Here is a 144,179-nt window from a genome sequence, read left to right as displayed (position 1 = left end):
CTTCTCTGCCACTCCCGACTTCCTCATACAATACCACAACTCCTCTCGAGGCACCCTGTCATATGTTTTCTCCAGGTCCACAAAGACACAATGCAGCTCCTTCTGGATTACTCTATACTTCTCCATCAACATCCTCAGAGCAAACATCGCATCTGTGGTGCTCTTTCTTGGCATGAAACCATACTGCTGCTCACCAGTCATCACCATCCTTCTTAACTGAGCTTCCACTACTCTTTCCCATAACTTGATGCTGAGGCTCATCAATTTTATCCACCTGTATTACTACAGTCCTGCACATCCCCCTTATTCTTATATATCGGCACCAGTACACTTCTTCTCCACTCCTCAGGCATCCCCTCACTTTCCAAAATTCCATTAAACAATCTGATTAAAAACTCCTCTGCCATCTCACCTAAACACCTCCATGATTTCACAGGTATATCATCTGGACCAACGGCCCTTCCATTTTTTCATCCTCTTCATCGCTGTCCTTACTTTCTCCTTGCTAATCTGTTGCACTTCTTGATTTACTATCTCCACATCATCCAACCTTCTCTCTCTCATGACTCACTATGACCTTCATTCATCAGCCTCTCAAAGTACTCTTTCCATCTTCTCAACAGGTCCTCCTCACTTGTGAGTATGCTTCCATCTTTATCCTTTATCACCCTATCACTATCCTTTGACCTTCTTCATTCCTCTCCTTGACACCATACTTACCCATCACCTTCTCATCTCCTCCTTTCCCTTCACTAACATGTCCACTGAAATCTGCTCCAATCACCACTTTCTGTCCCTTAGGTACACTGTTCATCACTTCATCCATCTCACTCCACAAATATTCTTTCTCATCCATCGAATATCCACCTTGCAGGGCATATGCACTAACAACATTCATCATCAAACCTTCAGTTTCCAGCTTCATAATCCTCACTCTGTCTGACACACTTTTCACCTCCTAAACACTCTTGACATACTGTTCCTTTAGAATAACCCCTACTCTATTTCTCCTCCTATCCACAACATGATAAAACAATTTGAATCCACCTCTGATCCACCTGGCCTTACTCCCCTTGCATTTAGTCTCTTGTACGCACAATATATCAACCTTCCTTCTCTCCATCATATCAGCTAACTCTCTTCCTTTAGCAGTCATACCGCCAACATTCAAAGTTCCTACCCTCAGTTCCACTATCTTTACCTTCCTCCTGCCCTTCTCCTTCCGGACACGTCTCCCCCATCTTCGGCCAACAGTAGCCCAATTTCCGCCAGCACCCTGCTGACTAACAATACTGGTGGCGGCCGTTATTAACCCTGGCCCGACCGATCCGGTATGGAAATTTGTATCGTTGTCCGCATATTGATCTGGCAAAATTTTTCACCGGATGCCCTTCCTGATGTAACCCTGCCCATTTATCCGGGCTTGGGACCGGCACAAAGAAACACACTGGTTTGTGCATCCCCTGTGGCTGGGTTTTTAAGCTAAATTCACTAAAAGTTTCATTCTTAATCCATAAAGATAATTATAACCAAGATACAAAAGTTACAGACCAACAACATATGTCATGTACCACCTCCCAGAATACTACATAATATAATTATTGCCACAATTTAATTTCACTCACATTTATGGAAGAAAAAATGTCATCACAATCCAAACACAACAATAGATAGAAGGCCCCTCCACTACCAGGAAAACAGCAAATCTGCTTTCCCACCTCAGCATAACCAAAGAGTCATTATCATAATATTCTCCTTATCTCCACAGCCAAGACTCAATGGCTTCTTCCCAAAGAAAGGGCTGTGTTTAAACTCGCGTCCAAATTCTCAGCTTGGTATACCATGCCGAAGTTCCAAGACAATCCGAGACATACCCTAAGTCAGATGATACTTCAAACCACTGTGGTTGCCTTAAAAGTCCCAGCACTATAAGCCATGATATGTTTTTAAAAAGTAAACACATCCATTAGGGCTCCATTTATGTATTCTGTATATTGTAACTAGGATGGGTTTCATGAAAATTTCTGACACCCCTGCTGATTGCCAAGTGGCTTCCCAGAACTCAAGCCAGCACACTAAGTAATAAGAGATTTCCCAAGCATGTTGTTTAACCGCTAGTCACAGAGGACTCCCAAAGAGTTAGGGCATACCAACTGTTTATTCAATCTTATCCTGGGTGAATACTAATTTCTGACAAAAAATGTAATTTTCAGCTTTGGACTTATGTACTGATGAATATTTGAGGAAACAGCTATACAACTGGGATCTGTTCCCCTTTTGAAAAGAGATTAACTATATACTAGTGATAATTTCACACAAATTTAATCAGCCCACTACAGCCATCTACTGTCTTCGGGGCAATGTTACTTATAGACAATTTTAAGGCAGACAATACCACATGAATAGGCACATAAGAAGAGAATTCACAATGAATGCCAATTTCACACTCATTACCTTATTCCAACAGACTGTTGCCTTAGTGGATTTTAAGTAAGTTTTGTCTTTGAATTTAGTGTAAGTGTTGTCCTAATTGTAGACTTCAGCTCAAGTTGTGGGAAACAATCTGTTAAACTTTGGCATCTCTGTCTGATTAGCATACAAGTTGAAAAAAAAAACAACAGTATAAAGTAAGGTTCTAATACCACACATTCATACTCATTTTTTCATTAAAATATTAAAACATTTTCCAAACCATTGGAACTTTATTCATCTCCACTGGGGAATAGTTATTTAAGGTATTCTGTAAAAAAACATAACTACATAAACAGACAAATGGATATGCATACTCACTATGACCTAAACACACACTAGAATGACTAAAAAGAAAGAAACCTTTTGACATGGCAGTCACATCCTATTGAAGCACTATACAGTTGTATTGCTGTTGATATGAAGGAACCCCACTCATGTTTTGTGTCACACTTCTGCTAAATTTGTTGACTTAAAGTCCCCAGTGTTAGTATGTCACAGAGAGAATGTGCAGCTTTTTTCATAAAGGCATTCAGCTTTGTTTTCATCCTCTCCCTTGCTATAACCTCCTGTGGGTCCAGAGTGCTTCCCATAAATGAGCCTGCCCTTTTACAGTAATTAGTGCAATTTATTTTTTATTTATTTACCTACCTATTTCTGTACAGTATTTATTCATTTACTAGACAGTAATGGCACAATGTACAATAGTTTGCAGTGAATACACTTGACTTAACCATACTCCGTTGACCCTTAACCTCGTTGACCATATACAGTATGTGTACAATGATTTAAGATATGAAGAGGTAGGTGAAGTGAAAGTGAAGATGGTAGGGATGACAACGGCGTCTGTACGCATGCACCACATGACAGCTCTGCTGCTCGTTGCCAAGAGTTGATTCTTCAACAAAATAAAATGAAAATAAAAAGAGTAATAATTCCAAAACTCTTTGCTTTTAATATAAAGCTGTAGTGCAGAGTTTCAGCGTAGTATATGTGTACCAAATTTCAGGCTACAGGTTATTTGATTTTTGGCCTTGACCTTCCTGTGTTGACCTTTGACCTTGGAGGTCAATCATCACCCCAAAAACAGGTAGTAGAGGTCACGTAGTATATGTGTACCAAATTTCAGGTCAATAGCTCAAACGGTTTGCAAGCTACTGGTGATTTAAAATCCTGGACAGACAAACGGACAGACACAGTAGCGTATTATATAAGAAGATATTCTTTAAGTGGGCGGCATGGTGGCGCAGTGGGTACTGCTGCTGCCTCACAGTTAGGAGACCTGGGTTCGCTTCCCGGGTCCTCCCTGCATGGAGTTTGCATCTTCTCCCCGTGTCTGCGTGGGTTTCCTCCCACAGTCCAAGGACATGCAGGTTAGGTGCATTCTAAATTGTCCCTAGTGTGTGTTCGGTGTGTGTGTGTGCGCCCTGCGGTGGGCTGGCGCCATGCCCAGGGTTTGTTTCCTGCCTTGTGCCCTGTGTTGGCTGGGATTGGCTCCAGCAGACCCCCGTGACCCTGTAGTTAGGATATAGCGGGTTGGATAATGGATGGATATTCTTTAAATATAGAAGGATCTCTCTAAGAAGACAATTTCTACTTAAGGATAATCTGGTAGAAGCGCACTCATAGCATGTTAAGTAAAAATTTTATCAGCAGACTACAAGCTTCTGAGTTGGCTTGAGCTGCCATTTTATTTGAGTTAAATGCATGCAAGTTCTTTAGATAAGATAGCAGATAGCAAATATACTTCAGATAGCAAATATACTTCAGTTCACTTGGGGGCCATACAGTCTATGCATAAAAAGATCAACTGGAAATGTACTTTTGCTATCTGGGTCTAAGGTGTTTAATACATGTTTTATATATATATATATATATATATATATATATATATATATATATATATATATATATATATATATATATATATATATATATATATATATATTTTTACATATATATATGTATACACACACACAATAAAAATACACAAACAACAAGAATGTGTCAAATATCGCTTGAAGCCACTGAGGGCATGACAGGCCAAGTCCTGGTTGCTATGTTTACACAGTGTCATGCAGACAAACACCATACAGTCAATCAAAAGAACTTTCAGTTTCATTTCTCTATTTGTGTGATCCACATTTCACAGAAATAACCTTTGAATTAAATGTACTAGTCACAATTCTTAAATTTTTATTGAAGTGCGTGTCTAATAAACGTAAATATGTTCGAGTACTTCCTTAGTAATTAATTATGTATTACTTTATCTGTGAAAAAAAATGTTAAAAATAGACATTCAGATTGTTTACGTACTCTCATAAATCTAGAACTGGATTTACAGAATATTACTGGCACAGAGATCCCATTTGCTCATAACATGCAACACCTTCTGGATTTGAAAGATAAACGTGATTATTGAAGACCTCTTTGATACCCCACAGTCTAACTTCAGAACAATTAGTACCATGGCTGTGGAGTCTGTACACACAATCTTTAACTCTGACTCCAGCTCCTTAATTTATGGTATTACTGACTCTTCTTTTTGTAATTTAAGCCCATATACAGTACCAGTCAAGAGTTTGGGGTCACCCAGAAATTTTCATGATTTTGACAAAAAAAAAAAAACATTTTTTACCGAGATACCATTAGTCAAGGATTAGCTAGTATGTATAATGGCTATTTCTGCATCAAGTGACTGATTTTTAATGTATTATTCACATATGACTATAAAGTCCCATTTTCAGCAGTAATTCATTCGGTTTCTTAATAGTCATCTCCTTTTTTTAGCTTATCCTTAATTAGTCATGTGTTAACGATAATTGGTTATTGCCAAACCTTTCTAACTGCATTTGCACCACTAATACCTGTTACGCTGTGTACTTGTGGTACTGGTATTCCTAAACTTCAGTTCTGGGTTAAAAAATGGCCAAAATGAAATACCTTTTTCAAGAAAAATGGCAGTCTGCTTTTTTTGTACAGAATAAAGACTGTTGCCTGTGTGAAATTGCCAAGAACCTGAACATTTCATACAAAGGTGTTCTTTCATTCTCCTGTGAGAAAAGAACGAACTGTAGCTAACAAGGACAGAAAAAAGAAGGGGAAGGAACAGCTGGATAACTACATCAGAGTATGTAGTTTCAGAAACACACACTTAACAGGTGGTTCTCCATTGTCTTCTTCGCTAAATGCACACCAAATACCAGTGTCGTCTGCAACTGAGGTAAGACAACTCCAAGATACTGAGCACAATACACTTTTCCAGTCATCTTCCGTCCAACGACTGTATTCTTTTTAACACTAGAATTACCCGAGCCTACAAGAAAACTCGTAAATCCGGCCCACCTTAAATCTGTTCATACCTCTCCGTCAGCATCTTCTGTCCTGTAAATGTGCCGATTAAGACAAGCAGCAAGTAGCCTGCTATTCCATCCCCCACCGTCGCAGAACGTTCACTAAGTTCTCCCAGCTCATACCTTGTTTGATTATCTGGGAGTGAACTGCTGGAGTTTTAGAGTGGAAATAATAGATCGTTATTTGGAACACATGCATTCCATGTGTGTTCCGTTTCTACAGTAATCTGTGTAAGCACATTGTTAAAACAGAAACCTTTTCATATTTTAGTAATGATTGTTACAAAATGTAAGCATAAACTAAAGAATGTGTGAAGAGTAAACTCCAGAGATCAAATAAACATTTTCACAAAAGGTTCAAGGATGATACAACAGCTTCCATGGCGCAGCGGTAAGATTTGGTGACTTATAATCAAGAGTTCCCAGTTCGATCCCCACTGCCTCCAATATTTACCATTTTCAGTAGTGAGCTGCTCTTATTGTTATGTGCAATCATCAAATTCAAATGTTAACAGTTTACACACACGCAAGGAAGGACCGTCTTTCCTACATTTACAACATGTGTACCTGTTGCAATGCGCACACTTCTCTCTATGCTGTGGTTTCTATTACACACCTGAAAGAAAGACAATATAAGTGACATTTTGAAGAAATCATGTTTTGACCTGAATAGTACCAATCAGAAAACATCAGCGCACTAATGCAGTATTGTTTGAAAACGAACAGCGTCAGATCAGGTGTGAATTTACGCTGGCGCTGTTACTTAGATTCAGATCAGGAGAGTTGGGGGGAGGGTGTTAGAGCATGATCGTGATTGAGAGAATAAAACTGAAAAAACCTAACTTTTGCAAGTACCATAAATTTATATCCAATGTACCATATATTTGTCTCTTTCTTTTTATTTCTCAGGCCTGCTTTAATCAATACAAATCCCTGCCCCTTGAAATTCATACTTAAATAGGCCGCGCAGCAAATTGGGCAACTATTCTTCCACTTGTTTGTGTCACGAATCTCCTGCCACTCATCAGCCAGCTTGTTTCACAGTCTTTTCTGTCAGCTGGCTCAACTAAATGTGTCTGGTTTCTGCTCATACATGTAAAATAAAATACAATGAAATAAACTTTACAGATCATAGTGGCATACCTCACACATTGGCTACAGATGCTAAAGCAATTACAAAGGTTTCTATAATAACCAATTAGCATATAAAAATGACTAAGTATAAGCTAAGGGAGTTCACCATTAGGACACTGAAGGAACTGTGGCTGAAAAAGGAGCTTTGCAGGCACATGTACATAATAAATTAAAAATCAGTCATTACAAGCAGTAATCTCTTATATACATTTCTCTTCTGGTTCGTCCTGCTTCCTCTTCAAACCCGGTCCCCCCCCCACGTCGGCTAATAGCCATTATACCCACCAGTAATGCCTTGGTTGTTATTTTTTAATCAATTTCAAGGTATCCAGATAAAAAGGTATGAATTTCGATCAAAACCATGAAAATTTCTGGATGAACCCAAATATTTGGATGGCAGCATATTTACTATGTTGATTCAGAACACACAAAATACAAAGCATTTTATCACTGCCAACATAAATCATCACACTATTTTTTAGTAGTCTAATCTGGTAAGTGGGCTTGAAGGCTTGAGCGATGCTTTTGTAGCCTTTTTATATTATTTATTAATGGAGTAGTTCCAAAATTTCAGTAATAATAAACAAAAGATTGCCAGAATCAGAGGACCTTAGTGGGTGAATAGGAGTAGAGTGATGGAGAAGGTCACTGATGTAGTCCGGTGCATGGCCATTTAAAGTTTTGTAGGTTATTAATAGAATTTTATATTCAATCCTGTAAGACAAAAGCCAGTGAAGGTGAACTCAGATGGGTGTTATGTGCTCACTAATGGTGGTTCATGTAAGGTTTTGAAGCTGGAGCTGTGATATAAGATAATATTGTAAGGAGTTACAGAAATCAATGTGGGATGTGATAAAATCATCGACAAGTTTCTCAGCATTAGAAAAGGAGAGGAAAGAGTGAACTCAGGATATGTGATTATGGTGGAAGTAAGAAAGTTTCCTAATGTGGATGGAATAAGAAAGGAAGGAATCAAAAATGACACCCTAATTCCTTGTCTTAGAAGAAGGTCTGATGAGATCATTGCCATTGTGATTGAAAAGGAGCTCGTTTTCTTAAGTTATGCTTAGTTCCAATTTGCAGAAGTTCAGTTTTATTGCAGTTTAATTATCAAGACTTATGCTCCATCCAGGTTTTAATTTCACTGAGGCAAGTTGTGAGCTGAGAAAGCTATGATGAAGTTTCACTTTTAACTTTGAAACAGGGTTGAATATTATCTTCATAAAAATGATAACCCAGTCCATAGCTAAGAATAATATGACCAAGGGGAAGAATATAGATACAGAAGAGCAGAGGGATGAAGACAGAGCACTGAGGAACTCTTTATGTGAATGGCGCCAAGCTGGATCTGCTGTTTCCAAAACTAACAAACTCTTGCCTATCAGTCAAATAGTGTTTAAACCACTGGAGGGCAGTGCCAGAGGTACCCAGGATGTTCTCCATTCTGGACAGTAGAATGTTATGTCTGACAGTGTCAAATACTGCACTGAGGTCTAAAAGAATTATTATGCTGGTTTGTCCAGAGTCTGCTGCCATACGCAAATCATTAGTTAAATGAAGCAGAGCAGTTTCACAGTTGTGCTGCACTCTGAAACTAGACTGAAAGAGATCTATCAATTTATTAGAAGTTAAGTAATTGCTGTGTTGGGAGGCTACAACACACTCGAGAACTTCTGACAGAAAATTAATTGAGAAACAGGCAGAAGATTAAGATTATCAGCATCAAGACCAGGCTTTTTTAACATTGGGGCTACAGAAGTAATTTTAAATGTGTCTGGCACAAAGCCAGTGTCAAGGGATGCGTTTATTATTGTCGTAACCATCAGGATTATGGCATGAAGGCAGGATTTAAGAAGTGTGCTGGGGATGGGGTCCAGTACCCAAGTAGCCAGCCTTATCTTACAAAGCAGATCATTAACAAATGCAAATGTGACTGGTGAAAATGTAGAAAAGGAGCTAGATGGAGTGGAAAGTCAGGGAAAGATATAAATGGATGATGAATTTATGTTAGTTAAACTATTTAGATTTTATTACAGAAAAAAGTGGAGGATTTTTTCAGGTACCAGAGATACCACAGTAAAAGGATGTTAGCATTTTCAATTCAAAGCCATTTTTTCACATTCATTTGTCACAGGAGATTGTTTTCTTAAGTGAGGAATATTATATATCTCATTGTGTAAATTCATAGTTAAAAGCAAAACCAGAACTGTCACACTAATTTTCTTATCCAAAGGAGTACTCAAAAACAAGATTCACATGAAGTACTTACTTCAGAATTTCAACAATGTTTAGATCCAGTTTAAGGTGCATGGGCATCTTATATAACACAGCTGCTATGTTATCATTATCAAATGGTCAATGCTACACACTTATCTTCCATGCCACATCCCAGTGACCAGATACAAAAATGACAATGCTAATAAAAACTACAAATACAAAAAGGAAGCACATGAACAAAACTGACAAATCTCATCAGAATAATAGTAAAAATGGTAGATTATAAAACAAAAATAATATTTGTTATAGTACTTTTTTGAATACTTTTTGATTCTTTGCTGTAAAGTCCAGTATTTATCCAACTCAGATTAATATGGCTGCTTTTTAACTTTCTTGTACTGTGATCTCAGGGGTAACCAAATTTGTAGTCTAAACACCTGGGACTACCAGTCTAATTCTGGACACACATATTAAAGACTTGCAAAGCACAAAGAAACTACCAGATGTTTCAGATCTTAAGTCCATGCAACATTTTCCTAAACAAAAACAAGCTGGAGAAGAAAAAAAAAGATTTAATTTTTCATGTATGATCTTAAATTTGGAGTCACTTTTAAAGACAGCTACTTACAGTATCAGACTGCCATAACCACCATCTAAAGCCTAGTTTATACTTGATGCGTATGCACTGGTCAGGAGGGCATCATGGCAAATATTACTTCAGACGCGGCAAAATACCCTTTCGCATGCGCTGCGTTTTCACCACATATGGGAATTTTTTCTAACTATGCAGCAATGTAGATGCAGCACAGTCTATCCTAAATATTGAATTTTGAGGAAGAGGCTGGTTATGTGGGTGTGAGAATGAGGAACAAAGGACAGAGTATAAAGCAACAGGTTTTGCAAGACATGTAAAAATATTTAAAGTGCATCTCTTCATCATGTATTATTGTTGTGAGTAGATGACATACCAGGGCTCTAGAGTGTGACCAATTTCTCAATGGTGCGACTAAAAAAAATCAAAAGGTTGCACCGGTGCGACCAGCCGTTCGAGGGGGAAAAAAAAACGAAACTCCGTGACTCTTAGGGCTCATTTATACTTCACGCTCAGAACGCGTACGCGCCCGCATCATGGCTGCCACGTGTTCCCAGCGTTCATTTCACGCGTCCTCCGAGCAGGTCCTCAGAAATTAACGCAACGCGTGCGCAAGTTGCAGTACCAGCAAAAAGTCGGGGGGCGCAGTGTGCTAAAAGTCGGAACGCGTGACGCCAGAGTCTCTGTTTACTATCTACATGTGACAGCAAGCCTCTATGGAGATCCTTCGGGGATCGATGTGCGCACTTTGCTGTTTGATGAATGGCTCAAATACAGCACTCTACATTATGTAGCCGATGTGAAGTTGCAAAAAAAAAAAAATTTAAAAAGTGACGGCACAAAAGATGGTATGTGAGACTTTTAAAATGTATCGTGTCATTTATATATGTCTTTTTTATTTTTTAATTTTTGCAACTTAACAGCAACATAATGTATAGAGTTATATTTGAGCCACTGAGAAAAAAATAAAGGACACAGTGAAAACGTGTATTTTGTGATTAAAGTGGAAATTTCGGCTTTAATCTCGAAATATCCACTTTAACCTCGTAGTTTACTTTATCATTAAAGCAGACGGTCGTAAACGTCATCCCAGTGTTTAATCGCTACGAGCTTCTTGGACCTGACAGCAGGTAAAGTAAAACAATAAAAAACAGATGGCACAAAAGATGGTATGTGAGACTTTTAAAATGTATCGTGTCATTACGATCGGGAATATGCGACGTTTGAATATAAAAGCATCACGAATAAATCTGTATGTCGGAATTTTGCTTCAGCAGCGGAAAGCAGCAATAGATCGCCAAACAGAACAAATTAAATGTATGATATTCCAACTCTCTGCACATTTAGAATCTTTAGATTTATACTTGATTTCACTTTCATGATGAAATGCATTAAAATGTGTATGTTACATTTTACATATAATTTCATTTAAATAATGAATACTGTTAATAATTACACACATGGGGGTGTCACGGTGGCGGAGCGATAGCACTGCTGTTTCGCAGGGAGTTATGTTGCTGGTATTTCCTGCTTGTATACGACACTGTGCTCCGGTTTCCTTCCAAAGATATGCAGATTTGGGGATTTGGTGCCGCTAAAATGACGCTAGTGTATATGTGTGCTTGTATTCACCTTGCGATGAGCTGAGGCCTCGTCAAGGGACTGTTTCTCACTCGTGCCCAATGCTTCCTGGAATGGACACATACATCCCTGGATTTGTGGATTTAATCAATAAACATCCTTTTCAGAGATATTGCGGTAAGGTGTTATCGGAATTTAATAGGTGTTTTAGGCAATTCACAACACAGAGAAGCCAAACATGTTCTCACCACGATAATATCTCGCACTGCCACCTGGTGGATTCCTCCAGATTTACGTAAAGTACGCGCGCAAGTATAAACACTACAACGCTTGCGTAGCAGGAGCGTCCGCTGCAGCATGCGTCGCTTCGCGTGAAGTATAACTCCGGCCTTAAAGTCTCCCCAGACACACATTAGGCCCATATCGTGGTCTAAACCAATCAGAGATAGTGAAGGGCGGATCCCGCCCCCCCTCTGATTGGCCGTGGTCCAGATATTCCTGTACGTGTGTGTACGTTTGAAAATGCATGTGATGCAGTCAGACAGAAAGAGGTGAGTAGCCCATCAGGTAAACTGTGGATGTAGCCGCGGATTATGAGAGAAGATGAAAAGAACGATTGACAGCTTTTTCGTTAAGAATGTTAAGTTAGGGCCTGATCCGTCTGAAAATCATAACCAATGCTCTGACACGGAGCCATCAACCTCCCAAGTTATAGCAAGCCCTGGTCCGGAGACGGCATCAGATAATGAGCCACATACGACCGAGTCCGAGCCCACTGAAATTAAAAGGGGTAAAGTGTATACATTTCGAAAAGAGTGGCTTGACCAGTTTCAGATACAGTAAAGCCGATAATATAATGCACTGTATTTACTGTAAAAAGAGTGTGGGAAGACCATGGCCGGCAGTAGTGCATTTGTGACTGGTTCTAATACATTTAGAATTGAAACTCTGAAATAGCACAATGCATCTATAAAACACATTACATGCCGCGATAAATGCACTGCTCAAGTGTCCCCTCTCCCCGCTGCCTTTCAGCAGCAGGCAGCAGCAAACAGATCATCAGACGAGGCCGAGATGATAATTAAGTTTAACGTTGCCTACAATATTGCAAAAGAAGAACTTCCCTTCACTAAATTCAAGTCCGAAATAATTCTTATGAAAAAATGGCTTGAACGTAAACCCGACGTACAGCAATGATGTCACGTGCGCCCAATTTATAGGAGTCATCGCAGATACATTGAAAAAAAGACATCTGTGCAAATTGCGAACAGTGTGTACATGGCGTTCCTGATCGACGGAGACACAGATATCGCCACAAAGGAATGCGTCATTGTGTACGGTCGTATCTTGCGGAGAGGAAGACCGGTGAATATACTTATTGGACACATTGAGGTCGAGCATGCTCATGCTCAAGTCTGGAAGATTTTGATGCTAGAGAGAGTGTGGCCAGCTGGTTTAGTCAAGGCCAAAGATCAAGAAGGCCAAACTACAGGAGTTGGCCATCCGAGGGCATGTGACTGCAATGGAGGATAGTCCATAAGACATTGAGCCATGAGATGTTCAGTTTGAAGCCCTTAAAACACTTAATTTAGATTTTCTTTTTAGTTAATTTATCTTGAGATTTTTTAAGTTTAAATTTCAGCTCAGTAAAGCACTTTAAGCACCAACACTTTTTCAGTAAGTTACCTTTCTTGTAGAATTGTGCTTGCCTTCAAATAAAGAACTTTATATTGACCAGATTGTTAGTTAATCATTTACAAGTCAATATTGCCTATATGGACAGCGATTAAAAAAAACAAATAAATAAATAAAGTGAACTTGTAAAACTGTGGTGTTAAATGTGATGTGGTTGAAAATTTGGGTGCACCTAACTTTTGTGCTGGTACACCTAAGAAAAAAAGTTAGGCGCAACCAGTGCAAAAAGTTAGTCTAGAGCCCTGCATACATTTGCCCTTTTTTCACCCCCTGCATGCACACACACACTATTGAGCAATATAGCAAAATCAGGCAGTAAGTGTATAAAGCAAGCAAAAGAAACAAAAGAATTAACTGTAATGCAACTGGGGCAGTGAGGGCAAGAATGCCAAAAGCTACCTGTTCTGCTCAATCACCATAAAAAAACAATAATTCTTTGTTATGTTGGGAACACACACTGATTGCGCATTGCCACACCCACCAGGATTAACCAAAAAGAAAAATAAAGGACAGGACAATGAAAATTGTTGAACACTACTGCTTTAATACCAGTTACAAGTGAAAGAAGATGTAATTACAAGCAGCCTTATGACAAAAATAAATAAAAAATAACTTTTTTTTTTTTTTTTTAAACAGACTAAATTCAAAGGATACTCCAAGCAAAATGACACCTTTTATTGGCTAACTAAAAAGATTACAATATGCAAGCTTTCGAGGCAACTCAGGCCCCTTCTTCAGGCAAGATACAAAGTAGTGATGGCAGTAGAGAAGCATCACAACCAGGTCAGAGAATGTACTGTGGTTTATGCAGTAAGCGCTGAGAAACCATATACCGAAACAGTCAGTTGTTTTCAGGCAAAAAGAATTTCAGGATTGAAAAGGTGAGCAAGTGTAGTTTGACTGCAGTATCTAAAAAGTGCTGATTCAGTGCAGAGGTCATTTTATCAAATGTGCTACTTGGGAACAAAAATGTACACTAATGCTGCAGGCAACTCTTTTCAATGGACAGGTCTTACTACCGCTGAAAAAATTATGTAAAATATTCATCAGATTGTTGTTAGCTTTAATGTTCCAACAATGTTCCTGTCAAAAATTTTCAAGGGTTCAGCCCTAGAAAGCGTACATTAGTCTTTTGAAATTACAGGGCTATACAGTACTCCATTACAAACAGACCTTGCTTTATGCAGTCACAGAGAGAAATTTCATAAAAAAAACATTAGAATCTCACCACTAACAAATATGGACTCTGAACTGATAACACGTATACTGGATGTTGTGAAATGCTATTAGCCCAAACACTTCACATTGTGAAAAAGTTTTTTTTTTTAGCCTAAACCTCATCTTTACTAACAACAGGGACCCTCTGAATAGTCCAAGCATGATAAATTTAAATGCAGCTGTACACACAAATCACTAAAAGTATATGACAGTGTAAAGGATGTAGTACACCTCAGAATAACCTTCAAGGTCAAACTGATGTTTTTGATACTGAAATTAATTGGAAGGATATAAATTGGGTCTGAAAACATTGGATAATACAATATTATTACAGTATTTCAGTTTATTTTTGATAAAATATTTTTGTGTACATTGGAAAACACCAAGCATCAACATGACATAATCCTTTAAAAATAATCTATTTGCTAAAATATTCTGCTACCAGGAGGCATATTTTCAGGTTCCCTGAAGAAGGGGCCCGAGATACCTTGAAAGACTGCATATTGTAATCTACTTATTTAGCCAATAAAAGGTGTCATATCTTGCTTTACTTCTCATTACACCTATAAATGGCTAACATAGTACATCACTCTACTACTAACAGACGACTAAACCCTGAAGATAAGATTATCTGCAGAGTTATTATTGTTGCCCTACAACAGAAATGTCACCAGTCTAGTAACATCATTTGTAGTTAGCTTATACTGTAAATGCAAGGAGAGAGTTGAGCACTATGGAACAGCGCCCAGTACAAATACTAAGCACCAAGAAGATCAGGCCTAGTAAAGCCTGAAAAGCAGAAATGTCAATGTCCAATTTGTGCTTCACTAAGGTCTTTAAAAAAAAAAAAAAAGTGTCTACAACATCTGTTTCCAGCTGCTCCTTGCAACTGAGGCTCTCACAAATTTGCCTAAATATTTATAATACTTACTGTTCACAATTGTTATTTTTTCTTTTTTTCATTGAAGTTCTGTAACTCATAATCTCAGCAAAAACAGTGAACCTTTGTACAGCAATATCTAAATTTATACTTGATAAGTTCATAAAATGAGATGCAATCCTGGAGAGAATAACAAAGCATTTCAAAGCACACACTGCAGTTACTGCCACATCCACATTCATTCATACAAAAATTAAGACATGGGACTGGGAGGAAAAGTAAATTACCTGGCCAACAACCCACATAGGCAAAGACACTACAAGCAAACAAACTCCACAGTGCATGATATCCTGGCCTGTTTAACCAAATTTCTTTGAACTGTGAGTTTCAGGGCAACACAGAATACTGTATGCCTTGATGTCAGCAAAACCAAGGAGCTGATGGTACAGGAAGCAGGAAATAGACTGCTTTGGAGGGATGCTGTGGGGTCAGATGTTTTAAGTCTCTGGAAGACATGATGACCGACAGCTGAAGTGGGCAAACTTCATCTTGGCTATCATCGAGAAGACTCACCAATACTTTTACTGTCTCAGAGGTTTCCAGAAAGATTTGATGTTTCTCTCTTTCTCACTCTACCTATGCACACCTTATTAAATAACTGCATCACATTCTGATACAGCACTTGCTCAGCTCAAGACCAAAAAGCACTAAAAGTGGTGGAATGCAGCTCCCTTCTGTTTAAAACACACAGTATAAATGACATGCTACCTTAGAAAACATATTTCAAATTTCTAACATGAAAGGTACTGAAATGGAATGAAATTAGAATATTCAAAACATCACATTACAAATAACAGGATAGACTGATTGATAAACAATAAGGAAAGGAATAAAGTATACTAAAAAGTGGGAGCTATCGCCAATAGAAAAATCTGGTTGCAGAAAAGGGAGATTTCTGAGAGGTTATGAATCACTTTTGGGAGATCAAGGAAGGCATATTGATTTTTAGGAGACTCCCAGAACTTTGGGGATGCTTAGGGTGTCTATAACAGAATATGTCAATGAGTAAATGAAGCCACAGAGTACAAACCTATGAAAAACATTTTACTTGTACAAAATTCTTGCCAAATACAGGCAGCAGAACAATGACCTGGAAGGTAATACTCAACTCAGCCCACTCTATCAGGAACCACATATGTCTGATTAATGCGTACAAGTGCTTTTAATGGAATCAACAAACAATTACACCTACAGTGACTCATCACAAATGAATTTTAGGAGCATATGCAAAAGAATTTATAGAAACTAAAACAGAAAAAAATAAAATAAATTCTAATTAATAGACAGACAAACAGACACACAGAGTCATTAATAAGAAAGGGCAAAAAGAAATTTAAACTGTATGTCTGGGTTTTGAATAAATTAAACATGAGAGTGCTCTACATGTTTTTTAACTTCATCAAGCAAAAGCTAGTAGAAACATTCTTAAGGCTAATTTACAGTTTTCAGTTAGCCTAACCTGCATGTTCGTCAGATACTGAAGGACAAACAAGACAATTCAGAAAGAAAACCCATTGAGCTGTACTGAGACCATACAAACTCCACACCAACAACAACTGAACCAGAAGTCAAACTCACTCTCCTGGTTTAGTAAAACCATTAAAACGGCTCACCCCTTGGTGTCATTTATATCAGGGACAGTTATGCACCAGGGCAAACTAATAATGCCTTATTAGGGATGTCATGTGTGCAGTGTTTTGTCTTAATGATACCAATTCAAAAAGCAAAAGCAGTTTTCTGTTTCAGGTGCTTCCAGTTACCAAAAGGTTGTACAGTTAAAAGGGTCAATTATGAAATAAATAAAGCTCAGGGCAAACACTGTTCACCTAAACCCTCCTCTCACTCTCAAGACATTTGTATCTTTGAGTTAGGCAATCATCACACTACATGAGCTCCACATCAGAGAGCATGTCACAAATAACTGCACTATGGTGCATCCTGTTACCTTCAAGATGTTAAATTACATGAATTTGCAGGGAATGACAGAAAATATGACTCTCTGACACCTTTTCAGAACAGATTCAAAGTTCATAATGTGTTGCAAGAATCATGAGCTCACCTCATTTTGGTAGTGATTTAACGTGCTCTCTGGCAGTGTTAGCAGTTTTATGACTGTTTTCCAGGAATGTAGAGTTCATCAATCTTAGCCCGGCTTTTTGCTTTTTCTATTCTGTCATCATCCTTCTATATAAAAGTGGTCGGGATTGTCCTTCCGTCCCGTGAGTGCTATGCAGGCGTGGAGTTTCACACACGCCCCGTCCATTTTGCAATGCACGATGGGATTTGTAGTTTCGTTTTTCCAGGTAAAAGATGATTTTCTACTCCAGACTGTGCGATATCTTCTTCTTCTTTCTTACTATATAAAAGCGGTCGGGATTGTCCTTCCGTCCCGTGCGTGGAAAGCGTAGCGGTATTCTGCTTATCACAGACTTACTACTTGCAGCTTGCGGTACGAAGCGACGCGATGTGAGCAGAGTTCTGGTGCTCCCATCGTTCCCTTGCTTTTGTGCGCGATGCGCTGGAAAAACAGACAAAATTATGTCCCTGGAAATAATTAATGTTGATGGAGTACAAATGCCTCACCGCATAGTAAATATCAGGGGGGTTGAAATGGGTGACCTCAATATAGAAAAAAAGTTTAAATTTTATCACAAAAATAACAGAAACTACGAGTATTAAAGTAATACCACTCAAATGCAATATAACCAAATTAATGAGTTTGTATAAAATATCAAATTGATCTACATATTGAATTGCCTTAAGAGGTGGTCAACTTAAAAGGAAGGTCAGCCTAGTATATTGATAAACACAAGACACTGGGCAAACAAACTAGTCTCCTGTTTTCACCATGCAAAAGCCCATGTTCCTTCTTTAGTTCCGGCAACATATGCATTGAACCTCACAGTGCAAATGTGCAGATTACACAATTAAACAAAAAAATCAGTTTCCATCTGCAAATTCTGGAGCTCTTTTGATATTCTTTGTTTTCAATGCTTTTCTCCCGCCATTTAAATTTGAGCTAATAACTACCAGGCTTTAAACCTGTGCTATGAAGATATATCAGTTGTTTTTGGGTTGTTCATTAAGCATATTTTTCTCTTATTTGTCTGACCGAGGTGTGTTTTGTTATAATATTGTGCCTTCACAAAATTAAAGAAAGACATGCTAGTGCTGCTAGGCTGAAGCTTGCATTTCTCTTTGATAAAGTACAAACACTGGCATCCACCATTTTATTTGCTGTAGTTGTACTTATAGTGAATGCCAACATCTTTCATCAAGAAATCTTTGCATAACTAATGCCTAGAATATGGTATAAAATTGTTTAGGTACTGTAATATGGTTGCTAAGTGGTTAATGACTTTCTTGCTGTAAGCATTACAAGTGGGCATGTCAATCTAAGGTGTAATTAGATCTGAAACCACTGACTGAATGAAATGCATGCTTAAATAATCACTAACTTTTGATGTATATGCATTCAAAAAGATGATGCAACATGAATTACCAGTAAAATACAATAACAATATGTGCAGTGTTACTATAGAGAAAACTATTTGTCATCAAGCCTGAAAAGTTATTTTTCAGGCTACTGGGTTTAAATGTATTTATTCAGTTTAAATGCTACTGCAGCCCTGCATAAACTGGAAGGGCTGATACAACACACATACACATATATGTCATTTTTACCTGACAGTGCTTTTGATAAATGCTGAATGGGATGCTAGGCTGGCCAGCAGCTAAACATACAGTAAGTTGGCACAACTGAAAAAGCTGATTCAGAGACAGTTAAGCAACTGAACAGCATTCCTAGAAATGCTTTTGTGCTGACCTGCTGCTAGTGGCCACTGATATGCTTTACCTCACCAAAGATTTTCCAAGATTTTTTTTTAAACAGAATGGGATAAGCCTTATGGAGTAAGGGCTGGGGGAGGCACACTTTTTGTAGGTGTTTATTTAATATTTTCTGTTTATCCTTGTGCTACCATTTAATATTGATATTTTGTGACTCTTACTGGCATTTTTAATTTATGTTGATTTGATCCCTAGCAGATGGATTTTCTAAACTTTTTTTTTGTATTCCAAAACTAGCACAGTGAATTGACCGTTTAATAAAACGCCCGTCTGTTTTGATCACATCATGCATTTAGGAACCTGTGTTCACAGGCTATGCTAGCCCTTACATCCCTGTTTCTTGGTGCCTATTGTTGCCTTTGTTCAACTGACACTCTAACCCACGGGTGTCATACTCCGGTCCTGCAGGGTCACAGTGGCTGCAGGTTTTCATTCTAACCATCTTCTTTTTTTAGCAGCCAAAAAATAATTAGACACGAAACAAGCTGCCACGTGACCAGCTCACCTGTGCCCATCACACAAAACAGTTTTGGAAATGTGTGCTGTGGCAGAATGAGAGCAGCAACAAGCCATGGAAAATGGGTTTAATTACCAGCACGAATTGGCTTCTCATTAAGAAAGTGATTGGAGTGAAATTGGTTAGAGTTTGAAGCCATCTGTTGGCTTGTTTCATGTCTCATTTCTATTTGGCTGTAATGAAGAAAAGAATCAATTCAGAGGACTGAATCCTTATAAACAGGGCTATTAACATGAAGGGAAAAAGAATTTAATTAGCAGTGAAAACTGCTCACCAATTAGGAAAAGAGTTAGAATGAAAACCGTCAGCCACTGCGTCCCTCCAGGCCCAGAGTTCGACACCCCTGTGACCTAACCCTTCAGATTGCCTTTCTTTGTGGTTCTTGTTGCCTTTGCTCTAGCTCTCTTGTGGATGTTGGACAACATAACGCATCGTCATGGTCAGGCGCAGAAAGTTCATTTTATATAGAGAGAGATTTACATTAGAATTGTTATAATATGACAGTCAAACATAAGCTTCAGCGAAACTAAATAAAGAACATTAAAAGAATGTTTCAAATATAATCAGAAATTACAGAAACAATTATGATTTGCAATCAAAAAAGCACAGCTAAATCCCCAAGCTCCCCCACTGCTATTCTTGTATTTTGTAAGAAGAATATTTTATTAACCTGCTATTACAAAGCACACAAATGTCCTTCCATCTTTTCACTTCTGAAAGCACTACTCATTTAACCACTGCTGACAAAAACTGAAAAGAAAAAAAACTTCAATTTATTCAAGAAAAGTCTCCATCCATGCTAAATGCAGTTACACGTTAATGTTTAGTGCAAATGAATAATGAAAAACTATAGTATTTGATACTTGGCTTTTTTTGTTTTTTTTTTTTTTTTTAATTCTGATGTATACATCACTATAGCCACTAAAGATTCAATGCAACATAGCCACTTTAATTTCCTATATTTCCTGACTGATGTTGCACTACCTAGACGTAACTCTCATTTTAGTTTATAAAATTTTTTATATCATTTGTGGACAATGGCCGACAGTTTATCCCGGCCAATACCCACAAGCCGCCAGATGGAGTCCTCCCTGCAACGTGGAAATGCCCCGAATTCCAGCAGGGCATCATGGTCTTTGGAGTTTTCCTTCATAGCCCTGCTGGATACCATGGGGGCTGCCAGAGGACGCTTCAGGGAGACTCAGGGACTTGTATTTTCCGTATAGCCCGAAAGTACTTCCCAGTCACGAAGACAGAAGAAATAAAGTACTTCCTGAAGAAAAAAAAAGAGGACTTTTCACCTGACCCGGAAGTGCCGGGGAATCACATGGACTGAGGGATCTGAAGCACTTCCGGGTTAAGAGATATAAAAGGACTGTGGGAAACCCCAGCAGGTTGACCCGAGTTGGAAGGAAGGGTGACTGAGCTGCTGGGAGGTGTGGAGGATTTGTATTATTGCGATTGATTATTGTTATTGTAGTACAGTGGAGGTGGAGGTGCTCTGTGCACTTTATATTATTGTAAAAATAAAATTATTGGGACTTTTATCTGGTGTCTGGCGTCTGGTCTGAGGGTTCAAGGGGACAACAGCGCCCCCTATATGTCACACATTGTATTTAGCTACTGCATGATACAACAAAAAAAACAGCAAAGCAGCCGTGAGACTTTTCCAGGTGATCAAGAGATTTCTTATGTACTTTGATTAAATAATGTGGAGAACTTGCATGTAACTCTTACATATTTGAAGTTGTTTACATTTGTAGCTAGCCAGCCAACAAGATATCTGACTTGTTATAGATAACCAAGTGTGTCTCTGTACTCAGCAAAAAAAAAACGTCCTCTGACTTTCAACTGTTTTTACTTTCAGTAAACTTAATGTGTAAATATTTGTATGAACACTAAAAGAGTCAACACACTAAGACATAAACTAAAAATGTTTCACAATGTGTCCCTGAATGAAGGGAGGCTCAAAATCAAAAGTACCAGTCAGTATCTGGTGTGGCCACCAGCTGCTTGAAGTACTGCAGTGCATCTCCTCCTCATGGACTGGACCATATTTGTCAGTTCTTGCTGTGAGATGTTACCCCACTCTTCCACCAAGGCACCTGCAAGTTCCTGGACATTTCTGGGGGGAATGGCCCTAGCACTCACCCTGCGATCCAACAGGTCCCAGACGTGCTCAATTCCTTCGACGATAAACACGAATCCGTCCATCACCCCTGGTGAGAACACCGTGACTCATCAGTGAAGAGCACTTTTTGCCACTCCTGTCTGGTCCAGCGAAGGTGGGTTTGTGCCCATAGGCGGCGTTGTTGCTAGTGATGTCTGGTAAGGACCTGCCTTACAACAGGCCTACAAGCCCTCAGTCCAGCCTCTCTCAGCCTATTGCAGACAGTCTGAGCACTGATGGAGGGATTGTGTGTTCCTGGTGTGACTCGGGCAGTTGTTGTGGCCATCCTGTACCTGTCACGCAGGTGTGATATTCGGATATACCGATCCTGTGCAGGTGTTGTTACACGTGGTCTTCCACTGCGAGGATGATCAGCTGGCCTTCCTGTCTCCCTGTAGCGCTGTCTTAGGCGTCTCACAGTGCGGACATGGCAATTTATTCAGCAGTCCTCATGCCTCCCTGCAGCATACCTAATGCACATTCACGCAGATGAGCAGGGACCCTGGGCATCTTTCACAGTCGGTAGACAAGTCTCTTTAGTGTCCTGCGTTTTTAGAACTGTGACCTTAAATGTCTACTTTCTGTAAGCTGTTAAGGTCTTAACAACCATTCCACATGTGAATGTTAATTAATTGATTATGGTTAATTGAACATGCATGGAAAACATTGTTTAAACCCTTTACAATGAAGATCTGTAAAGTTATTTGGATTTTTAAAACATTATTGTTGAAATACACAGTCCTGAAAAAGGGACGTTTCTTTTTTTGCAATTGCCCATAATGGACAAAAACTGACCATTTCTGAACCATTATTGAAAACCAATGCATCACTGAAGTGGCTGACATTCTTGGCGACTTGGGCCCAAAAAATGGCTGCCAGTGGTCTTAAAAGCTGTTAAATGTCAAACCCTGGATACACGACTTTGACATTGTCACGGTGTCTGACTTTGTCTTTTGACTTTGTGCTACAATTGAGTGTGGAGCCCCTGGAGGTCTGTTTTCTCTAGAAATGCCAATATTAAATAAAGGACATACAGTAATCCCTCCCCGATCGTGGGGGTTGAGTTCCAGAACCCCCCGCGATAGATGAAAATCCACGAAGTAGAAACCATATGTTTGTATGGTTATTTTTATATATTTTAAGCCCTTAGAAACTCTCCCACACTGTTAACATTATTAGAGCCCTCTAGACATAAAATAACACATTTTAGTCAAAAGTTTAAACTGTGCAGCATGACAAGACAGAGATGACAGTTCTTTTTCACAATTAAAAGAATGCAAACATATCTTCTTCTCTTCAGGAGCAGAGAATTTCAGAGAGAGAGAGAGAGAGAGAGTGCTCGCAAAGAAAAGCAAACAATCAAAAAATCAATACGTGTGCTTTTAAGTTTTTTAGAGGAGCGTCAGTATCTTCTAAGCAAACAGCCCCTCTGCTCACATCTCCTCCGTCAGGCGCAGAGAACGTCAGAGAGAGAGAGAGAGAGAGAGAGAGAGAGAGAGAGAGACCGAGATTAAAGCAAACAATCAAAAAATCAATAAGTGTGTTTTTGGAAGCACCGCGATAAAGCGGCCGGCATTTCTTAGAGGTGCGTTCGTATCCACTAGGCAAACAGCTTCTGTGCAAACAGCACCGCTGCTCACAGCCCTCCGCCAGGCGCAGAGAATGTCAGAGAGGGTGAGAGAGGCAGAGACAAGCAAACAATCGAGCACCGCACGGGAAGCATATCTTATAGCATTGAGGAGTTTTAGTTAATATGTAATACATGCTCTGATTGGGTAGCTTCTAAGCCATCCGCCAATAGCATCCCTTGTATAAAATCAACTGGGCAAACAAACTGAGGAAGCAAGTACCATAAATTAAAAGACCCATTGTCCGCAGAAATCCGCGAACCAGCTTAAAAATCCGTGATATATATTTAGATATGCTTACATTTAAAATCCGCGATAGAGTGAAGCCACGAAAGTCGAAGCGCGATATAGCGAGGGATTACTGTATATCATTACATAGATAGATAGATAGATACTTTATTAATCCCAAGGGGAAATTCACATTAGGATTGCTTTGTCATTCAGCTTGCAATTACTTTGTTTGACAGAATATTTTAACTAATCTGTACATGTATAAGTGCATTAGGCAATCTGTAAACTTATTAAATTTGTAACAGTATATTGCCATTGTACTTTTTACAGCACTCAGGGCCTACACTAAGTGAAGAGCTTTATACAAAAAGTAAACTAAATTTATTATAACCAATTATTGGTAGTACACATATTCACTACACAAATGGTTAATTCAATTCAATTTATTCTTAAATGCATGTGCACCTATAAGGTTAGTGCATCACACAGTGATTACAAATATTGGCACGGCTGGGCAGTGATTAGGGCTGCTTCCACACATACCCAGGGTTCAGTCATTGTTCATTTGGAGTGTACACATCCCCGTTTCTGGGTTCATTTTCATAAGGGGATTCTGGTTTTCCTCCAGCATCCCAAAAGTTAACTGGTGATTTTACATTGGTCTCGCACGACCGTGGGGTGTGTGCAAGATTTGGCCCATCTAAGGCTGCCTTCTGCTTTATGCCCAATGCTGCAAAGACTGGCTCCAAACTTCCATGATCCACACATAAATTAAGAGAGTCACGGAATGTTACATTATAGTGTGGAAAAATAACTGAAACATAGAAAATGAAACAAAATGTTGAAATATAATGCAGATGAAATAACACACAGTATGTACATAAAAATGCTGTATATATAGCCTAAGATAAGTAGTTTGTGAAAAGATTTATGCTGTAGTCAAACAATAATTATCTGTTAATTATTACTTATTACTCCATATTTGGCTAATTTTTTAATCCAGGGCACCTTACAAGATCTCTGTTTATTACAATTATGTATTACAATTGGATTAAAGGGTATTTAAGTGACTTCCCCAGGGTCATCAAGTTAGGAGTAACCACTGAACCAGAAGTCTAGAGATTTAACAAGTCCACTGTGTCAACTACCATCATCACTGCCTAATTAAATGTAATGGGCCTTAGTTTATTCTTGGCAAATTACTTATAAATTTTGACCACAGGTAGAACTGTAATAAACAAGAAGGGATGTCTCTGCAATTTAAAGCAGTACGTCACACTGTTTAAAACTGTGCACATAACTCAATATGTAGCAGGGATAGGTAAGACCCCCTTCTACATACAGTACTAACAGTTTTCTTGGACTGCATGAGTAATCAAAAGTAGATTTATCTATACTAATAAAAGGCAAAGCCCTCACTCACTCGCTCATCACTAATTCTCCAACTTCCCGTGTAGGTGGAAGGCTGAAATTTGGCAGGCTCATTCCTTACAGCTTACTTTCAAATGTTAAGCAGGTTTCATTTCGAAATTCTACGCATAATGGCCATAACTGGAACCTACTTTCGTCCATATAATGTATACGCCCATAGCCTGCAGGTCGATCGCCGTGTGAGGTGGAGTTGCGTCCCGCGTCATCACGCCTCCCAAATAATTGACTGCCTGCCCATAGACACGCAGGAGCTAAATATTCACAACCATACACTCGGTATACGAACAAGCCAGTTTCCCTTTCGGTTTGTACATGTTCAGTCTCTCCCTGTGCATTTCCTGTGCAGCAAGCAAGAGAGAGAGAGCGCAACACACACACACACACACAGGCAGCACGAGAGAGAGCTGGACACATTTAGTTAGAAAGGCAGTTAAAGAATGCACTGGTCTTGTTTTTGTTTTCACTTCTGTTTCCAGCGATCTGCTCATAGCGTGCATTGTTGCAATGTTATTTTTCTTGGTGGTTTATTAAATTACGGATTTTTTCAAATGTTCATTTTTACCCTGTGCTGAAAACTCATTAAAAAAAGTGCTTTTAGCCAGCTGTTGGTAGCACTATAGTGCGAACTACTTTTAGTTTTCTCTGTTGTTCAAGGTTTTTTCAGTGTTATTCAATGTTTTTACACTTAGTTTACTACTAGCAAAATACCCACGCTTCGCAGCGGAGAAGTAGTGTGTTAAAGAAGTTATGAAAAAGAAAAGGAAACATTTTAAAAATAACGTAACCTAATTGTCAATGTAATTGTTTTGTGAGTGTTATGAGTGTTGCTGTCATCAAGGATTTGATTCTCATTATTTCTTTCAATCAGGTTCGTATTTGAAGGACATGTTGTGTTCAAGTTACATTCCGTGTTTGTCAACCGTTGTAAAGATAACAGGTTTCATTCATCGAAGTGTTCAGTACCCAAATCGGTACTCATGAATCTAAGATGTTTAACAGGCATTCCCGGTATTAAGTTGTGGATTTGCCTGTGAATATTTAGCGGCAGCGCATCTATGAACGTAATTTAAACTTAAGCTTTACACCTTGCTTTCCTATTGATATGTCTACAAAGGCTTGTTCAGATTCAGAGGGTTGTTCCTCTCTTACTACATCAATAAACAGCTCGTCTTCCTCTTTATCTGAGACATCACACACTGCATGCACAGGTTTACCTTTCCCAGTCCTGCAAACTTTAGCGAAGTTCAATTTACCACATTTTCTACACGGTCTTTCTTTAGCTGGAAATTGACTTTTTTCAACCTGTGCTTTGTTTCCACAGTAGCTGCACTTGTGAATATGCTTGTATGCGTCACACGCTTCATATTCTTTTGCTGCCTTCTCAATTGTGTAATGCATTTTTCGTCAGCGCTCTTTGGAGCTTTTGCTTGTTGTCTGCGTACTGCGTTCACAGTCAGTTCACGTGAGCCACTCGGAGTGCATGCATCGAAGCGATCTTGCGATGTCCACAGCTTTATCTAATGTTAGCTCAGACCCGGCACTTAAAAGTTTCTCTCGCACTTTCACGGAGTTTGTGCCAAACACTATTCTATCCCTGACCATCTCATCTTCGTTTGCATAAGCACAGTTCTTCACCAGCAATTTTAACTCCGTTACAAAGTGATCAAAAGTCTCATTTATACCCTGCGTCTTCTCATTAAACTTGTATCTCGCGAATATCATATTCATCTTAGGCATGACAAACGCCTCAAAGCAGTCATAATAAGTTTTCAGTACCTTGGCTTCCTCCTGAGTGAGAGCCAATGTGTTAAAAATGTCTCTTCCTTTTTCCCCAGTCCACAGGAGCAGGTAGCTGCATTTCTCACTCTCATCTTTGTTTTTTAGCGGGCCAGAAAACATCCGCTCCATGTGCTGTCAGAACTTTTTCCATTCTACCGGCAGGTTAAGAGAATCCCAGTCAATTTGTGTCGAGGGAACTCCAACAAAATCCATGACTGTCCTCTATTCTGACACCGTGTCTTGTTTTCACTAATTGTGAAAAATTAAATAATGGCGAGACTTTCTTTTAAAGTATGCAGGGGAACTTTATCTATTACAGCTCTGACATTCACGGCATCCGTGCTCTAAATTAACTTCTTTAATAGTAACCTTGAGGTCCCTTTTTCTGGTGCCTTCCTGATGACATAAGTGCCTAAACCATGCCTGATAATAATACATTTCAATGACATATAAATATTACAGTGATCACCTCGATAGACATCTCACCACCCAAATCGCTACTCGTGAATCTAAGATGTTTAACAGGCATTCCTGGTACAGTGTAACCTCGGTTCACAACCATAATTCGCTCCAAAACTCTGGTCGTAAACCCATTTGGTCGTGAACCGAAGCAATTTCCCCCATAGGACTGTATGTAAATACAATTAATCCGTTCCAGACCATACGAACTGTATGTAAATATATATTTTTTTAGTCTTTTTCATAACTTCTTTAACACACTACTTCTCCGCTGCGAAGCGCGGGTATTTTGCTAGGTAAAAGATAAACAACGCCAGAATAGAAAATTCTTGATCCCTTAAATTATATGAAATATTTCCCTTTGTAACATAGAAAGTTAAAGAAAATTTAAATCTATTTTTATATTATTAAGCTTTTATAATGTACCAATTTTTTTGGCAAGTTATATCTGGCATTTAACCAGACCATGTTTGCCATGTGCTGCACAGCCTCTTGCACCATGCAAGAATAACTCTTATATACTGTTTATAACAAATTTCTTTCCCAAAAACAAATTCTTGACTTCAACCAAACTTTATGCCTGATTGTATCTTCCTTTATCAGCGTGTATCCTGTATTTTGTGTGTGCATGTAACTTAATAAAATATCCTCAACTGGAGGTAATGAAGATAGTTTGACAGCTTTTACATAGGCAGTCAAGATTAGGACATGGTCAAATTTTAGGTGCATTCACATATAATGCAAATAAGGCACAAACCAACTTGGCCCATTTAGAACTGATTTTGTTTAAATTTGGTGCACTTATTCTTCTAAGGAATTTGTTATTAAAGTTCAAATTTCATTGAGATAACACAAATACAGGATGCTGGGAAAGGTTGAGAAATTTAAAACTAAAATGTACTGGCAAATTTTCAAACGAATATGTTTGAAAACAAGAAATACTCTGCACAGCTTTAAGTACAGATTAGTTTACTTTTCCAAATTCCCCTTGAGAGAGGTTGTTTCAACTGGTATCTTTTGGATATTTTCGTCTTTTACTCATTCAACAGCTGCTCCTGAAGGAAAAATAATGAAACACTTACAAAGTCAATCCACACTGCAACAATACAGCAAAATTCAGATGACAACTTATTGTTGGGACCAAGGTCGTGCCCACTTGTCCAAAATGAAACACAATTTCCTGTAGCACATACTGTAATGTATACAATGTAGTGTTGCGTGGCACACTACACCAAAGAGCTTCTTCTTGGTCACTATTCAAGGAGTGGATACAGTGGTGGTCCACTTCTTCAAGTTAATGACAGTTTCTACTGGTCTCACAAAACAGAGGAACTATATAACAGTGGGCAGATCTGGCTCTCTTTCCTTTGGAGACTGCATTCCTTAAATGTGAGAAATGACATCCTTCACATCTTCTACAACTCTGTGGTGTGGCGGGCTGGTAACATCACTTCAAGAGACGCCCATCAATTCAACAAACTAATTAAAAGGGCAGGATCAGTTATGGGACGCATTCTGGACCCCCTGGAGGTCAAAGCAGAGGAGAGAATAAAAAAGAAAACAGAGTGCCGTTATAAACAATGCGGCACATCCTCTTTCTGACACACTACCACCGAGTACTTTCAGCCAACAAACTATTCAACAGAATTGTGTCAAGAAACACGACTGAGGCTTCTTTATACAAACGGAAACATGCATTAATAACACTTGACTGTGACTGACATGTCAGAAGATTTCTTTCTTAATTTTCTTGCTTTATAGTCATTCTGGTGTGTGTTCAGAACATAATGTGTGTGTGTAATTATTTATTTACTTACTTTTCTATTTATGTATGTATTTAAAGAGCTGCTGTGAAAAGCCAAAGTTTTTCCATGGGGACAAATAAAGTACTGTGTGTCTAATAAAGTACCAAACCACCAAATTTGTAAAATGGTTCTATACTGGAAATATGCAAAGTTCACATTCAAATCCTACTAAATGAAATTGTGCCTGGAAATGCTTTACACTACCTTTGCGGAATAATAAGTTCTGTGTCTTAACAAAAGGCTCAGAAAGCAAACAACAGGAATGTTGTATTCTATGAACCGTCTGTGTGACTAGCAGAAAACCGAATTACTCTTTCCGAGCTTGGTTACATACTGTAGGTCATGAATTACCAAAAAAAAAAAAAAGAGATAGAAATGGTTGATAGTGCTGGTCATCCCCAATTTGTTAATAACCAGGTCAGTCAAAACGATTTATGGCAATACAGGTAAAATTCTGTTACAACGAACTCCCAGGGACCTAAAAAATATTTCATTGTAACGAAAATTTTGTTGTAATGAGATTCTGTATTTGTTACTATAATGCTTTCTTTAACTTGCGTCCAGGCATTTGCTATGTCAATAGCTACTTTCGCATTATTTTTAACCTCCTCCTGCCTACAAGTTATGCTGACGAGAATTTTTCTCCTTGCCATAATACACTTTCTGGGTGCGAATGATGCCCAAATCCAATGGCTGAAGCAATGCTGTGCAATTGGATGGGTGGAATTCAACGCGAACATTATCTAAATATTGAAGCATGTTGTATGTAGCACAGGTATCAATCAGAAGCCGAATTATCCTTTTCTGCTTCTTCATATTGTGAGGTTTCTGAACACTTTTGGGATCCCCCCACTCCCCACCCAACGGGAACGATACGCTAAAGTGCAGCCCGAAGAGCGAATGCAGCATCTGTGGAAGATTGTTTGTCCGTTGCTGGGGCAGGGCAATAACAGGCTCACAGCGGTGCAGTGAGGCACCACAGAAGCAAATCCTAAAAGATCAGGGTCGTGCTAGAGGTTCCTGTCGTGCACCCCAAAACACGAGGCTTAGTCTCAGTACTTTAGCAAAACCAGCTTTATTCAGCTTGAAACAGGAACGGCACACTTATTTATTGTAGTGGGATCTGCCACTCTGCTATACACAGACACAGCAGTCAGGCAGGGTCATGGCCAGATCAAGTAATCCTGTTATCTGCAGTTGCAAAGGTCCTTGCATCACCCATTGATATCTTTTCTGTTTGCTTTGGTGGAGAGGCAGCATAGCTTTGAGCGTGCTGTTGCCCCGGCAACAGATAAACAGTCTTCCATAGACACGGACTTTGGGATGCTCTTCAGCATGTTGTCCCGTTGACGGAGGTCCCAAGAGAGTTTACAAACCTCCACATTTTCTTGAATGAGTGCCGCATTAATAGGAATGCTTCTTGAACGAGCATCACTGAACCACATAAAAACGGCTTTTTCAACGTCTTCAAATGCAGCAGTCCACATACATTGGCAACCTGAGATTTTTCTTCTTTTTTTGCAAGGTCTTTCAAGAAAGTTGACAGCGTCGATGGCGAAATTCCAGATTCACTGGCAACGTCTTTTTTCTTTTTGCTGCAATTGAGAGCTGCAAAAATGTAAAGTGTTTTTTTCTAATATGAACTGTTATCGTTTTTTCGTGTCTGCCATTTCTATAGGAGGGTGACAATGAATTAAATTCCAAAGGATGTTTTTCAAATGTTGATGAGCAATAAGGAAAAAGGTATCACTGAAAACCGCAGGAAAAAAAGGCAAAAAAAAAAAAAAAAACAGTATGAGGAAAGTTTGAAGAAAGAAAAAAAAATTACAATGTTTGTTTGGGGATCATTGAGCACAACTGAGCTGCGGCCATAGAACTAAATGCTCTGTGGATGATCCATTCAAGCATTTCAAGTTCTTTTGGGCACTTCGTTGTAATGAAAGTATCTGCTGAATGTACTTCTTAGTAACAAGATTTCTATAGACTCGCGTCATATGGGGAAGCTGTTGGGACCATAAAGATACTTCGTTGTAATGAAAATTTTGTTGTAAAGTTATTCGTTGTAACAGAATTATACCTGTACTTTGCTTAAAAGGCAAATGAAAAAGTTGAACCTGAAGATACAGCGCCTGTTTGCAAATGGTGTGATAAGGCTTATCTCATCAAATCTTTCTAAGCATGTATTGCTTGCTCACCCTCATTTTTTTCAGGAACTTAGGACTCAACATGCGTGAAATGGCATTTACAGTAAAAACAAGTTAAGAAAAATGTGTTTAATGGGTTAATAAGTGCAGAATTTTCACACGGCACAAGTTCACAATGAATGCTTTCCTGAACTTTTTTAATAAACAGACACAAACACTAATTCTATAAAGCGCATGAATCCGCAATGTTGTCTATTCATTGCACACAGTTTAATGTACATTTAAGTAGTAATATTTATTAGCCCCCAAGAACATTTTGAAGCGCGTTTTGCTCAAAGAAAATGTGTATTTGTCAGGAAAGATTTTCCACATACATTTTCCTTGTTTCTTTGAAACGCTTTTAGGTTGAGAAATTTTAGATACTAAACATATTTTAATGACCAGGCTGGAAATTCAGAGGTCCATTTAGCTGCACAGTGGCCGAGAAGTGTGCTATCTGAAAAAGCATTGCGTTAGGCAAAAAATGTAATGCAATTAGCTTCAGGGGCAGAGAGACGCAAAGAGAATGAGAGACAAAGGCAGCAGACCTGTCTCAGAGGAGTCGGAAAGCTGACAAATAAAATAAGAATTTGATGGACTGCAGTACCGGCGCAGCAGAAAGAGAACAGCACCTTGTGCAGGAGTGGGTATGAGAGAAAACACAGGAAAGGAATGGCCTACTTTAGGGAAGTCAGTGAGACTGTGAAATGACTATAAAGAAAAAGGTGCCTCATGCGGCCTTAACCGGAGATGGGGTTCGGGAGGGTTGTACTTCAGGTTATAGTAGCAGGGTTAGTGGGACAAAAGCGCTGCGTTGCATAAGGCATCTCACCCAAACTTACCAGTGATTTCTATCCTCAACACATGTACCCACGTTCTTACAATATTTCATATAAATTAAATGCATCACTACTCTGTTACTACAGTTGGTGTTCAGTTTTGTCAATAATTTGAGGAGAAAACAATTTTGCATTTTATTTTGTGAAAAATACAGTAAATCATAATTTGCTTCAGTATCATTTTAATATCTGTACCAAAATCAAAATTTTATTATTGACCCAACACTAATACATTAAAAAAAACAACAATAACTTCAACTTATAAATATGGATGGTATCCTTTCAATGTGGTCAGCTCTGAAAGTGATCCTAGAGGTTAATCAAATGGAGCTTCACAAACAGGACAACATTATTTTCATTCTTACTTATTTTACAAACACACTTTTCCTGTTTTGGCAAGATAAAAAACGATAACACCTTGACCAACAGATCCATTTACAAGAATATCTACAGACAGCATCTTGAATGCTTTAGTTAAGGCATTGCGTGCAGCTATAGTGTTTCCTGTCTAAATCCTGTAAACCTGGGCTCCCATCATCTTACTGAAATGAAGCCTTTATTACACAAATTCTAGAGGCTCCTTCTTGTGATTGTAACATATTACAAAAAGAACCATCAGCCAAACCAATGAACTGGTTATAGACTTTCACCACCCCAAACAGGCTCTAAGTCCAGTTCCTATTCAAGCAGTAGATGTAGAGGTGTTCCACTCTTACAAGTACAAGGGGGTCCACATTAATGACAGGCTGGACAGGTCTCAGAACACAGAGGAACTATAATAGAAAGGACAAGCAGGCACTTCACCGCACTTCACTGTGGGAAGTGACATCTTTCAAATAATGTATAACTCTGTGATGGATAGTGTGGTGTGCTGGGCTGGTAACATCACTTCAAGAGAGGCCCACCGAATCAACACGTTAATTAAAAGGGCGAGCTCTGTTATAGCATGTACTCTGGACCCCCAGGAGGTAGTAGCGAAGGACAGAACTGAAGTGTCATTGTGAACAATGCTGCCCATCCTCTATGTGACACACTAACAGTGTGGACTTACACCCAGAAAATTATTCAGCAGAAGAGTGTCAAGAAACGTGACCAGCAATACGTCTACATAATGCGTCACTGTGACTGTGACAGCCAAGTCAGAACTTTTCATTCTTTTGAATTTTAATTTTGCTTCATAGTCATTCCAGTGTGTTTTCAGACTAAAGTGTGTGTGTATATTTATTTACTTGTTTATCTACATATTTATTTATTTAAAGAACTTATGTAAAAAGGCAAATTTCCACCTGGGTACAAATAAAGTTGTATATCATCTAATTTAAGAAAAAGTTCATAACTGCTCCAAAATAAAGAAAAAAAAAGTAATTCATAATGTAGTCTCTAAATTGTTATAAAGCCATATCTTTTCAAAATCTTTTTGCTAAACAAGTCTAAAAACAAGTAATCTTTGTTTATAGCCAAAACTCTCCAATTAACAGTATGTATTAATAAAATAAACACTTAATATAAAAGATATATAAAACAAAGTGTGGCACAGTGGGTAGCGCTGCTGCCTCGCGGTTAGGAGACCCGGGTTTGCTTCCCGGTTCCTCCCTGCGTGGAGTTGGCATGTTCTCCCCGTGTCTGCGTGGGTTTCTTCCTGGTGCTCTGGTTTCCTCCCACAGTCCAAAGACATGCAGGTTAGGTGCATTGGCGATTCTAAATTGTCCCTAGTGTGTGCTTGGTGTATGTGTGTGTGTGCGTGTGCCCTGTGGTGGGCTGGCGCCCTGCCCGGGGTTTGTTTCCTGCATTACGCCTTGTGTTGGTTGGGATTGGCTCCAGCAGACCCCCCATGACCCTGTAGTTAGGATATAGCAGGCTGGATAATGGATGGATGGATATAAAACAAATTTCATATTGTCAACTATGTCAAGAGGAATGAAAGTAAATGTTTATTAATTACACTTCTACAAAGCCATTTACTATGGCAGCAAGCTTTACAAAAGACTGTGGCTACATAATCTCTGAAATTTAATTTGTGTAAAATCTGAGAGACAAAATACGTAATTTCAAAAAGTTGGTGGGTGGTCATTTACTAAAAGCCTGTTATGCGTTTTTGGCTAGCAAATGGCAGTTTCCCCATGGTCAACAGCAAATCATGCATCTGCCTCTTTTTCCAGTTTTTGTACAAAATATATGCAGTATATATACTGTATATACAAATATGTCAGAAATTAAAAACCAGGAAAATTAAACCGGAAGATAAGAATACAAAAATGGATGTTACTGCATTTCAATTAATAACGAAAACTACACACAAACCAGCACCATATACCCTACCCTCCTCATTTCATCATTGCTTTATACCCACCTTAGTACTCCACTCTTGTTGCTGGCAGCAAAAGCCTTTCTTGAAGGAGATGCACACCTACCTCTAGTGGTTAGTAAACTTAACCAATTTAGAGAAAGTCCTTTCAAAATTCATTCAATTTTGAAGTAATTTTTAAAAGGCAAATTTAATAAAACAAAGTTCTCCAACTGCGGTGGGCTGGCGCCCTGCCCGGGGTTTGTTTCCTGCCTTGCGCCCTGTGTTGGCTGGGATTGGCTCCAGCAGAGCCCTGTGACCCTGTAGTTAAGATATAGCGGGTTGTATAACGGATGGATGGATGGAAGTTCTGTGAAACAATTAAACAAGACACTTCTTCCCCATTGTCCTGGTCTGTTATGATTTTTCAACTCACTTACACTTTGCCATGCTTTTCCAAGTAATTATGAGGCATTGTTTACACTGTGGCACCCGGCCGGGGCAACAGCCCAGCCGGGATGCCCAGGAGGACCAGAGGAGGGCTTGTACCTCCTCCAGACCGCGAGGGGGCGTCCGTCCTGGTTACGCTGGTGGCCTCGGATAGAGGGCATGGAAGCCCAGCCCTGTAGGGGCCCGTGGTCACCGCCAGGCAGCGCCCCACTTCCAGACCATCATCTGCCACATCCAACCGAGGCAGGAGCCCGGCCGGGACGCCCAGGAGGACCGGAGGAGGGCCTGTACCTCCACCAGACCATGAGGGGGTGTCCGCCCTGGTTATGTTGGTTGCCTCGGGTAAGGGGCATGGAAGCCCAGCCCTGTAGGGGCCTGTGGCCACCGCCAGGCGGCGCCCCGCTGCCTAAACAGCCCTGGAGCCCAGCACTTCCGCCACACCAGGAAATGCTGGGGGGAAGACGACAGGGGACACCCGGACGGCTTCCGGGTGTGGAGCCGGCACTTCCGCCACACAAGGGCGTGTCTGCGGAGGAGTGCAAGGAAGCAGCTGGAGCCCATCCGGGTTCCAATAAAACAGGCCGCCTCCCAGCAGTCGTGGCGGAAGTTGGGTGGAAGAGGACGGAGCTGGAGTGAGGACTGGAGGCGGCCAGGAGAAAGAGAGGCACAGTACTGTGTGGCCTGGACATTGGGGGAAATCGATGCTGGAGGCACTGGGGTTTGTGAGTGCAATGAACTGTAAATATTGTGTACAATAAACGTGTGTTGGGTGGAACTATGTTGTCCGTCTGTGTGTGTCCGGGCCAGCGTTCACAACACCTACAACATTCTTGTAAGTTAATGAAATGTGAATGTTGTCTTTGGAATTTCTGGGTCAACTCTAATGGGATTCCTCTTCCAGATCTGCTCATATTAATCTCCTCCCCAGCAAATTCCCATTAAATTCCTTGAAAACCATGCATGTATGGTATAAAAGTTAACTATTGTTTATCATTACAATGATTATAAGATACATGTAGATTGGCAGTCTGTGGTTGACACCATTACCTACTGTTCAACTCTTTGTATTCATTTCATTTTTTACAGTTAGAGCACAAGATGGTTTAAGTGACTTATTACTGCAGGACAACTTGTTCTGAACTTACTGCCTTCTGAGAGGAGCGGCTACTTTTGTGTATCCTCTCTTGTGAAGCTAAAACAATGGACTTGTTAAATACCGTTTCCATTTTGCTACAGCCAAAAACATGCAAATATCAAAGGACAGATGCTTTGTCATATGAAGCAGACCTTCCATAACCACTAAAACAACCCGGCCTTCAATATCTCTGAGACAGAGGAACTTGCGGACATTACAAGAGTCAGCAGAGTGTTGTAGAAGAATGCTGCCTACTTTACACTCCCTGGGTTATAAATATGTGGAGAGAACACTGAATTCACAACACTCAAAGACTTAACTGGGAAAAGCAAAAGACTGACTTGACATCAAAACACGGGCATGATGAGCTTTTTTTAAAACACTATGCCATAATATTTTTTTTATGATTGTTATTCTGCATTATGCCACAACAGAATGCGGATTTGTTTTACTGCTCATATTTATAATTGATTACCCTTTTATTCTGTTCTTTTTAACAGAGTAACTGTGAGAATTTAAACTGTGTTGTCTTTGCTACATGAGACAATCTGAAACTTACCTCAACAATAAACTTAAAGTGAGCACATTAAATTAACTCGTGTAATCTAAAAGGCAGGCAAAACTACACATATTTTCAAGAAAAGCTAAATTCATAATGAGGGGTCATTTGAAAGGCATTAACAGAAAAACAAGGAGAAGACCTGAAGAAAGACTTATAAAACTTACGTACGCACAAAAAGGCACAAAATATAACGCAACGTTCCACACAAAAACCAGAATTCATAAAAGAAAACTTGACTGATAAAAGATTTTTACCACCGATGCTGACTATAATTAAACGATATTAGTAACCGATAAATAACACTTCCAAAAACTTTGGCTCAAGCTAAGCAATTTAAAGACAATGCTACCACATATTAAAGTGTACGTAAGCTTGTGACCCATCAGAATTTTGAAACAGTCAATAAAAAGCAAAATACTCTGCCTGTGAACATTGTTGGAAACAAATCCTTATGTCCTGCACAAAGTAGACGTCTTAATTGATATTCCAAATTTAGTTTGTTAGTATATCATCTGAGGAGGGCTTATAAAGTGCATTTTAAAGAATTCACCCTAAGTTTATGGAAACTTCTGTTTTCAACTATAAATATTGTGCCCTATAGCTATTCATTGCTTAATGGTCTGACAAAAAATACATTGTTTCGTACTATATGAAGATTAATGCATGCTGGCATGTGTAAGTGTCCTGGCTGTAATTATTTATTCCTTTTAGTTTCACAGAAGATTTTTTCCAGTGAATGCTGTATAGTGCATGAGTCATTAGAGCTGCATGCTAAAGCATCAGGTTATATATGAAAGGGAGTGAGCTTCTGGGGATAGACGGTGTGGTCCCCCAGCCGGGACGCCCAGGAGGACGAGAGGAGGGCTCGTGCCTCCTCCAGACCGAGAGGGGGCGTCAGTCCTGGTTATGCTGGAGGCCTCGGGTAGAGGGCTTGGAAGCCCAGCCCTGTAGGGACCCGTGGCCACCAGTGCCTGATTATCCCGGGAACCAGGCACTTCCGCCACACCAGGAAGTGCCTGGGGGAAGACAACAGGGGACACCCGGACAGCTTCTGGGTGCGCAGCCGGCACTTCCGCCACACGGGGGTGTGTCCGCGGGAGATTGGCAGGAAGCAGCTGGAGCCCATCCGGGTTCCTATAAAAGGGGCCGCCTCCCTCCAGTCATTGGCGGAAGTTGGGTGGAAGAGGACGGAGCTGGAGTGAGGACTGGAGGCAGCCAGGAGAAAGAGAGGCACAGGACTGTGTGACCTGGACATTGGGGGAATCGGTGCTTGAGGCACTGGGGTTTGTGAGTGCACTGAACTGTAAGTATTGTATAAATAAACGTGTGTTGGGTGGAACTATGTTGTCCTTCTGTGTGTGTCCGGGCCAGCGTTCACAGTGGCGTAGCGGGCAGGATGATCCGCCTGGTACAAGGCGGGGACCTGCGTTAATTTCAAATGTGTCTGTGAACGGCCCGGCGCAGCAGCGGACCACACACACTGGCCGTGGGAGCGGCCTGTGCACAACCCCGGGAGCGGTTAACCCCAGGGACCGCCGCTGGTGTGTCTTGTGTGCCCGCCAATGATTGGATGCAGGCGGGACCAAGGAACGCCAGTCTCGTGCCTAAAAGAGACCCGATTGGGCCAGAAGGAGTGGCCCACAGGAGGCAGGCGTCGAGTGGAGCCGATGGACAGGTAAGGCCACCGGCGTCTGTCTCTTTGTTTCCACCAGCGGCTCGGCGGATCACCATGGAAAATAAAGTAGAAATAATAAAAAGGTCAGAGAGAGGCGAAACTCCATCATTCATTGGCAGAGCACTTGGTTACAGTCGGTCAATAATGGCATTTATTAAAATAATGTACCTGTTCCGACTTACATACAAATTCAACTTAAGTGCAAACCTACAGTCCCCATCTCGTACGTAACCCAGGGACTGCCTGTATAAGTAAAGCTTCAGCTTCATTCTGCTCTTGCTGTAGCTCATCCCTGATCTGCAGTCATACCCTGATCTTTGCTTTTTCCCTATCTGACTAGGATACATGCCTCATTGCCCTCAACCCATCCCTGGGATCAAACACAGTCCCCAGTGCTCTAACCTATACCATATCACAGAAACTAAATTCATGAGCTCCAGGAGAGACAGGACATAAATTTCCCAGAATGAAATTTCATAGGAATGTCCCTTGAAGTGTAGCACACAGGAACTTAGTGTAGAGAAAATAATTCTAAGAAAATCTGCAGTGCTGTAATGCAATTATGACTTCTCCCCTAAGACAATAATATAAAATAGGAAACAAGTTCCTCAGCCAAAAACTACATATTTGTGATAGCATGGTATCTGAAGTGATGTAATACAAGCTTAATGTTTTATGCAGTGGGAGAAAAAGTAATCCTTAAATGTTTTTGTTAGGACCAAGCAGCAAGTCAGCAGCAACTCCAGTTTTCTTCTAAATTTCTGAACTGAGGTTGACATAAATGAAATTAAATGAGAATGGGAGATATCAAAAGTGGTGTCTCCAACATTTTCAAAACACAACAACATTGCAGGTGAAATAAATACAGAACTGAAAGCACCCAATTTTCTGCAGATTAAAAGGTCACTGTGTTGTAACAGGCCTCCATATTGAACACTAACATTACTATACTCTATACTAGAATATACTCTATATTAATACTTGAGTATTATTCCACAGCACATTGTCAAAATGCTTAAAAAACTTATAACAATATCCCACTATGAAAAAGGCACCTCACTTCCTGCTGTGTTCACTGGGCAGATTTTTTAAATCTTTTCATATTAGGGGAAAAAAAGCTTACAAGAGTAGAAAATTGTGAAAAAAAATAAAAGGGCATAATTAGCACCAGGTAACCCCCAATTGTATACTAATATTAGGCAATGTGCATGAAGTCAATGTAAAAGTACATTACCCATCCCACCCATTTTCTAACCCGCTGAATCCGAACACAGGGTCACGGGGGTCTGCTGGAGCCAATCCCAGCCAACACAGGGCACAAGGCAGGAATCAATCCTGGGCAGGGTGCCAACCCACCACAGGACACACACAAACACACACCAAGCACACACTAGGGCCAATTTAGAATCGCCAATCCACCTAACCTGCATGTCTTTGGATTGTGGGAGGAAACCCACACAGACACGGGGAGAACATGCAAACTCCACGCAGGGAGGACCCAGGAAGCGAACCCGGGTCTCCTAACTGCGAGGCAGCAGCGCTAGCACTGCGCCACCGTGCTGCCTTGTAAAAGTACATTACTTCTTGTCAAACTTGACTACTATAGTTGCTGATCTTGTCACCCGAGTATTTCAGATTACACAGCTAGAATATTGCACTGTGTGTCCAATCCAACAACAGCGTAACAACTTTCCAGCATGATTTCACATTTCCAAAGTAATGCGAGCTCACTCATTTTGCAGACAGATGGGGCTGGTGTCCATGTGTTACGACACTACAGGTACGTCAAATTCAGTTTTTTTTTTTTCCTCCATTCTGTCATGGTATGTAAAACACTTGACGTCAGACAGACAAGTCTCTCTTCTGTTAGTAAGATCTAAAACTACCATGTTCCTTAATCCTGTTAGCTGCATTTTAGGCATTGTACTCCTGGGTGAACACTCACTGGGTGTCAGGTCACACAAAAACACACACAAGGCCAGCCTTAGTATGAGAGTCAAAAAAATCAATCCTGTTCGCTTTTGTTGGGGTGAGTCACAGACTGGTTAGAGTGAGTTCCTGGGTATGTCAGACTGGCGATCACAGGAGTGCCACGACTGCATCTGATGCCCTAAGATTAGGTAAAGGAAGTGCTGAAAATCCCTGAAAAAGTCATATAATGTGACATGGCCCCTAGTGAGATGTGACCAAAGTTAATCTTAGGTTGTACTGTACTTGAATATCATGCTAATAAATGCTTAATGAGTAATACACAGTTATTTATATAGATTTTCAATGAGTTCACACAATACATATTCAGAAACATACAGAGCACTATAAAGTGAAAGGCTTTATTTGGAACTAATCATATGATGTATGCCTGTCAGCTTTTTTTTTTGGCTTTCTCTCTTCCTGTAAAGGTTTCCTCTTCGATGTAAAAATAAAAAGTAAATTATATATAGTTGATATGCAATTAGATTCTCAGCCCTTCAGTGTCAGGATAATAACAAAATAGTCTTTATTTTTATACAGTGCCTTTATGTAAATTTTCACATGTAACTGTAGAGCATAGAAACAGCAGTAAAGGATGCCATCTATACTGGGGTTTTTCTTGCAAAGGGGATCATGCAAACTTCCATAGAGTGATTCTCCATTTCATACTATATAACAAGACCAGATGCAGTAACCTAGTCTTACTATATCACAAAGCACTCTTTTGCCTACTAAACGTGCCCTAAAGATAATCATATGTTGTCAGTAGTCATAACTACACATAGAAGTCACATCACACCAGAAGTGAGACGTCCGTGCAGCACGTTAGCCTTCATCTGCCCATTTCAAGCGGTCTCCACTACTGAACTGTTAAAAGCAGGAGAACAGCAGCCTTCAGTTTTCTTTTGTGTAAACTACATAATGTTTGTGTATTGCGTAAACTGCATTACTTGCCATTTTATTTTCATTTTGAGTTTGTACTTTTGTTTAGCAGGTAAATGGGGCTTCCTTATTACAATAATGTATAGTTAATGTTTAGAAAATGTGTTTTGCATTACATTAATAATTACATTGTCTTAATAATCCTTGAATCTGTTAAGATCATTCAAAGTAAAATGTACAGCCATATAACCTTTTGAGCAGATGTTAGTCATAAGATAATAAAATATTAATCAAATAAATATCAGTGTGATTTTATAGTTACAACTTTTAATAGGGAGATGTTATTTCACTGTTTACTCACAATGAAAGCATTAAGTAAAGCTTTACTGGGTAGATGTAACAGCACGTTCTCCACCAGAATATCAAGACAGGCATCTCCAAAGCCCAGAACCTCCACCCTGGTGCCACAAGTAGGTGCAGTCGACTTACTCGACAGTTGTTGTTAGTATCTGAATCAGATAACCCTCTCACTACACTAATCTTAACCATAGTGTACACAGACTGGGCTCTGGAGGTCCACAGCTAAACTCTACTGGCACCCATTGGAGTCACCTCCACCTATATACAGTACAGCTCCACAGTGGAGACTCCGGCCTGCTGAGTTACACACTTGGAAATATCACGCACTCCTCAGAATTTCAAGCTTTCCTTTACAGATCTTTCCCTGGTGCCAATCATGTACAATACCATTCGATACCATAGAAGTAAGGAAGACTCATGAAACTGTGAAGAACACTGCAAGTTGTCCAACCCCAAACAAAGCACTCCCTGTGTTGGTTAAAGTTATAAAATAAGCATCCATACACATCTCATGAAGACTGCTGCAGACAAGAAAAAGCATGTATATGCAAATACACATTTTGGAACCATTACAAATGATATACAGCATAAATCAATATGTGCAGTATAAATATGCTCACTTATTATCAGCACGATAATCAAAAGCTTTGTCTTTCCTTATATAAAACGGGTAAACAGAGACGGAGAGCAATGTTTACTGATTGGCATACACAGACGCCATCACGGCAAGGTAGTAACAAGCAATATAAGCTAAAAAATTAATATAGGAGATATAACATAAAAAGGTCATCAAATAAATAGGATTTGAACTGTTTCTTTGAGGCGACCCTACTCAGGATTTGGTTTAAAAAATGGATGCGTGGATAGATGAATGAATGACCGACTATGACAAAGAGATCTAACTCACCGTGTCACTTAAGTCACATTTTTTCCCTCTGCCCTGGGGCTTGCAGGCTTTGAATTTGGTTTTCCTCGACTGTCTGACAAGTCTGCAGAAGTTGGACTATCCTTCCTTTACTTCCTTAAAAGAGCTAAGCATTACTGGTAAACAACTGGGAACATGATGATGCTCCTTCTCAGTCCTACACCACAGTTTAGAAAATGAGCTGAGATGAAGGCAAGCAAACTGATCCTACCAAAGTTCTTTGCTCAGAGTTTTCCAGTAGTATTTGTATTTTATTCTGCTTTAGAGTTGCACAGTGGCAGCACTGCTGGCTCGCGGTAAAGAGACCAGGGTTCACATCATGGGTCCTCCCTGCTTGTTTTTCAACTGGGTGCTCAGTTTCCTCTCACAGTCCAAAGACATGCAGGTAAGGTAGACGAGCGACGTTACATTTTCCCTAGTGTACGTGTGGTAGGTGCATGCGAGTGTGTTCATCCTGCAATGGACTGGTGGCCTAGCCAGGGGACTGTTCCTGCCTTGCCCCCGTGCTTGCTAGGATAGGCTCCAGCTCCCTGGCGACCCTGCTAAAGATTAAGTGTGCCTATAAAATGGTATGTTGTTCAGATTTATTGTCTCATTGATTTTCAAAGCTCTGTAAATCTTGTTTATTTAGTGTGTTACATGGATATTATTCGTATAGAATGTTGTACATGCTCTGTTGTTCATTCTAAATTTCTGTGATGCACTTTTGTCATGGGAAAGGTGCTAAAAGAAAAAACAAAAATGCATAATTTATTTATTACTAGGCTGACCCGACTTTTAAGTTGACCACTTCTTAAAGCAATTCAATATGTAGATCAATTTGATATTTTATACAAACTCATTAATTTGCTTATATTGCATTTGAGCGGTATTACTTTAATACTCGTAGTTTCTGTTATTTTTGTGGTGAAATTTAAACTTTTTTTCTATATTGAGGTCGCCCTTTTGAACCCCTGATATTTACTACGCGGTGAGGCATTTGTACTCCATCAACATTAATTATTTCCAGAGACATCATTTTGTCTATTTTTCCAGCGCATCGCGCACAAAAGCAAGGGAACGATGGGAGCACCAGAACTCTGCTCACATCATGTCGCTGTACCAAGCTGCAAGTAGTAAGTCTGTGATAAGCGGAATACTACGCTTTCCACTCACGGGACGGAAGGACAATCCTGACCGCTTTTATATAGTAAGAAAGAAAGAAAAAGATATCGCACAGTCTGGAGTAGAAAATCATCTTTTACCTGTAAAAACGAAACTACAAATCCCATCGTGCATTGCAAAATGGACGGGCGTGCGTGAAACTCCGCGCCTGCATAGCACTCACGGGACGGAAGGACAATCCCGACCACTTTTATATAGAAGGATTACCACATAGGGTGGTATGGTGGCACAGCGGTACCTCTACTCTCCTGCAATAAGGAGACCAGCGTTCACATTCTGGGTACTCTCTGTGTGGAGTCTGCATGTTTTCCCCAGGTCTGCCTGCGTTTTCTCTGGCTGTTTCCGTTTTCCTACCACGGTTCAAAGACATGCAGGTTAGGTGGATTAGCAAAGATAAATTGGCCTTAATGTGACGTGGGTGTGTTCAACTTCATCCCGAGATGGCCAGGGGACTGTGCCTGCCTTAGGCCCTATGCTTGTTAGGACAGGCTCCAGCGCCCTGGCGACCCTTAGAAAATAGTATGGTGATCAGGTTTATTGCCTCTTGATGCATGTCAAACCTCTGTGTGCCTCGCATTTATCTTCATTTACTGTTTTGCGAGGATAATTTGTGTGTCCAATGTTGCAAGTACCCTGTTGTTCATTAGTGAATCACTTTGACTATGGGTAGGTGTTCTATAAATAAAATGTTTTAGTAGTAGCAGCAGAAGTAGCACCACTTAGGGCGCTATGATGGCACAGTGGCTGCCGCCTCACAATAAGGATTCTCCCTGTGTGGAGTTTGCTTGTTCTCCCCGTGTAGGTATCGGCATCCTCCAGATTCCTCCTACAGTTCAAAAGCATGAATATTGGGTGGATTAGAGATGACAAATTGGCCTTAGTGTGGAGTAGTAGTTAAGAGTTTGGACTTCAAACCCTGAGGTTGTAGGTTCAAAACCCACTACAGACATTATACAACCACAAGCAAGTCACTTGACCTGCCTGTGCTCCAATTGGAAAACAACAAAATAAATGTAACCAATTGTCCCATAAATGTTATAAGTCGACTTTGATAAAGGCATCAGCCAGTTAAGTAAATGTTCGACTTCACCCTGCGATGGACTGGTGCCCTGGCCAGTGGGCTGTTCCTAGATTATATCCTGCCCCCTGGCGAACCTTTTTAGGATTAAGTGGGTTTAGAAAACACCCTGGTACACTAACTACTCCGGTTTATTGGCTGTTATTGTAATTCAAACCTCTGTGTATCATGGGTCTTTATTTAGTGCTTTACACGGAGGATATTTGCATTCCACGTGCCCTTGTTGTTCATTCTGAATTTCTGTGAAGCACTTTGACAGATAAATCGGCCCGAGTGTGTCACCCAGCGATGTCCTGCGGATTGTTCCTGCCTGGATGCCTACACGATTCACTGCGTATGGCTTCCGCGACCCTGCTCAGGACTAAGCGAGTTTAAAACATGGTACGGTGTTTAAAAAGGTACAATCAGCCCTCACATGTACTTAAAGCAAGCCGTGAAAACTTTCAAATAGGAGTCTTTATAGCCCAATTAAAACAGCTTCGCGATTTGTTAACCAAAACCGCGAACGACAGTAAAAACTGAAATGTCACTAGTAGTTTGCTCGGCTTCGTGCGATTCCCGTCCTCTATGGACAACACGATCGTTAAAAAAAAGGCATAGCGCCTTTAGGTGTCCCGCGTATCCCTCTCTATTTAAAACGTATTTAATTTCAACAGGTTTTATTTACATGAGTAAAGTAAAAAAAAAAATAATGCAATATCATTCACACTTTATAGTACGACTTGACGGAGCCCGGGGTGGCTGACATTAATACAGGGTACAAACAAGCGCTGCAAGCAAACTTCAACACTCAATGTAACAGTACAATAAAATAAAATACCTCGGACTCCATGTGCCGTGAACGACATTGTTGGGCGTTAAGCAGGCAGCAGCATTCAACACCGGCATCTTCCGATGACAGGCCACGCGGGGCGCCCCGAGCTTACTCGTTGTCCCTCCCGGGTGTCGGCGTTCAGTTTGTCAACAGAAGTCACTCCCGCCCTCCTGCGCCAACGCGCAGCGTACAGGAATCCCAAGAGACTCTGCTGTACCCTTCAGCGTTTACGTTTGCGAGTAGATGGTTAAACTTTAAAACAGAATTAAAAAAAAAAATGATGAAACGATCGCCACGCACTTTTACTTTCTTTTTAAAGAACGAGTGAGCGCACGCACTGCACTGCGCAGTACAGTCAAGCGTCGTCTTGCCAGAGACTTGACGCTCAACAGCTGGGCTAATAAGCGCGCGCACTTACAGCCGCGCCTGCGCCCGCGCCCGCCAGCCGTTCACGCCTACCTGTTGCACTTTTATAGCCGTGTGGCCGGCTGGTTGTCCTTCACTTCGGATCCAAGCTGCCCACCTAAGCACTTCCTTACATGTTCTGCAGTGCCAAAAGCGTGACATAACGTTAGTAAAAAAAGCGCGAGTCTCCTGCCTATGTTTATTTTCTTCTTATTCCTAACACGCTAAATACGAGTTATCATCTCTCCAGAAAACAAAATCCTGTGATGTCGGCCACGCGAATTCCACGAGTCAAAGTGATGCCCTTGGTGAGGAGGTGTTGGCGCTCGTGCCACTCCCGCAGCCTCTCGTTGCGCATTGCGAGGGGAGAAGAAGACGACAGCCACGGCTCATCGCTCTCGGTTCAAGCGACCAGTCGCCTTCACCAACTGTACCTACACTTGATAAGTATTTGATCCCGTGCTGAATTTGTACGTTTGCTCACTTACAAAGAAATGAACAATCTGTCATTTTTGCTGTAGTTTCATTTTAAAGGAGAGAGACAGAATATCAACCAAAAATCCAGAAAAAACACATTACATAAAAGTTATAAATTAATTTGCATGTCATTGAGAGAAATACGAATTTGATCCTGTACAACGCAGAATTCTGACTCCCACAGACTGGCTGTGTGCCCATGGGGCACACACATTACAATCAATCACAGATGTTCCTGATCTCAACTCGTGATGTGTATAAAGCCCACCTGTCTACTGAATCAGTTTCTTCCATTCCAACCTCTCCACCAACGTGGTCAACATCAAAGAGCTATCAAAACATCAGGGACAACACCATCAGCAAGTAGCTTGGCGAGAAGGTGACAACAATTGGTGCAATTATTCAGAAATGGAAGAAATATAAAGTGACCATCAATCGCCTTTGGGGCTGGAGCTCCATGTAAGATCTTGCCTCATGGGGTGGGGATGATCATGAGATAAGTGAGGGATCAGCCCAGAACTACACTAATGATCTGAAGGCAGTTGGGACCACAGAACACCACTGGTAACACACTACGCCGTAATGGATTGAAATCTTGCAGCGCCCTGTGTCTTCTTGAGCAGGGGGACCTTGCGGGCACTGCATTCCGTAGCCCATTCCAGCCTTGTGATGTCCTTTGATAGCTCTTTGGTGTTGCCCACGGTGGGGGAGAGGTTGGAATGGAAGAAATTGATTCTGTGGACATGTGTGCCTTATACACATCACGAGTTGAGATGAGGAGTATCTGGAATTGATTTATTGATTGTAATGTGTGTGCCACATGGGCACACAGCCAATCGGTGGGAGCCAGAATTCTGGCCGGGTTGTATTGGATCAAATCCTTATTTCACTCAATGACATGCAAATCAATTTATAATTTTTATGTAATGTGTTTTTTTCTGGATTTTTGGTTGGTATTCTGTCCCTCTCAATTAAAATGAAACTACCATAACATTAGAGAGACTGTTCATTTCTTTGTAAGTGAGCAAACTAGCAAATTCAGCAGGGGATCAAATATTTATTTCCACCACCGTGCCTACCTACCTACCTACCTGTCTCTCTGGATGGCGGATTTCCGCAGGTGTGCTCTGTGGTGGGCAAAAAAAAATCTTTCAGTCCATCTAGAAGTCCCGCTTCACGACCACTTCAGCCTGTTGATGGCAGCGCTAAAATGTGTTGGCTACAAATTCACTTCTGGGGGCACACCGTAGGTAGCAGGTTTCTGTTCTAATTGATTTCACAATCAGTGTGTCGTTTTTTATTTTTTCCACTTCAGATTGATATCGTAGCGTCGGCGGCGAGTGCCACAATGGATGGATTCTCTGCTCTTTATGTGGCTCATTGAGGTGGCTTGCTATCATTAAAAGGACTACTCGCCTTTTCCTGCACTTGTTGGAACAGCATGCAACTTTGCAGGCTTGCCATTTATATAGGCGACCCTGCCACTGGTGATGCAATGCCAAGTCATACTTGTGTGACTCATCCCTGGCAGAAGTAACTTGTCAATGTCATTAGATAGCCCTCCGTTTGACGTCACTGTCTCCCCCGATCACTCTCTTTCTTCTCCTTGCAACGGTGCACAAATTCATTGAAACGGCAGTGTAGTCTCCTCTCTCGCTTCAGTCATGCAGCTGGGATCTTGAGCTTTGTGTTGTCAATTGATACAGCTGGAGTCACGCACGAGCGCTTCGGAGGCAGTCAACAAACCTTACGGTGAGTAAAAGATCTCGTTATGAAGGGTTATGGAAGGGTACTAACGTCTCTCTCTCCCTTTTCCACAGAAACAAAAATGAGAAATAAAGCCCACACACTGCAGTCCAGGAGCCAAAATGGCCGACTCACAGCTTCCGTGCTTCGGGCCGTGGATATGACACCACTTCCGTGAGCCATCTTTGTTTTTTTTTGTATAAATACCGCCCCATTTGTTGTTTTGTTGTCGAATGTTGGTTGAACCTTTTTCCATTTCTATGTTAAATTTTGACTTGTCTGTTGGACATTATACGGGCCGATTCCCCAAACCTTCTTTACGACTAGGAGTCAAATTTATTTCATCACACTGGGATGTTGAGTGCTGTGCTGTCATACGATGCAGCTGATGCATTCAATGGTGGTCGGTTGTAAGCAAGCAGGCAGACCTTCTCGTGTTGAGATGCATATCTACCGGTCTCAATGGCTGTTTTCTATCACTGAACTCGAGCTGCAAACCGTGTTCCAGGTCTTGATCTCAGCTTTGTGAGTCTTCTTCTGCTGCCACTTTACAATCTGCCTTGTCCTTTGGTTGTGCATTTTTACCACCAGCCCTGCTTCTACTTGGGGTCAGTAGCAGCTCAATCTGCCACACGTTTCCCCAGCTCCATGAGCCAGAAGCTCCACCAGTATCCCCACATCCAGACTAATGGTCCAAGTTAGATGGAGAAGCAGTGGAGGACGTCTCTTGGCTGTCTTCCCCACTGTACTTCTACTGAAGAACCATGCAGGTCCATTTTAAGTTTCGGAGGCACTTGGTGCTCTGCTAAGTTGGAATGCAGGATTTCTCATCCCACTTCTTACACCAATGTGCCGTCAATAACGAGCGCTGCAATGGATGGATGGATTCTATGTTCTTTACATGGCTCTTTGAGGTGGCTTGCTACCTTTTAAAAGAACTGCTCGCCTTTTGCCATACTAGTTGGCAAAGATCGCAGCCTTGCAGGCTTGCCATTTATATAGGTGCCCTTGCCACTGGTGATGAAATACCAGCTCATACTTTGGTTACTTATCCCTGGTGGATGTTACTTGTCAAAGCCGTTACACATCCCTCCCCTGAAGTTGTTGTCCCCAGCAATCACTTTCAACTCGAGCACAAACTCATTGAAACACCATCATGGTCTTCCCTCTTGTTTCAGTTGTGCAGCTGGTGACGAGGGCACATCAGCAGGGATCATGAGCGCAGTGTTGTCAAATGGCACGGCTGGGATGTTAAGTGCTGTGCAGAGGCTGTCAACGCTGGTCAGTTGTAAGCAAGCAGACAAACCTCCTTGTGTGGAGATGCATATCTACCCATCTCTTGGCGGTTTTCCTTCACTGCATTGGAGCTGCAAACCATTTAGTCCTGGATCTCAGCTTTGAGACTCTCCCTCTGCAGCCGCTTCACAGCGCCTCTATAATCTGCCTTATCCTCTCTCTGCTTCTCACAGCTCACTTGGGGACAATGACAGCTCAATCTGCCACAAATTTCCTCAGCTCCATGAGCCCGAAGCTCCACTGGTATCTGCACACTGTAATGGATTTTAACAGATGAAGAAGCGGTAGTGGAGCTGCAGAGGTGGCAGTCTCTAAGCTGTATCCCCCCATGTACAGCTGCAAACGGCACTCCAGATTACAGATTTGACCCTCGAGACTCTCCAGGAGCTCCTCTGAAGAGTCAAGCAGGTCCGTTTTAGGACTCTGCTAAGTGAGAGTCTTCTCATCCCATTTCTAACACCAATGTAGCATGGCTCTTTGAGGTGGCGCACTGTCCTTAAATGGACTACTCACCTTTTCCTGCATTTGTTGGAAAAGCCTGTAACTTGGCAGACTTGCCATTTATATAAGCACCCCTGCCACTGGTGATGTAATGCCAGCTCTTACTTTGGTGACTCGCCCCTGGCTGATGTAACTTATCAGCACTGTTACAATATTATTACTTCATTTGGCTGGTCTTTTTAGATCTTTTCTTAGTGTGCATTCAGAAAAGAAGCATGGTGTGAAAATGATAGAGCTCCACAGGGTCATTAAGGTCGCCCAACGGATAGTCGGCTGTCCTCTTCCCTCACTAGAAGAACTACATACAGTGAGGTCCATAAATATTTGGACTGAGACAACTGTTTTCTCATTTTGGTTCTGTACATTAATCACCACAATGAATTTTAAATGAAACAACTCAGATGATGTTGAAGTGCAGACTTTCAGCTTTAATTCAGCGGGTTGAACAAAACGATTACATAAAAATGTGAGGCAACTAAAGCATTTTTTGAACACAATCCCTTCATTTCAGGGCCTCAAAAGTAATTGGACAATTGACTCAAAGGCTATTTGATGGGCAGGTGTGTTCAAGTCCGTCGTTATGTCTTATCAATTAAGCAGATAAAAGGCCTGGGGCCACATGTATAAACGGTGCGTACGCACAGAAATGTTGCGTAAGAACTTTTTCACGTTCAAATCGCGATGTATAAAACCTACACTTGGCGTAAAGCCACGCACTTTTCCACGGTACCTCATGCCTTGTCGTACGCAAGTTCTCCACTCGGTTTTGCAAACTGGTGGCACCCAGCGTCAAAGCAGTGCTACTGTTCCTGTGTGGTTACTCCTTATTTTCATGATATATGTGCTTTATAAATACACAGAAACTAACCGCATATTGTTTATTAGTGTAATGCATCTGATTGTAATTAACTTGTAACAATATAATGGTCCAGGGAACAGCCATAGTATTCCAAATACCATAACTGCTTTAGCGTTGTTACTCCCACTTCTCCTTCTTCTTCTTCTCCTTCTTCTTTCAGCTCCTCCCGTTAGGAGTTGCCACAGCGGATCATCTTTTTCCATATTCCTCTCACTGCACGACTCAGAGTATTTATATCACTGTATCTGAGTGTGAATCACAGCAGCAGCTGATCGGAAAGAGAATTATCGGTATACAGCTTCAAGGACACGCTGTCTCAGCCACTGCAAAACGTTTTAAAGCCTTTCCTGTACGGACCTCGCGGTTCAGAAACAGTTTCATCCCAAGAACTTTAAATGCACTCAATCAATTGCTCCTTGTAGAACTGTCTGGACTTATAAGTACAATCACCTCACTGTAAACTTGCACTACAGTTATAATATCTCACAACCTGAGCCACTTTATAAAGCGCGTATTTACATATGATGACGATATAATTTTTAAGGTGAAATGCAGCAAAATATGTTTATTAAATTATACAGATAAAACTTTAACTTCATTTAAATAATCTATATTCTTCACTGGGAGTGTCTTTAAGGATAGAATAATTAAACATGTACTACAAAGATATTTCAATGTTCTTTAAACGTTTTGAAGAATCGGCGCTAAGCTTACAGATGGCTTAACTTCTATTACAGAGCTGATTGTGTGGCGATCGGTTACTTGGGGAAAGAAAAGCACTGACTGCAGTGACGGCTACGCCAATATATATTGAATATAAAACAGAAAGAGAAAATAACAACACAGCTAAAACGCAGCGACAAATTTCGACAAAAGTTAAATGCTTGTCATGAGCACGAGGCTCATGAAACACATGTTTAATAACGTGCTTTAGCTCCTATCATCATGAAAATGACATCACGTATACATCTCAGTATTTTAGTTATTCAGAGAGCTGTAATATCACAAATGTAATGGACTCTGTGTCCAGTTGGAGGAAGAGAGCCAGTTTAAGAAGCAAGTAGTGATTCACACACATAAAGCACATACGAGTAGAAGATCAAATACAAAACAAAGCATTTAACGTGCTACTTTAATTACGATTTGATTTGAGAAACTGGTTAATTAAACGATTTTAAGATGAAGTTTATAATGTTCTACTAAATGACAAAATAAACTACGTGATTAAAGTGGAAAATTCGAGATTAAAGTTGACATTTCGTGCTTTTTCCAATTGGACTTTGCTAAAGAACATCTAAAAAAAAAACATTCTTTGGACAGATGAAACCAAGATCAACCTCTACCAGAATGATAGCAAGAAAAAATTATGGAGAAGATGTGGAACTGCTCATTATCCAAAGCATAGCACATCATCTGTAAAACACGGTGGAGTCAGGCAGTGTGATGGCTTGGGCGTGCATGGCTGGCAGTGGTACTGGGACACTAGTGTTCATTGATGAGGTGACACAGGACAGAAGCAGCCAAATGAATTCTGAGGTGTTCAGAGACGTACTGTCTGCTCAAATCAGCTAAATGCAGTCAGATTGATTCACGATACAGATGGACAATGACCCAAAATATACAGCCAAAGCAACCCAGGAGTTTATTAAAGCAAAAAAGTCGAAAATTCTTGAATGGCCAAGTCAGTCACCTGATCTTAACCCAACTGAGCAGACATTTCACTTGTTGAAGACTAAACTTCGGACAGAAAGGCCCACAAACAAACAGAAACTGAAAGTAAAGGCCTGGCAGAGCATTAAAAAGGAGGAAACCCAGCATCTGGTGATGCCCAGGAGGTCAAGACTTCAGGCTTGCATTGCCAGCAAAGGGTTTTCAACCAAGTATTAGAAATGAACATTTTATTACCAGTTATTTAATTTGTCCAATTACTTTTGAGCCCCTGAAATGAAATGCTTTAGTTGCCTCACATTTTTATGCAATCGTTTTGTTCACCCACTGAATTAAAGCTGAAAGGCTGCACTTCAACGTCATCTGAGTTGTTTCATTTCAAATTCATTGTGGTGATGGACAGAACCAAAATGAGAAAACAGTGGTCTCTGTCCAAATATTTATGGACCTAACTGTAGTTCATGTTGTCTCAGGAATGTCAAGAAAATTCTTCAGGACCCATCACACCCAGGACATGCATTGTTTGAATGCTCGCCTTCAGGCAGACGTTTCAGATCCATAAAGACTAAGACAAATAGACTGAGAATCAGTTTCTATCCTTCAGCCATCACCATGCTGAATGCTGCTAAGTGGTCAATCTGACCGAGTGCACCTGGCTAAGCAATGGCTAAGGGACAAGTGCAATATGACGTATGTATGAATGGAAAACAGTGTTCTGCTGTTATGGACTATTTTCTCTATATATTTATTTATTTTAGTTTTAATTTGAGTGATTCTGTTTATTTATTTAATTTTTTTTAATTTAATTTAAATTGTGTTGTACAATGTCTCATTGCTACAATGACAATAAAGATTTTGATTGGTTTGATAAAAAAAAAATGTAGGAATACCATACTTGTATTTTGGCCACAGCTTTAAATGCTTTAACGTTTCTTCCGGTGTTCTCTTTTGAGTCGACTCTTTCTGGAGTTTTTGCCGCCCCTCATGTTTTTCCTTCATTTGGGTTTTGCTGCGGTGGAGCTGCACCTCTCTTTCCAAGTATCTCCTTATTACAGCTGAAAGTCCTGCTTATCCACATCCTTCCATCTGTTTCTTGTTTCTTTCTCTTACGTCTCCTTCTTTCCTGGTAGCTCCTACCCCAACACTCTGCTCAGCACACTATTTTTCTTTTCTTCTTATCTCCAAACATTACGTTTCCATCTAACTAGAGTCTGCCTTCTGTTATCTTCCATTATTTCTCCTCCCACATGTAAGCTATTACCTTATCTACAAATAAGTGGAAAAGGAAAAGTGGTCAATGAACCATTATGCCAACAGTTAATAAACATTCTCAGTATTTAAAATAAATACTGAAATACTGAAACAACCTCATTAATGCATCATCTGCCTATCAGAATTGGGATGTTGGTGACCGTGAGGTTAGTGCTGGCGTCGCTGCTATTTTTATTGTGCAAGTATCCAAACTCCTTCACTTTCTGCACACTAGATTCCATTGTAGATTTAAGTTTAAGTTTAAAATGGATAAATGACATTTTTGCCCATCAATCTCCACTCAATTAGTCATAATGACAAAAATTAAAACATATTTGCAGAAAGGTTTACAAGTGTATTAAAAATCTAAATCTGAAATCTGTCATTCCTAGAAGTATTTGGGCTCTTTACTGTGGCTGGTGCATCCTGCTTGCCTTCATTTTCCTTTAGATCTGACAAGAACTTAATTGGAGGCCCACTATCTTTAATAATTCTTTGCGTTTTTTTCTCACTATTCAAAGTGCTCAGCAGTTGCAGGTTAAGGCCTTGCTGAAGAGCCCAACAGAGCAGGGTCCCTTTTGGCATTTACGGGATTCGAACTGGCAACCTTTCGATTGCCAGTGCAGATTCCTAGCCTGAGAGCCGCCACTCCGCCTATTCGCTACAGTGACCCTGTTTTAGGATATCGTGGATTGGAAACTGACTGACTGACTGACTGATGTTCTCATTGTTCTCAGTCAGACGTGCGTGCTTTACCTGTGATCTCTTTGTGCTCTATAGTATTTTGTGTGCTTTTGCAGTTAACCATGGCTTCTAAGCAAGTGAAGAGTGTTCAAATGTTCCTCTCTGTTCTGAGAGAGAGCGCGAGCGAGCCTGCAAGTGTAGCTGATCAGGGAGCCTGGGTGTTTGGTGTCAGCGTTATTCAATGTTTTTACGTTAGTTTACTATTACACTCTGCATTGTATGGTGTAATTAATTATATTTGTGCTTAATCTTTAAAAAAAATATTTACATACAGTACAGTTCATATGGTCTGGAATGGATTAATTGTATTTACATACAATCCTATGGGGGAAATTTTACGACCAGAGTTTTGGAACGGATTATGGTCGTGAACCGAGGTTCCACTGTACTTTGTTAGATGTCTCTCCCACTTTTATTGTATCTCTGGTTGTCTCGTTTCTTCTCTTTTCTTTTGTATAACTCCACACATTCATCTCCACATCCTCATTTCTGCAACATCCAACGTCTTCACCTGCGCTCTCCCTGATGTCTCAGCTCCATATACTGTATTATTGCTCGTCTTTCCATTGTCTTAAACACCTGACCTTTAACCTTCACCTTAATTCTTTGATTGCACAATCCTCCTGATACCTTCTCCCAATTATATCTTATCTCTGCATCTATCTCTCCATTCTGAGCAACCCCTGATCCTAATTATTTTTAATTATTCACTCTTTAAAGTAGTTCTTCCTGCAGGCTAACTTCTGAATCCTGATCATCGTTAAACTTCATGTATTCCGTATTCTTCCTATTTATCTTCAACTCTCTGTCTTCCAACACCCTTCTCCAGTCTTTCAACTTGCCCTCCACTTCTTCTTTTCTGGTGCCACACAACACAATGTCGACGGTGCCAAGCCTGCACTGGGGGGGATTGGTCTTTTATCTCATGAGTCAACACATCCTGTGGACGAAAACTCAGACCCGACAGCAGGTGCGGTTATAAAGCAGCTTTATTTTCAGAATCACGGAGAGATGCGTTTCTGAAAAGCAGACAATCAAATGTACATGACAGCATCAGGGCTCTTCTGAACCCCGTCTGTTGGGTGGGGCCCAGTATTATACCCCTAGAATGCGTGATTTAATATCATTATAAAATGTAACAGTCAACACTTTATTATACACAATCCTTGAGCCCCTTCAACACCCCTTGTGCAACTTGATTTCTTGGCCCCTTTGTTATGGCGTTCAGATGTAAGCTAAGGGCCAACGTGATACGGCAGACTCATGTGTGGAATGCTCAGACCTTGAGTCCTTTGCACAAATATTTTTCTGTTTGCTAAAACAAAGCGTGCTGTTACATGGTTTTGTAAAGCCTACTTCTCAGACATGAATTAGTACAAGGGAACAAAGAGAACATTCGTCTTCCACAATCCATAACCAGATCCAAAAAATGAAAGGACTTCAAGAAGTTTCCTGGTGCAGACCTCCTCCAACTAGGGTCTTGTCCGTGACCCCAACACTGCTCCTCCCTCCCTCATACATCTCCTGGACAATCCTCATCCACTTCTCTGGTCCTCCTTTCTCTCACAGTCACCTCCAGACCTCTTGACGTGTCACTCTGTCACTCTAAGCCTTAGACGTACCTTTCTGTTTTTCTCGATGCTTCTCCATCAGCTGTCTCAAAGTAAAGACTGCATCAATTGTTCATTTCTATGGCATAAAACCAAACTGCTCCTCTCTGTCTCTTCTCTAAACCTTCTCTCTGTAACCTTTTCCCTAACATTCATTGTTTTATCCCTCTCTAGTTTGTCGCCCTTCTCCTTATTAATGGGTATAATCCCACTGTTCCTCCACTCTTCTGGTGTTCTCTCCTGTTCACAGATCTTCTGCATGAGGTCACATCTACTCTCGCGTCTCCTCAACTCTTTCACTCTTCTGCTGGTAATCCATCCACTCCTTTCTGTTCTTCATTCTTCAGTGCCTCCTTTACCTCCTCTCTCCTTCATGTGGGCCTCCATGCCCAAATACTACCCTTGGACTTCTTCATTCCACAGCTTTTCAAAGCAGCTCTTCCATCTGTTCTTGATGCTATAGTTCTCATTTACCTTTCTTGTCTTTCATCTGCTTTATTGGACTAAACTCCTTTCCAGTCTTGTTCCCAGTTTTCACTGTTGTAAAAATCCCCCTCATTTCTCACCCAGTTCTTCATACAGCTCCTCCACAGCTTGTGTCTCGGCTCTTCCCACTGCCCACGTTGCCTTCTTGTTTTTCTAACTTCCTCTTCCCCTGATTGGTTTCTTGGTAATTCATTTGTCTTGTTATGATATTTTTGACAGCTGTGAATTTTGGACTTTATATCTTACAGCAATTGAGCATATTTAGTACGTTTGTGCCTGCATGATTGAAAAGCGTGTTTCAGTAATCTTGGGCTGGGAAGACTGGATGCAAGCAAATTACATTGGGTTAATGGCAGGAAACGATATGTTTTAATGACTGAATGACAAAGGAAGGCACCTTCAGCTTCTGTGCTGATAAAGAAAGGAGATGTAAATTGCAAAGCTCACATGCGATGCTGGAAATTAATGATCTGTCTTTGGGACAACTGAGTGGGTTTTTGCAGACCACGCTTATTTATAATTTAGTACGGTTCATTTTGACTTGTGTCCAGCTAACAACTGGAACATTCGAACACTCCAGACGAGGCCATTCAAACTGTGGACGAGGACTTCAGACCAGACAGCAGGTGTGGTTATAAAGCAGCTTTATTTTTCAGAGTCACAGTGAGAAGAGTTTCAGGAAAGCAGACAATCAAATATACATGACAGCGTCAGGGCTCTTCTGAACCCCGTCTGTTGGGTGGGGCCCAGTTTTATACCCCTAGAATGTGTGATTTAATATCATTATGAAATGTAACAGTCAACACTTTATTATACACAATCCTTGAGCCCCTTCAACGCCCCTTGTGCAACTTGATTTCTTGGCCCCTTTGTTATGGCGTTCAGATGTAAGCTAAGGGCCAACGTGATACAGCAGACTCATGTGTGGAATGCTCAGACCTTGAGTCCTTTGGACAAATATTGTTCTGTTTGCTAAAACAAAGCATGCTTTTAGATGGTTTAGTAAAGCTTACTTCTCAGACATGAATTAGTACAAGGGAACGAAGGGAACATTCATCTTCCACAAACCCAACAAAGCTTGCCAGTCCTATCCACATATTTCTTCCAAAACAACAACAACAACAACATTTATTTATATAGCACATTTTCATACAAACAGTAGCTCAAAGTGCTTTACATATTAAAGAATAGAAAAATGAAAGACATAATTATAAAAAATAAATCAACATTAACATGAATAAGAGTAAGGTTCAATGGCCAGGGGACAGAAAAACAAAAACTCCAGACGGCTGGAGAAAAATAAAATCTGTAGGGATTCCAGACCATGAGACCACCTGACCAGTCCCCTCTGGGCATTCTACCTAACATAAATGAAACAGTCCTCTTTGGATTTAGGGATTCTCACGGAAGGGCTTGATGATGATGATGGTCACGTAGACTTCTGCCTTTTAATCCGTCCATCATTGTTGGAGCATCATGAAGCTTTGAGTAGGTGGTGGTGGCGCAGGCCACCACCACAAAGAAACTGGAAAAAGAAACAGAAAAGAGAGTAGGGGTCAGTACAGATTTTAGAGCCACCATGAATAGTTGTTATGATGAATTGAACATACAGAGTATCAGGATTAAGTTAAATTACGATTAAAATGAAGTTATAAAAAGGCCATGTTAAAGTAATGTGTTTTCAGCAGTGTTTTAAAGTGCTCTACTGTATCAGCCTGGCGAATTCCTATTGGCAGGCTATTCCAGATTTTAGGTGCATAACAGCAGAAGGCCGCCTCACCACTTCTTTTAAGTTTTGTTCTTGGAATTCTAAGGAGACACTCATTTGAGGATCTGAGGTTACGATTTGGAATATAAGGTGTCAGACATTCCGATATATAAGATGGGGAGATTATTTAAGGCTTTATAAACCATAAGCAGAATTTTAAAGTCAATTCTGAATGACACAGGTAACCAGTGTAGTGACATCAAAACTGGAGTAATGTGTTCTGATTTTCTTTTCCTAGTTAGGATTCTAGCAGCTGCATTCTGCACTAGTTGCAAACGATTTATATCTTTTTTGGGTAGTCCAGAGAGGAGTGCATTACAGTAATCTAGTCGACTGAAAACAAACGCGTGAACTAATTTCTCAGCATCTTTCAGTGATAAAGAGGTCTAACTTTACTTATGTTTCTTAAGTGAAAAATGCTGTCCTAATGATCTGATTAATATGTGATTTAAAATTCAGATTACAGTCAACAATCACCCCTAAGCTTTTTACCTCCGTCTTGACTTTTAATCCTAATGTATCCAGTTTATTTCTAATAGCCTCATTGTATCCATTATTGCTGATCACTAAAATTTCAGTTTTCTTTATTTAACTTGAGAAAATTACTATTCATCCATTCTGAGATACTAGTCAGACATTGTGTTAGTGAATCAATAGAATCGGGTCATCAGGTGCTATTGATAAGTACAGCTGTGTGTCATCAGCATAGCTGTGGTAGCTCACGTTGTGCCCTGAGATAATCTGACCTAACGGAAGCATGTAGATTGAGAATAACAGCGGACCCAGGATAGAGCCTTGTGGAACACCATATTGGATATCATGTGTCTTCGAGTTGTAATTCCCACAACTAACAAAATATTTTCTCCCTGTCAGGTAGGATTCAAACCAATTTAAGACACTGCCAGAGAGGCCCACCCATTGACTAAGGCGATTTCTAAGAATGTTGTGATCAATGGTGTCAAATGCAGCACTCAGATCTAAGAGGATGAGAACAGATAAATGGCCTCTGTCTGCATTTACCCCAAGTCATTTACTACTTTAACGAGTGCAGTTTCTGTGCTGTGATTTGTTCTAAAACCTGACTGAAATTTATCAAGAATAGCATGTTTATTTAGGTGGTCATTTAACTGCATAATGACTGCCTTCTCTAGAACTTTACTTAAGAAGGGCAGGTTAGAGATGGGTCTAAAATTTTCAAGAGCGAGGGTCAAGATTATGTTTCTTAAGTAGGGGTTTAACTACAGCAGTCTTAAGACAGTCTGGGAAGACCCCAGTATCTAGTGACGAATTTACTATGTCAAGAACATTATCAATTAGCACGCCTGATACTTCTTTGAAAAACCTTGTTGGTATCGGGTCAAGGACGCAGGTGGAGGGTTTTAATTGAGAGATTATTTTTTGTAAATCAGGTAAATCTATCCTAGTGAAAGAGTTTAATTTGTTTATAACAGGATGTTGGGGTTTAGGGGATCCTTAGTGTTGGGGAGATATACTATGTTATTTCTAATATCATTAATTTTTGATTGAAGAATACAGCGACAGCCTCACAGGTTTCACTGGAAGCACTTAGGAGGCATTCCTTTGAGCTACCTGGGTTTAGTAGGTGATCAATTGTTGAAAATAAGACTCTAGGATTATTAGCATTGTTATTTATAATCTTGGAGAAATAGCAGCGTCTCTCAAGACGGACAGTGTTATTGTATTCTGTTATTTTGACTTTTAATATTTCGTGGTGGATAGTAAGTTTAGTCTTCCTCCATTGACGCTCAGCTCTACGGCATGTTCTCTTTAAATCAGACACTCTTTGGGTCTTCCATGGTATAACAATGCTAGAAGATTTTTTCACTGTCTTTTCAGGTGCAACTATGTCAACAGCAGCTCTCACTTTAGAATTAAATCTTTCCACCTTACTATTTACATTGTCCTCGCTATTATAGCTGGCACTATAAACGGACTGATTGCTTAAAATGTTTGTAAGTTTTAAAGCTGCTGCCGAATCAAAGAAGCGTTTTTTAACAATATGCTTCTCATGAGTGTTTTTTATCATTATTTCTATATTAAAAAGTAGAAGAAAATGGTCTGATAGACCAATATCAATGATCTGTTTTATATCAACTTTCAGTCCTTTAGTAATCACTAAGTCTAATGTATGACCTGCTTTATGTGTAGGCTGATTTATGAGTTGTCTCAAATCAAGTCAACATCAACATCAAACATCAAGTCGAGTTCTGAAAGTCCCCAACGTCTTACTGTCTACCACACTACTTGGTCACTTATTTCACATGTCTGTCGTTCTTTGTGTAAAGAAAAACTTCCTAATGTTTGTGCGAAATTTACCCTTAACAAGTTTCCAAGTGTGTCCCCATGTTCTTGATGAACTCATTTTAAAGTCACCGTCTCGATCCACTCCACTAATTCCCTTCATAATGTTAAACACTTCACTCAGGTCTCCTCTTAATCTTCTTTTGCTTAAACTGTAAAGGCTCAGCTCTTTTAATCTTTCCTCATAACTCATCCCCTGTAGCCCTGAATCACCCTCGTTGCTCTTCTCTTGACTTTCTCTTGTGCCGTTATGTCCTTTTTGTAGTATGGAGACCAAACCTGCAGCCAGGACGTCCAGGGGCCTCATGTATAACGCCGTGCGTAGAACTCGCACTATAACATGGCGTAAGCACAAAAGCTGAAATGTGCTTATGCACAGAAAAATCCAGATGCAGGAATCTGTGCGTACTCCAACTTCCACGTTCTTCCGCTACATAAACCCCAATCAGCGTGGAAACTAACGCTCGTGCACGCATTATGTAACGCCCCAAATCCTCCCAGAATTACGCTAATTTGAATATGCAAATCAATATAAATCGCCCTTAAGCGCAGCCTTCTGTGAAAAGACAATGGGAAAAGCATGGGGGAAAATATAAGAATTTCAGCGAATACCAAGTGGAGGCAAAGGAAAAACATACTATTTGTTCAAATAAACCGTGGAATAATCAACAAAAGGAAGTTGATCGAGTGACATAGCGTGTTGGAGAAACTTGAAAGCTCACATTCACAAATCGCACAGTGACGGAAATAAAAAAGAAGTCACATATCAAAGTCGCCGTGAAAAGAAGAGTTGTAAGCCCACTGTCTGAGTGTCATATGAAAGTTTATTAGGGTACAGAGAAAAAAGGCACACGGTGGGGAAAAAGCACGAAATGTCAACTTCAATCTCGACATTTCCACTTTAATCACGTAGTTTATTTTGTCATTTAGTAGAACATCATAAACTTCATCTTAAAATCGTTTAATTAACCAGTTTCTCAAATCACATCGTAATTAAAGTAGCACGCGTTAAATGCTTTGTTTTGTATTTGATCTTCTACTGTATGTGCTCTGTGTGTGTGAATCACTACTTGCTTCTTAAACTGGCTCTCTTCCTCCAACTGGTCACAGAGTCCATGACATTCATGATATTACAGCTCTCTGAATAACTAAAATACTGAGATGTATACGTGATATCATTTTCATGATGATAGGAGCTAAAGCACGTTATTAAACATGGGTTTCACTTCGATGAAATAATTTATTGTCGAAATTTGTCGCTGCGTGTTTAGCTGTGTTGTTATTTTCTCTTTCTGTTTTATATTCAACTAGCAAAATACCCGCGCTTCGCAGCGGAGAAGTAGTGTGTTAAAGAAGCAATGAAAATGAAAAGGAAACATTTTGAAAATAACGTAACATGATTGTGAATGTAATTGTTTTGTCACTGTTGTGAGTGATGAGTGTTGTTGTCATATATATATATATATTTACACACACACACACATAAACATATATATATACATATCTATACATATACACATATATACACTGTAAAATTTTTCATTGTAATTTAACAGTAAAATACTGGCAGCAGAGTTGCCAGCCACTTACTGTATGTTTACAGAGAAGCTGCTGTAGTTAACATTTACAGTATTACACTGTCATTTCATAATACAGTATGATACATGAGAAAATGTTAGAACTGTATTTTCTATAGTTATGTATTGTATTTTTACATTGGGCTTGCTGTGAATACCATTTTATAGTGTCACTGCAGCATTGATAAGGACATTATTCTGCAATATTTACTTACAGATTAATTTAAACAAATAATGCTTCTTTCATTTGAAACATTCCAATAAACATTTATTTTTATGGTCTTGATTAGCTTTTTACATTACCAGTTTTTTTAATTGTTAGCAGTCTTTCATTATTTCAGATAAACACAAATGGTTGCAACAGAGGTGGGAAACACTGGCAATAAACATAGTGCAGCATTCAATACTAAATTTAAAAGTATAATACCAATGTTGACTTTCACATTAAAATAGAATAAGAACACCATGTTAGACAAAAATTGCCTAAACTGTCAAAAGTAAAAGTGAACAAAGTGGTCTTGGATGAATTCGTTCAAAGTCCATTACCTTACAAAGTGGATAGGAAAAATGAGGGTTTACTGCGTTCTTCTTGTTATGGACTACTTGGCTAGTCTTCTTGGATGTAGCTTTTCCTTGATTGGCCTTGGACATTTGTTCAGGGTTGATGTCAATAAATCGTCTAAATGACAAAAAGAAAGAAAAACACATGTACTTAATTATTTATAAAATTTAAAAAAATCATTCACTTTGTCATGACTACAATGGTTCCTCTTCAGGTTCGTGTGGGAAAGTGAACCCATAGAACATCTTCAGAACAGTTCCTTAGTTTCTGCACTCTCAACAATTTGCATTCTCTTAAAAAGATTCAAGTACATAACTGAATTTGCCAATATTTACTTTTAACCAATTTAATTTATAGAAAAAATATCATGGTGTGTGTCAGGGTGGTTAATAGTGTGTCACAAAAATTTAATAGGGTATGAGAAGGAGAATAAGCTGACTGTATGTCTAAGAGGAAGGTGCAAACAGGTGCAGGCAGTGTGTAATAAAGTCTGATGGAAGTGTAAGCCAGTTTTAATGTAAATGTATGTATGGAAAATAAGCCAATGTTTTACCTTTGAACAAAATCGAGGGTGCTTGCAGTCTCTTCCTATATTGGAGGTTGAAATTATAACATGTGTGGAAAAATAAAAAATACCAGTCAATAACTTGTGCTTGACAAATCTGATGTATGTGACAGAAAGCATGTTCTGTGGGGTGTGTGGTAGGAGTCATGCAGACCCTGCATGTTTACAGTGTACAAAAACAAGTGCTGCTTCTTGGGCGTCTAACGGGTGTGGACTTATCAGGCCCCAACAGATGTCCTCCACCCTTAGATTATTTGATAATGTTTATGTAACTAAAGTCTTAAAGCCCTACACGAATGGGGGACACGGGCCCCTCGGTGCAAATGAAGGGCAGTGTCCTAGGGCTGTGTTTCTCTGTCATTTAACCTTTGCCTGGTGTGTATGAATAAAGAATATTTCTAACTTTAATTTTGCTTTTCTGTCTTCAGTCACAAGAAACGACACCAAAGAAAAAGTGTCCACACATGAAGCAAACACAGCAGTACGGCCACAGACAAAGCTGAGTTGTGTTCCCTCACATACAACGTGACCTTCAATGCTCACCATCCACTGCTGGTTGCTTAGAGTTTGACCTGAAAATAAAAATTACAAAATTACATTCATTAAAGAGTACTCTGAAACATAGAGAACTTCCGGGATGTGGTCTACTGAGTAGACGTGTATTCGGCTCGCGCTGCTACACTGTACTATATTTATCTTACAAACCTCACACTTTTTGTTCTGAAACCCAGATTTAGGAACTTTTACGTGTATTACTTTGAATCCAGCTGTAGAATGCCTAAATCGAAGGATAACCAACGAGACCAAGAAAACTCACCGCCGGCTCCTGCAACTATGGCGCAGATTAGCCTTTTGCTAGAAGATCACAGAGCTGCGCTGTCTGCGGACTTTAAGCATTCTTTTGAGAACTTATCGTCTAAACTGGACAGTGTTCAATCTGCAGTACACGACCATAGTCTGCGTATTAGTTCTCTCGAGCTTGCTCATACCGATTTTGATCAACGTTTAGACCAGATCAAGGCGGAATGCTCTGCGCTCCAAAAAGATAACGAGTGGTTAAAATCCAAGATGGCAGATCTAGAAGGGCAGCAGACGCAATAATATTCGGATTGTGGGTTTACCGAAGCTATTGAGGGTCCACGCCCTACTACTTTTTTCTCTCAACTCCTTGTCGATGTCCTTGGATCGCAGGTGCTTACTTACGCCGGAGCTGGACAGGGCACACCGAGCCTAGCTCCCAAGCCGCCGGGGAAACCCCGGCCGGTTATCCTTCGTTTTCATCGCTACCAAATAAAGGATCTGGTGATTCGCGAGGCACATAAGAGAGATGACCTGGTCTATAACGGCCATAAGATTCGGTTTTACGAGGACTACACCCCTGAAGTGGTAAGGCAGCGCGTGAGGTTCAAGGAGGCCATGGCAGAGCTCTACAAGAGGGGATACCGACCTGCGCTTCTTTATCCAGCTAAACTGCGCATCGCTCTGCCGACCGGAGAGAAAATGGCTGCAATCTGCGCCAGACGCCGACAAATTTGTGCAAGATTTGTGCAGAGACAAGTAATTATTTTTCACCTCAATGATCCTTTATCTGCACGGTTGCAGGGCTCATTCTATGTGACACTGAATTAATGGTTTTAATTAATCATTGAGGACATTCTGCTGGTTTTGAGGTGTTTGTTTTATTCTCTAGACTGGTATGTTCATCTTACCGGGTGAGGTTACTTTTTTCTTTTCTTTTTTTATAATGTTATGTGGATAGTGTGGTGGGAGTCCTAGATAGGAGGTTCTAGATGTTTGGATTATGCTGCTGTCTTCTTCATTTGGGGAAGGGGACTAAGAGGGTGAGGGGTGGGGGTTCAGGCCCATGTTTATGTGTTTTGTTTGTTTTCCTTTGCTTCTTTTCATTTACTTGGTTTTATTTGGATTGCAGTGTGTCATTTCCTTCACAGTGTCGGTGCTTAATGTGTTGCAATGTTTGCTCTATTCTTTCCTTCCAATTGTACTATAGCTGTACAGTAACGTGTGGGGCCAGAGTGAGCTGAGAGTGTGTTTATACTGGAACTTAAGTTTGGCCAGTATTTATTGTTTTATGATCTCTTATTGTACCCTGGGTCGTGGCCGACCCGGTAAGACCACAGGCAGTGAATTTCTGATTAGAGAAATAATTTACCTTTTTTTTTTTTTTTTTTTGGTTTAAATGGAAGTTTCAGAAAAATAGAAAAAGCCTTGATGCAGTAAACAAAATGTATGTGGTACTTTTATGCATTTAAAACTTGAAAACGGGTCGGTACCGACCCTAGGGTAATAGTAGGGTTAAAGTAGCACGTTAAATGCTTTGTTTTGTATTTGATCTTCTACTCGTATGTGCTCTGTGTGTGTGAATCACTACTTGCTTCTTAAACTGGCTCTCTTCCTCCAACTGGACACAGAGTCCATGACATTCATGATATTACAGCTCTCTGAATAACTAAAATACTGACATGTATACGTGATATCATTTTCATGATGATAGGAGCTAAAGCACGTTATTAAACATGGGTTTCACTTCGATGAAATAATTTATTGTCGAAATTTGTCGCTGCGTGTTTAGCTGTGTTGTTATTTTCTCTTTCTGTTTTATATTCAACTAGCAAAATACCCGCGCTTCGCAGCGGAGAAGTAGTGTGTTAAAGAAGCAATGAAAATGAAAAGGAAACATTTTGAAAATAACGTAACATGATTGTGAATGTAATTGTTTTGTCACTGTTGTGAGTGATGAGTGTTGTTGTCATATATATATATATATTTACACACACACACACATAAACATATATATATACATATCTATACATATACACATATATACACTGTAAAATTTTTCATTGTAATTTAACAGTAAAATACTGGCAGCAGAGTTGCCAGCCACTTACTGTATGTTTACAGAGAAGCTGCTGTAGTTAACATTTACAGTATTACACTGTCATTTCATAATACAGTATGATACATGAGAAAATGTTAGAACTGTATTTTCTATAGTTATGTATTGTATTTTTACATTGGGCTTGCTGTGAATACCATTTTATAGTGTCACTGCAGCATTGATAAGGACATTATTCTGCAATATTTACTTACAGATTAATTTAAACAAATAATGCTTCTTTCATTTGAAACATTCCAATAAACATTTATTTTTATGGTCTTGATTAGCTTTTTACATTACCAGTTTTTTTAATTGTTAGCAGTCTTTCATTATTTCAGATAAACACAAATGGTTGCAACAGAGGTGGGAAACACTGGCAATAAACATAGTGCAGCATTCAATACTAAATTTAAAAGTATAATACCAATGTTGACTTTCACATTAAAATAGAATAAGAACACCATGTTAGACAAAAATTGCCTAAACTGTCAAAAGTAAAAGTGAACAAAGTGGTCTTGGATGAATTCCGTTCAAAGTCCATTACCTTACAAAGTGGATAGGAAAAATGAGGGTTTACTGCGTTCTTCTTGTTATGGACTACTTGGCTAGTCTTCTTGGATGTAGCTTTTCCTTGATTGGCCTTGGACATTTGTTCAGGGTTGATGTCAATAAATCGTCTAAATGACAAAAAGAAAGAAAAACACATGTACTTAATTATTTATAAAATTTAAAAAAATCATTCACTTTGTCATGACTACAATGGTTCCTCTTCAGGTTCGTGTGGGAAAGTGAACCCATAGAACATCTTCAGAACAGTTCCTTAGTTTCTGCACTCTCAACAATTTGCATTCTCTTAAAAAGATTCAAGTACATAACTGAATTTGCCAATATTTACTTTTAACCAATTTAATTTATAGAAAAAATATCATGGTGTGTGTCAGGGTGGTTAATAGTGTGTCACAAAAATTTAATAGGGTATGAGAAGGAGAATAAGCTGACTGTATGTCTAAGAGGAAGGTGCAAACAGGTGCAGGCAGTGTGTAATAAAGTCTGATGGAAGTGTAAGCCAGTTTTAATGTAAATGTATGTATGGAAAATAAGCCAATGTTTTACCTTTGAACAAAATCGAGGGTGCTTGCAGTCTCTTCCTATATTGGAGGTTGAAATTATAACATGTGTGGAAAAATAAAAAATACCAGTCAATAACTTGTGCTTGACAAATCTGATGTATGTGACAGAAAGCATGTTCTGTGGGTGTGTGGTAGGAGTCATGCAGACCCTGCATGTTTACAGTGTACAAAAACAAGTGCTGCTTCTTTGCGTCTAACGGGTGTGGACTTATCAGGCCCCAACAGATGTCCTCCACCCTTAGATTATTTGATAATGTTTATGTAACTAAAGTCTTAAAGCCCTACACGAATGGGGGACACGGGCCCCTCGGTGCAAATGAAGGGCAGTGTCCTAGGGCTGTGTTTCTCTGTCATTTAACCTTTGCCTGGTGTGTATGAATAAAGAATATTTCTAACTTTAATTTTGCTTTCTCTGTCTTCAGTCACAAGAAACGACACCAAAGAAAAAGTGTCCACACATGAAGCAAACACAGCAGTACGGCCACAGACAAAGCTGAGTTGTGTTCCCTCACATACAACGTGACCTTCAATGCTCACCATCCACTGCTGGTTGCTTAGAGTTTGACCTGAAAATAAAAATTACAAAATTACATTCATTAAAGAGTACTCTGAAACATAGAGAACTTCCGGGATGTGGTCTACTGAGTAGACGTGTATTCGGCTCGCGCTGCTACACTGTACTATATTTATCTTACAAACCTCACACTTTTGTTCTGAAACCCAGATTTAGGAACTTTTACGTGTATTACTTTGAATCCAGCTGTAGAATGCCTAAATCGAAGGATAACTCCGAACGAGACCAAGAAAACTCACCGCCGTCGGCTCCTGCAACTATGGCGCAGATTAGCCTTTGCTAGAAGATCACAGAGCTGCGCTGTCTGCGGACTTTAAGCATTCTTTTGAGAACTTATCGTCTAAACTGGACAGTGTTCAATCTGCAGTACACGACCATAGTCTGCGTATTAGTTCTCTCGAGCTTGCTCATACCGATTTTGATCAACGTTTAGACCAGATCAAGGCGGAATGCTCTGCGCTCCAAAAAGATAACGAGTGGTTAAAATCCAAGATGGCAGATCTAGAAGGGCAGCAGACGCAATAATATTCGGATTGTGGGTTTACCGAAGCTATTGAGGGTCCACGCCCTACTACTTTTCTCTCAACTCCTTGTCGATGTCCTTGGATCGCAGGTGCTTACTTCGCCGCCGGAGCTGGACAGGGCACACCGGAGCCTAGCTCCCAAGCCGGCCGCCGGGGGGAAACCCCGGCCGGTTATCCTTCGTTTTCATCGCTACCAAATAAAGGATCTGGTGATTCGTGAGGCACATAAGAGAGATGACATGGTCTATAACGGCCATAAGATTCGGTTTTACGAGGACTACACCCCTGAAGTGGTAAGGCAGCGCGTGAGGTTCAAGGAGGCCATGGCAGAGCTCTACAAGAGGGGATACCGACCTGCGCTTCTTTATCCAGCTAAACTGCGCATCGCTCTGCCGACCGAGAGAGAAAATGGCTGCAATCTCGCCAGACGCCGACAAATTTGTGCAAGATTTGTGCAGAGACAAGTAATTATTTTTCACCTCAATGATCCTTTATCTGCACGGTTGCAGGGCTCATTCTATGTGACACTGAATTAATGGTTTTAATTAATCATTGAGGACATTCTGCTGGTTTTGAGGTGTTTGTTTTATTCTCTAGACTGGTATGTTCATCTTACCGGGTGAGGTTACTTTTTTCTTTTCTTTTTTTTATAATGTTATGTGGATAGTGTGGTGGGAGTCCTAGATAGGAGGTTCTAGATGTTTGGATTATGCTGCTGTCTTCTTCATTTGGGGAAGGGGACTAAGAGGGTGAGGGGTGGGGGGTCAGGCCCATGTTTATGTGTTTTGTTTGTTTTCCTTTGCTTCTTTTCATTTACTTGGTTTTATTTGGATTGCAGTGTGTCATTTCCTTCACAGTGTCGGTGCTTAATGTGTTGCAATGTTTGCTCTATTCTTTCCTTCCAATTCGGTACTATAGCTGTACAGTAACGCTTGGAAAAAAACAATATGGTTGACAGTAACATTATGGGGAGCCCGATTAGGTTTCTGTCCTGGAATGTGAAGGGCATGAATGGTCCAGTCAAGAGATCTAGAGTTCTCACTCATTTAAAGCGTCTCAAAGCAGATGTTATTTTTCTTCAAGAGACTCATTTATGTATTAAGGATCAGAACAGACTTAAAACGCCATGGATAGGTCACGTCTTTCATTCCAGCTTTGATTCCCGAGCAAGAGGTGTTTCAATCTTAATTAGTAATAAAATACAGTTCTCGCTCTCCGAGACGATAACAGACAAAAATGGAAGATTTTTAATTATTGTAGGGACTATCCTGCACAATCCTATTGTCTTGGTGAATGTTTATGCCCCAAACTTTGACAACGCCAATTTGCTAATAACCTTTTGAGGATGATCCCCAATTTGAATGCACACCTTCTGATCTTTGGGGGGGATTTAAACTGTGTTATTGATCCAGTACTAGATAGATCTGCCTCCAGCATAAAAGCCCCATCTGCCATGTCAAGGTCATTTTCAGACTTCATGACTCAAAATGGATACATTGATCCATGGAGATTTCATAATCCACAAGCCAGAGAATATTCTTTTTTTTCCCATGTTCATCACACATATTCTCGTATAGACTATTTTTTTATTAATGACTCTTTAATTTCAAAAATCCATAATTCTGAGTATCTCCCAATTGTTATTTCAGATCATGCGCCTTTGGCTATAGACATCGCTTTGTCCACCTACCATACAGCTCGACCACTTGGAGGCTCAATTCCTTGCTTCTTTCAGACCCGCCTTTTGTGAATATATTTCTGTTTCCATTGATGACTTTTTAATTACGAATAGGTCAGATACCATCTCAAATTCCTTATTATGGGAGACTCTTAAGGCTTATCTAAGAGGCCAGATTATCTCATACGCATCTCATCTGTCCAGATCTAAGAAATCCAGACTAAAAGACCTATCTACAGAAATTCTTAAACTTGATCACCAGTATGCCCTGAAGCCTTCTCCAGAAATATATAAGCAGCGTCTTAACTTGCAACTTGAGTTTGACTTGATGTCAACAAGTGAGGTGGAGCAGCTGTTATTACAGTCTCGTGGTAACTATTATGAATACGGGGAGAAAGCTTCTCGTTTGTTAGCTCATCAACTAAGGCATCATAATGCTGCCCGTCACATTATGCAAACAAAAAATACATCAGGTACTTTGACGTCTGACCCAATTGAAATTAACTCTGTCTTTAAGGCATTTTATACCAGTCTTTACACCTCAGAGTTTCCTCCCAACTCAGGAAATATGCAGCAGTTTCTTGACAGTTTAGTTATCCCCACAGTTGAGGCAGTTAAAGCAGTAGAAATTGATGCCCCCCTTAATTTGGATGAGGTCATATTTTCGATTAAATCCTTACAATCGGGTAAATGCCCTGGTCCTGACGGATTCTCTTCAGATTTTTATAAGAAATTTTATCCCAAATTAGCCCCATTACTCTTGTCTGTCTTTGAGGAATCATTAGAGCAAGGTTCTCTCCCCATGACGCTGAGACAGGCCTCTATCTCACTATTACTTAAGGAAGGGAAGGATCCGACTTTTTGTGCTTCTTACAGACCCATAAGCCTTCTTAACGTGGATGTGAAAATTCTGGCCAAGCTGTTAGCTTCTCGCATAGAAGGAGTCCTCCCATCTATTATTTCAGATGAGCAGACAGGTTTTATCAAAGGAAGACACTCCTTTTTTAATATTCGCACCCTCTTTAATATATTGTACTCCAAACATCATAGTATTCTCCCTGAAGTGGTCATTTCATTGGATGCTGAAAAGGCATTTGATAGAGTGGAGTGGGAGTACCTCATTGCAGTCCTGAAGAAATTTGGCTTTGGCGATAGATTTATTTCTTGGATTCGTCTCTTGTATACTTCCCCCCTAGCTTCTGTTTGTACCAATAACATAAAATCTGACTTTTTTCCTCTATCGCGTGGCACACGTCAAGGCTGTCCTCTCTCCCCCTTACTTTTTGCTTTAGCTATAGAGCCACTTTCGATAGCTTTCAGGACTTCTTTGTTCCAAGGCGTGACTCGTGGAAATATAGAACACAGGGTGGCCTTGTATGCAGATGATTTACTTCTGTATCTCACAAACCCGACTAATTCCCTAGCACATGTTATGGAAATACTAAAAGATTTTGGTTTCTTCTCTGGATATAGACTTAACATTCAAAAGAGTGAATGCTTGCCTATAAACAAAGCTGCGCAGCGGCTCAGACAGACTGACCTTCCCTTTCACCTGAGTTATACTGGTTTCAAGTATCTGGGAGTGAATGTGACTAGCTCACCTAAGGCTCCACGGGCTGCTAATTTCACTCCTCTACTGTCTCATGTAAGGTCAGCTTTTCAAAGATGGGCTAATTTGCCGGTATCTCTATTGGGCAGGGTTAATGTAGTTAAAATGAATGTTTTACCCAAATTTTTATACCTTTTCCAGTGCATTCCTTTGTTCTTACCCAAATCTTTTTTTAAATCTATTGATCAAATGATCTCCTCATTCATATGGAGAGGTAAGTCTCCCAAAATTCGCAAACCATTGCTACAAAAGTGCCGACTCAGTGGAGGTCTGTCTTTACCCAATTTGATGTTTTATTATTGGGCAGCTAACATCCAAAAATACATTTATTGGCTAAAAGATCCTCAGGCATTTTGGTGTCAGCTAGAAGCTCAATCATGTTTTTCAACCTCTCTCCCCGCTTTATTATTTTCATCCCTCCCTGTATCCCTTACTCAATATACAGATAACCCTGTTGTACTTCACTCTCTTAAGATATGGCATCAATTTCACGCCACTTCAAATCTGTTTCTGCTTCAGCTTTGGCCCCACTATGTAATAATCACCTTTTTCCCCCTTCCCTTTTAGACTCTGCATTTAATTTATGGGATAAAAAGGGCATTACATGTTTTTCCGATCTTTATAAGGATAATATCTTTCTTAACTTTACGGATATGTCGTCCCTATATGGTTTGCCTTCATTTCATTTATTTCGTTATTTTCAGGTTAGACACTGTGCTTCCACTATTTTTTCTGAGTTTCCCATTCGCCCACCTAAACAGTCTTGGGAAGACATATTCGAACTTTCTTCACATAAGAAATCTCTTACCTCGCAAATATATAATACTGTTCTTTCAATGGACAGTTGCTCTGACAGTAAAACTATTTCAAATTGGGAAGAGGAGTTGGGTCTGGACTTCAGAGAGGGCTACTGGGATAGTGTAGTTAAGGGGATTCGTACTTCCTCATCTTGTGCAAGGCTTTCTCTTATTCAGTTTAAAGTAGTACACAGGCTACATTGGTCAAAGTCTAAACTATCAAAAATGTATCCCAATGTTCCTGACCTATGTGACCGATGCAACTCCTCTCCCTGCAATTTAAGCCACATGTTTTTTCTTTGCCCCAAAATCCAGTTATACTGGACCTCCTATTTTGACATTATTTCTCATGTTTTTGGAATCCGACTGGAACCCTGTCCTTTGATCACTATATTTGGGGTTCCTGGAGATCATGATACGTCTTTTTAATAGTACACAATTGAATGCAATCGCTTTCACTTCACTGTTAGCACGACGTAGAATATTATTGTCCTGGAAGGCTCCGCATCCCCCGACCATAGCTCGCTGGCTGAAGGATTTTATGTTCTTTTAAAACTTGAAAAAATCAAGTTTAGTCTGAGAGGGAGGGCTGATGGGTTTTTGAGGGTCTGGCAACCTTTTGTTTCTTATTTTAGATCCTTGGAAACAATTGCACCTGATTTAATTGTTAGTTATTTATCTTCTTATTTTTTGTAACATCCTGTGTATTAGCGTTTTTTTTTTTAATTGCTTTCTTGTTGTTTAATTATTTAATTAATCATTATCTATTTTATCTATTTATCTTTTTTGTGGGCCTATGGGTGGGATATGGGGTTTAGGCATTATAGGTTTATTGTTTGTATCTGATAGTCAACACTAAAATGTTTATCGATACCTTTGGCATTTTTATGTATTTGAAGAGATGTGTATTTATGTTGCTGTTAAATGGAAAACTGATAAATAAAAGGGAAAAAAAAAAAAAAGAGTACTCTGAAACATGAGAAACTATTATCAGGTACAATTAGATATCTGCACTATTATGTCTACATACCAAGAATTATAATGCAAGGACTGTCAGGCAAGTTGAGTGTTCCTTGGACATAAAAGTAAAAGAAAAAAAAATGGACACAACATGTAAACAGACATTACAACATAAAAGTCACGCATGCAATAATACATATGATTTTCAAAAAATATTTAACTCACATGTGCTTGAAGCGTGAGTCCATCTTACTGAGGAGCTCATTTGTGGTGAATTTTGAGGAGACCTATAGGTCAAACTAATTACTGAACCAAAATGCTGCTTCTTTGTTCTGAAAAATGTAATGAAATATCAGTTCTAGAGTGTCACAACAAACAATGTGCACAACATAATTAGCTTATTGTCTGACTTACCATGTGAACAGTTTGGCACTGGACAGGTTGTATGAACTCTTAAGAAGTCCTCTTCTTTCACGTACATTAAATCTTCTACTCCTCAGCCTACACATTTCTCAACTGACTGATTGAGTGGCTCGTCACGAAGGCCTGGTATTACTCACAGTAAGGTTTACTTAATCTCTTTTTGTAACTCAGACATCATTCTAGTAATAGAAAATAATGGCGAAGAACCATTACAGTCAGACTACACAAGGCAGGCAGATTATTTTGATTAATGCATAAGTGACCACCATTTTGTGATGTCAATCAGTGAACTCCCTGGTCTACAAGAAAGTTATTTCTTTGTGACAACACGTACAGTACATTGGAATTGCTGTCAATGAGAATCGACTGAATTTTCCCAGATACAACACTTTCGTCATTTCTGTCCAGAACAACATGCATGTCCTTTTTGTAAAGTGTTTCCTGACTGGAATGTTTGACAGTCACAATATCTGCAAAAGTTGCTACTCCAACTAAAATTTGCAACAGATCCACCAATGTAGTGTGAGCTGAGAGTGTCTCCTGCTCTGGCACTTGACCCAAGTATTTCAAATCCTGCACAACTAAACTAACGGCATGTGCTCAATGCTTGGCCTACAGAAAAGTAACGGGATTGCACGCATGACACAAACAACAAGAATCTCAGGTTTTTTTCTTTTTTGATCCAAGTCAATTGGCAACTTGATATAAGATTAAACCTAACGATTCTGAATCAGTATTAACACACTGTTCTCATAAATGTATCTGCCATTGGAAAAATCAGAGAATATATTTTGTTCTGATTTCAGCTTTTGTTTCCTTATATTGTTTCCTGAATAATAAAACAGTGCTTCTAAAGTTTGTTTAATAGGAATGTACTGAGAAAAGTTTTCCTTGCGTGATTCATTTTTTCTAAGGTAGATGGATACATGATCTATAAAATAACAGGAACATAACTATAAATTTTAATGTGCTGACAAAACGGCAATACTGTTTCAAAATCATGATCACAAAATTGACGCTGCAGCATTTTAGGTCAGTTGGTTAATCTATTTAAGTCAGAAAAATATGCAATAACTCATTGCTTTAAGCAGGTTCCTTAGCTGACACTAACTGGTAACAAATAGCTAAGCTGCCACAACTGCTTTGACTAACTTTAAAGGTTACTGAGTTAAAAGAGTTTGGAACTTGTGTACTTTGTGCAAAATCACTTTGTCCTTATATGTAAAATGATAGCACACGGTAACATCTGTTATTTTATAATGCCAGGATGTCTCACTGACATTTTACTTTAGAATGAATGTATGAGCAAAAACGTATACTGTATGCAGAGTACTTTGTGATAATTTAAAAATAAAGATATCGTTTAAACATTAACTGGACGAAATGACTTTCCACTACAAGCAAGGCAAAATAGTTGTGCGGGCTATACAGGCTATTTGATACTTTAAGTACAAACTAATTAATAAAGTTATGCAATTATACACACATACAAACACAAATGCTGAGGATGTGAAACGACTGTCAAATGAATAACTAATGAACTCACTCACATAGACAAAAAAAAACTTTGAAAAAAAAAATGCACAAAAAATAAAAGAGACAGAGGCTCACCAAGTCAAAACGGTAATGAATTGTTTCTGGAACTTTCAATTCTCCCGCCTCACACTCTGTTCCCGATCTCACTCAACAATGGAAAGTGCAAAACGAATAATATTAAAAATAAATGAACTGAATAGGCGGAGTGATAAAAAGATAAATAATTATAAGCTATAACATAATTAACAGGACGTAAGAGAAGTTCTAAAAGTTTTAATGTGGTTTTCTGAACCAAAACCTCTGCTCAGCTTGCACCGTTCTTACTTCCTCGTTCAAACCAATCCCAGAATGCCTTGCTTGTACAGTATGTTACTGTACCTTAACTAGTTTACAGTATGTTACTGTATTTTTGATATATTACTGTATTAAGTTTTAAAAACAGCTCTTTGCTGTAGATGTACAGCCATTCTTTAAAATATTACAGCATGTTACTGTGTAAATAAAATACAGGAAAATACTGTAGGAAACTCGCTGTAAATTTACAGCAATCCTTTACAGTGTACATACATACATATATATATCTACATATATACACATACATACACACATATATACACACAAATACATATATACACATACATACACACACACATATATAAACATATATATACATATCCATACATATCTACATATATACACACACAGCTATTTCGTATCAGTGCAATACGCTGTTTGTTAAAACGTATAACTCCCGCTCTTACGTGCAAGTCTGCGTGGATATTATGAACTATCTTATTTGTTCAAGTTCTATTTAAATTTTAAATAGAAGGAATTTTTATTTAGTCGACACAAATATCTTTGGTAGGAATGGTAAAAACAGACAGGAATATTATTCGTGAATAAATCAACTCAAACCTTAAACAACTTATAATATTTTGCTCTCCATAAAAATATATCCTGTCTAAATTATACAAGTTAGAAATAAAGTAAACGTTAAAAGAACAAACATTCAAATTTCTTTACTCTTATGTAATTTAATATAAAAAATAAACTTAGATTTTAAATATCCCAAAAGATTTTGCTCTCCATTAAAATATATCCTGTCAAAATGATACAAATTCAAATATGAACATGCTGCATAACAAAACCTGGAAATATAAATAAAATGTGTTCTTTTCAGCAATAACAAATCAAATCATTCAGTTGTCTTTGCTCAGATGTCATTTTAGAGCTGGACGCCTGGCATCTTTTTTTGGCCACAAGTTCGTTTCTGTTTGCTGTGAGGTTCTGTGTTGTGGAGATTCTCAGGATGGATTGCAGGTGCTCATCAGTGAGGCGACTCCTGTGTGCTGTTTTGTTAGTCTTTATCACTGAGAAGAGCTTCTCACACAGATATGTGCTACCAAACATGCACAAGGTTCGAGCCGCATGTAGACGGACTTTTTTTGTTCTTCAAAGTCACCAAAGCGCCGTGCAAACTCAGTGCGCTCAGTTTATCAGCAAAGTGCGTATTTGGGAACACCGTAGTGACGACTTGGTTTAACATTACTTGGCAACAGGGAAAGTGGGGCAAGTTGCACTGGTGCATTTGTGTCTCCCATAAAAGCAGCTTCACTTGAAATCACTTTGTGATTGTGCACGGGTTAAAACGTCCGCTGAAGTGTCAGATTCTTATTTAATTCTTCTGCTTTCTGTATCTTCTGCATTGCATTCAGGTTACCCTGATGTTTTGTCTCATAGTGCCGTCTTAGATTCAATTCTGTAATTACAGCCACATTAGCTCCACAAATGAGACACACGGGTTCAGTAAACATATACTCAGCCTTCCATCGGTTTTTAAAGGCTCTATTTTCAGAATCAACTTTTCTCTTCAGCATCGTGTGAGCTAGCTTCGCAATAACTTGCAGCATCATAAGCTACACTTGATTAACTCGGTTAGTGTTCGGCAAGGCAGCTGAAGCGCTGCATTATGGGATCTGTAGTTTATTGTGTTACCAGTGCTTCATATACCCGGGCTTTAATAACAATAATACAGTATATAAAATGATCTCGCGGGCCGGATATAATTACACGCTGGGCCGGATGTGGCCCGCGGCCCTTGAGTTTGACACATATGGACTAAATAGAACTTGAAAAGATATATTTTTTCAAATGTGATCGCGCAATTCAGATAGAGTTGACGCGCACTACAGCCTGCATGCCTCAATAAGTCATCCTCCCTCGCTCTTACTTTTTACCGTTCATCTAATGAATACACTGAGTATGGCTTTACCAAAACAATCATTGATGGCGAATAAAGTATCCATTATTCGAGTATGTAGATCGGGTTATATATATATACATATGTATATACCCGCGTATCGCAGCGGAGAAGTAGTGTGTTAAAAAAGGTAGAAAAAGAAAAGGGAACATTTTAAAAATAACGTAACATGACTGTCAATATACAGTATTTGTTTTGTGAGTGTTACTGAGTGTTGCTGTCATCAAGGATTTGATTATCATTATTTCTTTCAATCAGGTTCGTATTTGTAGGATGTGTTGTGTTCAAGTTACATTCCGTGTTTGTCAATCGTTGTAAAGATGACAGGTTTCATTCATCGATTCGTTTCTTACTGCATCAATAAACAGCTCGTCTTCTTCTTTTCTGAGACCTGACACACTGCATGCACGGGTTTTTTACACTGTCTTCCTTTAGCGGGACATTGACTTTTTCCACCGTGTGCTTTGTTTCCGCAGTAGTTGGATTTATGAATATGCTTGTATGTATCAGACGCTTCATATTTTTTGCTGCCTTTTCAATTGTGTAATTCGGTTTTTGTTCAGCGCTCTTTGGAACTGTTGCTTTTATCTGTGCACTGCGTCAGTTCACGTGAGCCGCTCGGTGTACATGCATCGAAGGTTCCCAGCTGTGCTGGTGCCATCTCGTGCTATGTCCATACCCAGACAGCAAATGGACACCGTTCCAGATATGGCCTGGATATACTATAACATCAGGACCAGATCTGGCATACAAACCTGGTCCAGTGTCTTTTTGCACAACGGCCCAATACCGGCACAGATCAGGATTTTCTACCTGGGCCAGATTTAAACCAGAGCTGGACCAGCATCAAATAATTCTGTTAAAATCCGGGCCTTTTCTGGCACACATTCATTACAGCCCCAGACTGACTCTGTGCCAGATCTGGCCCCTGTAGAGCCAAGTTCTTGAAATTACCTCAGCTTCTAATCTGGATAAGGCAAGCAGGGCTAACTTCTGGTGAAATGTTGAAAGAATGTAGATGAAATGATGATCTTGCCTTTATGAAAGAGTAACACAGGGTCATCCTCCTAATATTTAATTATACCTAATTATGCCATGGTCTATAAGAACAGCCTCGGGAAATCAAGGAATGGACTAATCAAGGTCTAAAAATGATTCTACAGAGATGCTAGCTTACTTCAACTCCAGTTGAGTTGGCGGAGTATACCTTTGTTGGTGGCACTTTCCAAACACATAACATGAAAAAAAAAAGAAAAGAAAAAACCTGCAACTCATGACATAATTTATAGCAATATCACCTACATGCCCTGTTGAGTTAAATAGTATTTTCTTGTCCATATTCCCTCCTACATAACTTTTAATACCAGACACTTAAATTCTAAGAGAAAAATAACTGAATGACAACTTTGAGTATATAACTGGTTTATTTATTGTCTTGTTATGTAAAATCAGTGCAGTTGCATGGATCAAAAGCTGTAACTACAATTACAAACAAACACAATATATTAATACAGTTAATTAATACAATATATTTTAAACAGTTCAAATATCTAGTAACATGGTTAAAACATAGAAATATAAAATGAACACATTTACACAAAAGTGTAGGATGCAAGTACAAAATGATGAAATCTACCCAAAACAGTAAGAACAACAATAAACTTGACTACTAAAGTGTATGTACATCAGTCCTGATTCAGAAGGCACTGCTGCCTGCACTCTCCTGCAGCTCCTTGCGACCACCACCACGGTCAGATGCCAAATTGAACCATCTAATGGCAAATTTATTAATGTCCACATCTGTAGCTTTGGCTGCCACTTGACTCTGGCGAACTGCACCTACAGGCAAACACAGAAAAATAATTACCAGAAACATTAAATGGCAAACAGTTGCTTTAAGGCATTTTCCACTAATAGAAATAGTGAAATAAGGATTGGCACTTCTGCAGCATTTCTCAACCTTTAAGTATTTGCGACCGAGTTTTCATAACAGTTTTAATCGCACCCCTAATGTTTTTGAAAGGAGCCCACTAATACCAATTTTTTAATTAATGATATATCATAGATGCATATTTTATTATACCTACTTAACTTATCGACATTTATCTAACTCTATAGTTATTTTTCTAGCATCAAAATGTAGTTTAAGTTCATTTGTTTTGGTTTCAATAGATGTACTTTTCATATTTTCGATTCTTGTTTTCTATTTTTCACATCTTTGCGTCCCCCATTTTGTTACTTCGGACCCCACTAGGGGGGCCCACCTCACAGTTTGAGAACCACTGCATTACTGCATAATGACCACACAACAACATGTTTTGAATACAGGAGAAGCAAGTTTGACTAATGATATGAAATCATCTATGCTTGATTTTAGTGAACTTATTTTAATACTGATCAATGAAGGCTGTGTACAGATTGTGGACTGACTTTTTTTGTAGAGAAAGTGTAAAAATAATCAATATGGAAATATTGACAACAATTCAATTGTAACGTTGAATTAAGGTTGCAGTTTTTCTCTAATTCTTTACTTATTATTTGGGGTTGAGAATAAAATAGTGCAATTAGCTCATTTTAAATATATGATTCTTTGTTATAAATGCATAAAACCTGAAACCCACTCCTAATGCTCTTTCTTGATGTAGAGGAAACTCCAAGAACTCCTAAGAATGTGGCAGGAGTTTTAGAAGGAGCAGAAAGTGTTAGATAGACACCTGGAAAATTATTTTATTTATTAATTGCTATTTTCTAGAAATCTGAAATACTATATCTTAAAATATGTAATTTTCTAATCTGCTTAATTCAGACCAGAGTCATGGGGGGGCTGGAGGCTTACCAGCTAGCTTTGGGGCACATTCAGGAACAAACCCTGGACAGGACACCAGTCCATCACTGGGCGAGCACACACAAAGGCCATTTTACAATAAACTGAACCTATATGCCTTTGAACAGTGGGTGGAAACTAGAGCAGACACAGGAGAACATGCTAACTCCACGCAAAGAGGACCCAGGAGGCAAACCCTGGTCTCCTTACTGCAAGTCAGCAGCACTATCACTGAGCCACCAAAGGCATAAAATGTAATATCTTAATACAATTAGACTAATCTCATAAAATTGGATTTCTTGATACTTATGCATAAGGGTTCTGGTTGACATTTGACTGAAGGCCCGGTTTTCATTAACTCCCTTCCAGTTTATCTTTTTTGCAACATCATCTTCAAAAATATGTGAAAGAATATTCCAAGTGACATGCTTGGTATCTTGTCCTCCAATAGATGCCATTACAAAAATCTACAAGGACAAAAGATAATATACAGGCAGTGACTTTAGAATTAAAATACTAAAATATATGCAGAAACAGCATCAATGGTCACTCTGAAGCATTTGTCTTTTGACTTTGATGTGATTGGCATTCTGACAAGTATTGCTAAAAAGTTACACTTTCCGAAGTAAAAAAAGAAAAACAGCTGAATATTCGCTTCATAATTAACCATAATGTTAAATGTAATTCAATCCAGTAGACATTAATTTTGTAATAATAATAGTACAGTATATAACAAAGGAAGCACAAAATTCATCGATTGTAATGTTCAGAAAGCTCAAATGACATCATTTACATTTGCAACTCTTGTTATTGTAAAAGGAAGTTTTCTTGTAACTGTAGGACACTATAGAGCTATTAAATATTTTCCTAAACATAGTCCCTTACACAATAAACATCCTGTAACAGATAACCCATCTAACAGTTAAAACAACTATATTAGTGCAAATTTGGGATGACACTTATGTAAATATTACAGCTCCATGCACAAATAATTGTAAAGTCACATGGGTATTGTGTGTAAAACATACAGTACTTACCCATGATAAATAATTACTGAAGAAAAAAAAAGAAAGTGCAGACTTATTTCAGACATTCTACCCATGTCATACCATACCTTAGAACTAATTTAGAAACATAAAATATTTTTCCATTGAGAAATAACTGATTCTACAGTTTCTTATTTTGCCTATGATTAGCATATAATGTTTAGATTTGGTCTTGTCCTATTATGTACAAAAGAATTAGTAATTGTTTAAAATTATGACACAATCCAAGTGAATATTTTAAGTTAAACAAAACCAGAAAGAGAACAAAGTCTAGCTTTGCAATCCATACCATGTTCTTTTCTTCAAAGCATTGGTTGGTTGTTTCAACCAGGCCTCAAAGTCACCCACTTCCTCCAATGATTGCAAAGGAAACTGGACCTCCTCAGGCATATCAGGTGAGCATTAAATGTTTAGCCGACCAGATAGTGAACTGATCATGACAGCCAATTGTGACAGCTGGTGCTTCACATGTTCAAGCAATGTGAGGATATGAAGATCTGCAGCTGAAAAATAAATACCAGCAAAATATAAAAATGATACTATTCATTTGAATACTTTGAAAAGGCAATGAATCCTACTCTTGCACTTTGGAGCAAACATAACTCTCATATATGTTAAAACAGCATCCTTTGGAACATATAAAATTTAACATCTTAAAAACCAAAACACTAAAAATCAAGGAATATACTGGCACAAAATGAACATGACAACAAATACCATATGGGATTAATAAAGTATCTAACATATAGATATGTTCAAACATGTGTTGAATATGTGAAACAAGTACAATCAATAGTCTGATCATAACTTACCAGTGCAAGGTATTGGTTCTGTTCCACATCGATCCACTCTGTAAGTAGGCTTGAAGAGTTCAGAAGTATTTTTCAGTTTTGGAAGGCTCATGGAAATTTGTTGAGATGTATTTTCAGAGAGCAATAGTGACTGGTAAGGAGGTGGCACCTGAAGCAAAGAATGTGGTGGTGAGCAACAAGGTGGCACAGATGGTAAAGGTGGTGATGGTACCTGAGGTGCAGAATGTGGGGATAACATGCAAGGTCCAGTTGACTGTTGAGGTTTTGAAAATCTTGTCAAGGGAACTTTTGTTTTATTAGCCAAGTCTTCATGTTCACTTTCACAGTCCATGTCACCATAGTAGTGGCTGTTTACAGAAGATTAAATGTGCATATATTACTCAAAACAAACGTTTCATACATTCAATAAAACACATGTGAAGTTGAATCAAACTTACATTAGTTTAGGAGCTCTTTTCACCCTGCCTATATCCTCATCATCATCTGAATCCAATTCTGAAGTTTGACAAATCAAAGACTTCTTCATCCCTTGCCATGCAGACATGTAATCTCCTAAAAGCATTTCAAAAAAGTTAATATCAGGTGATGTAATATAACATTATCACTTCTGTGATCTTTTAAATCACTACGACCTAGGCCCCATTTACATCTAGCATTCACATATTTTCTTTTTTTGTAATCGCATCACAGTTTCATAGCATTTAACCAGCAAAGTGAAACTAGGAAAAATTGTAAGAGACCTACGTAAGAAAGTAAGAGTAAATTTCAATTTGGATAAATGTAATCACTAGAGGGCAGCACGGTGGCGCAGTGGGTAGCACTGCTGCCTCGCTGTTAGGAGACCCGGGTTCGTTTCTCAGGTCCTCCCTGCGTGGAGTTTGCATGTTCTCCCCGTGTCTGCGTGGGTTTCCTCCCACAGTCCAAAGACATGCAGGTTAGGTGCATTGGCGATTCTGAATTGTCCCTAGTGTGTGCGTGTGCCCTGCGGTGGGCTGGCAACCTGCCCAGGGTTTATTTCCTGCCTTGCGGCCTGTGTTGGCTGGGATTGGCTGCAGCAGACACCGCGACCCTGTAGTTAGGATATAGCGGTTTGGATGATGGATGGATAATCACTAGAGTTGCATGTTAGTGAAAGGTGTGAACTAGGCCCTGATTTCTCATGAACACTAGTATGAACGTATAATGGTTGTTGGAAATGAGGCCTGGAGACAGTGAAAAATCACATGATTGCAACATGAAAATAAGGCCTTAGACAAATGTTTGTTGCTTTTCTATTAAAAAAAATTAACATAGCAAGAAATCAATATTTTACAGCAATATTTCTCTGGTGAAAGGGATCAAGTCAGGGACATACGACTCGTATCTTGAACATTGCAATTACCGTAGGACTTTAGTACTCTAACATCATGCTTGGTCCAGTCAGGGCATGGTTCCTCAGCATATCTTGCTGCTTTGTTGAGTCTTTGATTGCTCTTATAATTTGGCCAAAAGGTTGTGCCATCACTGTACCAAGACTGTGGTATAACTGACACAGCTTTTTGTTCATCTAAAAACTGAACTACCAGAAACATCCTGCAAAAGAAAAAAAAGACAATGCTCAAAATAAACATAATATTTACATGTTGCACACAAAATGCATTACCTAAACAGCAGGTGATACCACCTAGCACATCCTCACCCCTCATTTTAATAAAACCAAGAATGCTTTTTTGACTATGGATTAAAGATAAGCTTTGTATGGTAGTTTGCAATGTGCAGCAAGTTTATCCATTAGCCATAGAAAAAAAATGTTTAAATTCCACATTTTAATTTATACAAAAAAAAAAATTCAAACATTAAATGCTGTTATCTTTACTGTAGACATTAAAACAAAAATAGCCCTGGTGCCCTGTCCTGGATTTGTTCCTGCCTTTGGCCCAATGCTAATTGGAATAGGATCCAGCAGCACATGCAACCCTGGTTTGCATTAAGTAAATAAGAAAATGACAAAAATAGCTACTACCTATCAGCAATAATGCAAGAGGTAATGAAATAAAGACTACTACTGCAGATGATCCTTGCTTAAACAAAACAGATCTACAAACACATTTAGTTAACAGCTTTTTAAACGTGTACCAGGGTTATACAAAAGCCACCACAAATAATAAATGAAATCATTACTGACAGGTAAATGTCTCCATATCACTTAAATTGTCAGTCAGTCAGTCATCTTCTAACACGATGAGCAGTGTTGTGGGGGTTGCTGGAGCCTATCCTGGCTAGTATAGGGTGAAAGGCAGGAACAAACCCTGGATAGTAGGGTGCCAGTGCATTGCAGGGTGAACAGACACACCAACCATACACTAGGGACAATTTATTTTATCCACCTAATCTGCATGTCTGTGTACTGTGGGAGAAAACTGGAGTACCCAGTGGAAACCCATGTAGACAGGGGGGAGAACATGCAAACTGCACAGAGGGAGGACCTGGGATGTGAACCCTGTGGTCTCTTTACTGCGAGGCAGCACTCCTGCCATGCCGCCCTCAGTTAAATTGTAACCTATATCACTTAAATTGTAATATAACAAAAAAGATACTAATAATTTACAAGGATTTTTTTTATTATTTAGCAGAAGCCAGCAAGATACAATATATGTGAATATATATTTACCATTCTAATTTGAATATTCACAACCGTTAACTTTAAAAGGACAGAGAAAATACATGTAATGTACAGATTATGCTTGATAAATGTTGCTAGTTAAAGTATATATCCCCATCAGGATTCTGCTAAAATATTTTAAATAAAAAGACATTAACATTAGTACTTTTTGTATCTAAATTAAAGAAATCGTTTATATATTTTTATCATGTAATTTTTGTACAAATATTAGGAGTGCAACCCGAATCCTAGCACTTTATTAAAGTGAAGAACTCAGAAAAGACTAAATTGTGTAACCTTCCATAAACTAAACCGACACTGAAAAGTTTAAAACTACCACAGGCGAGGTTCGTTCAATTAAAAGTGTTTCATGACTGGCGGTTCGCCTAAACCACATTTCCCCGTATTGGCTGGACAAACACCCAACCCTCTTTTCCCAAACGGACGGTCGCGCTCGATTCACTAGTAGGTCCTCTGACATCTCACAAAGCCCAGCGCTTTGACGATTTACTAACGTAACCCTCTCCAGCGGTCACGAAGCCACTTACATGGGAAAAACAAAAAGGTAGGAAAATAATGATGTCTTAAATCGTTTTTTTTCTCTAGCGTATCTGAAATAAGCCCACGTTTAACACAAAACGTTTAATAAATTATTTTGAACACAGCGCCTACTAACCCTTATTTGGTGGAGCCTAAAATATTCAGCACATGAATTTAACATTGCGGCCTAAATATGTACAAATACTAAAAATGATTACAGTGACATGTTAACATAATTCATTACATTTCATCTTAACCTGCTATGATAGCGACACATTAAAAATAATTAGCAGTGCTAACTATATATAAAAAGCATTTGAACTTCTCACAACTGTTAAAAATGAATTTTTGACTCACTTCCTCCAAAAACAATTCCGTTGTCTGTAAATGTTTTCAGACTGCTCGTTGTGGCGCAAATTTGAGCGAACTCAAAACATAAGCGTGTTACGCTCACGTTAACTTAAGCTCTCGTGGAAAGAGATTGAACTGTCAATTAATCTACATGACGAAATGTGGGCGGATCCATTTGTCCCTCCCACAGAAGCACGAACTGAGCTTGCCGGAATACAGACGGATTTGTTACGGAGTCAAAAAAAGAATGTGACTGCTATACGACTTTGCCATGTTGTGGCCGGATCTGTTCCTGAGTCAGCTGCTGTCGGGGTAGCTTTATTTAATGTTACCTTAGTCCTGGCACTTAAAACTTTCTCTCGCAGTTTCGCTGAGTTTGTGTCAAACACCACCCTGACCATCTCATCTTCCTCTCCATAAGCACAGTCCTTAACCCGTGAATATTTAGTGGGAGTTTGCTATTGGATTGCCGCTGACGGACGGCCTTATATGGGCAGGCACTAAATTACAAATGCCAGCGGCAGCCTGTCTATGAACTTAATTTAAAGTGTAGGTTTACATCGTGCTTTGTTTCCGAAGTAGCAGAACTCATCAATATAGTTGTATATGTCACTCGCTCGCTTCTTATTGTTTCGCTGCCTTCTCAATTATATAATGCATGTTTTCTTTAGTGCTTTTTTGAGGTCTTCCTGGTTTTCTATGTACTGCGTGATTACGTGGGAGGCGTGATGATGTCACACAAAACTCCGCCCCCACGGCGTTGAAGCTCATCTCCATTACAGTAAATGGAGAAAAACTGCTTCCAGTTATGACCATTACGCGTAGAATTTCGATATAAAACCTGCCCAACTTTTGTAAGGAAGCTGTAAGGAATGAACCTGCCAAATTTCAGCCTTCCACCCACACGGGAAGTTGGAGAATTAGTGATGAGTCAGTGAGTGAGTCAGTGAGTGAGTGAGGGCTTTGCCTTTCATTAGTATAGATATATATTGGCGTAGCCGTCACTGCAGTCAGTGCTTTTCTTTCCCCAAGTAACCGATCGCCACACAATCAGCTCTGTAATGGACGTTAAGCCATCTGTAAGCTTAGCGCCGATTCTTCAAAACATTTAAAGAACATTGAAATATCTTCGTAGTACATGTTTAATTATTCTATCCTTCACGACACTCCCAGTGAAGAATATAGATTATTTAAATAAAGTTAAAGTTTTATGTGTATAATTTAACAAACATATTTTGCTGCATTTCACCTTAAAAATGATATCGTCATCATATGTAAATACGCGCTTTATAAAGTGGCTCAGGTTGTGAGATATTATAACTGTAGTGCAAGTTTACAGTGAGGTGATTGTACTTATAAGTCCTAACAGTTCTACAAGGAGCAATTGATCGAGTGCATTTAAAGTTCTTGGGCTTTAAAACATTTTGCAGTGGCAGAGACAGCGTATCCTTGATGCTGTATACCGATAATTCTCTTTCCGATCAGCTGCTGCTGTGATTCACACTCAGATACAGTGATATAAATACTCCGAGTGGTGCAGTGAGAGGAATATGGAAGAAGATGATCCGCTGTGGCAACTCCTAACGGGAGGAGCTGAAAGAAGAAGAAGAAGAAGAAGAAGGTGCAGTGAGAGTAACAACGCTAAAGCAGTTCTGGTATTTGAATACTATGGCTGTTCCCTGCTCCATTATATTGTTACAAGTTCATTACAATCAGATGCGTTACACTAATAAACAATATGCGGTTAGTTTCAGTGTATTTATAAAGCCGGGTCATGAAAATAAGGAGTAAACACACAGGAACAGTAGCACTGCTTTGACGCTGGGTGCCGCCAGTCTGCAAAACCGAGCGGAGAAGTTGCGTACGACAAGGCATGAGGTACCGTGGAAAAGTGCGTGGCTTTACGCCAAGTGTAGGTTTTATACATCGCGATTTGAACGTGGAAAAATTCTTATGCAACATTTCTGTGCGTACGCACTGTTTATACATGAGGCCCCAGATGAGGCCTCACCAGTGCATTATAAAGGTTGAGCAGAACCTAATGTGACTTGTACTCCACACATCAAGGCGCTATATAACCTGACATTCTGTTAGCCTTCTTAATGTCTTCTGAACACAGTCGGGAAGTCGAAATCTTAGAGTTCACTGTGACTCCTAAATCCTTCTCATAAGGTGGACTCTCGATTTTCAGACCCCCATTGTGTATTCAAACCTCACATTTTTACCTCCTATGTGTAATTCTTTACATTTACTGAAATTAAATTTCATCTGCCACAAATCTGCCCAATTCTGTCTGCTAGCCAAGTCCTTCTGTGATGATGTAACGGATTCCAGATTATCTGCTAATCCACCTATCTTGGTATCATCTTCTAACTTCACCAGCTTGTTACTTATATCCATCCATTATTCAACCCGCTATATCCTAACTACAGGGTCACGGGGGTCTGCTGGAGCCAATCCCAGCTAACACAGGGCGCAAGGCAGGAAGCAAACCCCAGGCAGGGTGCCAGCCCACCGCAGGGCGTGCTCTTATTATAGGTTTGCTATTCTTCCCCTGCCATCCCTCCATGCTCTGAAATGATGGCACTTCCTTTCTGGCTTTCTCCTTAAGTGTTTTGTCTTGGTAGCGATCTCCATTACTCTCCTTACCCCTTTTGTATTCTTTAATGTGTAGCCTTTGTCAGAATGCCTCAAATCCCACAGGCTAGTTATAAGTAATTGTACTTTACAACTTCTTTCCATCTTCCCTTCTATATCTGTAACCTCAGGAAATTACAAAAAGAGTAAAAGACGAGCAGGAGTTCAATTACAACTTGAAATAATGTACTATTGATAATGTTCATAAAATAAGAACAATAAGCAAAGTACAAGTGAATACTGGCAACCATACCACCTGCCCAATGCTGATGTGTTGTTTCAGGCGGCACACAGACTGGCAGTTACTTTAACCCTTAAACCGCCACAAACTTTTGCACTCCTAGATGCTGAAAACTTTTTTGCTGCACTTTTTAAAGAAACTTCGACAATTCACAAAAAAAAAATTGTTAAATTTTAATGGAACACATATTTTTTTTTATGCAAAGAGCATCACAATTACTGCAACCCTGATCATTTTACACCCTGCCAATGGACTGTAAAGACTATTTAAAAAAACTACTGCAGCAATCTCTTATTATATGGACAAGGTGCAAGTGACACCATTGATGAAATTCAGTAAATCACTGAGCCAACTGCACTTGAACTGGCTGCACACAGAGAACAACGCTGGTATAGTGCAGCGACTGAATCCCAGAAACAGTGAGGCTGCAGGGGTGCCAGTGGTCATGAGGTGGCTGGTTAACGAATATACACCACTGACTGATCAGCTCCGGCGTGCTGCCAAATTGCATTGGGAAGCGACTACAGCTGGTTCCAGCAGTTAAAGCATTTAATTCCTTGAGTCAAGTCATCACTTAATGGCTTATTTCAGGGCAGGCCGCATGCCTGTCTCAATGTGGCTGCCGAGTTGCGCTTCTCAGTGTGGTCTTCTTTTCAGTTCCTGGTGTGTGAGATGCTCCTTCATCGTGATGATGTGTGTGTGTGTGAGAGAGAGTGAGAGAGAGAGAGGGAGGTGCAAAGCAACCAAATGTATGCATTCTCTGTCCAAATCCTTACACCAATAGGACGTCATGCTACAGAATGGCCTCTGATTCAAACCAATCCCAAACAGCCATACTTCAGACCAATTGGTTGGGGGCACACAGTACCTCTCACACCTGCCCCCCAAAAAAACATTTCTTGAGGTGATGCTTGCCAGCTGGGTGATTTGGCTTTCCAGTGGGAGTTGACTGAGAGAGTCATTGGCCAAACTGGTTTTAGACAGTTCCCCCCGACTCTCATAAAAGACTGTCTTCGATCCGATTTTTGTAAAAATTGATCTATTTGTATGGAATGTTGTGTGATTTCAATAAAATCAATAAAATTAAAGTCCTAAATATTGTTTGCCAAATATCAAACCACTGCTGTTCCTATCAATGATATACAGTAATCCCTCGCTATATCGCGCTTCGACTTTCATGGCTTCACTCTATCGTTGATTTTAAATGTAAGCATATCTAAATATATATCACAGATTTTTTGCTGGTTCGCGGATTTCTGCGGACAATGGGTCTTTTAATTTATGGTACACGCTTCCTCAGTTTGTTTGCCCAGTTGATTTCATACAAGGGACGCTATTGGCGGATAGCTTAGAAGCTACCCAATCAGAGCACGTATTACGTATTAAATAAAACTCCTCAATGATATACGATGTGCTTCCCACGCGGTGCTTGATTGTTTGCTTTTCTCGGTCTCTCTCTGACATTCTCTGCGCCTGACGGAGGAGATGTGAGCAGAGGGGCTGTTTGCTTAGAAGATACGGACGCTCCTCGACAAAATGCCGCTTTATCGCAGTGCTTCGGCATACTTAAAAGCCCTATTGATTTTTTGATTGTTTGCTTTTCTCGCTCTCTCCCTGACATTCTCTGCTCCTGACATGCATTCTTTGAAGAGAAAGATATGTTTGCATTCTTTTAATTGCGAGAAAGAACTGTTATCTCTGTCTTGTCATGGAGCACAGATTAAACTTTTGACTAAAGGGTGTTATTTCATGTCTAGAGGGCTCTAATAATGTTAACAGTGTGGGAGAGTTTATAAGGGCTTAAAATATAGAAAAATAACTACACAAACATATGGTTTCTACTTCGCGGATTTTCATCTATCGCGGGGGGTTCTGGAACGCAACCCTCGCGATCGAGGAGGGATTACTGTACACTGTAAAAAATGTCAGTAAACGGTCACAATATGGTGAAAGTAAAATATCTTTTCAGAAAAGAGGAAAGTTACCTTATGTTCTGCTGAATATTTCCTGTATATCTTAAACAATGCATTTCATTATTTTTTACAGACAAGTTTTGTAAAGTAAATTTTTCTACATTTTCTACAATTTGTTTTATAAAAAATTCAGAAGTAAAACGGTTAAATAGTGAAATTAAACAACCGTAAAATGTAAAACGGTAAAGCGCTGCTTCAGTAACACCCGTTATGACATTTGCATAAGGACACGCCCCTTTTTACCATATTGCTCCTGGTCAACCGCATACCTTTTGTCACACGCGAGCACATGGGAGGCAGCGAGAGGATTTGAATGAGGGGAACTCTGAGGAAGACCGGGATGTAGCTTATCTACAGACTGCTCACGGGAAATCCCGCCTGCTCCTGATGGCTGCTTCTGACCCCTTTGACGTCACTTCTGGTTCGGGCCTATGGATGAAGACCCTTCCGGTTTCCGACCCCCCCAATGTCATTTTCCTGTGTTGGCCTTTAAAAGCCGTCACTTTTCTCCTATCCTGGGTCCGCTGCTCTTCTCAATCTACATGCTTCCGTTAGGTCAGATTATCTCGGGGCACAACGTGAGCTACCAGAGCTATGCTGATGACACACAGCTGTACTTATCAATAGCACCTGATGACCCCGACTCTCTCGATTCACTAACACAATGTCTGACTTGTATCTCAGAATGGATGAATAGTAACTTTCTCAAGTTAAATAAAGAGAAAACTGAAATTTTAGTGATAAGCAATAATGGATACAATGAGGCTATTAGAAATAAACTGGATACATTAGGATTAAAAGTCAAGACGGAGGTAAAAAACTTAGGGGTGATTGTTGACTGTAATCTGAATTTTAAATCACATATTCATCAGATCACTAGGACAGCATTTTTTCACTTAAGAAACATAAGTAAAGTTAGACCTCTTATATCACTGAAAGATGCTGAGAAATTAGTTCACGTGTTTGTTTTCAGTCGACTAGATTACTGTGACGCACTCCTCTCTGGACCACCCAAGAAAGATATAAATCGTTTGCAACTAGTGCAGAATGGAGCTGCTAGAATCCTAACTAGGAAAAGAAAATCCGAACACATCTCTCCAGTTTTGATGTCACTACACTGGTTACCTGTGTCATTCAGGATTGACTTTAAAATTCTGCTTATGGTTTATAAAGCCTTAAATAATCTGCTCCATCTTATATATCGGAGTGTCTGACACATTATATTCCAAATCGTAACCTCAGATCTTCAAATGAGTGTCTGCTTAGAATTTCAAGAGCAAAACTTAAAAGAAGTGGTGAGGCGGCCTTCTGCTGCTATGCAACTAAAATCTGGAATAGCCTGCCAGTAGGAATTCGCCAGGCTGATACGGTAGAGCAGTTTAAAACACTGCTGAAAACACATTACTGTAACATGGCCTTTCTATAACTTCACTGTAATGTAATCCTGATACTCTGTATGTTCAATTTCATCATAATAACTATTCATGGTGGCTCTAAAATCCATACTGACCCCTACTCTCTCTTCTGTTTCTTTTTCCGGTTTCTTTGTGGCGGCGACCTGCAGCATCACCACCTGATCAAAGCACCGTGATGTCCTACATTGATGGACTAAAAGCCAGAAGTCTACGTGACCATCATCATCCAAGTCCTTCCGTGAGAGCCCTAAATCCCAAGAGGACTGTTTCATTTATGTCAGGTAGATTGCCCAGAGGTGACTGGTCAGGTGGTCTCGAGGCCTCAGTGCCCCTGCAGATTTTATTTTTTTTCTCCAGCCGCCTGGAGTTTTTTTTGTTTTTTCTGTCCACCCTGGCCATTGGACCTTACTCTTATTCTATGTTATTTAATGTTGACATTCTTCATTATGTAAAGCACTTTGAGCTACTGTTTGTATGAAAATGTGCTCTACTGTAGAAATAAATAAATGTTGTTGTATCCGTTCACTTCTATTTTGGACTCTGAATCGTGCACCTCAGTGCTATCATTTTTGCAGCCAGGAAACAATTTACAGGTGGCTGCCCCAAACCTTGCTATGGCTCTTGGTCCAGTTTGTGACACTTTGCACGGTGGAGGAAAACCTGAACAAAGTTAGCTGACTTCCCTTTCCCAGTGTGCTGAAGGTTTTTTGAGGTTATAGAAGCTGATTTATGGTGGGCTGTATTTGATAAGCTGGCACACCAGTAGGGCACCACACACCACAAAAACAAACTTAACTTCCCCAGCAGACAATGTGCCGTAACTTCCTTAAACGTTGAATTCAATGATACAGCATGTTCGCTATTGGTTGTTGTTGTTACTTTATTGATGCGCGCTGTGTACTGGTGTTTGATCCTGATGATATTTAATAAGGGTTTATTGATTGGCATATTTATTACAGTGCATGGATTTCAGGTTACGGTTAAGCATTCACTTATATCGGAATGTGTTGTAAAGAAATAAAACAGCTATTTATTATAAAGTTATACTGTAGATCTAAAAATATTGTCATAGTCCTTTTTTACGGTAAAATTTTGGCAACCACAGCGGCCAGTACTCTAACAAAGATCCATCCAGCCATCTTTTATCCAACCCGCTATATCCTAACTACAGGGTCACGAGGATCTGCTGGAGCCAATCCCAGCCAACACAGGGCGCAAGGCAGGAAATAAACCCCAGGCAGGGTGCCAGTCCACCGCAGGGCACACACACGGGACAATTTATGCTCGCCAATGCACCTAATCTGCAGGTCTTTGGACTGTGGGAGGAAACCCACGCAGACACGGGGAGAACATGCAAACTCCACGCATGGAGGGAGGACGGGAAGTGAACTCAGGTCTCCTAACTGTGCCACCATGCCACCTGTGACCAGATTTTTTTCTGCTAATTAACGTCTTTTTCCTTAATTTTAATTGACGTGACTCCGCCCCTTAGCTGTTTCCTTTTCCTTAATTAGCAGCCAAACAATAACGAGACACGAAACGAGCCGCCACATGACCAGCTCACCTGTGCCCATCTCACAATATCTAAAAATAAAGAAAGGCGAGGGTCTCGGTAAGGTTTGATCTCTCAGGTCACCAAAACATTTTGACGGTGTTTTTAGAAAAAAAACAGAAAATCAACAGTTTTGGAAATGTCTGCTGGGGCAGAAAAAGAGCAGCAACAAGCTGTGGAATTAAACAACGGGTTTAGTTAACAGCAAGAATCAGCTTCTCATTAAGAGACTGGTTGGAGTGAAACTGGCTGGAGTTTGAAGCCCCAGTTTAGCTTGTCACCTGTCGGCTCGTTTCACGTCTCATTTCTGTTTGGCTGCCATTTATTGAAGAAACGAATCAATTCAGAGGGCTGAACTCTTCTAACAGGGCTACTAAATGGAATGGAAAAGGAGTTAATTAGCCGCAAAAACTGGGCACCAATTAGGGAAAGGGTTTGGAATGAAAACCTGCAGCCACTGCGGCCCACCAGGCCTGGAGTTTGACACCCGTGGCCCACGGGGTACACCCTGCATCTTCTGAAGTGGATTGGATTGATTATCTTGATGATTGAACAAGATTGATGATCATTAAGGTTTTACAGCAGAGCAGTTAAAAACAAGTACTTGCTAAAGAATAAAACGGAGTCGGAAGACATAACATGTAAAGGAGCCAAACTCTCACGATTGGGTGCTGCACAGCTAAAAAGCTCGCCATCCCATTGTGGAAACTTGGAAAAACAGCATCAGGAATGGAAGGAAATGCACAACAAGAGATCAAAATCTTTAAGGAAACCCAACGATTAGACTGGGGCCAAGTTACAGAGGGCTTTACGTGTAAGTAACAGAAACGTATACAGTAATCCCTCGCTATATCGCGCTTTGACTTTCGCGGCTTCACTCTATCGCGGATTTTATATGAAGGCATAACTAAATATATAACGCAGATTTTTCGCTGCTTCACGGGTTCTGCGGACAATGTGTCTTTTTACTTCCTGCACATGCTTCCTCAGTTGGTTTGCCCAGTTGATTTCATACAAAGGACGCTATTGGCGGATGACTGAGAAGCTAACCAATCAGAGCACGCAGTTAAGTTCCTGCGTGCTGAATGCAGTGTTAACCAGGAAGTCTCGTCTCGCTCATTCAGCATCAACATGTTTCGCTGTGTAAAGAGTTGTGCTCTTTTGTGTTTCTTTGTGCATAGTCAAGCCCTTCATTATGGCTCCAAAACGATCTGCTACTGCTTCAGGGGCCGTGCCCAAGCGCAAACGGAAGATGTTGACGATTGCCGAAAAGGTAAACATTTTGGATTTGTTGAAGGCTACGATTCTTTTTATTTAAAAAGTAGGAAAAGAATATAAGATCTACGGCCGCAGTGTCCTCTTAACCAGGGTGCAAAACAAGTTGTAAGTGGATGTAATAAGGCAGTAGTCTGGATGGAATCTGCTTTAGGGATTTGGATTGAAGAAGAACAACGGCAGTGCTACACAATCGCCTGAAGTGGCTCCTTTAAGGGCTGTAACGCTCTCCTTTGTTGTGCAGTAAAATTAAACTCATTGTTATCGGACAAGTCATCGTGTCATTGTTGGTGAGTAACCATAATTAATTTTCTACTTACAGTGCTTAGTACATGTACGTACGTTTAGTGTCACTGTACACACATTTACTGTATACTATTTTTCTTGCATTGTACGTATTTATTGCTGGTGGCCTGTCTATCGTAATGGCTGTAACATGATATTGGAGACACTCAATATCTTTAAAATAATATTTAGGTTTTACTGTATATAAACAGTGTGTTTATATACATAATTTCAATAAATCTTACCTAATATCTAAGAGAATACAAAGGGATTATGCGGTATAACTCTGCTGGGAATATTTATAAACAGTGTGGGAGAGTTTATAAGGGCTCAAAATATATAAAATTAACCATACAAACATATGGTTTCTACTTCGCGGATTTTCACCTATCGAGGGTCGGGGTCTGGAACGCAACCCCCGCGATCGAGGAGGGAGTACTGTAAACGGTCCAATGGTAAACCGGCAGCCATTGACGTTTGTAAAGAGCAGCAGAAATGTGACTGAAGGTTTTAGTGCCGCTGAGCAAACATGGCGCTGCATTCAAAATCGGCTGAAGCCTGCAAAGTGATCTGTGAGGAATACAAAAGCAAAGGCCACTCCGATAATCGGACGCATGAATTGGTGTTTCAATGTTTTCTCTTTTAATTCACTTGACATTAAGAGCAAAAAACTTTGCATATACAGTATGTTCTTGGGTAAAGTTTCATTTGTGGGTGCTGTTATTGCCCAGTAGAAGCCGCGCCCGGCGTTGTACTGGTGACTCATTTCAGACTCGGGTCGGTTTGCCTGCTTCAGTCCAGTCTGGTGTTTCACCTGCTCTGAGCCACTAGGTGGCGCCGTCATTCAAACTGTAGGAAAAAGGGGTGACAAAACCCCAAAGGTACCCCATAATTTGTGACATAATTTACAGTCTTGTCCTGATCACATGTATACCAGACACATTAGATACTGTAGACATGTCAGAGCAGGACTGCGGCTACAGAAACCATTTTCTTCAACATATTAATTCTCAAATATTTTTGGTGCCGACCCCTGGCTTTGATATTTTCGTCTCTTCGTTTTTGACGCCCGACCCTTGACCTTGCGGTTTCTCACGCTCTTTTCTGCCTTTTGACTGCTGTTCGGCTCATCTCCTGGTCCTGCTCAGTACGTTCCCAGCTACTTATGAACAAGATGATAAAATTAACAACACAGTGCATCTTCAGGGCAATGGACCTTGAAATAACAGACACTTGTAGCTGCGTTTTCCCAAAATTACCAAAGTTCAGCAGCTTCAACTCAAAAATGGGATTCAACAAAAAGTCAGACGTGCAGAAATGATTCCACAGACAAAATATCTTTGTTTTTAAAAGTTTAGTTAAGTTTCAAAGTAAAACAGTTCACACAAAATGAAAAATTAAAATAGCAAAAAAAAAGAAAAGATTAATGTTAAGAAAAGTTCAGTTCTAGACTTGATCTTGTTACATCTCAAATCGTTACCATTTCTAAACTGTATGCTTATCTCATTTCTAAGCTTGAAATGGGTTTTTCAAGTCCCTCTTTACTGGGACCAGTTCTAAACAAACTGAGCTTATTATCGCACGGTTTCTCAGTTACAGTAAGAAGGTTCTCTCTCTTGCTAACTTAAAAGACTAGAACATGCGTTATGACTATGAAAGACATTTATGTTCTATTCAAATTAAGCAAACATTAATATGAGTTGAACTCAAAACTTTAACTTTCTAAGATTGGCTCTTACAACACACTACCTGTCAAAATGTCCCCTTTTTGATAGAAATGGTTACCTTTTTATAAAGTCAAGTCGAGTTGGGTACAGCGCGTTGTCGCACCCACCACACGATGAAACAACTCGGGATCCTGGATGGCAACAAAAGCAGACACGCGGCTCGGCCCCACCCTCCAGAAATGACCCTCTATCTGCTGCAGCCGGGTGTTACGTGGGCGACCCCTTGGCCTGGTCCAGCCACTCGGGGCCTCAACAATGAGCTGGATCACCCTCGGGTAATGGCGCCATATGACTGACGCTCGCTCACAATGCAGGTCATGTGCCTCATTCGGGACTCCATGAGTGACACAAAGTCAAACCAGTGGGACCCAAGGATTCTCTGAAGAGACACACATAAAGAAGTCCAGTCTTCATCTCTGGTCACTGGAGAGCGTCCATGACTCACAACCAGATAGCAAGACAGGAAGCCCCAGGACTCTAAAGACGTGGACCTTCGTCCTTTTGCAGATATCGGGAGCGCCACACACCCCTTTCTAGTGACCTCATGACCCCCCCATGCTCTCCGTCTACTGAGTTCAGCAGAGTCATGAATGGCACTGCCAAGGTAAGTAAACCTCTCAATGACGAGGTCCAGTGCCGCCGCTCCCTATACGCAGAGTACGTAGTCTGCGTAGGGCACCAACTCCCAGGGGGGCACCAGCCCAGCTGCTCAAAAAAATCCTTTTTATATATTATAATAATAAATTTAATATTAATAATATACATATACAAATAAACAAAACTATAAACGTATATAATGCATTTTACGGTGAACGCAGAGTAGGCGAAGCACACGTGATGACGCGCGCGCCCTCATGTATTTACTTTTATTTGAATAAAGTTCTATTTTGGCCCATATAGTAGGTGTTTTTTTTATTATTTTATTTTTACTTCTGTAATATTTTGGGGAGGGGGCACAAAAGTAAATTTCTGCTTAGGGCACCCATTTGGCCAGCAGCGGCCCTGACGAGGTCATCACTCTCTCCGCAGACAGACACACTGCCGATGGCCGTGCCCAAGAGCTCATTAAAGGCCTGGCTGTTGGTTTTTATCAGGACCCTCACAAGCCCAGACACTCAACACCTCACTCAGTCTCTTGAGACCCCCGATCAGAGCCTCCATTGACTCCGTGAAGATCACAGCATCGTCAGCAAAGTCAAGGTCTGTGAATCTTTCTTCACCAGCAGATGCCCCAAAGCCGCCGGACCCCACAACTCTGCCCACCACCCAGTCCATACAGGCACTGAACAGAGTAGGAGCAGAACACACCGCTGACGAACCCCAGAATCAACTGAGAGGTCCTGCCTCCTCCACTCTGCTGCGCACTCACAGTACCAGTGGACAGGCCGGCCAGGATATCCAGTAACCTTGAGGAGATCCCACGAACCTTCAGGATGTCCCACAGGGCAGCTCGATCAACTGAGTTGAACGCTTTACGAAAATCGACAAAGGCGGCCAAGAAACTAAACCGATATTCACGTTTGCACTCCATGAGAACCCTCAGTGCCAGGACACGGTCGATGGTAGACTTCTTAGGCGTAAAACCAGACCATTCCGGTCTCTGGTAGGTGAGCAAGTGATCGCGGATCCTATTGAGGACGACCCTAGCGAGGACCTTACCCGGCACCGAGAGCAGCATGTCCACATGTAGTTGCTGCAATCCAGGCGATCACCCTTCCCTTTCCAGATAGGGACGACAAGTCCCGTTTTCCAGTCAGTTGGCATGATGCCAGTCTCCCAAATGGAAGCAAAGATCGCTTGCAACTTTTTATAAAAATTCCATTAAATTGATTTTAAATTACAGACAAGACAATGTTGGTGTGTCCAATGCCCTTTGCTGATGTTTAATATGATACCGGGCTTATAAAATTAAAATCACACTTCTCAAATTTGATATCACACTTTTGAAATTTCACATGAGAGCTTAAATGCTAATATAAATGCATTTTAAACTCTCACATTATATTTTGTCATTTTTAGATCACATTTATGAAATGTGACATCAGGCGTATAAAATTTGATTGCGAGCTTTTAAAATTTGATATCAAGTTTTGAAAAATGGATATGAACATTATCTGCGGTGGGCTGGCACCCTGCCCGGGATTGGCTCCTGCCTTGCGCCCTGTGTTGGCTGGGATTGGCTCCAGCAGACCCCCCGTGACCTGGGTTGGATAATGGATGGATGGATATCAACATTATAATGTTTGATATCAAGCTTTTAAATTTGATAGAACTTCTGAAACTTGATATCAAGCTGTTGAAATTTAATATCACATTTTTGAAATTTGATATGAGAGCTTAAATGCTAATATATATGCCTTTTAAAGTCTCACATCATATTTTGTCATTTTTATATCAGATTTATGAAATTTGATATCAAGTTTAAGGATGTTCTGATTTCAATAGCAAATTTGAAAAGCCTTGTCACAAAAATTAAAAAGAGCCACAGAAAGGGGGTCCGGGTACTTTTTGGTATTTGAAATTTCATTTTGAAAATGAAAATGAAAGGAAATATCAGATTTTGATTTTTGATTAAAGAATAAAATGTGGGAAAATAAGCAGTCATAAACTTACAATTCCACATACTTTTCTGGATTTATTTGTGATTCAAATAATCCATCCATCCATTTTCTAACCCGCTGAATCCGAATACATGGTCACGGGGGTCTGCTGGAGCCAATCCCAGACAACACAGGGCACAAAGCAGGAACCAATCCAGGGCAGGGTGCCAACCCACCGCAGGATTCAAATAATGAAAGTGTTAAAGCTCAAAAACAACAAAAGACGCCTTTTCATTGTCTGAACCCAGAAGTACTTCTTCTTCTTCTTCTGCTCGATTTTTGACGACACGTGTGAACAGTCCTCCTCATAACACGTCGCTCGATGGCCTTGAAGTTACACTGGCATCGCATCAGCAGAGGACGCAGCATTACGTTGTTTTTCAGAGCAGTATAAGAGCGTGTGGTATAGCGGGTCTACAGCTCACGGAGTAAAGGCCATTTTTAAATAAATAATCGACGCGCGCGCGGCTTAGCAAGGAGTCGTTGGGCCATAGCGAGCCGCGGGGCGATCCATAGGGTGTGGGCGTGTCTCACCGAGTGCACAGGTGAGGAACTGCCCACATTCGTGATTGACCCGTGGCTAATGCTGCAGCTGCTGTGGCCCTCGTCATTTTAAAAGAAGCGCGAGTCGGTTGTGGGGGGATTGAGAAAGGAACGAGAGAGAGAGAGAGGGAGAGGAGAGAGAAGGAAATGGAGGTTGGAAGCAGGAAGGAGAGAAAGGAGAAAGAGCGCGAGCAAATCGGTGCAGCAGGAAGGAGGCGAGCACCTGGGAGAAGTGGTTGTGGTCAGGCCCGCAGAAGTTTGTTGCAGGGCTGGAGTGACTGGGAAGGTGCAGGACTCTCCGCAGTCGGTAGCGGGAATCGGGACTTGGGACTCAGTGTCCCTAATATGAGAGCCTTGGCCATTATGGGATTCCCAAGTCACTGTCAGGTGGGAGCCGACCGGAGCCAAGGATCGGGAAGGCGACTGGCAGTAGCAGAGGCATAGAGAAGGTCAGCTGCAGGGTGAGCGTCTCCCTTGTTGCGTGGAGCAGGAGAGACGCTAGTTTTAAAAGAAGGCACCGGGTTTGTTCTTGTTGTTTTTAAAGACTGCTTCCTTAAACATTTGACCTCTCGTTTTAAAGGATTGTTTTTTCTATATTTTTAACCTCCACGTGTTTTATTGGATTATTTATTTATTGACTCTTTTTGAATGAACTGCACTTTATTTATGTGAACACCTGTTTCGATGGACAGTTTTAAATAAAAGCACAGTTGCACTTTCAACCATCCCCTTGCTTAGATGTTTATTGCCTTCACCGACTAGCTCACTCGGTTACGTTATCGACGGTGTTGGGTTCAACTGCTTCCAAAAATCAGATGGAAGTGTGGAGCCAGAACCCACATCGTCACAGTGCGACACTCACATGGCAGCACATCCATGCATTTCAGCCTGTAGACACGTAGTTCAAACTGACCATCAGAATGGAGAAGAAAGGGGACTGAAGTGACTCTGGATGTGGCATTGTTGTCTCTGCCAGACGGGCTGCTCTGAGGATTTCAGAAACTGATGATCTACCAGGATTTCAACACACAACTATCTCCAGGGGTTTACAGAGAATAATCAGATAAGGAGAAAATATCAGTGAGCGGCAGTTCAATAGGCACAAATGGCAGAGGTCTGAGGAGATGGCCAGACTGGTCTGAGCTGACAGAAGGGCAAAAGGAACTCAGATAAGCATTTGATACAACCGAGGTGTGCAGAAGAGCAGCTCTGAACACACAACACGTCAGACCTTAAAGCAGAGGGTGGGTTACAGCAGCAGGAAACCACAGCGGGTGACACGCTGGTCAGCTAATTACAGGCAACGGAGACGACAATTCACAAGGGCTCACCCAAAGTGAACATTAGAAGACTGGAAAAATGCAGCCTGGTGTGACGAGTCTCAATTTCTGCTGTGACATTTGGATAGCAGGGTCAACAACAACAGTTCAGGCTGCTGCTGGTGGTGCTCTATTTGTTATGTTGATATTTTCATGGCACAGTTTGAGCCCCCCAGTACCAACTGAGCATCATTTAAATGCCACAGCCTACCTGAGTCTTGTCACTGACCATGTCCATCCCTTTATGACCGCAGTGTCCCCATCTTCTGATGGCTCCTTCCATCAGGATAACGCACCATGTCACAAAGCTCAGGTCATCTCAAACTGCTGTCTTGAACATGACGATGAACTCCCTGGATTCCAATGGCCTCCACAGTCAGCAGATCTCAATCCAGTAGAGCACCTTTGGGATGTGGTGGGACAGGAGATTCATATCACGGACATGCAGCTGACAAATCGGCAGCAACTGCGTGATGCTGTCATGTCAATACAGTTCACAATCCCTGAGGAAGGTTTGCAGCACCATGTTGAATCAACGCCATGAAGAATTACGGCAGCTTTGAAGACCAAAGCGACTAGCAAGGTGTACCTAATAAAGTGGCCACTGAGGGTGTGTTTGTACCTAATTTTACTTAAAGAAATGGCGGTAAAGAATTAAGGTTTAAATAGAGATACACGTTATGAACAAGTGAAATTCCACATGAAATAATTAATCAAATTAATTCAGAGTCAGGTTTAAGACTATTTGTTTAAATTAATATTAGGGGGCTTTGCCCCCTAATCGCTTCACTCGCCAATCCCACCTGGCCTGCGCTACACGGCAGCTACTTCGTGTCTCTGCCGCTCGTGTCTGTGGATTTCACTTTCACCAAACATCAAATCTTTTAATTCTCGTGGATACGCCTCTTCATTAGGAAGACACACGGCTATTCCGTGAAGGCAACACGAATTAGACGATCTACAAGTCTCTGACGTAAAGTTTAAATCTGAACGATATCTACAGCCTTCTGACAGATCACCCATTGCCACATATTCGATCTCTTTTCGCAGTTCCGTTATTTCACCAAGTAATCATTTCTGTTTGTTTGCGCTAATGCAATCTTTACTATCATTTGTCTGAGACTTTCAAATTTTCGTACTTCCGTTATCTCTAACCTGCTCTGCACGTGTATCGTGCCAACGTTTTTGAATTCTTTACGACATTCTACTTTGTCGTCTACTCCTTGTCTTTTATTTCCAGCCCTGGGCGTTGGTTAAATCTCTTGACGCAAAGTCTCGTCTTGAGGGATGTGAAAGTGTCTCGCTGAGAAAGTCGCGTCTTTTCCCAGGATTTGTTTTTATCATAATAGAGAGATTTATAATTTGATTTCAGAGTCGACGTATGCAAGTAGTAACAAAATGTGTCGCCATGTCATTGAGAAATTCCTGATTGTCTTCGTTATTTTGAAGACGCTTCAAACAAAACCCAACGAGTAGTCGTCCGGGCACAACTCCATGTCGTGTTGATATTTAAAGGACTGGAATGGCTGTAGTGAATATGCAGGCAGTGGCCGAGGCGCTCCACCCGTACCTCTCAATCAAGCCCTACAGCGATGACTGGCTAAGGTGACCGTGGTTTATCGATGTCACAGTTACAAATATTGATATCAAATATCGAGAAGTGTGATGTCAGACTTTGAAAATGAGGATTTGAAATTTTAAAGAAACGATATCTGCCTTTTGAACTCAACAGTTCGCAGGTACAATTCACACGGAAGACGTTTGCTATCAGCAGGAGTAAAAACACAGACAGAGTCTGCAAAGCTGCCATTTATTTGTCTTTGTCACTAGACACTTTTTTTTTTGGTGTCCCAAAGTGACAAAAGGTCACTAAAATGCACAGGGGTGAACAATTTTGGACATGCTGAAATCCATTTCTTTTTCTTTTTGTCTTTTACAGGGCTATAAAGTCTACTAACACATGATGTAACCTGCCACTTGGCACCTCCATTTGTTATTTTGTTCATAAAAAAAAGTCAGCATATTATTTTTTCAATGTGGATAATGATCTTTACATTTTAAAAGTGGTGACAGGGTATGCACAAAAAAAAAATCATAATGTAAAACATACAAGTGAAAACAAATCGAGATCCAGCGAGACTCACTTCCTAATCTCATCCTGGCCCCCTGAATCGTAATCACGTTAAATTATGAGGGGCCTCGAGGTTCCCCATCTCTGATCTGCGACTCACTTTCATTAACCGGCGGCTCTTAAGAAATGCAAACTTAAACCACCCAGCTAACAAGTGAGATCGAGGGCAAAGAAACCTGAGCCACTTGCTCCGTCTTGCCAATTCCTGGCGTACCTTCTGTCAAACTCCAAACAATATCTCGGCCCAGCAAGTAGAAACAAGCAGTGACTTCACGGCTTCATGGAAGGCTACACGAACTCCTCAACTCTTAACACTTGACACTTAGCTTTCAGATAAACAGCTGCAGGTACAAACCTGCTTGGGATGTCGACTAAGTCACTAACCCTGCGTCTCTTATAAATGTGCCGTATCTGAACGGCTCTGATATATTCGGATAGTGGGGGGCAAAATGTAGCCATCACAATAGTAGACGGACCACGAGAGGCTCTGTTGAAGTACAACCCGCTGGGACGAGAGATGCCGCTAACACTGCCAAGGAACCGCCCAGTGAGGGCAGCTGACTCTGCCCCTTCCAATTTCACCCTTCATTAAAGCCCAGGCTCCACAAGAAGGAGGCAGCATTTTGGCAAGAGCTACCAGCCGGATGGACCTCCTGAGGAGACTGACCTGACATGTGGCCGACGACCCAATGTCTTTCGTTTGGCATTCTGCCCGGAACCCTGCAAAGAGCGTTTCTTTCGCGTTAAATAATTGGACATTAAATGGGACAACCCAGTTGGCTCCTCAGATTTTGCCTTTTCTAATGTGTCCTTCCTGCACCAGGCCATAATAAATAAATCTGTCTGTTATATAGTGCCTTTCATAGCTACCTATCTATCTACCAGTCTGTTAAATGGTGCCTTTCACTTCTATCTACCTACAAGTATCTGTTATATAGTGCCATTCAGACTTTCTCTCTACCTACCTATTTATATAGTGCCTTTCATATCTATCTCTCTATTATATAGTGCCTTTCATATCTATTTCTCTATATATCTATACATCATATAGTGCCTTTCATATCTCTCTCTCTCTCTATCTATCTATTATATAATGCTTTTCACACTATCTGATCCTGCCAACTACACTAAAATATCTATCATATAGTGCCTTTCATTCTTATCCTAACACTATAGTATATAGTGCTTTCATGCTATAGCTGTACTTTTCATATCTATCTTCCTATTATATAGTGCCTTTCATATCTGCCTATTTGTTATATAGTGCCTTTCATATCTCTGTATCTATCTATCATATAGTGCCTTTCATATCTATCTCTCTATCTATATATCATATAGTGCTTTTTGTATCTATGTATTATATAGTGCCTTTCACACTATGTATCTATCTGATCCTGCCAACTACACTAAAATATCTATCTATCATATACTGTACAGGACTAGCAAAATACCCGCGCTTCGCAGCGGAGAAGTAGTGTGTTAAAGAAGTTATGAAAAAGAAAAGCAAACATTTTAAAAATAACGTAACCTGATTGTCAATGTAATTGTTTTGTGAGTGTTATGAGTGTTGCTGTCATCAAGGATTTGATTCTCATTATTTCTTTCAATCCGGTTCGTATTTGGAGGACGTGTTGTGTTCAAGTTACATTCCGTGTTTGTCAACCGTTGTAAAGATAACAGGTTTCATTCATCGAAGTGTTCACCACCCAAATCGCTACTCGTGAATCTAAGATGTTTAACAAGCATTTCCGGTATTAACTTGTGCTAAACGTACCATGATGTGACGTAAGGGGAGCTGACTGTAAAAAGGCAAGGAGGCGCGTATTTTGAACGAAAAGGGAGAAGACAGCAAAGGAGCGGAAAAGTGAGAAGGAAAACTGTTTAAATAAAGAGCTGGGAAGGTGAATGGAAAGAAGCAGCCAGCGGTAAAGCAAGGAAGACTTCATAATAAGGACGGTTGGGTGCACGTAGAAGGTGTAACAATAAGATTGTTAAACGTTATGATGATGTTCCCGCACAGAGGATTTAGAGAGACGCACTGGGAGAAGTATAATCTGAACCTCTCTACAGTTTCATTTATTTTCGGGTTGTAATGTTCATCAAATTTACGTATCGTCTGTCCAGCGGTGGACCGTGCATCTCACACCTAGTCCTTCAGTAGTGCTCCGTCTGAATCAACCCGCCCCTCAAGAACTAATTTATGGTTATAAAAACCATCTTAATATGCAGAAATACAGTATAAAGAGCCACTGCATCGCAGATAGATAACTCCTGTAGCCACAATAAATGACTTTATTGAACAGACAAACCAGGGGTGAACAAGCTCCTTTCTACTGCAGCCACAGCCGCGACACACATAAAAAACATCAATAATAACTCATAAACTTATTTAGGAAAATCGCAACATTTTACTCACCAAAAATTCGGATTATTTGTAAACAAAATCCATCCTCCTCTCTTTCCTCAAAAACAGTTCAATCACTCTGTCGTACAGATTATCCGTGCACTTCAGTTCCATCAAAAAGTCCCTTTCTATCGCCATCGAAGCTGATGCTGAAAGTCGAACCTGCCCTGTCGTATTTCTGCCGTAAGTTTTAATTCGCTTTAGCACTGAAAATGTCCGCTCGACAGAAGCATTGGACACAGGAATGCTCACCGCCAAATATACCGATGTGAACAGCCGCCCCATGCTCTCATTCAGATTTTTCCGATGAAGGAAGTGAAGGAGATCAGTGGGAGATTCTCCTGCAAAATCATCCATGGCATACATTACAGTCAGTTCTGTTTTTAGCCGAGACAGATCAAAAAGCGCTCCGTGGCTCTTGTGTTAAACTGGAGAAGGCTGCATGCGGGAAATTTTTCTTGTATTCCCGAAACTTCTGGGGCTCGAGGAGCGTGACAAACATCAGGTTTTCGTGGTCTTCAAATCTGGTCTGTGTCTGGCAAATAATATCGTCCAGAATCCTGCCATGGAGTTGGCGGTAGTGCGCGCGGGGATCTTGTGCTCAGAGCGCCTGCGGTGCGTTCAGTGGCCTCGTAGAGTTCCTCATATCGGCTTCTATCCAATCAATGGGTCTGAATACGGTGACGTCGCCGTACACCTGCTAGAGGGCCCTACTGACACCAACTCAAAATCTGATTGGTTGAAGCAACAGTTTAGTCGACATTTATTCTGTGTTAGAGTGCCTGCAGAACAGATTGTGAAGGCCTCTCTGCCTGGCAACAAATGATGGCTGAAATGTGATTGGTTAAATGCTTTAATACGAAAATACATGTCTGGAAGCAGCACAACAATCGGAAAAGCTATGAAAGGAAGCGGACAGACTATTTGGAATTATTTAATTAGTATTCATGGACAAAATATAATTAACATCAGTTTGTGATTCAGATATTTTTACTTATGAGTATGCTAAGCAGTCCTTGACCCGCGAATATTTACCTTATATGGGCAGGCACTCAATTACGTGGGAGGTGTGATGACGCGACACGCAACTCCGCCTCCCACAGCGACCGAGCTGCAGACTATGGCCGTATACAGTATATGGATGAAAGTAGGTTCCAGTTATGACCATTACGCGTAGAATTTCGAAATGAAACCTGCCCAACTTTTGTAAGTAAGCTGTAAGGAATGAGCTGCCAAATGTCAGCCTTCTACCTACACGGGAAGTTGGAGAATTAGTGATGAGTGAGTGAGTTAGATTCGTATTTGGAGGTTGTGTTGTGTTCAAGTTACATTCCGTGTTTGTCAATCGTTGTAAAGATAACAGGTTTCATTCATCGATTCGTTTCTTACTGCATCAATAAACAGCTTGTCTTCCTCTTTATTTGAGACATCAAACACTGCATGCACAGGTATTTTTTACACTGTCTTCATTTAGCTGGATGTTGACTTTTTCCACCGTGTGCTTTGTTTCTGCAGTAGCTGCACTCATGAATATGCTTGTATGTGTCAGACGCTTCATATTCTTTTGCTGCCTTCACAATTGTGTAATGCGTTTTTTGTTCAGCGCTCTTTGGAGCTCTTCCTTGTTCTCTGCATACTGCATTCACAGTCAGTTCACGTGAGCCACTCGGAGTACACGCATTGAAGCTTCCAAGCTGTGCCTGTGCGATCTCATGCAATCTCGCGATGTCCACGGCTGTATTTAATGTTAGCTCAGACCCGGCACTTAAAAGTTTCTCTCGCAGTTTCGCTGAGTTTGTGCCAAACACCACCCTGACCATCTCATCTTCCTCTGCATAAGCACAGTCCTTCACCTGCGAATATTTAGCGGCAGTGTTTCTATTGGATTGCCACTGACGGACGGCCTTATATGGGCAGGCACTCAAATACGTGGGAGGCGTGACGATGAGGGATGCAACTCCGCCTCACATGGCGACCGAGCTGCAGGCTATGGCCGTATATATATGTACGTAAGTAAGTTCCAGTTATGACCGTTACGCGTAGAATTTCAAAATGAAACCTGCCCAACTTTTGTAAGTAAGCTGTAAGGAATGAGCCTGCCAAATTTCAGCCTTCTACCTACACGGGACGTTGGAGAATTAGTGACGAGTGAGTGAGTGAATCAGTGAGTGAGGGCTGTGCCTTTTATTAGTATAGATGTCTATGGTTCCAGGCAATTCACAATGCAGGGAAGCCGAACCTGTTCTCACCGTGATGATCATAGACATAGAATTACTAGATACAGCATGACCAGCAGCATCGTACGCCGCCATATTGCGAGTGGCACTGCTGTGGAGTAGGGAATTAAAGATGCCTGACGCATGTGCTGCTTGGGATTGTACAAACCGCTGTACGCTCCAAACCAGATCCTGGGAGATTATGTTTCATAGGTAGGGCTGAACAATTGTTTTTGTTATATTTGGCCATTAGAAAATCCCGTTTTATAATCTTAGCACTCAAGGTCACCTTATAATGAAATTAAACAACATTAGTAAAATTAAAACAAGAGAAGGATAAATCAAAAAGCAATAATTAGCAAATAAACAAAGATAACTGGCAGTAACAGTGCAACATTCACAATTGATATGCCAGTTTGAAAAGAGTTTTGAGGGCAGTTTTAAAATGTGTTAGTGAATCGAGCTGACGGATATGAGAGGGAAGAGAATTCAAGAGTTGAGGAGCACCAGGAGAGACGCTCGAGCTGCCATAGCACTGAGTCTGACGTGTGGTACAGAAAGTCGAGCTGCAGAGGAGGATCTGAGTGAGCGAGAGGAGTGCCAGTCTGGAGGAGATCAGTGAGGTTGTGGAGAGCTTGAAATGTTCAGAGTGAGATTTAGTGTTGTAATCAGTAGTGAAGAGGGAGCCAGTGAAGCTGAGAGAGAATCGGTGTGATGTGTTCAGTGGATTTAGAGCAGCAGGTTATTATAATAATCTATACTAATAAAAGGCAAAGCCCTCACTCACTCATCACTAATTCTCCAACTTCCCGTGTAGGTAGAAGGCTGACATTTGTCAGGCTCATTCCTTACAGCTTACTTACAAAAGTTAGGCAGGTTTCATTTTGAAATTCTACACGTAACGGTCATAACTGGAACCTACTTTCATCCATATACTGTATACGGCCATAGCCTGCAGCTCGGTCACCGTGTGAGGCGGAGTTATGTCTCGCTTCATCACACCTCCCACGTAATTGAGTGCATGCCCATATAAGGTAAATATTCGCGGGTCAAGGACTGTGCTTAGCATATTCATAAGTGTAGCTGCTGCGGAAACCCTCCCTCAGCGAAAGTGCGAGAGAAACTTCTGAGTGCCGGGTCTGAGCTAAAATTAAATAAAGCCATGGACATCGCAAGATCGATATTCGAGAGATACAAGCTTAATCTGATGGTTGTGCTGCTTCCAGACATGTATTTTCGTATTAATGCATTTAACCAATCACATTTCAGCCATCATTTGTTGCCAGGCAGAGAGGCCTTCACAATCTGTTCTGCAGGCACTCTAACACAGAATAAATGTCGACTAAACTGTTGCTTCAACCAATCAGATTTTGAGTTGGTGTCAGTAGGGCCCTCTAGCAGGCGTTCGGCGACGTCACCGTATTCAGACCCATTGATTGGATAGAAGCCGATATGAGGAACTCTACGAGGCCACTGAAGGCACCGCAGGCGCTCTGAGCACAAGATCCCCGCGCGCACTACCGCCAACTCCATGGCAGGATTCTGGACGATATTATTTGCCAGACACAGACCAGATTTCAAGACCACGAAAACCTGATGTTTGTCACACTCCTCGAGCCCCAGAAGTTTCGGGAATACAAGAAAAATTTCCCGCATGCAGCCTTCTCCAGTTTAACACAAGAGCCACGGAGAGCTTTTTGATCTGTCTCGGCTAAAAACAGAACTGACTGTAATGTATGCCATGGATGATTTTGCAGGAGAATCTCCCACTGATCTCCTTGACTTCCTTCATCGGAAAAATCTGAATGAGAGCATGGGGCGGCTGTTCACATCGGTATATTTGGTGGTGAGCATTACTGTGTCCACTGCTTCTGTCGAGCGGACATTTTCAGCCCTAAAGCGAATTAAAACTTACGGCAGAAATACGACAGGGCAGGTTCGACTTTCAGCATTAGCTTCGATGGCGATAGAAAGGGACTTTTTGATTGAACTGAAGTGCACGGATAATCTGTACGACAGAGTGATTGAACTGCTTTAGAGGAAAGAGAGGAGGATGGATTTTGTTTACAAATAATCCGAATTTTTGGTGAGTAAAATGTTGCGATTTTCCTAAATAAGTTTATGAGTTATTATTGATGATTTTTTATGTGTGTCGCGGCTGTGGCTGCAGTAGAAAGGAACTTGTTCACCCCTGGTTTGTCTGTTCAATAAAGGCATTTATTGTGGCTACAGGAGTTATCTATCTGCGATGCAGCGGCTCTTTATACTGTATTTCTGCATATTAAGATGGTTTTTATAACCATAAATTAGTTCTTGAGGGGCGGGTTGATTCAGACGGAGCACTACTGAAGGACTAGGTGTGAGATGCACGGTCCACCGCTGGACAGACGATACGTAAATTTGATGAACATTACAACCCGAAAATAAATGAAACTGTAGAGAGGTTCAGATTATACTTCTCCCAGTGCGTCTCTCTAAATCCTCTGTGCGGGAACATCATCATAACGTTTAACAATCTTATTGTTACACCTTCTACGTGCACCCAACCGTCCTTATTATGAAGTCTTCCTTGCTTTACCGCTGGCTGCTTCTTTCCATTCACCTTCCCAGCTCTTTATTTAAACAGTTTTCCTTCTCACTTTTCCGCTCCTTTGCTGTCTTCTCCCTTTTCGTTCAAAATACGCGCCTCCTTGCCTTTTTACAGTCAGCTCCCCTTACGTCACATCATGGTACGTTTAGCACAAGTTAATACCGGAAATGCCTGTTAAACATCTTAGATTCACGAGTAGCGATTTGGGTGGTGAACACTTCGATGAATGAAACCTGTTATCTTTACAACGGTTGACAAACACAGAATGTAACTTGAACACAACACGTCCTCCAAATACGAACCGGATTGAAAGAAATAATGAGAATCAAATCCTTGATGACAGCAACACTCATAACACTCACAAAACAATTACATTGACAATCAGGTTACGTTATTTTCAAAATGTTTGCTTTTCTTTTTCATAACTTCTTTAACACACTACTTCTCCGCTGCGAAGCGTGGGTATTTTGCTAGTTATTTAATAATTGCCATTATTAGTGTATAAATGGATATACTGTAAATAACTGCATGTAAACGATTCGCCAAAATCTGTTGTATGTAAACGATACTGTTTTAAACGTTATTTTTTTTTCATCAGAAAACCCAGTTTCCACGTCTACCTGTATTAGTTTAAATGGCACTTTTGCCACTCACAATATGGCGGATGCGCTGACGTATCGTGTCGACTGGGCAACACAGTGAATGCGCCGTCTACCTATATATATCTACGGTGATGATATCTCGCACTGCCACCTGGTGGATTCAGATTTCCTTAAAGTACGTGCACAAGTTTAAACTATAAAACGCTTCTGTAGCAGGAGCGTCTGCTGGAGCATGCGTTGCGTCACGTTTCTCAGAGCTTCATTTTAGTGTAACCCTGATATTCTGGATATGCATTGAATTCTCGTCGTTATCGTGGCTCCGTGATCCATGCTAACTCCTACTTTCTCTGCTGTTCTTTTTCTGGTTTTCTGTGCTGTCTGCGTAATCACCACCTGATGATCAAAGCACCGTGCAGTCCTTCCAATGATGGATTGAAGGCCAGAGGTCCACATGACCATCATCATCATCATCATCTAGTTCTTTCATGTGAAGCCTGAATACCCTGAGGACTGATTGAGGTCATTGATGTTAGGTAGAATGCCTAGAGGGGGCTCAGTGGTCTGGTGGCATCGAGACCCCTGCAGACGTTTTTTTTTCTGTCCTCCTGGCCATCAGAATTTTTTTTTCTTTTTTAATTAGTATTGCCTAATTTTATTTTTATATTTTTTCTCTTTCTTCATCCTGTAAAGCACTTTGAGCTCCATCATTAGTATGAAAATATGCTCTAAAAATAAATGTTGTTGTTGCGGTAGGCTGCCATGGGAAATCTGGGCATTGCAAGGAGATGACAAGAAATGAGCAGAACTTCCTCCATTAATCAAAAAAACCCATAATTATAAAGCAGCAAGAAGGACAAATGAGACTAAAGCCAACCCTGATGAAACCACAATTCAGTTATGGATATGTAAATAGCACACATCCTCGTCGGTTTTCCTCTTAAACATAAAATAACATCACATTAGAAACAAAAATAAAATGCATTATTATTATTATTATTATTATTAAAGTCATTTTGCGGTACAGTGCTTTGAAACAAAAATATCGAAAACAAAATGTGAGGCTAGAATGTGAAACAAAATGACAGAACCAGGCGAGGGACTCCCTTAGTTGAGATCAGACCACCAAGGACAAGGCCACGGTTAGCCGAGCTCCAAAATATTCAGTGTGAAGTAAATCATCAAGATGTCTGGGGGACAGATGGAAAAAAAGATAAATCCTGGAATTATCAAAGGCGATCTAAGCAGGCCAGTCATTTTTTTTCACTCTTTGATATTTTTTTTTTCATTTTCTATGAGGCAAGTAAACACAAACCAGAATCAGACAGGAGGAAATACCAGATGGGAAACCCCAGAAATACCAGATATGATATGAATGGACCTCCTTGTGTTGCGAGAAAACACATTTTCCAATTCAAAATGCAAAGAACTCTTAAAAACTTTACTATCATCAGCAACATGACAAAAAGTCTACATTTGAAAGAGAGAACTTGAAGCTTCATACCACACATAAACATCACACGTTTCTTTGTACCGATGGATACCCGGACATACACATGGACTGATGAATGGGTAGAGGGTTTACAGATTTGGGAAAAGTGAGCACAGATGTTGTTATTTTAAAGCCCCAATGATTGGAATCTGAAAAAACAACCAGCAGTGTGAATGTGCAGGCAGTGCATGAGGCTGAGGAGAGCCTGTGGAGCCTTGTGGAAGATGAGGAGTTAACAGCAGCAGCAGCACTGGGGGGAGTTGGGGGCAATCAAACAACAGGGACAGTCAGTTGGGCTGTGGAATCTCCCTTAGGGACAAATATTCCTTGCTCTCCACCCCCCCAAACAATTTTTAAAACTATAAGCGATTTTGAAAATTTTGCACAATAGCTTTGCTTTTGATCATCACTAGCCAGCTCCCTAATCGATCACAGAATCTATATATACAATTCACTAGCAGCCAACCATAGGCTACGCACGACAGAGCCCCACCCACCAAGTCTAACCCTCCTCCCACGTCCACCCTCGCTCTCGAGGAATGCACACTGCCTGCTCATGTGCCCGTCACGCAACACCTCACCAAACACCCCTCAGCTCTGCTACAGTCCTCATGCACCTCTGAGCCACATTGACTTTTCATTGTTCTTTTCGGTTCCGGCTGCTTCTCTATATACTAAGTCGACCATGGCACGCAAGACAGAGACCATGGGATAGGGATACGCATGACAGAGCCCCGCCCATCAGCTCTAACCCTCCTCCCTCGTCATGGGATACGCACAACAGAGCCCCGCCCGCCAACTCTAATCCTCCTCCCGTGTCATGGGATACGCATGAGCCCCCCGCCAACTCTAAGCCATGGGATACGATAACAGACTCTCTAACCCTCCTCCCACATCCACCCTCGCTCGATGCATCGACTGCCTGCTCAGACGCAACACCTCCGCCTCAGTCACTGCTTCTGCTACAGTCCACATGCACCTCTGAGCCATGTTGACTTTTCATTGTTCTTTTCAGTTCCGGCTGCTTTTCTATACACTAAGTCGACCATGGCACGCAAGACAGAGGCCATGGGATAGGAATACGCACAACAGAGCCCCGCCCGCCAACTCTAACCCTCCTCCCGCGTCATGTGATATGCATGACAGAGCCCCGCCCGCCAACTCTAACCCTCCTCCCCAGCGTCATGGGATACGCACAACAGAGCCCCACCCGCCAAGTCTAACCCTCCTCCTACGTCATGGGATACGCACAACAGAGCCCCGCCCGCCAACTCTAACCCTCCTCCTACGTCCACCCTCGCAAACTGTTTTACACGCTGCATACAGCGATTCCCAACATGCTTCTTCTTAGATGGTCCTGCAGGAACAGGGGAAACCTTTGTCTACAAAAACCTGATTCATACCATACTAAGAGCGTAGTGTTTTTGATGGCTTGCCCGCCTGCCCACCTGGCTGACTGTTACCAGCATTCACCGCCATGTACTGGAGTGTAAGACTATCGCAGCTCCTACCTCACAAACTGTCCTTATTCCCCAGATTTCCCTGACCCCATCAGATTCAAATGTGCCTTTTACTTTTACACGCAGACCATTTCCTGTTAGATTAGCCGTTGCGATGACAATTAATAAGGCACAGGGCCAAACTTTCAAAAAGATATGCCTGTATCTGCCAAAACCAGTTTTCAGTCACAGACCATTGTATGTTGCTCTCTTCAGAGTTCCAGCTTTCCATTCACTGACAGTCGTATCCTCAAACCCACCGCATTTGGACAACTGTGTCTTTCAGGAAGTGTTCACCCATCAATAAATAATTCTGTGGCGTATGCTGCGCCGCGGGTTGGCTAGTGCTTACTTATTTTATCTTCACACGTTATACCGGACAGTGTTGGGGCCAATCATTATATTTTTTCCAGGATCTTCACCTGTTCCATGCTTATCTCTCTCATTCTGGCTGCTTCTTTGAAGTTTTCTTCCCATAGCCTTCTTCTACACTGTGTGCACAATTATTAGGCAAGTGAGTATTGTGACCATATCGTCGTTTTTATTGAGGTATTCCATCTCCAAGCTGTATAAACTGGAATAGTTATTGGATTTAAGCGTATCAGGTGATGTGTGTTTGTGTAATGAGGGAGGGTGTGGCCTAAGCAGACCAACGCCCCACATCAAGGTGGGTGAGCACAATTATTAGGCAGCTTGTTTTCCTCAAGCAAAATGGGCGAAAAAACGAAATTTAACTGACACTAAAAAGTCAAAAATTATAAAAAGTCTTTCAGAGGGATGCCGCACTCTTGAAATTGCTCAGATATTGGGGCGTGATCACAGAACCATCAAACGTTTTGTTGCAAATACTCAACAGGGCCACAAGAAACGTGAAAGACACAAATTAACGGCCAAAGATTTGAGAAGAATCAAACATGAAGTTGTCAGGAAGCCGTTATCCTCCAGTGCTGTCATATTCCAGAACTGCAGACTATATGGAGTGCCCAGAAGTACCAGGTGTTCAGTGCTCAGAGACACGGCCAAGGTGAGGAAGGCTGAAACCCGACCACCACTGAACAAGACACAAGTTGAAACATCAAGACTGGGCCAAGAAATGTCTGAAGACACTGATGAGATGAGAGTGACTCTTGACGGAGGAGATGGATGGGCCTGTGGCTGGATCAGTAACGGGCAAAGAGCTCCACTTCAACTCGGACACCAGTAAGATGAAGGTGGGGTACTGGTATGGTCTGGTATTATTAAAGATGAGCTAGTTGGACCTTTTCAGGTTTAAGATGGACTCAAAATCAACTCCCAAACCTACCGCCAGTTTTTAGAAGACAAAGACACTTTATTCAAGCAGCGGTAAAAGAAAAAGTCAGCATCTTTCTAGAAGACCCTGATTTTTATGCAGGCCGATGCTCCACCACATGCATCGAAGAACTCCACTGCGTGGCCAGCCAGTAAAGACCTTAAGGATGACAGAATAATGACATGGCCGCCTTCCTCACCTGACCTAAAGCCCTTCTTAAACGGCAGATTTACGGGGCAGGGAAAGAGAACACGTCTCTGAAGAGCGTCTGCTGCACAGAAAGTTGTCAACAGATGAAGAAACTGACCGACTCCATGAATGGAAGGCTTATGAGTGTTATTGAAAGAAGGGGCGCTATATTGGGCACGGATTTTTTATTTTTATTTTTTGAAATGTCAGAAATATTTCTTTGTAAATTTTGAGTTGCTTATTATTCTCACTTTAACAGATGAAAACAAACACGTGAGATGGGAACATTTTCGTTTTTCCTTTAGTTGCCTAATAATTGTGCACACATTTGTATCCCCCTGATGATGTTCACTCTCACATTTCCTTTGTAAAACATTCAAGTTTCAGGTTTATTAACATTTTGGATTGACTGATAGCTCTGTATTTGTTCCATATTAAAATGAATCCTCAAAAATACAAGTTGCTTCATAATTGTGCACACAGTGCAAGTCTTCTCCTCACTCTTTTTCCTTCACCCTTCATCACAAACAGCTTTTTGGGATACGCTGGTTCACTGATCCTTTTTACGTGTCCGTACCACTGGAGTCGTTTTATTTCTATGGTTTCCACGAGTGATTGCATTTCTAGTTCTTCACGGATTCCCTGATTTCTTATCCCGTCCTTTTCCGTTTTACGTCCCACTCGTCTCTCACACTTCACGTTGATCTATTGTTTTAGATCCTTGCTTCACCAGTGCTGCCCAAGATTCGGCAGCGTATAACATTGTTGGTACCTTTATGGCTTTACTGGGGTGCATCCCTGTACCTCCTCTGGTCACGACAATAATTCGTTCCAAAACTCTGGACGGCACCCGATTTGGTCGCAACCCGAACGTAATTTCCCCATAAGACTGTATGTAAATATAATAAATCCATTCCAGACCTTACGAACTGTATGTAAATATATATTTTTAAGCACAAAAATACATACCATAGAATGCACAGAGTAATAGTAACCTAAATATAAAAACATTAAATAACACTGAGAAAACTAACATTGTACGAGTTTGTGTTAGACTCTTACGAACCGCACACTTTTTATGAGTTTTAAGCACAGGGGAAAAATAATTAAATGCTGTTTCTCTTACAAAATTTTTCAAACCATCCTCTGCTGGCTTTAAATTCCTCACCTTCGCCGCTCGAAGAAGGATTTTTTTTTCAGTAAATCGCCATGAATCTTCCTGGCTTTCTCGATACGATCGCCTCGCTTACGCTATCCCCTTCAAGGTGCTTCTCGTTCCACCACACTAGCAGCAGTTTTTCCACCTCTTCCAGCACTTGAAGCCTCGGCTTGGTTAACACTGGAACTCCTTTTGCAGCATCAGCTGCTTTGTTATGCCCGATGTACGCAAACAAAAGAAAATGGGAAACAGAGAATGGGAGATCATTGGCGCGTCCGAACACGCATAGGGAAATTGGCCGCCAGCGTTTTTGTTCGTCACCCGAGTGTGCGGTTGTGAAAAGATGCAAAATTTTGGCAAACTCTTTGATCGTTACCCGATTTGTACGTGTTCGGAAACGTTTGTGACCGGAGGTTCTACTGTACTTAACTAGCAAAATACCCGTGCTTCGCAGCAGAGAAGTACAGTTGTACCTCGGTATACGTCCGCATTGGAATGAGTCCAACTTGGTATACGTCGTGTTTGGATGTGAAAAATTATGTTTGGAATACGACTCGCGTACTCAAACACGGCGCACTACCCTCGTTTACCTCTCTCGAGACAAAGCCAGTACTGCCCACGAGCGCCAGTTGCTAGCATTCAGTGAACAACCCGTGCTATAACTCTCTGTTAATTTTCACATGATTTAGTGTTTTTTTTGCGTAAATTTGAATTGATTGTTGAAAAGTATGAAGGTAGCATGCGTATCCTGGACTTGGCTGCTGCATACCGTATGCCGAGAATGACGGTACGATTGTGAAAAACAAAGACGTTATTAAAAAGTGAGGTTAGATTTTCATTTATTTCGTCTAATTGCTTTTGTATTTATGTATTTTAGTATTAAGCAGTGTTTAAATTATTTTATATAACCCCATCAATGTATAATATGCCAATAACAATAGGAATTTTTTTTAGTTGCAACGGATTAATCATTTTCCCTTTATTTCTTATGGGAAAAATTTGTTTGGTATACGTCAAAGGATCTAGAAACGGATTGAGGACGTATACCGAGGTACCACTGTAGTGTGTTAAAGAAGTTATGAAAGAGAAAACATTTTAAAAATAACGTAACATGACTGTCAATGTAATTGTCGTAGGCTTCTTTTAGTATTGAGAGGGAATTTGATGATTGTAAATGTTGTGTATGAGAACATGAGCACATTTTTAGGATGTAAGGATCTCATTGTCAATGAATTTATACAGGGGGTCCTCGGGTTACAACGTCTCGACATATGACGTTTCGAGTTTACAACACTCTTTCCCATAAAAACTTTAATCAAATGGAGACGTGAGTGTTTCGGTTTACGCTATTAGCATCGTACTTACAGACTATGTGGGCGAACTAGTTTGGTTGCGCGCGGCACAAGTGTTCCGTTTGTGTTGCTTTGTTCGGTGGCTTTTTGTCCCTTATCATGGCTCCTAAATGAAAGTCAGAGTCTTCAGATGGTAGTGCTTCGAAGAAAAGGAAAGCCATTGTGGAAGACGAATGTTCTCTTCGTTCCCTTGTACTAATTCATGTCTGAGAAGTAGGCTTTACTAAACCATCTAATAGCATGCTTTGTTTTAGCAAACAGAAAAATATTTGTGCAAAGGACTCAAGGTCTGAGCATTCCACCCATGAGTCTGCCTTATCACGTTGTCCCTTAGCTTACATCTGAACGCCATAACAAAAGGGGCCAAGAAAGCAAGTTGCATAAGTGACATTGAAGGGGCTCAAGGATTGTGTATAATAAACGTGTTGACTGTTACATTTCATAATGATATTAAATCACGCATTCTAGGGGTATAAAACTGGGCCCCACCCAGCAGACGGGGTTCAGAAGAGCCCTGACGCTGTCATGTATGTTTGATTGTCTGCTTTTCTGAAACTCTTCTCACTGTGACTCTGCAAAATAAAGCTGCTTTATAACCACACCTGCTGTCTGGTCTGAAGTCTTCGTCCACAGTTTTTGGCGCCAAACGTGGGGCAGGAGACGGCAGACGACTCCTCGAGCAGGATCGTCCAGAGGACCGTAGTGGAGCCGATTCCGGCCGGATTGGGTCCAGCTTCGGTAAGTTAGGACTGGCCTGCCTTGGCTGTTTCCTGTGTGGGGAGTCCCTGACCTCCTCCTAGCCGATACGACTTGACGGGCATTTCCAGGCAGGTGAAGTTGTGTTGTGGTGAGTAGATCGGGGAATTCCCGTTAGTTTCAATGGTGTGCCGGACGTAATACGAATATTAGAAAGAAAAAGAATAGAAAGCATATGCAAAAAAAAAGAATAAGAGAGCATACTGTATCAGACCCATAGGAGGGTTCTAGAGACTCACGGAAAGTGGCTTTGGGACCCTACGGAAAACGGCACATTGTGAATGTTAGCAAGTCACCCCTGTGAAGTGGAATAGAAAGGGGCGAGTGGCACGCTCCTATAATAATTAGAGGAATGGGGGTGAAAGGGCATATTTAGAGAATGTGTGTCTAAATAAACAGGAGGTCGAGTTTTTCATCTGCTGTCTAGTTATATTCTTGTCTCAACGGGTTGCTAAGGTGACGGAGACAATACCCTGGCAGATTGGCGCATACAAACCGTCTGATGAAGGGATCGGGGTAAAAACCTCCATATCCCGGACTCCAGGGGGCGTACTGATGTAGGATTCTGCTGATGCGAATAAACGGACACAAAGTCTGGAGACCTCTCCAGTTCTGTCAGGTTGGATGGTAAACGTTGGTGGACAGCCATTTTTAGGTCTCTCCAGAGATGCTTCACTGTGGGGACTGTATTGGACAAGTGATGAGCAGTGCCTGATTGTCTCCACACACTGAAGAGAGGCAAGACACATGACAGCCCGCATGGAGTTTGCTAAAAGACACCTGAAGGACTCTGAGATGGTGAGAAATAAGATTCTCTGGTCTGATGAAACCAAAATAGAACTTTTTGGCCTTAATTCTAAGCGGTATGTGTGGAGACCACCAGGCACTGCTCATCACTTGTCCAATACAGTCCCCACAGTGAAGCATGGCGGTGGCAGCATCATGCTGTGGGGGTGATTTTCAGCTGCAGGGACAGGATGACTGGTTGCCATCGAGGGAAAGATGAATGCGGCCAAGTACAGGGATATCCTGGACAAAAACCTTCTCCAGAGTGCTAAGGACCTCAGACTGGGACCTTCCAACAAGACAATGACCCTAAGGACACAGCTAAAATAACGAAGGAAGGAGTGGCTTCACAACAACTCTGTGACTGTTCTTGAATGGCCCAGCCAGAGCCCTGACTTAAAGCCAATTGAGCATCTCTGGAGAGACCTAAAATGGCCGTCCACCAACGTTTACCATCCAACCTGACAGAACTGGAGAGGATCTGCAAGGAGGAATGGCAGAGGATCCCCAAATCCAGGTGTGAAAAACTTGTTGCATCTTCCCAAGAAGACTCCTGGCTGTATGAGCTCAAAAGGGGGCTTCTACTAAATACTGAGGGTTCAAAGGGTCTGAATACTTAGGACCAGGTGAGATTTCAGTTTTTCTTTATTAATAAATTTGCAACAATTTCAAAAATTCTTTTTTTTGTCTCAATATGGGGTGCTGTGTGCACATTAATGAGGGGAAAAATTAATTGAAATGATTTTAGCAAATGGCTGCAATATAACAAAGAGTGAAAAATTGAAGGGGGTCTGAATACTTTCCATACCCACTGTAGATATTTAGAGCCTGTCAAATAATACAAAGAGTACACAGCATGTGTTTCGCTGTAATTGGGACTTATCAGGTGTGCACACCGAAGCTTCTTCTTACGGCGATCGAACATTGGACCTCAACGTTACGCCACAAAGCCTGCTTCGTTTATTTTCCAGGATGAATATTTTTATTATTATCAACTAATGTGGAACTAAAATGAATATACCGTAATGTCAAGTTGTACTGCATGCACGGTTCTGATCGGGCCTTGCTGTAAACTGGATTTTTTTGTTTTTAATGTTTTTTTCATTAAGCGCATGCGCCGTGTGCCACTACCTGGTTCCCATTGCCGGCCCGATCTGCGTGCGCGTGCGTATTGAAAGGCTACGTCATCACACACTTTACGGTGCTACCGAATCTGTTTAACGCATGTGCGAACACTTTACGCCATGTTAGGCTTTCAATACGCCTGCGCATGCAAATCATGTAGGCACGCAGATTGGGTAGCGACATGCAGGAATCTGTGCGTACTCCAACTTCCACGTTCTTCCGCTACATAAATCCCGATCAGCGTGAAAACTAACGCTCGTGCACGCCGCGCATTATGTCCCGCCCCAACTCCTCCCAGAATTACGCCTCTTTGAATATGCAAATCAATATAAATCGCCCTTAAGCTCAGCCTTCTGTGAAAAGACAACGGGAAAAGCACGGGGAAAATATAAGAATTTCAGCGAATACCAAGTGGAGGCAAAGGAAAAACATACCATTTGTTCAAATAAACCGTGGAATAATCAACAAAAGGAAGTTGATCGAGTGACATAGCGTGTTGGAGAAACTTGAAAGCTCACATTCACAAAATCGCACAGTGCCGGAAATAAAAAAGAAGTCACATATCAAAGTCGCCGTGAAAAGAAGAGTTGTAGCCCACCGTCTGAGTGTCATATGAAAGTTTATTAGGGTACAGAGAAAAAAGGCACACGGTGGGGAAAAACACGAAATGTCAACTTCAATCTCGACATTTCCACTTTAATCACGTAGTTTATTTTGTCATTAAAGTAGAACATCATAAACTTCATCTTAAAATCGTTTAATTAACCAGTTTCTCAAATCACATCGTAATTAAAGTAGCACATTAAATGCTTTGTATTGTATTTGATCTTCTAAGTGCTTTATGTGTGTGAATCACTACTTGCTTCTTAAACCGGCTCTCTTCCTCCAACTGGACACAGAGTCCATGACATTCATGATATTACAGCTCTCTGAATAACTAAAATACTGAGATGTATACGTGATATCATTTTCATGATGATAGGAGTTAAAGCACGTTATTAAACATGTTTCACTTCGATGAAATAATTTATTGCAGCAGTATCAGGGGCGGCTCTAGGCTTGTGGTGGCACTGGGCAGAGGAAGAATCGGTGGCTCCTTCGCCTGCCCGTCAGTAAGGTAGCTTATCACGGTGGATGGCCACGTCTGTTACAGACACTGCATAGCCGCCTCGTGCTCATGACACAAGCATTTAACTTTTGTCGAAATTTGTCGCTGCTTTTAGCTGTGTTGTTATTTTCTCTTCTGTTTTATATTCAATATATATTGTAGCCGTCACTGCAGTCAGTGCTTTTCTTTCCCAAGTAACCGATCGCTACACAATCAGCTCTGTAATAGAGTTAAGCCATCTGTAAGCTTAGCGATTCTTCAAAACGTTTAAAGAACATTGAAATATCTTCGTAGTACATGTTTAATTATTCTATCCTTAATGACACTCCCAGTGAAGAATATAGATTATTTAAATGAAGTTAAAGTTTTATCTGTATAATTTAATAAACATACACTCACCTAAAGGATTATTAGGAACACCTGTTCAATTTCTCATTAATGCAATTATCTAATCAACCAATCACATGGCAGTTGCTTCAGTACATTTAGGGGTGTGGTCCTGGTGGTCCTGGTCAAGACAATCTCCTGAACTCCAAACTGAATGTCAGAATGGGAAAGAAAGGTGATTTAAGCAATTCTGAGCGTGGCATGGTTGTTGGTGCCAGACGGGCGGTCTGAGTATTTCACAATCTGCTCAGTTACTGGGATTTTCACGCACAACCATTTCTAGGGTTTACAAAGAATGGTGTGAAAAGGGAAAAACATCCAGTATGCGGCAGTCCTGTGGGCGAAAATGCCTTGTTGATGCTAGAGGTCAGAGGAGAATGAATGGGCCGACTGATTCAAGCTGATAGAAGAGCAACTTTGACTGAAATTACCACTCGTTACAACCGAGGTATGCAGCAAAGCATTTGTGAAGCCACAACACGCACAACCTTGAGGCGGATGGGCTACAACAGCAGAAGACCCCACCGGGTACCACTCATCTCCACTACAAATAGGAAAAAGAGGCTACAATTTGCACAAGCTCACCAAAATTGGACAGTTGAAGACTGGAAAAATGTCGCCTGGTCTGATGAGTCTCGATTTCTGTTGAGACATTCAAATGGTAGAGTCAGAATTTGGCGTAAACAGAATGAGAACATGGATCCATCATGCCTTGTTACCACTGTGCAGGCTGGTGGTGGTGGTGGTGTAATGGTGTGGGGGATGTTTTCCTGGCACACTTTAGGCCCCTTAGTGCCAATTGGGCATCGTTTAAATGCCACGGGCTACCTGAGCGTTGTTTCTGACCATGTCCATCCCTTCATGACCACCATGTACCCATCCTCTGATGGCTACTTCCAGCAGGATAATGCACCATGTCACAAAGCTCGAATCATTTCAAATTGGTTTCTTGAACATGACAATGAGTTCACTGTACTAAAATGGCCCCCACAGTCACCAGATCTCAACCCAGTAGAGCATCTTTGGGATGTGGTGGAACGGGAGCTTCGTGCCCTGGATGTGCATCCCACAAATCTCCATCAACTGCAAGATGCTATCCTATCAATATGGGCCAACATTTCTAAAGAATGCTTTCAGCACCTTGTTGAATCAATGCCACGTAGAATTAAGGCAGTTCTGAAGGTCAAACACCGTATTAGTATGGTGGTCCTAATAATCCTTTAGGTGAGTGTATTTTGCTGCATTTCACTTTAAAAATTATATCGTCATCATATGTAAATACGCGCTTTATAAAGTGGCTCAGGTTGTGAGATATTATAACTGTAGTGCAAGTTTACAGTGAGGTGATTGTACTTATAAGTCCAGACAGTTCTACAAGGTGCAATTGATTGAGTGCATTTAAAGTTCTTGGGATGAAACTGTTTGTGAACCGCGAGGTCCGTACAGGAAAGGCTTTAAAACGTTTTGCAGTGGCTGAGACAGCGTGTGCTTAATGCTGTATACCGATAATTCTCTTTGTGATCAGCTGCTGCTGTGATTCACACTCAGATACAGTGATATAAATACTCCGAGTGGTGCAGTGAGAGGAATATGGGAAAAAGATGATCCGCTGTGGTAACTCCTAACGGGAGGAGCTGAAAGAAGAAGAAGAAGAAGAAGAAGGAGAAGGAGAAGGAGAAGTGAGAGTAACAACGCTAAAGCAGTTCTGGTATTTGAATACTATGGCTGTTCCCTGCTCCATTATATTGTTACAAGTTAATTACAATCAGACGCGTTACACTAATAAACAATATGCGGTTAGTTTCAGTGTATTTATAAAGCCGCGTCATGAAAATAAGGAGTAAACACACAGAACAGTAGCACTGCTTTGACGCTGGGTGCCGCCAGTCTGCAAAACCGAGCGGAGAACTTGCGTACGACAAGGTATGAGGTACCGTGGAAAAGTGCGTGGCTTTACGGCAAGTGTAGGTTTTATACATCGCGATTTGAACATGGGAAACATTTCTGTGCGTATGCACCGTTTATACATGAGGCCCCAGAAGATCTAAGCACTCTGGATGGCTGGTGTAAAGCACACAATTCAGATAAATAGGCAGCAGCGAGCCCATGTGAAGATTTAAAAACTAGCAACAAGATTTTAAAATAAATTCGACAACTGACAGGCAGCAGCCAGTGTAAAGGAGCTAATATTGGAGAAACAGAAGCAGACTTTCTTGCCCCAACCAGGAAGCGAGCGGCAGCATTCTGGACCAACTGTAACCTGCGTGTCAGAGATTTGCTAATCCCAGAATACAGCGATTTGCAGTAATCAAGGCGAGAGAAGATAAAAGCACGAGTAGCTTTCTCAAGATCCCTAGAAGATAATAAAAGGTTCGATTTTATCTAATCGACAAAGCTGGAAAAAGCAACCCTTGACTACAGAATGAATCTGTTTCTCAAACGAGAGGTTACTGTCAAAAATAACACCAAGATTGCGGACTTGAGGTTTGCAAAAGACAGAGAAAGAGCCGAGAAGTCCAAGACCAATTTGGGTTTTAGCTGATGGACCCGCTGTAGGCTCCTCGTTGTAAACGATGTTTGTAGTTGTGCCCTCGGCTGTCTGCTGAGCTCACTCTTGAGCATGTAATATACAGCTGGCCATGTGAGAAGCCATCTTGGGTCAAGTCAATGGCGACCTTTTTTTTGGAGTCTGGCCCTGTGGCTTATTTACTGTCATAGCGATGCAGAGACCCTGACTGGAAATTGGAGGTGTTTGAATTGGAATCAGTATGGGTGAGGTTTACAGGTAGCCTGAAAGGAGAATGAGCAGTCCTTCCACCCTTGAAGCGGTCGAGTAAGGAAGAAGGGAGCAGTGAGCACGACAAACAGCTGAGGAAAGTAATGGAAGCGAGTGCGGAGGCGCAGGAGCGTGGGATGTTGTTAATATATACTCAGCAAAAAAAAGAAACGTCCCTTTTTCAGGACTGTGTATTTCAAAAATGTTTTAAAAATCCAAATAACTTTCCAGATCTTCATTACAAAGGGTTTAAACAATGTTTTCCATGCATGTTCAATTAACCATGATCAATTAATTAACATGCACCTGTGGAATGGTCGTTAAGACCTTCACAGCTTACAGAAAGTAGGCATTTAAGGTCACAGTTCTAAAAACGCAGGACACTAAAGAGACTTGTCTACCGACTGTGAAAGATGCCCAGGGTCCCTGCTCATCTGCGTGAACGTGCATTAGGCCTGCTGCAGGGAGGCATGAGGACTGCTGAATAAATTGCCATGTCCGCACTGTGAGACGCCTAAGACAGTGCTACAGGGAGACAGGAAGGACAGCTGATCATCCTCGCAGTGGAAGACCACGTGTAACAACACCTGCACAGGATCGGTACATCCGAATATCACACCTGCGTGACAGGTACAGGATGGCCACAACAACTGCCCGAGTCACACCAGGAACACACAATCCCTCCATCAGTGCTCAGGCTGTCCACAATAGGCTGAGAGAGGCTGGACTGAGGGCTTGTAGGCCTGTTGTAAGGCAGGTCCTTACCAGACATCACCAGCAACAACGCCGCCTATGGGCACAAACCCACCTTCGCTGGACCAGACAGGAGTGGCAAAAAGTGCTCTTCACTAATGAGTCACGGTTTTGTCTCACCAGGGGTGATGGACGGATTTGTGTTTATCGTCGAAGGAATGAGCGTTACACCGAGGCCTGTACCCTGGAGCGGGATCGATTTGGATCGATGGCCAGGGCCATTCCCCCCAGAAATGTCCAGAAACTTGCAGGTGCCTTGGTGGAAGAGTGGGGTAACATCTCACAGCAAGAACTGACAAATCTGGTCCAGTCCATGAGGAGGAGATGCACTGCAGTACTTCAAGCAGCTGGTGGCCACACCACATACTGACTGGTACTTTTGATTTTGAGCCTCCCTTCATTCAGGGACACATTGTGAAACATTTTTAGTTTATATCTTATGGAGTTGACTCTTTTACTGTTCATACAAATGTGAAATAAATCCTCTGTTAACAGAAATAAGGAATGAAACCGCCAAAAGGAGAGGTCAGTTCTGAAAGTTCCTTACAGCATAATGGTGAGAACCGCCAAAAAGAAGACATTATTTTCCAAAGTTTGTTACGGGGCACAACGCGTACATACTTAACGTTTGTGAGTACAGTGTAAAAGATGAGCATGGGAAATTTGGGCTTCCTACGTATATTGGAAGTCGCAGAAATAGTGAGGAGGGGTTTCCCCTATCTGTATATACAGTTTAGGGGGTCCACCCGTTTCCCCACCTTGGGTGTTGCAATAGGACATGAAACATACCTAACTTTTGTAAATACACTGCAAGGAATGAGCATCGAGCAAATTTCAGCTTCCCACCAATATGGAAAGTGGGAGAATCAGTGATGAGTCGGTGAGGGCTTTGGCTTTTATATGTAGAGATTCTTTCTTCCCCATTAAGGGCTTGTTAACTTGGCAGTGTACAGGCAGTCCCCGCGTTACGTATGAGATGGGGACTGTAGGTTTGTACTTAACTTGAATTTGTATGTAAGTCGGAACAGGTCCATTATTTTAATAAATGCTATTATTGACCGACTGTAACCAAGTGCTCTGCCAATGAATGATGGAGTGTCGCCTCTCTCTGACCTTTTTATTATTTCTACTTTATTTTCCATGGTGATGGTTTTTCTCTTCTTTATGGTCTCACCAGCACTGGCATCAGATTTGTGTTTCAGAGACATTCTTGAAGGGCGAAGACAAAAGGTTAAGATGAGCTCTTCTGCACAGCAATGTACACGCGATCACAGCAGGAAGGCACCCGTCATCAACACGTCTGATGTACTGACGAGAGGCAACTTCCTGCTATGTACGTAACAGTAAAAGCAGGCTTGCTATTGAGAATGAATGGGGGCAGCGAGGGGCGGTTCATCACCAGCCCACCTCACAGTCGCCTCCACTACAGTATGCAGCTTGCAGCGTTCGCCCACTGAGAATGAAGAGGGTGCGGCCAAAGGCGGGTAGTGAATCGCCCCCAATCAATAGGCAGCCATCCGATGCACACTACAATACTACCCCCGCCGCCCTGTTCAATCTCAATGGCCTCCATTCAGCCACAACCGGGTCACCGCTTGCAGCATCACTAGCCGCCCACCAAGAACGAACAGGGCAGCCGTGTGTGGTGGGCGGGCAGTGAAACGCATCTCTCCGCTACATCCAGCCTGCGTTGTCAGGATCAGTAGCTGCTGTGGCGGTGTAGTGGGTGGGCAGCAAACCGCCCCATCAAGCCTCCGTCCTGCACACGAGCGATAGCTGTGGCCCCGGGTCATTGGTTGCCACCGGGACCCGCCCGAGGGACACTACAGTGCGCGAGCAGCGAAATCACCCATATCCCCCCCCACTCCCCGCGACTGCTTGCAGCGTCCGCTGGCCGAAGATGATGGAGCAGCAGTTACTGAGGCGCATGTGTCGCAGCTGCGGCCCCGTTCGTAAGTCGGATGTCCTGTGTTTCCATCTTCATTTATCATCACCCTCAGGTACTCCTACACTGACACATTTTCTAGTTGCTCTCCATCTTTCCGGAGCCCCCACTTGCCATTTCTCTTGTTGATTTTCCCTTTGTGTTACTTTTTTCCACATTTATTATTATCACACCGGTGACTTCTAGCTTGCTCTTCCATGTTACTCATTTTTTTTGTAACTGTTGCTCCCTTATTGCAATTCGTGTTTTATACAATCTGAACATATCAGATCCTGGGTCAATGCAGTGTACCCCGAGTCTGCATTTCTAATTTTTTTCCTGCTGATGTTGATTACATAATCCACAAATGTCACGAGTTGAGGACTGAGGGCATCTCCTTGTTTGATACCCTTGTCCACATTTCCATTGCTCTGATGTGTGCCCATTTCATCCTACCATTATTGCCCATTTTTACATGAATACTTTTAAATGATTCTATATAATCTTTCTGCATTAAGTGCTGCTTTTAAATCAAGAAACGGCAGGTACACTTTTAGAACAGTCTAGACGAGAACAGGCCATTCAGCCCAACAGTGCACTTAATTCTTGTAACATAAACATCAAGTCGACTTTTGAAAGGGATTGAAGTCCTCCTGTCCACCAAACTCCTAGGTCACGTGTCCCATATGTCTGTGGTTCTCTGTGTCATGAAAAACCTGCACGTGTTTGTGTGAAATTCACCCTTAACAAGTTTCACACTGTGTCTGTCCCCTGTGTTCTTGATCAAGGGTGGGCAATGTTGGTCCTGGAGAGCCGCAGCGGCTACAGGTTTTCACTCCAATCCAACTGCTTAATTAGAAACCAATCCTTGTCAATAAAACAGATCATTTTCAGTCTGTCACATTTTTCTATTCTCTAACTACACACAGGACTCCAGATGAGGCCTCACCAGTGTGTTATAAAGCTTGAGCAGAACCTCCTGGGACTTGTACTCCACACGTCAAGGCGCTATATAACCTCACAGTCTGTTAGCCTTCTTAATGGCTTCTGAACACTGTCTGGTATTTGATAGTTTCGAGTCCACGACGACTCCTAAATCCTTCTCATAAGGTGGACTCTCGATTTTCAGACCTCCAATTGTGTATTCAGACCTCACACTTTTACTTCTTATGTGTAATTCTTTACCTTTACTGACATTAAATTATCTTTTCCTTAATGTGTAAAGACTCAGCTCTTTTAGACTTTCCTCCTAACTCATCCCCTGTAGTCGCTCTTCTCTGGACCTTCTCTTGTGCTGTTATGTCCTTTTTGTAGCCTGGAGACCCAAACTGCACCCAGGACTCCAGATGAGGCCTCACCCGTGTGTTATAAAGATTGAGCAGAACCTCCTGTGACTTGTACTCCACACATCAAGGCGCTATATAACCTGATAGTCTGTTAAGCCTTCTTAGTGGCTTCTGAACACTGTCTGGTATTTGATAGTTTCGAGTCCACGACGACTCCTACATCCTTCTCATAAGGTGGACTTTCCTTATCTTTGTCTAATCTTTTCTCAGTTTTTGTTCTTATAGTGTAAATGTGATCTTGTTATTGTCTTCCTTATCAGTATGCGGCTTACTCTTCTTGTAATTTACACTTTGTTGCTGTTCTCATCCTGCTTTGTTATCCTTGAATATAATTTTAATACTGCTGTAACGCTCTGTAGCTATCAGGGTTTGTGGAATCCTCCTTTTTACAAATTTCTACAATTCGATCACAGAATACTTTACAATTAATTCAAAACATGGTATCAAGGACTATCATTACAGCCAAGAAGTACAACCAAAATATTTCCATCCTAATGTCACTTCATTTGTTTCTGTTTTAAGTTTAAAACCTCTTCTCACTTACCTAGCTTGAATTCTCATTCATGGTATTGCTGTAAACGTTGTAACTCCAATCTTCTATTCTAATTTCACATCTTTTGCAGATGCACACACTTCAATAGCTCAACGGGTGCCGGGCCTTACGAGGAAATCATTTGCTGCCAAGAAGCATCTCTCAAATGCACTTCTTTGCAAAACGCTATCAGTGTATGAAATCGATCTGTAACAACTTATGGAAAAATTCAAGTGACAAGGCAGAGAGACAGGAACCACTCAGAGTAAAGTCTACACCATCTCATATTATTTCAATTCTATTTAGAAATCATTAAGAAATAACGTTTATGCAGGTAGAAACCATTTCAATTTTAATGACAAAGTCCTGAACAAGTCAAACAGCCGAAAAGAGTTGTACATATTTTGGGGGAGAAAATTTGTTTTGTTTTTTTTTTGCTTTACCCAAATAGATAAATAGATAATACGTCATCAGCTATAAAGAGTGTGCATGCTGATCAGTCATGTGATTCTTCATAATGGGCATACCCACTGGCGTAGGTCCTGCCAAGATTGAGCTCTGAGAAGGGTTCTGAAACTTCAATGTCAGATTCCTTATCCTCTTCTTCATCATCCTCCTCATCCTCATCTCCATATTCCTCTTCATCCTCTTCCTCCTCCTCCTCATCTTCACCACCAGCTCCACCTCCTCCAGATGATACGCTCCTCCAGTAAGCATCATATCCAGAAGCCCCATCACCATCATCTGTCCCACTTTGCCGGCCAAATTTCAGAGAGCGAGCTGCAGCAAGAAGGAAAAACAAAACCAAAAAAGCAACATTAAGAGAGAAACTCTGCAATGGAGTTCTGATGTCTTATTATAAAGTTGAACTCATAATTAACGGTTTCTCTTCACCAACTTTTATTTTTTCCTCCTTCTACTGCCATGTACTGTACGTTTTACATTTACAAATACCATAAATTTACATCAAATGTATGTTTTTATTATATAATAATAATAATGATAATTGTAAGGTTTCTAAACTCTTTTGGGGCTCCCTACAATGGGACGACACACCAAAGAGCGTCCAGAAGCGCGATCGCTGTCTGTGGAAGGCAGCCAATCAGAATATCTAATGATTACATCCTGCAAAACCCCCCGGTAGAATTTTAAAATAAATATGCCTCGCCTGAAAAGTGACAGAGGAGGGAGTAAGAAGAAGGGACGAAGATGTCAGAGAGAAGGGAACAGAGGGCGCCAGCAACGTGCGGCCATTTCCAACCGATCATCAGAAAAGCATCTCATGAACAGCTATGAGTGCTCGATCACAAGCCACCTGTGACATCCATCCTTTACTTTTTTGTAAGCTTTTTCTAAAGACTATATATGTCCAGACTTTAGTATCAGTCCTATTTTTTATTATTCTTTTTTTTACTAGTATTATTATTCCTGTAATAAATACCATGCTGCTTTCAACTTTCTATGCTTTGTCTTAATGTCTAGAGTGACTGAAGTAATAAGGTAGATTTCTTTGAGAACCTGGTGCAGCCGGAGATTTGCCATACGCTCTGTGCTGCGAGGTTTATTAAGGGTTAAGGGTATGAGCTCCACCCAATAGTAGGGAACAGGACGTAAAATAAGGCATTCTTGGCTGATAAATGGCCTATAGTCAAGGGTGCCGAGCCTTTGCATGTTTAAATGTATTCTTATAGACCAAAAGTAATATTTAGGTCTGATATATCTTTAAAATATTGTATGTTGTTCATGCCGATAATAAGTAAGTCTCTTGAAGTGCTGAGAGACTGACAGGCTGTGTTATTCCTAAGGCACTTGTGTGGTTTAAGTGGTAGAGATTAACCAGTGGTGTATTTGTTATTCATTGGGCACTGTTGTGATTAGGGTCTGTGTGTATGCAAGTCTCATGAAGTCCCAGGAGAGTGACAAGTTGTTTTATTCATAAGGCACTTGTGTGGTTTAAAGTGCTAGTGATTAACCAGCTGTGTGTCTGTCATTCATGGGGCACTGTGGAGTTTCTGTGTGTATGTGTATGGCTATGTACGTGTGTGTTAATCTTAGGGCTGGTTTATACTTGACGTTCAGAATGCGTACGTGCCCGCATCATGGCTGCCACACGTTCATTTCATGCGCCCTCTGAGCACATCCTCAGAAATTAACGCGACGCGTGCGCGAGTTGCAGTACCAACAAAACGTCAGGGGCGCAGTGTGCTAAAAGTCGGAATGTGATGTCAGAGTCTCTGTTTACTATCTCCATGTGACAGAAAGCCTCTATGCAGCTCCTACGGGGTTCGATGTGCGTGCTTCGCTGTTTGATGAATGGTTCGATGTGGTGAAGCAAAATGCCGACATACAGATGCATTCGTGGTGCTTTTATATTCAAGCGTCGCATATTCCCGATCGTAATCTATACTAATAAAAGACAAAGTCCTCACTGACTCACTCACTCACTGACTTACTCACTCACTCACTCATCACTAATTCTCCAACTTCCCATGTAGGTGGCAGGCTGAAATTTGGCAGGCTCATTCCTAACAGTTTACTTACAAAAGATGAGCAGGTTTCATTTCGAAATTCTACGCGTAATGGTCATAACTGGAGCCTATTTTTTCTCCATATACTGTAATAGACTGCAGCGCGATGGCCGTGGGAGGTGGAGTTGTGTGTCGTGTCATCACGCCTCCCACGTGATCACGTGAACTGACTGTGAAGGCAGTATGTAGAAAACAAGGAGGAGCTCCAAAGAGCGCTGAAGAAAACATGCATTATACAATTGAGAAGGCAGCGAAACAATAAGAAGGGAGAGAGTGACGCATACAAGCATATTCATAAGTGCAGCTACTGCGAAAACAAAGCACGGTGTAAACCGTAAGTTTAAATTAAGTTCATAGACAGGCTGCCACTGGCGTTTGTCATGCCCACTACTAATACGATATTTGCGGGATACAAGTTTAATGAGAGGACGCAGGGTATAAACGAGAGTTTTGATCACTTTGTAACTAAGTTAAAATTGCTGGTGAAGGACTGTGCTTATGCAAATTCCGAGAGACTGTGTTATTGGGGGATTGACGTCATCATCTCCCCTCCCATTCACCTCATTTCGCTCTGAGCTGAGCTCTGCAGCTAGCGCGGTCTTGCGGAAGCAACTTTGTGACGCTGCCACCAAATACTCACAGAAAAATCCACAAATTAATACACATGCTGTCTCTAGGGTTTCTCCACACTCTGAATCCTCCAGGCACTACTGAGCATATTCTAATTTTGAGGGTTGGGACACCACTAATATTACTGAAAACCTTACAGCCACCGAGAGTTTGTGACGGCACGAGACTTCAGATCAATTCAACAGCTTTATGACACTGAAAAGCAAGCGAATTTAGTTGCATTACAGAAGTTGGACTTTGTGGCTCTTACTGGGGATCACTGGACTTCTGTGACCGTTAGTAATTTTAATTACATCTAATTACAAAATGTTCAATGATCACACTGTTTTAGCCTAATGTACAAAATAATTTTGGCTAAGGTTACTCAGAGTTTAAAGATGAAGCTGGTCAAATTACCTTTTATGTTTCTGACTTATTTTTTTTTTTTAAGAAGAAAAACTGCACTTTATGTTGAAATTTTTCTTATTATTATTTAAAGACAATGCCATTCTGAACATGTACTTAAAGTACTTAGAATACCACTTTATTTTTAAGTCTGCCCAATTTTAGCCAGGGATGATATTTTTTTTTTCTGTTTTGAACTGAAATGCAGTTTAAATGCATTTTTTTTTTCAGAAATTAAAACTGCTTGAGTTTACAATATTCATATGTCCATGTCTATTATTTGATTCTGTCACCCACTAAAACCCTTTTACATTAAAAAAAAACCTTTGCGCTTTGGGGTAAATTTACTTGTGCGATTACATGCGATTAATCAAGATTAATTAATTACAAAGCCTCTAATTAATTAGATTATTTTTTTTAATCGAGTCCCACCCCTAATATATATATATATGTAGATATGTATATATATATGTGTATATGCATTTTTTTGTTTTTGCAACTTCACAACAGCAACATAATGTATAGCGTTATATTTGAGCCACTGAGAAAAAAAAATAAAGGACACGGTGAAAACGTGTATTTTGTGATTAAAGTGGAAATTTCGGCTTTAATCTCAAAATGTCCACTTTAACCTTGTAGTTTATTATTAGAGCAGACCGTCGTAAATGTCATCCCAGTTTTTAATCGCTACGAGCTTCTTGGACCTGACAGTAGCGGCAAGCAGCAATAGATCACCACACAGAATAAATTAAATGTATGATATTCTAACTCTCTGCACATTTTGAATCTTTAGATTTATACTTGATATCACTTTCATGATGAAAAGCATTAAAGTATGTTACATATTACATATAATTTCGTTTAAATAATGAATACTGTTAATAATTACACACATGGGGGCAATAAATACACACATGGGGGCGATACTGTGGCGGAACGGTAGCACTGCTGTCTCGCAGGGAGTTATGTTGCTGATATTTCCTGCTTGTATTCCACAGATTTGGGGATCTGGTACTGCTAAAATGACGCTAGTGTATGTGTGTGCTTGTATTCACCTTGCGATGAGCTGAGGCCTCATCCAGGGATTGTTTCTCACTCGTGCCGAATGCTTGCTGGAATGGACACATCCCTGGATTGATGGATTTAATCAATAAACATCCTTTTCAGAGATATTGCGGTAAGGTGTCATCGGAATTTATTAGGTGTTCTAGGCAATTCACAACACAGAGAAGCCGAACATGTTCCCACCGTGATAATATTTCGCACTGCCACCTGGTGGATTCCTCCAGATTTACTTAAAGTGCACGCGCAAGTATAAACACTACAACGCTTACATAGCAGGAGCGTCCGCTGCAGCATGCTTCGCGTGAAGTATACCTCCAGCCTTAAGGTGCAACAGCAGATCAACCAGGTAACGAAACTGCTGAGTACACTTACCCTTAGGTTAAGGGTAACCAGAGGGGAATACCATGATAATACACTGGGCAACTGGCATAGTGATAAGGAGCTGTGAGGAAAATTAAGGTGATTCGGCACAATGAAAAAATGTGCAGGTTTTAGAGATTCTAGTGTTAAGAAAAGGCAGGTTGAGGTATGGAATGCACAGTATCCAGAGATAAAGGAGAGAATGAAGAGGAAACTGATGTCCACTATGAACAATGCTACCCAACCTCTCTGTAGCACACTAGCATGGAGTCGTTTAGACAACAGTAGTGAGTTAAAAAACAGTACTGGGGCTCCTCCATACTTACGGCAATACGCCTTTATAATGTCTAACTGGGGCTGTTCTCTTATCTTTAACCAATTCACAGCTTTTCTTTTTTTGTGCAACTCTTTGTGTGCATTTAACGCCGCAGTGTTTCTCAATGCCATGTGCGTGATGTTACCATACATTCCCTGTGTTAAATCAATTTGGGTATTGACTTTATTTCTAAAAGTAATGAGTGGAAAAAATAAGTGGAACCAGATTTATTTCAACCTTTATTCACTATATCAGATTTTCAGTGGGTTAAAGTTTCTATTCATCAAGTTGAATGTTTGTTTATACAGCCTGTCCTGAGTGGCCTTAATTGAGTTATTAGTGTGTCTGTTGCTGTATTTATGGGTCTAAACTTAGAGGCAGTGGGAAATTCCAAGCGAGTCAGCCAAGACACTGGAACAATCTGAAAACAAATGAAGATGGTAAAGATGCTGATTGAGCAATTGTATGCAAATACAAGCATCTATGGATATGATGGTGTGGTTCAACAAAACAATCACTTGTTGCTTCCAGAAGCAACTTGAGCCAGGAACTGTGGATAACTGGGCAAATAATAATAATAATAATAATTCTTTGCATTTATGAGGACAAGGCAGAGTTAGCAAGGGGTTGGTGAAAAGTGTTGGGTGCTTTTGTTAAAAACGACAATCAAAGTGTTCAAAAGAGCAGTGCTCCAGAATTTTAATAAATAAAAAATCCATAAAAAAGGGTGGCAAGAGGAGGATAAAAATGTTCAATAAATTCAGTCCATAAAAATGAGGTTAAAATCCCAGGCAGCCTCTATCCTTCACATAATCCGTGAGCCCCAGTACCTCCTTCCACAAAAACCTCCTCCACTTACCCAAGGCGGGATCTCAGCAGCGAGAGGAGACATCCACCAACAGATGCAGTCAATCTTAACACGGCTCAGGTCCCTCGCAGAGTGCCATGTCAAGCCTTGCTTCTCTGACTCAAACTCCTTGGCCTCGCGGAAGCCTTTGGTCGCTCATTATTCCCAAAATCACTCAGCAGGAGCAACACCTGTAATCAAGTACCGACTGTGCACTACTATAGGGGTCGTTTTTACGACCGCCTGCTCCATTTCATCGCAGAGGCTTCCTCATTGATCCAGCCTCTCTCTCTTACTTTCATTAACCTCGGTTCCTTTGTCTTTGTTGTTCTTTCGTTCCATTCCTTTCCCTTACCCCCTCACTACTCTGCAGGCTCTCTTTATAACGCTAATTGTTTGCAGGTGCTGTCCTCTGCCTGCTCCAAACACGGAATGAAGCACTTGACTGACACTGTCACATTTGCACATGAATAAGCGATCAGCCAAGCACCACAATTAACCTTGGAGTGGTCCTTGAACACTTACATGGGCACCTTCACCTGTTGGGAGCAAATACACTCCGGGACTCGTGATTATTTATTCAAATCACACTTCACCATGGACCTCTTATCACAATGGATCTCTCTCTCTCACTCTCTCACACACACACACACACACACACACACACACTGCATCATTCTAGCAGGAAGCACATATTATGTATTGCAAAAGGTTAAACTGAACACCAAGAAAACAGATAAGGAACCACCAAAGGAGTTATCACGTATCAGGTACCAAAGTATCTACATCCACCATTAAGAGAGTTCTTCATCGCCATGGCCTGAATGGTTGTCATACAAAGAAGAAATCCTTATTCCAAGACTGACATAATAAAGCCAGACTGAAGTTTGTAGGTGATCACCAGGATAAAGACCTGGCCTTTTGGAGGAGTGTTCTGTGATCAAATGAAACAAAAATTGTACTGTTTGGCCATAATATAATATACTACATTAATCCCCAATGGGAAATTATCACTACTATGTATGCAGGAAGAAGGGTAAGCCTTTTAAGCTAAAGTACACTATCCCAAATTTGAAGCATACATGTGGCAGCATCATATTTTGGGGTTAAATGGACTGGAGCATTTCAGAAAATAAATGCAATTATGAGGAAGGCGGATTATCTAGAAATTCTGAAGAAACACCTCAAGACATCAGCCAAAAAGTTCAAACTTGGTCACAAATTTGTCTTCCAGCAGGACGACGATACTAAGCATACACCCAAAGTTGTAACAAAATGGCTTAAAGACAACAAGGTGAAAGTATTGTGCGTGGGACATTACCAAGCCCTAACCTGAATCCCACAGAAACTAAAAAATGAGTCCAACCAAGAAGGCCCACAAGCTTCATTGATTTAACATCAATTTTGTCAGAAGGAATGGGTAAAAATTCCTGCCAGGTATTGTGAGAAGCTTGTGGAAGGTGACACTAAGCATTTGATTAACACGCAAGTCCACAAAAAAATAAAATGTACAGAAAACCACTCAAAATCTGCTTTAGAAAATAAAGGCAGACATAATTCCATCTCCTCTTAGCAGTTATTGTAACTTTTGTAAATAAGTAACAGTGGAACTGTATGGCAACATGACAAGTGTGGAGTTGGGAAAAAGTGAGTGCGAAAGATTTTACCCAAGGGGAGTGGAAATCTTTGGCTTCAACTGTAGTTATTCAATTGTGCCTATATACGTACATATCCCCCTGAAAATAATGAGGAGAACTCTAATGAAAAGTCATTTGATTAAATACAGCTCCATAAGCTGGGCCTACTGAAATCATTTCTCCATTCTTTTAACTACTGGCCTCTTAGTAGACACCTTTTAAAAGATGCCAAATGCGGACCAGATTTTTGTCAGAAAATGTGGAATGAAGGAAGGAGGCCTGTTTCAGAAATGTACTGTTTAATTGCTTGTTTCCTTTCTTTTTTTTTTTTGCTGTTATGTTCTTTTCAATTTCAGGACTGGTGTCCTGGGTTAGAGAGGCAATTTATTTCTCCTGGGAGGGAAATGTACAACAGTACACAAAGACATTGTTCAGTAAAACTCTACACTCAGTACAAAAAAAAACCAAAAAAAAACCTACTGACAATAATGCACACACAAACATGCACAATCAGTATGATACATGTTCACTGGTGACCTTATCCATCGTTACTTTACCAGAAAATTCAGTGTGCGGCTAGTGTGCCCCATGCAGTTTTGCAAGGCCAGCATGACCTGTAGTAGACGAGTATATAACACTAATCCCTTGCATCACAGGCTCTGTGGGTGTTAATTAGTCATAGTGATAGGATCACAGGGGGGCGCAGCGAGAGAAAAAGGGCTTGGAGTTGTGGACTCAAGAGTAAATATTTATCTCAGGGAGGGATTTATATCTGTGATTAATCTCATAGTCCTTTTAAAATACTAAATCTGCTCAATTATCAATACCAGAACTGTCAATATAACAAGCATTTTGGCGCTACAGTAATCCCTCGCTATATTGCGCTTCGACTTTCGCTGCTTCACTCCATCGTGGATTTTGCTTGGATTACATGCTTCCTCAGTTTGTTTGCCCAGTTGATTTCATACAAGGGACGCTATTGGCGGATGGCTGAGAAGCTACCCAATCAGAGCACATATTATGGATTAAATAAAACTCCTCAATGATATATGATATGCTTCACGCGCGGTGCTTCGCATACTTAAAAGCCTGAACAGCACGTATTGATTTTTGATTGTTTGCTTTTCTCTCTCTGTCTCCCTCTGACATTCTCTGCTCCTGATGGAGGGGGTGTGAGCAGAGGGGCTGTTCGCACACTGGCCTAGAGAATATGGACGCTCCTATAAAAAAATGCTGAAAGACTACCTTCACATTGCTCCCTTCCTTGTGGCTGTGTTCTCCGGCTGTGCTTCGTATACTTAAAAGCACCTATTGATTTTTGATTGTTTGCTTTTCTCTCTCTGACATTCTCTGCTCCTGATGCGCACTCCTTTGAAGAGGAAGATATGTTTGCATTCTTTTAATTATGAGACGGAACTGTCATCTCTGTCTTGTCATGGAGCACAGTTTAAACTTTTGAAAAAGAGACAAATGTTTGTTTGCAGTGTTTTAAAGTCCCTGTCTGTACAGCCTCCTGTGTTTCTGTGCAAATCTGTGACCCCAGCGTGACAATATAAAAATAACAATGTAAACATATGGTTTTTACTTTGTGGATTTTCACCTTTCGCGGGAGGTTCTGGAACGCAACCCCTGCGATCGAGGAGGGATCACTGTACTCATAAAAATGAAACATAATTCACATGTGATTGATCTATTGAATTGAAGACAGGACTCTTGACCAGTGAATTAGATGGAGAAGTGGGTGTCCTTGACAAAATAAATTAATGGAAAGGGTGAACCTTCCTAACCAATGAATGAGAGGAAAAGGTGAATCTTCTTGACCAATAAATGAGAAGGAGAGGTCGATTTTCTTGACCAGTGAACATGGGTGAGAGACAGAGATCTTCAATTCCAAAGATAAATCCTGTGTGAATTGTTTTCCTGTTTAATCTTGGCACTGATTTTTCCAAAAGCCTTGATTTAAAAATATTTTATCAAACATTGCATTACATTTGCACTTTGTGAGCTGTGATTCACTACACATTCTATTTAAAATGCTAAATCTGCTCAATTTTCACTGCCAGAACAGTCAATATTTGTTAGGCACATCAACACCAGGTATAAAATGAAACAAAATTTGCATGTAATTGACCTTCTGAATTGAAGACTGGACACTTGACCAATGAATAAGGGGAGGGGGGTGGATCTTCAATTCAAAAGAACAATCCCACCAGGTGCACTGGTTACCAATTCTGTCTCTCATCTCAGGTCACATTTTTGGCTACAATAATCACTCAGGCATAGTTGGCACACAGTTCCCTAAGCACTCGGGGACGAGTTCAGTTTCTCCATCCTTGACTTCAAAGTATTTCTCTGAGTTCACTGCTATTCCAAACCTTTCTGTGTTTTTGCCAAGGTTGGGGCAAAGTGAATTAATCTGGGTTTGCTCATCACTATTCACAAATATCAAAGTGACCTAAGCATTTCAGAATCAGCACACAACAATGTACTTCAAAAAAAAAAAAAAAAGGAAAATCTTTCCTTCATCTCAGATATTTCTCATTTAAGGAGGTCTATGATCTACATTCCAAGGTCTCTACATTACACTCAAACATCTCTGCATTTTCAGCTCAAATGCCTTTAGTTTTTAAACATGGTAAGGTAAAAACAAATACTCTGTGATTTGGATTTAGAATATGACCATCATCCCTCTTGCATGAAATAAAAGCTGACTTAAGGCCCACTGACACTACACTAATCTTTTTTTTCCCCCAAAGATGTTCAGCCATAGTCTTCATTGACATGATCTTAACAAGTTGTGGACAGTTGCAGCACCCTTCTGTGATGATCAGTCATGGGCTGATAGAAAGGACCAGGAGATGAAACCTCATGTCAGACAATAGGACACAGTTCAAAAGCTGTGAAATCAAAATAACTGAATGCAATGCAGCAAAGTCATAAAGAGTGCAGCAAGAATTTGTAACTATTTAAGCAGCAAAAAATTAAAAGCAGCGTGGCAAGAGTTTATTCATTCATTTTACACCACTTCATTGCCCAGGTCGAATTACACTTGGCCCCTATTCCCCCTGCATGTGGTGATTTCACAGGAGGGCATTCAAACATTGTGTTTTTATGATATGCCCAACCAGGTCCTGTGGTAGGCCCAGCCACCAGGTTCTCACCTTCAGGCACTTCTTCCTGTCCCGACTCCAGGAGGCAGCCCCGGTAACCAAATGGAACGGTACTCTTTTTAAATTTATGAGTTTGCATTATTATGAGCTTTAAATCGCTCTTTGTCTGACCTCTGAACCTGGAACCAATTTGCTTTGGGAGGCCCTACCAGGAGCTTGTGCTCTGGAAAACATAACTCTGAAAATCACAGGGGTACTCAAACCTCTTCACCACAATAAGGTGGTGACTCCCAGAGAGGTGTGACCAGGGCGAGGGAGGTTTGTTTAGTATATCCACAATCATGGACACCAAAAAACAAACAATGACTTTGCATTGGGCAGATGATGTCACTATGTGCATCTTCAAACCTCAGGGCTTTCATAACAAAACCACAAAATGGCAAAGACTGTGAAAAACAAAGTGGCATCCCATGAACTTTCAAAACAGAAAAACTAAAAAAGATACATAATGTGAACACAATTTGAATTTCTCAATGTCCAAAGCTATTAGTATACAGTAGAGTCTCGCTTATCTTACCTTCGCTTATCAAACATTCCGTATTATCCGACGTCCCACCGCAAAAAAAAATCAATTGGCAACAAGAACTGCAAGTTGCGAGCGTGAGTGTAGTCTGTTTTTTGTTGCTCCCAACTCTGCCGCAGCCAATTACAGTGGAACCTCGGTCTGCGAGCATAATTCGTTCTGGAAATGTGCTCGCAGTCCAAAGCACTCGTACAGTATATCAATGTGAATTTCCTCATAAGAAATAATGGAAACTCAGATGATTCATTCCACAACCCAAAACTATTCATATAAAAATGATTAATAGAAAATATTAAGTAAAAATACATAAAGCAAATTAACCTGCACTTTACCTTTGAAAAGAATCATGGTTGGTGTGAGTGAGTTTCTAAACTCTTGTGGGATTCCACCGAACAGGACGACACGCAGTCTCCCAGCGCTGTAGCAGTTTGCCATAAAAGCCAATCCGAAACGATCGCGGACATTCTGTAAGTTCTTACCGTCGATAGGTGATACAAGGAACAAGCGACATTATAAATGCGCTGGGCTCAGTATTACTTTCCCCCCCGACCCTGCCTGACTGCTGTGTCTGTGTATAGGAGAATGGCAGATCCTGCTACAATGAATAACCGCGCTGTTGCTGTTTCAAGCTGAATAAAGCTGGTGTTGCTAAAAGTGCTGAGACTCAGCTTCGAGTTTTCGGGTGCAAGACAGGGACTCGCACGTCACAGCACAAACACACACACACAGTCACAATGCTGTAGTAAACAGTATACTGTACGCTCGTACGGATGTTGACTATATGAGTGACGGAGTTAAGGCTCTAGAAACTGCAATTAATTATATTGAGCAACAAGAAGCAGCTACAGGAATCGACATAATGATGCTGCAAACTTCAGACAATTCTGTAACTGTAAGTTCATTTTTTTCAGTTAATTTATTCTGTTTTATTGTAAAACATGATTATTAGTAATGTAATGTGTAAAATTATAACATAGTTTGACGTTTAATAGGCTTTTTCTTAACACCTGCCATTATCCAACGTTCTGCTGGCCCGTTTATGGCGGATAAGCAAGACTCTACTGTATTATATGTGAAGATAAAAGTAAATTTACTAAGGCCAGGAAATATTTATCAAGATTAAAGATTTATACAACAGAAGAAAGCTTGATTTGGTTAATGACAGTCACAATGAGCTGCTCTAAGAAATATAGGGATATTGCAACAAACAACCCCGTTCAAAAACACAAAACAATATTACAAAAAGGAAAAAAATAAAGGCATTAAATGCATTATAAAGGAGTATTGGTGTAGGTATGAAGCAGCCCCAGTAGCGTTTCTTGACAAATTTCTGCTTACTAAAAGTCCTCAGTGCTGGTGTTTCCCAGACAGGATGTGCAGCACTGTCCACAATGGCCATCTGTTTTGTCATCACTCTCTTCTCTGCTACATGACCTGTTGTTATTTTAGTCTGAGGTGTACAGGTTGACTAGAAAATGAGCCTCACAAACGGTGGATGGCCAGGCAAATAGTCCATTATTCAGGACATCATCCATCTGTTTTACTCTGTGCTTACCCTTTTAACAGTTGGGCATATGTTGATTGGGATATCTCCAGCTCCAGAAGGGAAGAATCCACAATTCTTCAGAAGCAGCAGGCACATCATCACAAGGCACAAAATATAAACCTAATAACATTTTAATGTGAAGACGTGGGGAACCTTTCCATCCTTTTTGTAAAAGTCCACTAAATTAAATACTTGAGATCAACAGTATAAAGTAAAGGGGTGTGTGGAAGAGAGCTGAAGAAGAGAATGTAACCAGGGTAGAGAAGAGTGTTGGGAGTGATTTGTGACAGACGGGTAACAGCAAGAGTGAAAGGGAAAGTCTACAGAACAGTAGTGAGACCAGCTATGTTATATGGGCTGGAGACGGTGGCACAGGAGATAGAGCTGGAGGTGGCAGAGTTAAAGATGTCAAGATTTGCATTGGGTGTGACGAGGATGGATAGGATTAGAAATGAGGACATTAGAGGGTCAGCTCAGGTTGTATGGTTGGGAGACAAAGTCAGAGAGGTGAGATTGTGTTGGTTTGGACATGTGCAAAGGACAGATGCTGGGTATACTGGAAGAAGGATGTTAAGGATGGAGTTGCCAGGCAAGAGGAAAAGAGGAAGGACTAAGACAAGATTTATGGATGTGGTGAGGGAGGACATGCAGGTGGTGGGTGTAACGGAGCCAGATGCAGAGGACAGGAAAATATGGAAAAAGATGAGCCACTGTCGTGACCCCTAATAGGAGCAGCCAAAAGAAGGAGACGACAGTGACTGAATAAGATAAAAGAGGATAGAATCGTGAATATCTGTTGAAAAAGACACGGTTATACCCTGAATGTGAGAAAGTTTTTTACTGCACTTTTGTGCCACTGACTTGCTCAAGGTTAAACACTAAATATATAGTTGAAATAAAAAATGAGGTCTTACAGTGTAAAGTCAAAGTTGTCAACTGTTAAGCTACACAACCTACTTACAGGTCAGAGTGGTGGGATCAAAGGGTTGATGTTTCAACAACTTTTTCTTTAGGCTAAAATTGACACTAAGAGGCTAAACTCTTCCAGGAAACAAACCACTGGTCTAACTGGACGGAGTCTTGTGGAATTTTAACTGTATTATAAATAATATTCACAGAAAATTGGCTTTTAGATTACTACAGCTCTTAATAGAAAGGACTTGATTAAAAGTTATCAAAACTGTGTTCTGAGAATGAAAAATATATTCCTGATTTAAAGAAAGCCAGAATTCTCAGTGTTTTTTAATCAAATGAAAAGAGAATGAGCCGAACTTAACAAGTGCACCAATTACAGGCTTCTGAGTAGCAGATGGGCTGTGTCAGCAGTAGAAATGTACAGTGAACACAACCCCCAAAAATG

The 144,179-nt window shown here is 40.7% G+C and overlaps 2 protein-coding genes and 3 long non-coding RNA genes across 6 annotated transcripts in view; 1 reads left to right on the top strand and 4 right to left on the bottom strand.

Moving 5' to 3' along the window:
• Positions 1 to 47,333: 47,333 nt before the first annotated feature.
• Positions 47,334 to 63,734, top strand: LOC120527101. The gene is made up of 3 exons (XR_005633275.1): positions 47,334 to 48,024; positions 48,093 to 48,192; positions 63,656 to 63,734. It is a non-coding gene; the product is annotated as an uncharacterized LOC120527101 (long non-coding RNA).
• LOC120527102 lies at positions 57,920 to 63,620 on the bottom strand. The gene is made up of 3 exons (XR_005633276.1): positions 63,216 to 63,620; positions 62,647 to 62,779; positions 57,920 to 57,958 (listed from the first exon to the last, which is right to left on the bottom strand). It is a non-coding gene; the product is annotated as an uncharacterized LOC120527102 (long non-coding RNA).
• A 2,428-nt stretch (positions 63,735 to 66,162) lies between the features above and the next one.
• Positions 66,163 to 75,689, bottom strand: LOC120527100. Of its 2 annotated transcripts, XR_005633273.1 has the most exons (4): positions 75,433 to 75,689; positions 73,813 to 74,000; positions 73,624 to 73,730; positions 66,163 to 66,803 (listed from the first exon to the last, which is right to left on the bottom strand). It is a non-coding gene; the product is annotated as an uncharacterized LOC120527100 (long non-coding RNA). The 2 variants fall into 2 exon arrangements; XR_005633274.1 differs by lacking the exons at positions 73,624 to 73,730; positions 73,813 to 74,000; positions 75,433 to 75,689 and adding exons at positions 67,653 to 67,822; positions 73,469 to 73,566.
• A 6,116-nt stretch (positions 75,690 to 81,805) lies between these two features.
• Positions 81,806 to 85,879, bottom strand: LOC120528542. Its single transcript, XM_039752723.1, has 5 exons — positions 85,838 to 85,879; positions 83,681 to 83,871; positions 82,737 to 82,851; positions 82,300 to 82,646; positions 81,806 to 81,990 (listed from the first exon to the last, which is right to left on the bottom strand). The coding sequence occupies exons 2-5, from the start codon at positions 83,868 to 83,870 to the stop codon at positions 81,890 to 81,892; spliced, it is 753 nt and encodes a 250-aa protein (XP_039608657.1). The 5' UTR covers position 83,871; positions 85,838 to 85,879; the 3' UTR covers positions 81,806 to 81,889.
• Positions 85,880 to 130,142: 44,263 nt separating this feature from the next.
• znf330 (zinc finger protein 330) overlaps positions 130,143 to 144,179 on the bottom strand; it is a 107,683-nt gene continuing 93,646 nt past the window's right edge. Inside the window, exon 10 of the mRNA XM_039750182.1 lies at positions 130,143 to 130,593. Coding sequence (XP_039606116.1) covers positions 130,310 to 130,593 — 284 coding nt within the window. The 3' untranslated portion in view covers positions 130,143 to 130,309. The remainder of the gene's footprint in view (positions 130,594 to 144,179) is intronic.

The sequence above is a fragment of the Polypterus senegalus genome, chromosome 4 (assembly GCF_016835505.1).
Source record: "Polypterus senegalus isolate Bchr_013 chromosome 4, ASM1683550v1, whole genome shotgun sequence".
In the NCBI taxonomy this organism is placed as follows: Eukaryota; Metazoa; Chordata; class Cladistia; order Polypteriformes; family Polypteridae; genus Polypterus; species Polypterus senegalus.
Note: the sequence above shows the minus strand (reverse complement) of the source record. Positions and strands in the feature narration are given on the sequence as shown.

Bases quoted from the DNA above. Each gene is read 5' to 3' on its own strand.
- LOC120528542 (XM_039752723.1), bottom strand. From the start codon at position 83,870: ATGTTTCTGGTAGTTCAGTTTTTAGATGAACAAAAAGCTGTGTCAGTT. The intron at 82,647-82,736 runs GTAAGTTTGATT...TTCTGTAAACAG, and splicing joins AAAAGAGCTCCTAAACTAAT to CCACTACTATGGTGACATGG. The intron at 81,991-82,299 runs GTAAGTTATGAT...TTTATTTTTCAG, and splicing joins AGAACCAATACCTTGCACTG to CTGCAGATCTTCATATCCTC.